We start from the raw sequence: 144,179 nt of genomic DNA, 5'->3' as shown, positions 1-144,179 counted from the left end.
CACTCTTCAGAAAGGCACTAAAATGTACAATTGCAGTAAATGTTTACTGCAGACTTATTGTGATTGGTTAGTTGACTGAAAGTGGTTAGATTCTGGATTGCATCAAAATACTTGGTCTGAAAACTGGCCAAATAGTTCATCTTCAGAAGGGATGTGAAAGACTGAATTAGAGACACCATGCACAGACAAAAACAGGAAAAAGTTTGAAGACCAATATGTGGCGTCTTGACAAAGACCCCAGAGAAGCAGAACATGCAGAAGCAGGGGGAATTGTGGTTAGCTAAACTTTGCAAAAATGGACGGAAGCTGCTGTGTTGCTTCAAACCTCTTTGAATGGATCCTTTTTACAAGAAAGGGTACACAGTTTGTAAGCTTGATAAAAAAAAGAAAAAATGTTTTACACTGAAGGCCTAGAGATTCACTTTCAGGAACAGTGTAAAAGTCTGTCAATAATTACATCTCAGCAACTAGAGATTGAGTCTCAAATAACAATTGGCTGATCAAAGTACTTGTTCGGCGTATTATTTGGTGCATGATTAGAAGCTAATAGTTAGCTAATATAAATGAATCCACAAATCTTCATCATATTAAACCCTCATAGAATGTCATGGTAATGTCTCATTTCTTTTTTAACCTTACAGTATGATGTGAAATTGTCAAATAGATTTATTATTATTATTTTAGGGATCACAAAAGACACATTACATTCAAGTTATATTCAATGCAGTATCCAGATATATATTATGTCATCTACATTGAGGTCTTGACCTGTTTAATAATGGCTGTATTTATATGACCTGTTTCAGAGGTGTGACAAGATCTCGTACCAATTACCAAAAAACTATTTTAAAACGTGACACTTCTCGCCGAGGTGAAAACCTGTCCCGATATATTTAACCAGATTTGTAACCTGAATCATTTAAAACCCTACACAAACACAGCAGAATATACATCAATTTGTTTCTAAATATGCAAATTGTTGTTCATCGTGATTTCAAAATAAAAGTTTAAACCCTTGCTCTGAGTTTGCATGTTTTGATGTCCACATGTTCTAGTTCAAGAAATGCTACAGTGGCTGAGAAGTGGCCAAATCTTAAAGATTAAGTGGACATTAGAATTAAAATGTTATTTGGCCAATGTTAAACAAGGATTTGATCATGCTGTAAAGTGCAACAACAATCACCAGGCTTTTGTCGCCCTCTGCAGGCATTTGTTATAATAGCCTACATAATGTATTTAAGTTTATTATGTTTCTATTACATTACATTATGTATTTTAACTGTGTTGTTCAATATGTAACCATATGATTACTTGCTTTTGAACCAATTATTATTTCCTCATTGTTATTATATAGCTATGTATTTTAAGTTATTTTAAAGGCTATTATTCACTCTATTTTTAGTGATTAATCGTCAAAATAATCGACCGATTACTCGCAAGTGTAAGTGACAACACTAGATTAGTTAAAACATTTCAAAATGCACCTGCATTGTTTTGCATTTTGTGACTTTCAGTCGAATAAAAGACTGTCCATACCCAGACTTAAATTTCGTCATTGAAGGGTTCTTAAAAACGGTGTCGTCTCGTTCTCCTGAAACTAATATTGTACATATCATCTCGTCTAGTAAGCTAAGTGTATAGTCACACCCCTACTGTTTACCCATTAACTCTATCTCTTAATTAGGTAGCAGATGAACCTTGACTACAAGGCCTTGACTACAACACTGCTGTCTCTATCTCAAATGTCCATACAAGTCTACAAAATGAGATTAAGTCATTATACAGACCTGTGTCACTTCTCTAGAGCTATAATATTCACTTCTCTAGAATCTACAGTATAATACCCTGTACGACATTGGCATATGAAATCATTAAGACTAAATATAAAACCGTTGTCCCACTCATATCTTCTGGAGAAAAAGTTTTTAGCTTATAAGGCCTGTTGGGAGTCTAATTTGCATTGACCAGGTTTGATACATTCATCTATACTGCCTAAGGTTAAAGTGATAGAAGAAATTGGTAAGAGTGCTTTCATAACCTACCATTTTTGGCTTCAAATATTAAAATATTTGCAATTACTTAAATTGCATCCGGAAATGATGGTCAACCTATACAAAAGCTTTCTAATTCCCTGTTTTTGCTTATACTCATCTAATATAACCAATACATTCCTTCATGATGCTAATAATCATACAGATCTGAGCACAGGCTATAACCAGGCTATAAAAAAATTTTTAAAAAAAATGTATTATTGCTATAGGACTTGTAGGTCTTCTTCCCTTTTTTTTGTAATATGGAGGAGGAACCGAAAAAAAATCAACTATGTGCACTCAGACGTTCCTCATTTCACAGGCCTTATGTTCATTTCTCTAATCTTTCACAACAATCTTCACAAAAAATCCCAAGGTTTCTACTATTTTAACACCAACTGTTTGTGTGTCAGTAATCCCCATATGGGCAAATTAAAACTAGTGACTTCCTGATGTGGGCGATTGTCGAACAGAGGAAATGTCAGGTAGCGTTTTAAAGGGTGAATGAATCAGCCGATACAGTGTAGGTGTCACATTGGTACGAATATTAGAGGTAACAGTTCACAATGGAGAACATGGCCCCACTGTAATAATGGAAAATATGAATGTACCACACAGATTACAGTGTTTTAGTGTTGATGTTTTTAAAGTACCTTCTTTCACACTAGTATATTACACTTCCGGCTGAATGTCACTGGTGGAACTCTTCATTCGTGTGGTTTTTTTGGTCACAGAACAACAACAGCAGTTATTAAAGGAATAGATCACCCAAAAAAAAAAAAAAAAAAAGTTGACATGAAGTTGACGTGTTCCTTAGAAGAAAGAAAGAAAGTTATGCGGGTTTGAAACTACATGAATGTGAGCAAATGATGAAAGAATGTATTTTCTGCCTTCAAAATGCAGACCAACAATGGCAGCCATAATAAAAAAAAAAAAATTCTTTATGAAAAACTCTTCACACAGAATACCAAAGCTGTTTTTTTTCTTCATAATTATGCCTGAAAAATGTGGCAGACAACAATCATATTTGTTTTCAGATAACCAGTTGACCTCAGCAAAAGTAACAGAGTCTAAAAGTGATCTCTTTAGTCAGGTCTATGTTCGTTCTGTGAATTTTAAGATGAGCTGCCATCTCAACCCTACATAAAGATCTCATTTCCTGTTTATACACCAACAACCTCAGCATCCTGTGTTTAATTAAAACTCTTCAACACCAGATGCCTTCTGTTGCCACCTGCTGTGTGCTGCTCCCAAGAGAGCTAATGCTGTGTGACAAACCCTATTTTCCCAATCAATAACCAGCACCCAAACCTGTCACATCTTTAAAGTACATCTCCACTGCTCTCAAACGGCATATGACATACAGTTTGCCTTTGAGATATATTCTGCACCAGTGCATGCATTACAGGAAGTGAAGGGGCTTCACAGAAACCAAAAGAAAAATTATAATCTAAATAAAGACATTGGCTTCATTACTTCCTCTATCTTAGATCGTAACTCGGCAGCGATTGTACATTACAGTCATCACCCGTACAGCCCTCAGAACAGTTACGATGCCAACAACATGGATCTCTGAGGTAGGTACCTTTAAATGTTTTACTTGGTTATCTTGTAGAACAAAAACAAACAAAAACGATAGGTTTTAAAAACAGCCAATCACATCAGAAGACAATGTTGAAGGTCCAATGTGTTTTTTTACAACTTTTCTCAACTTTTGTAGAGTGGCATTATATCTACTCATTTAAGGTAGAGGATGACTTGATAAAAGATGTACATTGATATTGCACAGATATTTGAGAATTGTAGTAAAAGTAGCATTCTTCCTATTTCCTTCAAGTGATGCACTAGTATATTGATTAATATTCAACATTTTGTTTTTACTTTTTTGTATCTTATTTCAGAAGTCTGTTTCCTTTCTCTTTTTAAGACTTTTTAATGACTTGATTTTTTTTTTACAAACCCTTAAGTTCAAATGAAGAAAGAGTGATAGGATAGTTCACCCAAGAAGACAATTCTGTCATAATATTATGTCATTTTAAGAATTTGTTGGTTATATTTGTATTTTTCTATTGTGTTTTCTGTTACTATTCTATTATACTGTTACTATATTAAATAAAAAGTGGAGTAAAAAGAGAGTAAATAATTAAATAGAGTAAAAAAAGAATGTAAAGACACATTGTAAGAAATAAAGTCGCAATTGCAAGATATTCAGTCACAACTACAAGAAACAGAATACTACAGAATTACTAGATATAAAGCTTAAATTGTGATCTGTACAGTAAAGGGATAGACTGTGAGGGATAGACTTTGTACACTGTATGCCATTGCACTGTTACAGTCTTTAGTGATGTAGTACTCGAGTCCGAGACCGGTCTCGAGACCAATTTCTGCTTTCTCGGACTCGTCTCGGACTTGTTCCTTCAAAGACTCAGTCTTGACTCGGTCTCGACCCTTCAAAGACTCGGTCTTGACTCGGACTCGGCATAGGCGGTCTCGTCCCCATCACTAGTCCACTAGAATACATACCACTAGAACATTTTTATTTGCTCTGCATGTCCTAACTATGATTAAAAAAGTCAGGGTGGGCTTAACATGTTGATGACAGAGCAGCACTGTTAAAGTAGTTTAGAAAAATAGGCAGAAGATGATGCATGTGGTAGGGATTTTTTTTAATGATAGTAAAAGCATAGTCCATATTAAGACGTTAAGACTGCTCCTCTAAACAATTCCCAATCTAGCTTAGTCTGTAGGCCTAACTGTTGATTATTAACTGGGGTGATATTAAATCATGAATATGAAAACTGACATGTTTTTATGGTCTTGCTCTCGACTCCTAAAGACTCGGTCTCGACTCGGACTTGCTTCCTCAAAGACTCGGTCTTGACTCGGACTCGGCATAGGCGGTCTCGTCCCCATCACTAGTCTTTACAATGGCATACAGTGTACAAAGTAACTTACAAAAACTGTTTTATGGAATTTTTTTCTGTTGGAAAGATTTTTAGTCAGCTGAACAATCAGTATGTTATCAAAGTGCCCTTATTATGCTATTTTAAAGGCTCCTAATTTTGTTCTGTCGGAAGCCACACGTCCATTACCATAACTGAACGTCAGCTCTGTCCAGAGGCTTCCTACAGCGCGTCCGATGACGTCGATTTTACCATATCAATCTGAGCGCGAGTCTGATGATGAAACATTAGAAGAACTAGTTATTCAACCCAAACCTCCATCGCAAGTACGACTCGAGCAGGACGTTTCTCAGTGTGATACGGTACTCAGTTTGAGGTACATTATGAGATGTTTCTCTTGAATTCCTCACCATCAGCAATAACAAGAGTATGTCCATCAACAAATCCAAATGTATATTTCTGCACATGCGCACATGCGGGAACTATTAACTGTATCAATAACGGTGCATATGTTCGCCCAGCACTAACGTGAATGACTGATGATAAAATCTTGCTCCATCCTTTATCTTTACTCAAAGTAGTAAGAATGACAGACAATCAGCATTTATAGACACAGTTATTAATAGACACAGTCTAATAGTGGCCCACAGTTGCTTAGCAGAAGTATTTCAGTAAGACAGTAACGAGTAAGCTGGTTAGCCAGAAACGTACACAATATAAAATACAAAACTATTTAGAAATTTGCAATATGCAAATGTATCGTCTAGTGACGTAGAACCGTAAAGCAGTAGGATTCGAATAAAAAACACCTCGTATTGGCGGTTCAGAGTCGATTCTTTCTTTCGGGAGACAATAACTTTATTGATCGTGCACTTTCGATTCAAAAACTTTGCATAACATTTACATTCACAAACTGCTATATATTACACACTGCATGAAAGGGAATATTGTAACGGCCACCTAGTGTTAAGTAGTGTTCATGACATGAATGTTGATGTACCTTTAAGATAACTTCTTAATGCGTGCTGTTTTTATGTGAGCGCGCACGCACAGTGAGAGTGAGATTGCTTGCGCAAAGAGGAAGATGACCGCTCTACTGCTGACCCTTGTTTTATTATAATGTGTTTACTTCCACTTTGATTTGTAGCGTGTTTCAGAGTGTTTTTTTCCCTTTTAACATTCGCTCTCCGACATGTATGTGAAGAGTGTGCTTAACTGAGAGGAAACATCTATAAAAGTCTCGTGGAACTACCAGTTTGTTTGCACTGTCTTGTATTCTTCATCTGGGCAGACTTCAAACTCTCTGACAGACGTTACAATATTCTAAAAACCATAATAGGGGCACTTTAAACATCACTGCAATCCATTGAACCCACTGTATATCTATCCATCACAGCCTTGTTTTCATTTTTGTCAAAAATAAAATATTGGCACTATAGTAAGGTAAGGTCTAAGGTCTATTACCTTGTTTTAAAAATTCTAAAATAGGCTTCTATAGTTAAAAACATGAAAAAAAAACTGTTTTTCATTGGTTTCTTTTTTTATGGTCAAATCAGGCAAATCATCATGGATCATAACACATCTTTGCCTGTCATCATGGAGAGCCACGTCCCACAAGTGTACCGGACTGCTAGCCTAGTGTTTTACGGCATTATCTTCACCATAGGCATAGTGGTCAATCTGACCGCTCTCTGGGTCTTTGCCTTGACCACTAAAAGACGGAACTCCATCACCGTATACATGATCAATGTTGCTTTAGTGGACTTGGTATTTATCTTACTGCTGCCCTTTCGAATTGTCTACTACAGTCAAGACTACTGGCCCTTCGGGGACGTGTTCTGCAGAATTAACGCAGCACTAACGGTGCTCTATCCCTGCCTAGCCTTGTGGCTCTTCGCTCTCATTAGCACAGATCGCTATGTGGCCATAGTGCAGCCGCGACACACCAGAGAACTAAAAAGTGTTCGCAAAGCCTTGCTGTCCTGTGCAGGAGTCTGGATCATGACCCTAGGCAGCACGGCTCCGCTTGTCTTCCTGGAAGAGGACCCAGACAGTATCTCAAACTATACCACTTGCATCAAGATGCACGACATCATCTACTTGCGCCGTGACAATCCCGTCCACTTTGCACGTATCGTCTTCTTCTTCCTGGTGCCGGTGTGCATCATGGTGGGCTGTTACATCATCATCGTAGAAAACCTCATCCACGGCCGCACGTCCAAACTGAAGCCCAAAGTCAAGCAGAAATCCATCAGGATCATTATCACACTGATCATTCAGGTGCTTGTGTGCTTTGTGCCTTTCCACATCTGCTTTGTTTCCATGCTGCTGGCCAGCGGTGGGCAGGGTTACAACACCTGGGGGGCCTTCACCACCTTCCTGATGAATGCGAGTACAGTGCTGGACATCATACTCTTCTACATTGTGTCGAAGCAGTTTCAGGACCGTGTGATCAGCGTGATCTTGTACAGGAACTATCTGAGGAGCGTTCGCAGGAAGAGCCGTCACACCAACAGTGTTCGCTCAATCAGCAACCTGACCAGTGCCATGATCTGAACAATAACACAGCTGACAAAAACAATGTAAACATGTCGATGTTTGTAAATAAATTACAGAACAAGATTTAAATTGCAGAACAAGATGAACGACTATCAATGCATGAGTGAAACTCAATTATGTTTTCCAAACAGAAACAAATCTAAAAAGTGAAATTGCTCACAGTAACAGTAACTTCTTGTCTTGTCTCACATGAGACGAATCACATGTGCACAAGTAACTTCATTGGTAGTCGCTGCAATGAATCACCACTCATTTGCATGAAGTTAAACTTACTTTAGTTGTGCTGCCGGATATGCATCACCACCCATCGCTAATTCACTTGTGCTGCAGCAAGTATTACTGTATATGTGAACAAGGAGACAAACTGTTTCGAGCTGTTGTGTTTCATGCTGCAAGTGTGTCTGTTATTTTAAAAACGAGTTTTATATATAAAAATTGGGAATGTTGTTGCATAATCACGGCAAGGTGTTTGAAACAGTTTCCCTTGTAAAACTTTCTTTGCAGTCTCAGCACAATCTGTGCAAAACATGTTAGTCTCTTGCAAAGCATGCTTTTTATCATACCTAGTATGATCTTCAGAAACAGCAAATGTTTTTGATGAGGTTAGTTCAAAAGGAGTGCATACTAGAATGTTTGGTCTTTTCAGAAGTGTAAAACGAGATACTACCTTTCAGTGTGGGATGTAATGCACGTAAAATTTCCCAAAAAGGGAAAAGCTAATTAAATTACATAGCAGCACTTTATTTTTAAGAATGTAGTTAATTATAATAAATAAAAAAAAAAAAAATAAGTACCAATTAATCAAATATATGTGATTAAAATACTAATTTAAAACATTCTGCAGCATTTTTTAACAAAAGCTGATCACAATGAAACCAAACTGAAATAGGCCTTTGGTACAGCACAACATTAAACTTGACCTGTTGGTTCCCAACCACGTTCAATACTACACATTTTGCATGTCTCCTTAATCAAACACACCTTATTCAACTAATCAGCTCATTGGAAGAGATTTTAAGACCTGAAATGGGAGTCATATAAAGGAGACATGCAAAATGTTTAGTGTTGGGTGTACTCCAATAAACGTGGTTGACCACTGCTGTATAAGGCACCAGCAGGTGGCGCTACTGACCAGGGCACATTTATGCTATACCATCACAGTGCTTTGTCTCAATATCACCATCAGGTGGTGTCATGTAATGTAAATATATTACTTGAGAGTGGCATTATATTTACTCATAGTTTTGGATTGTGATGTTTTCAAATAAGATTTTCTCTTTGTGTTCTTTAACTTTCCTTAAAATATGTGACTGGTGGACTGATTTATTCTTTGAGAAGCTGACAAATCCTGTGGTGACATGCTATATTCCTTCTAAAACTGTTTCTTTTCTCATTCTGTTGTAATTATTATTAATGTTTGAAGATTTTGTGGCATATTAATTGAGAGACTGTATTGAATATTTGCAATTTTAAAGTGCATGTCTCACTGAAGGACCATTTATAATAAAAAAGTGAAGCCTACCCCCACCCCTAGTGACCACTTGTGACTAATCATGGAGCTTATTCATATAGTTTAAGTCAACTGGACCTGTTATGCATCAAATACCAATATACCTAATGGATACCCTGCACTTCACTTGATTAAGCATAATTATTCAATTTGATACATGTAAAAAAAATTGTACTGACTACTGTTAAAGGGTTAGTTCACCCAAAAATGACATTTCTGCTCACATGAACATCGTCAGCCAATAATGAGCCGGCGTTCTGACACAACAACAGAACATCACAACATCTCGTTGCTTCATAACATTAAGGTTGAACCACTGTATTCACATGGACTATTTTAACAATGTCTTTACTACCTTTCTGGGCCTTGAAAGTTGCAATGACATTGCTGCCCATGTGGGGTCAGAATGAAACCTCTCATATTTCATCAAAAATATCTTAACATGACGGTGAGTAATTGATGAAAATTTTTGGGTGAACTAACTCTTTAATATGCAGAAAAAAGTAGTCTTTCTGAAGAGTATAAACTTGGGCCTTTGTAGCACTCTTAAAACTTTGGGGTGGGACCTGTTTGGATGAACAATTGTAATGGAGCAGCAGTAGATATGTTTTTGAAACGTGTTTATAAAGCTCTTAAATCTATACAAATCTCTTACATCCAAAAACTACATCTATAGTTAGCCCAAACAAGTATTTGGACACTGTAAGCAACAATTAAAAAGTACAACTAGTACAACTTCCATTTCAAACAGACTTTGATATGATGAACTGTGTGGTTATTCTGCTGTCTAGGACACCTGTGTGAACTTGAGGGGAACTAACTTCATACATCCACTAAAAAATGCCTTTGAGACCAGTTTGTTAAAAACAACTGAAAAAGTGAAGTTCGTTCTAAGGACAGCTCTAGCATCATTTGTTTGCAGATGCCAGCTGGATTGATATTTTTAATGTGACTTCTATGTCCAAATACTTTTTGGGGACACTGTATACAATCAGCAAAATGATTGTTTCAGCACCTGTCATTGACAGACTGATCTGCCCAAAATAACCGTATTACACTACTGTAAGTTGTGCATTGCAAACATTAACACACACACACACACACACACACACACACACACACACACACACACACACACACACACACACACACACACACACACACACACACACACACACACACACACACACACACACGATACACATCAAGTTAATGGAGACAGACACTCTCTGAGCAACTGCAGTCTTCTGTCTGGCCCATATGATGAATTATCTGGAAGCTTTCTCAGTAATTTAGAATCTTCATAACAAGTACTTTTTCCATAGGAAAAATTAATGGAAACAAGATTGTCTTTCATTTGAGTTGATTTAGCCGCCTCGGCAGCCAGATGTCTCTCTCTGGGAATAAAACAGTCGGGGCTTAAACAAAGCCCAGCAAAAAACTACCTTTTTTCTGCCGCTCGTGTTACAAACAAATCAGCCAGCGCACAATGGCCATCTGTTTGTTATTTGATATGTGTGAATACATGTTGTAATGACTTTGTTTGTGAATCAGTCAGTGCACTGGAACACACGAGAGCTCTCCAAGTGGCGGAGTGTTTGGAGCTAATCATATAATTGGACACAATAGTCAATGACAAATGGAGTTGCATGGAGCCAGCCAGCTGGGAAGTGAATATGTAATCATTGTAAAATCATATCATTTTGCATATTTGAAGACAGCTTAATAGAGTTTGCTTGTCAGCACACTATCAAGTGATGATCGGAGTGGGCCCGCAGTATGTGTTTGGTGGGATATTGCTCTGCAGCGTCTCCGGTGACTTCAACGGAGTTGGTAGGGTGTTGTTTTATGCCTCAGCTGTTGCAGTTTTATATTGTGATATGGGAATTATAATGGGATTCTACTGTTCGTGAGCACTTATACCAGAGCCAAATTCACAAATCATATAAAAAACATGACTAGAACTGGTAGTGTCTGACTGGCTTCCTCAGACCACTCAAGGGGAATGGGATTCATGTGAACGGATACAGTGAACATGTCTTAGGACATGTGTTTGAATTCTAGACATGTACTAGAGAACTCCACATTAAATAATATCACAGTGCTCTTAAAGAATTTAAAATAGACATAATTTTTCATAAGACATATTGGATTTGTTGCCCACCAGCTCATAATGATGGAAGTACTACTGTGCGACTACAACACAATTGAAGGAAGATCTTAATTATGGATGGGCATTTTTGTCAATTCTTCATTTTAAGTACTGACAGGTCTAAAAAACAAGTACTCGAGTACTCTGGGAGTTTGCAGGGGGTAGGTCTGTCATGGCGATAATTAAAATATTTTAAATTAAAACACTCTGTTATGAAAATTAATGTTGACTAAAATATGTCTAGAAAAATATGAAAACATGACTAGAAAAATAACAGATAATCAATAATGCATCAATGTTTTCAAAAAAGAAAACTAAGACACAAAAAAATTCACAACATTTTATTGTGTTGTCATTATAATACACATCTTGCGCTTCACTGTATTACCATCTAATTTTATCAAGTGATTGCAGACATCCTTGTGTGTTTTCGAAGCCATGACGATAAATTATTTTATAATAAACATAGACCTAGTGGCCTACTGGTGAAAAAAAAGATGATGATTAAAATAACACTGCTGGATTATTCTGAATGCAAGCTTGCAGTTGATTGAAATGATTGGAGAAGTCAAGAATAAGTCACCAGAGAAATCATTTCACCAGAAGATCCAGTTTTACATTTTGAAATGTCGTTTAATAAAAAGAAACATATGCATGTATGAATCGTTAACAATAGGATCAATAAAATGCATTTAGAAAATACCTTTTCGTTTCATGCTGACTTTAAAGACTATACAGTTCACACTCATTTGATAGCCTAGATTCTCTGTGTGACTATAGGGTTTGAAATTAACTTTTTTAACCTTTTTACTGGCCAGCAACTTCTACTAGCCAAAATAAAAAATATAAGAACTAGATAATCAAAGTCACAGCTTTGAATTAAATATAGAATACAAATTACTGAGTCTGAATCACCAAATTGAATTAACTAAACAGTTACTCTATGGGCAAATGTTCCTTTAAAAAAAATAAAGGCTTCTCCCCTAAGAGACATGCAAAGTGATAGGACATAATTTAGTGATAACCCACCAAACTGGCTAGTGAGTAGTTATGCATTATCCATCATGGTTGATTCTCACCTGCATTCAAACCCTATACAGCTGTATAGCAGGTTTCACCATTTTCTGTACAACTGAATGTACAGAAAAGTTTTAATTTCAGGGGGGAAAAAAGTGTCTCTTCATGCGTATGTATGCACTTAAATGCTACTCAAAAGTGCCTTGCTAGGCTATATCATAAACAAACAAACAAACAAACAAACAAATAAATAAATAAATGCACACAATAGCTCAGCTCTCCAGGGGCCTTATATCCTAGTTTGGGCTAAGTTCCTTAAGTGCCTGTATTTATAAAATGTTTAATAAAAAAAATATTTTACCATTTTCCTAAAGTCTGTCCTAAAACTTTTAGCTTTAACCCCATTGTCCTCCTAATATTCAAAACAATACCTTCAGGTACAGCATCGACAAATAAAGATTTGACATTGCAGATTACTCTCATAAGAACTTATTATAAATTTTTCACCATGTGGTCAAGCTTTTGAGAATCTGGTCTGAAAATTCCAGGCATCCCTGAGCAGAACCACCCCCACCCACCCACATCTTATCCAAAACCATGCCAAAAGTGGCATGTTGGCCTAATGAATTGAGGTGGATAATGGTGTTTGAAAACGTTTGGATGGTGCCCTTCATTATCTCTATAGCCACAGAAATGCGGTTCCCAGCGGTGCCTGTATTTACCCTCACTGGCTTATGCATTAAGATCTTGACTGGTCAGAAGTGGGGAGAAAGACCTTGCGCTCTTTAATCTATATCATAAGGTGTGATATCCCTGAAAGAATGCGCTCAATGCAAAGAAAAGTCTCATTGACCCGTCAGTTAGTGGAGGAGAGGTGAGGAAAACATATGGCTTTGATTACAGCGGCGGCTATTTTAGCGGACCAGTCTGTTGCTGATTCACACACAGAGAATAGCAGCACCATTAGAGGGCATAAATAATGTACAGTCCTTTTTCTACACTACTCAGCTAAGTGCCTTGAAACCTTGGTCTCCACTTGTCAGGTTTTTCAATAGATTAGGACAAGATTTATTTTAAGTCTGTAAAGTAGCATGTTCCTGACAGCGTTCAGCGGGGATCGAGTGTTGCACGCAAAAGCAAAGCACCCTGGTTTAATTGTAGCACTGTGGAGCAGACAGGTCTCATGTCGGATTGGTTAAATATTTAATTCGGTCTCACTTAAACTTCCCCATGATCCATTGTATCACACTAGCAGAACTCGCAAGGCGGAATTACAACAGGGATAAGAGACATGAAAGTTGTAATTCCAAACATAGCCCTTGCTAGAGCTTACAAAGAGAGATTTGTGTTAAGAAACAGATCAGAGACTTCACCCTGTCTTTTTCTGTCCGTCTCTCTCACTCGCTGAATTCGTCTTTTTCCCACCCACTTCTCGCTATCCATTCCCTCTTTCTTCCACTCTCAATCCATCCCCCTCTGTCTTTGTTATCCGACTGAAGTTACAACTGAGAAAACAATTAAATCCAATTTAAAATTCAACTACATGTCTGTGTCATGCCTCATTATGGGAAGGTTTTTGGTATTCAAAATAATTGAAACCTGACGCGTTAAGTGCGCGGGAAGACTCCCACTGCAGGGCCTAGGGAGCCGCAGACAGAAGAATGATTGTGAGGGAGAGAGAGGAGAGAAAAGGAGACCACTTCAGTGTGACAGCGCAGGGCAGCCTCGTGTAGGGATCTGATAGCGGGGAGGGTTCTTGTGTGTGCGTGTCACGTAGCGGCCTCCGAGAGCTCAATTACAAGATTGATACTCAGAGAGGAAACTTCATTTTGCTTTACAGATGTCGACACCACCAGAGAAAAGCGAGGTTGTTGTTTAACATAAGACGGGTTTATGCAATGAGAATAAAATCATGTGAAACTAAGAGACCTTTTATTTCTCATTCATATCAGATTTAAGTTTTTTTTAGGTTTAAGTCTCACAAAGCCAGACTTTCGAATTATAACATAAAGTCTAGACTTCACTTCAGCTTATTCTGGCCAGATTGTCTGACTGACATTTAAAGGTGAAGTATGTTTTTATGTTAAAAGTTTTAAAAAAATGTATATTAAAAAAATACATTCTCTAAACCATGCAGTTCATTGACTACTATTAGGATGCCCCCAAAATTGTAAACATTGAGCCCCCAGACACCATCAAAACAGAGTTTGGCATTCAGCTTTGGTTACAGAAGTGCAAGGCATAATTCGCTGCATTTAGACCTGCATTTAGTCCTTTAAAGGGAATGTATAATGATATTTCATGCATTCTGACTTATCTACACAGCTAAAGAGTTGGATTCTCATGCTAAACATGGCCAAAGTTTCAAAAACCGAGTTAGACGTATGACGGAGTATTTCTGTGCCAAATACAGGAAAGTTTTTTTCCGAGTATGGCCCTGTATGACGTTATAAAGGGCGGAATTCCTTGTATGGCCACTTCTCCCAGAAGAGCGTTCGCACACATCAACAAGAGCGAGAGCAAGAGTGCACCCATCAACGTGCAAATTCGGGTTACGGAAGCCGTCGGCAGCGCTGCACGGCACGCCTCCAGGAGCACGGCTGTTTTCGGAAAGACTTGGTTCAGCGTAGCTGTCTTTTATAAATCTGATAAAACTAAAGGCTCTTCGGAGATATGAAGGATGCAGTACTACTCTGTAGGTACTCAAGATTAACATAAGATTGGCAGAAACTGCGTGTGTTATGTCCCCTTTAAAGATTAAACAGGTCATGAACACGTCAAAGTGAATTGTGATGCTACACTCTACAATGGGCGCTTCAATAACAGGATCAGCATGCACCTACCTATTCAGAAAGACAAATGTACCAGTTTGTATTGTTTACTTTGATGTGTCCAGTGTAGACAGCATCAAACAGTTGTACAAAAAAATGCGCCCGGTGTAGATATGTGGGATGGTTTTATAATAAGCGATAAGCTTGCGTTTGCTCTCACAAAGCGTTAGCCTACTCATGGCAGCTAAAACAGCTCAAATTGCTGTAAGAGCAAAAGAGGTGTTTGCAAGGTTGTTTGAGCATGCTTTTATTTTTGTAATTCCACTAGGTGCCACTAGTTTAGCAGAAACTACATATTTCACCTTTAAAGTGACCAGCCACAGCTCGTTTTGTTTTTAGGTGGCGATTAGGGGCGGCATTACCTGAATTAGATGATACAACAATAATAGACTGGAATGGAACAAAATAATTGAAATAGTGGCGCAACAGCCTTTGGGAATGTACAGAAAACTGTGTACAATAAGGCAAAATGTGCATAATCTGTCATATACAACTTTAATATTATTGAACTACAGCACTGAAAATAATAACAAAATTGTTGTCATTTTCTTTCAGAGCTGCGTTCACAGCTCGGGTATCATAGACAATTATGAGTTTGCCACTGTCAACGGCATCACTTGTTCATTTATGTGCACATAGCTCCTAATTACGAGATTTCCAACTCTACATGAAGGCCACATAAGGTCTACTGAAGTCTCGTTCTGATTATGATGTTCAAAAGAAAGCAGTGCCAGACTGCATTTGCATTTGAGCATCGGCCAACACTTGATGAAGTTCTGAAAACATCTCTGTTTCGTTTCAAAAGACCAAAGGGCCATCTCTATATTTTCATCTTAATTTGATTACACGCTATCCTGTCTCTGTGAATGATCTGTTTTGCCTCAAGAGGATCTTTTAATCACTTTTCTCTCGTAGTGTTGTTCTTCTAAACATGCCGCAACTGTCTTGGACCATTCCCAACCACACTTGATTGAGTGGTAAAAAGACATTTGGGAGAAACTCAGTGCGTGTATGTGTACGTGTCTGCGGCTGGCTTGCATGCCGTCAAAAGAACTGACAATAGTTTACAGTGTCTCTACAGAAATGCTCACCGCCTGCCTGGTGGCGGAGATGCTTTTGTCTCCTGTCCTCCATTAAGAGAGCCATAAAGGTAGTGAGAACAGATGGCTGCTGGCCTGCTCTGTCCTGCATCTCCCCGCAACTGCCACCGATCCTTTGCGTCCATTAATCTTCTAGTCCGTATTCCTGCGACACAACTATATTAAACAACTCAAGAGAGAGAAAAAGAAAAAGAAATGGGGGAGAGAGCCAAACAAGCCAACGCAGCTGTCAGGAAGCCTAGAGTGAACCATCAGTCCACAAAAACCTCTCTAAACGCTTCTGTAAAACAGTGCGAAGAAAATCATTCCGCCTTGAACCTGACCCTATAAAAGTGGTATCCATGGCCAGCGAAACAATAAATGCTCATTAAAAGGCAGCTGCCAGTGCTGTTGAAGACTTCACAGGCCTGGCTGGAAAACACAAGCACATCTGATTCCAATTGTAATTGAAGAAGACAACTGTTTCCGCCCAGGCTGAAGCTGGGGGAAATTTACAGTGCTGATGGCAGGGCTTGTTAGAGGCTGGACTACACAGTAGCTGAGGCCTGTTAAACACAAGTTTGGCCAGTGTGGCTCGGGGTTTTTTTTTTTTTTTTTTTTTTTACTGCACCATTAGCCTAAGTTAAGATTGATTCGTTTTTACAGACAGGAGGTTTTAAGATTTCAAGTCCAAGTACAAATAGTCCAATGCAACATACATGTATTCTTTATCATAATTTACAATTGCGCATTTGGCAGATGATCTTATCTAAAAGGACACGTGCTAGAAACAAACTCTACACAGGTAAATTAATGCTACACATGATTTCGAGGGTTGTGACATTGTTCAGGCATTGTCTGCATTTTCTTCTACAGTCATACTAATAAGTTTTATGTTCCCACAGTTATTTTCTTTTCTCCTTTAGTATGTATGATCCAAGCCAGAGATTTAGTCTGTAGTAGGCTCTATTGGCTAGCCTGTCAAATGTAGCCTAAATGTGAACCATTTATCATGAATATGATTATAAATAAAATGCATCAAATGATTATACAAAAAAAAAAAAAGTTCATTACGACTGCCACTAGAGGTCAAAGTGCACCAATTGTATTCAGAGGCCACAGTGAAAATCAGACTTGAGACATTTCTGCTCTTTTCTTAGTGCAAGTGAAAGTGGACTTTTACCTGTTATAATCAAGTCCACATTAAAAACTTGATCAATCTGGCTTATGAATATAAATTGCTTGACAATGTTTACCCAGTAGTTCTAATGATTTGTCAAAAAGCATCTGCTAGCCGTTTTGCTTGAGATCTTAGTCCTAAAGTTATTTTAGGTGGCTGGCACTGCACTGAAATTGGGTGTGAACTTAAACATTTAGAAGTGGAGAAAACGTTGCTATTCTAAAACTATAGAGAATTACAGCAAGAAAATAACACATTTAATGCAAACCAACAGTAACTACATATCATATTTTATTTTAGACAAAGGGTATGTGGGGTATGTGGGCTACAAGTGGGGGGGCTAGACCTACCCCACCGCACTCAAGGTTTCAACACCCCTAATCTACGTTACATTGCTGCTCAGTGCATCGCTTCTGATCAAATGAGTAAGACTATTTAAATGTGCACAACATTATAGCTGCCTTACAAGAAAAATAAACCCAATCAAACTCGGCCAGAAAAAAGAAACCACAGGCACCAGTCCAGTGCTTTGCAGTGTGAGGGAGGTGGCCACTCTTGATGGGCTTTCTCTCCATCAGCATGCTGAGCTAAAAATCTGTTGTCTGCGGCAGTGACGTGCAAAACACATTAATGTGTTCTAGGCCACCGTGACTTTATGAGGGACAAATATTTCAGAACGCAGCTCTATTTGGCCCCCTCTGCTGTATGTCCAGAACAGTCAGTGGCTAAATTGAAAAATCAATTCCAATTTAAATGATTGGAATAAAGAACTCCTGGAGTCAGAGATAAAAAGGCTGTCTTCTCCTAGATCCCCTTTAATTGGAAAGTCATTTCTTCAGGGTATTCTAATGGTTCTGAGAGAAGATTGCAAAGCAAAGTTGATGAGCTGGAGGAGGGTTAATAGCTTCTGTATGTTTCTGTGTGTCTGAATGGCTGTATGTTCAGAGGGTTTACATGTTGTCCTTGTGCAACCAAGGCTTCCTTTTGACAAGTGGACAAAATGAAGAAAAATCCCTGGATCAAGACACGTGATAGTGGATTTGCTCTCGTCACACAGGTGCTGTTCACAGAGCGCCAACGTGCAAATTATCATTGCAACAAAATTTTCATTTGCTTTTGGTAGATCAGAATAAACATGCCTCTTGAAATGATTTTAACATTAATAATGTGGCATTTGCGAATTAAAGATATCTAATCTGTCTACTCTATAGATAACGGTTCTTCAATGGCATTTATAACTATGCCAATTTTCACAACTTCCCTAAAAATACTTTCCACCCCATATTTCTATCTTTAAAATGCTGAACAAATTACATTCATTTACATTTATGAATTTTTATATACTTAAACATGAGCCTACAATATTAGCATGAAGTTTGAAAGTGGTAAAGGATACCTAGGGCTAGGCTACTATAAAAAGTGCTAAAGTTCTAATTTGTGTTGCAAAACATAAAACATTTTAATTACAAAACAATGGCTATTACAATTTCCCATAAACAAAGGCCTAAATTAAAAGACATACTGATTTGCTGGATCAATATGAGGTAAAAATAAATAAAATTGCTCTCATGTAGCCTACTCACGCTTACTGCCTGTATTGACGTTTCAATCGTGAAAAACATGAAGGATGAGAAGATGGTGACTGCAACCGTCAAACTAAAAAAATGTCTGCATTATAATCCTTACCCCATTTTGTTCGGTAATCCACGTCTTCTAAAGTCAGTTAACGCGCTCCAAACATAAGGAGAAAAAGGCGGAGAAAAAGAAACTACAAACACACTCATATTGTAGCCTACCTCATTGGTCCTCACGACTGTCGTTAATGCGGTAGATTTGAAGGATGCAGCAACAGACCGAAAGTGGACAAGATTGAACCGGATTGAACACTAGGGAAGCCATAGCCTACACTGAGAATTTGGCTGCGTCCGAAATCGCATACTCGAGTAGATACTTATTTTGAATAAGGAATTACTTCACGACCGCAAAAAAAAAAAAAAAAAAAAGTTATATTGTATGAATTTGTGTAGTCTGAATTTAATCCGGTACATTCCATGTTGTCATTATCACGTGACCTAGCAGTAACTTGTGTTGCTTCACTGCCATTCACAAATCGTTTCCCGTAGCCTCGTCGGTTAGTTAAGTAGTTAAGTGTCCATCGTTTGCACACTTCAGAATAGCTGGAAGAAGTAAGTCATTCGGGTACTTTTTGCCTACTCATTTATGAGTAGGCCGGCCTACTGTGAATTTGGACATAGGCTACTTTGTCACATAGCCTACTGTTTTTTACCTACTATATCCACCTTATTAAAGGGATAGTTCACTTTGAAATTAAATTTTGGTATGTTTTAGCTTACCTCAAGGGCATCCAAGATGTAGGTGTCTTTTTTTCCGCAGTAGTTTCAATTTTTATATTTTTAGGTCAAACCGTTCTCGTCTGTCAGTCATATAATGCAGGTCTATGGTCATTATCTCAAAACACAAGCACAGAGTCCAAATTAAAACAATTCCCCGTCGTCCAAATTAAACAATTCCCCATCGTAAGTACACATTGATGGCCTAAGACACGAAACGAGCGGTTTGTGTGAGAAAACGAACAGTTTTTATATCGTTTTTACCTCTTGAACTCAGCCAAGTCCAAGTGATCTGAGAGCGCGGGCGGGTATAGATATATACAATAGATGTCGCCTTGGCTACGGTTTCGCAGTAGCCAAGGCGACATCTAGTGTATATATCTATACCCGCCTGCAGACAAGTGACCATCGACCTGCATTATATGACTGACAGACAAGAACGGTTTGACCTAAAAATATCAAAATTTAAACTACTGCGGAAAAAAAGACACCTAGATGGTGAGACAAAAAAGATGCCCTTGAGGTAAGCTAAAACATACCAAAATTTAATTTCAAAGTGAACTATCCCTTTAAGTAGGGATATCTAGGCTAAGTGCAGTAAACTGTAAAACTGTTTGCGCTACAAACCAGTGTGTTTATAATTAAGACAATACATTAAAGAAATAGGCCTACCAGGTTGCAATATCAAGCAGCATAACACGCTGTTAAATATAACTGGAAGCGAATGACACCGGAAGCTAGACACATTCAAATTCACATACAAATGGCCTCGCCCGCTCTACTTGAAAAATCAGGTGGATAGTAGGGAAGTAGGCTATGCGATTCCGGATGCAGCCCTTTCTTGAGTTGACTACTGAGTATACTTCGTACTCTTTGCTTAACCCAGCCTTAACAACGTGACCAATCCTACCTCGGTTGCCGTTAGTGCCTCAAACAAGCGTATGCTCTTTTATAGATTAGCCTATAAAAGATAGGCTATACAATAGAAAATATATTTTTATTATATATAAAAAAAGTTTGTGAAGGATTTGTGTCATTCATAACCTCCTGTTCGTGTTTTTTTTTTTTTTTTTTTTACACACAATGCTCTGTAAAGCTTGCAAAAGTAACCAAGGGTGGAGTTTAGAAAAGGGGCAATTGGAAGTTGTATGTGCATATTCATAACCATTAAGAAAATAAAACACCCAGTTTATTATCCATATCTGACATCGTGCTTCAACTGTTCATCGGTTGTATCATTGTGCAATCTGTTACAGGTTGCGTTCAGTATCAGTTGGTAGAGCACAAAGTGCTAACATGAGCAGTTGTTATTGAAGAAGAAATAATGGTCATTGAAGCAGGGCTCTATAAAGTAGATTACAGAGGTAGACAGGATATTTACAGATACTGCAGAGGTCAAGAGATTGTCTCTGTCTGTGCTGGAGAGATGTGTGTTGGTTGGTTGTGTGGGGGAGGGGGGTTCACGGAGGAAAAACACACAAGAACTCTGGTTGGTTTCATTTCCTGGGAAGAAAGGAAAAGTTAAAAGGTGGCCCCCGAACAAATGAAACTCAATTTCACGGCACATTATCCTTCCCTGTTCTCTTCTCCTGGCTTTCATTTTCATTAAGACCACAGACAAGCATAAATTAATAATTACTGCCCGAATGTCTAAATGCAGGCCGCTCTCCTGTAGCCTTTCATTTTCCACTGTGGCCTTGCATGTTCATGCTTGCAAAATGTTAATTTAGATAATGTGGCCTGCCCCTTGTCAGATAATTCTGTTTGGTGGTTCCACTAATACATAATGGTCTTTCTGATTAGATGACATTAAGTCTATCTTGTGTTCAATCAAGCCTGTGCGATTTCCTTCCTCGCTGACTCAAAGATGAGCAGATGAAGAACAGTCACATGGCTGGTGAGTCTTTGATACCTTTTTACTTTATGAACTGTGCTGAATGTCAAATGAGGGAGAGTAATTATGTCTGACCACCAAAATCTCTGACAAAACCCCCCAGAATTATACACTTTAGCATGCGTCTGCTGCATCCCAGACGTGCGAGGGAAATGACTGTCAAAAATACAATAAAAGAATCAACAAACCCAGAACTTATAACTGGTTTTCAGATAAAAGTGGGCAGCATGTTCAAACGCTATTAGCACTATCTTTTTTTTATTACCTGAATGAAATAAGAATTATTCATGCTAGTTAGTGTATTAATTTGTTCATTAATGCAACTTGCACATCAGGCTTCCTTTGTGTTTGAAGACTCAAGGCCCTGGAGGTCATTAATATTATAGTTCTGCTGCTCGAATTTGATTGGCAAAGTGGCGTTCCAAGAGCACTGAAGAGCTGGGACTTTTCAATATTTGGATTACTCCTCTTGTCTATTTGCGCATCATTTTTCAGTGACTCGTTATATTGATACACCAGTAGGTGACGATAAGTGACTGTCAACAAGTCAGTGATTCTCCGAAGCATTGGCTGCATCCGATTTCGCATACTCTGTTGAGTAGGTACTTATTTCGAATAAGTATTTGCTTTGCGAGCACTAAAAAAAACATTTTCTATATAGTATGAATGTGTGTTTGAAATGTAATGCAGATGTACTACATTTCCCATCTTGTCATATGCTTCACTGCCATTCACAAATCCTCTCCCAAGTGTCCATCGTATATCAGGGTTCTTTTTGTCTACTCTTTTATGAGTACTGTGAATTTGAACATACTTCTTTTCTCACATAGGCCTACTCTTTCTCACCTACTATAGTACTCAGTGGTGCTCATTGCAGAGCCAAATGACGCCCAGCTCCCCCTCTCTGGAAGTAATAGGTGGAGCTTAACCTAGTCCAGCTCCACCTCTGTGGACCTAATGGGTGGAGTTATGTTTGGCGATAGGATTGTGGGTAAGGTTAGGGTGTGGTTGAACCATCTATAGCTCCATCCATTACGTCCAGCGAGGGGGAGTCAAGCTCCACCCATTGGCTCTGCAGTGAGCAGCCTCTTGATTCATTTAAGAATAAAACAATATGAATGAGTTATTCAATTATTCTAAAAAAATTATTCTTTCAGAAACACTGATTTAGTCAGGAATGCCATTACTGTGTTTGTTTTGCACGGACACGCAACCAATACAATTCTGCTATGGCTTCGTTGGAACTTGTCGTTCATGCAGCAAAACATACAAATTATCTCTATCATATTATCTACTCAATATTGTATCTAAAATGTAAGCTATGTCAGCTGACAGGTCATGGTACCAGTCTTTGAAAAGTAAATAGCACTGAACATGTGGATTCATTTACAGTTACTTTATCTGCACTAAACAAATCGACCGATATTATCATCTTGGGCATGGTGTATTAGCAATGAAAAGACTGGGAAATAATCACCTGGAGGATGTCTTTATATGCACACTCGACACAAGAAAAGCACACACACTCCAAAGTGATGACATTGACACGGTCCATGTTTGGAATGAGCAACGCTCGTTATAAATGTGCTCGACACGGGACGTGATTACAGCACCGTGGATATTTTGGTCTTTGTGCCTCAAAGTCATGTTCTAACTGAAATGAATTTATTACAATATGTGCAGTGATATGAAACATCTAGCTGGAGGGGTGAATCTCGCTTAAATAGCTGGGGAAGAACAAGACATCAAACAGCTCATAACTACTGTATATTTCTGTCTGAGAGAGAGGAAACACAGCATATTCTCAGCCAGAGAGTCTTCTTGATCCACTGCTGGAGCTACAATGCTGATCTCCGTCTACTAATATACAAAGCAGGAAGACAAAAAAACAAAAAACACACAATTTGATAGACAGCACATTTGTGGTTTCTTTACTGCATCAAACCCTAACAGTTCAAATTTCACCGGTGAGCGACAGAAACCTTTTATGATCGTGAAAGGGCCAAACTTGAATTACAGTCACCATTGATTGCCACTTTATATGTAGTTTTTCCAAGGTTGATAGAAACTTTAACCTCATTTTCAATAAAGAAGAAAAACATGAAACGTTCCAGACCTTGAATTTTTACAATGCTGTGTTGAATTATGCAGTGACCAGTCAATTATTCATCTCAGAGCCTCTCTGTTACAGCCACGCTTTCAAAAGCATGCAAAATGGACCTGTGCACGGCCGTGCTGTGTCAACACATTTCCATCAGAATTGCTTACGACAGGAAATTGTCATTCAGTGTCAATTCTGCCTAAGCTTTTATAAATTTGAAATAACACTAATATCAATTAGCTGCATTGCATTGGAAAACAGTTTCCTGAGCCAAACAGTTAGGTGTTCTCATGGGTCATTTCAGTTGCGCACTACCTTCTGAGCTCTGCAACTTGTAGACGTAATGTTTGTGCTGCAAATAAGTATTTCTATAAAAAGATGCATCAAACTTTTAGAAATATGTTCTAGTCAAGCTCAGGCGCTGTATTAGGCTAATTGTAACTTGATCATTTACACAATGGCAAAACAATGAAATAAACAGAATTATCTAAATAAAAGTAAGAAAATCAGTAAGAGAATGACCTTACATGTGGGTGTCAACTTGAAGGTAATCTTGATTTTGTTTGATAATATATTTACTTCTTTGATTTGATGTGATGTTTTAAAATGAGACAAACCAGCTAATACCACAAAACGACACGATTCATCAAATCCATTGCTAATACTTAGAGATGTTATAAGTATGTCATTAAGGAATTGGCTTTTTTCTTTGAGCTAGAAAGTGGAAAGGGGCAAATTTATGAAATGCTTACCAATTAAAATGATATTACCAAGAAGAAATGTTTGGTTTGAACATTTTGATTAGATTAAGTAAAAATTAATAAGCACTTATTCTTTTTTTCTTTTTTTTTTAAATCAAGAGTTTCATCTTAGCCAGGGACATCCACTCAAAATAAAGTAGTGAAATTATTTAAAATCCACTTATTGTGATATTTAAAAATAAATAAATAAATGATTTCCATCTTTACAAATTGTGATTTTATTTATTCACAACTGAATATGATGGAAAAATGAAAATGTACTGCATAACATGAGTGACCCTGGTTGGCTCAATCCTAACAGTTTATCAATAAGTAATTAAATTAAACAAAGAGATGTAAGTTTCTTCTTGTTTCCTTCTTTCTTCATGCACATTTTGAATATGTGGCTTTTCCCAGGAATATTGTGCCCATTCAGCTGGAATGAATGAAAGGTATTATTTCTCAGTCATGTGTTGTGTAGAGCAGTGTGCTCACTGTACTAAGCATGAGTGGTTTTATACTGCTAGATATTGTCATTGCTCAGTAACACATGTTTTACAACTCAACCATGAAAAATTTTGATTGCCCTTCAGATTAAAATATAAGCACACAGCTTACGTAATATCATACGTGACGTTTTGTTTTGAGGCTGAAAATTTACAATCTCTTTATTAGGATACAATTGCAAATTCTTTTTGGATTGAACCATAGTAAAATCACGTAGATTCAAGAGTTCAACTGCATTAAACACAGTGACATTTGATGGTAAAGTCACACCACAAACAGTGTGTATTTCTCTCTGAAGTTGTTTATAATGACAAAGTGATTCATTCGCAAAAGAGCTTAGTCTAATAATCATTGACTCACAAATATTTTATTACCATATATAACACAATAGAATAGAAAACAGACACACACTCATGCAACTTTGCACAGATACACTTCAGTGCATGTGTGCAGAAACACACTCGGACATACACGCGCAGTCGCGCACACACACACACGCACGCACACACTCTTACATACCATGTCATTACAGGAGACAAGATCAGAAAAGAGGGGAAAGCACTTTAAAACAAAACATCCTTTCAATATTTGTTTCCTTTACTGCCATAGAAAGAAATAAGGAACAATATGTCCATAAATCTTGCTACAGTGTTTACATCACATAAAAAGAAACTAAAAGGCAAGTCCTCGTTGATGAGGTAAAAGATACTTTAACATGTAGTTTAACACAATAAACATTGGAATTGTTACAGACTGAGGACAAATGTGTGACAAAATAATGTCTATGATTATAGTATAAATAGCTGCCCCATTACATTAGATACGTCCATCTAATAAAGGATCCTTTCAACGCATATTCTTTCTTGATTATCCAATAAGTGCCTCATCACCATCATCATCATATACTTGGTACAATAAAAGCCTGTAATCTATAATTTAATATATTCAACATTACCATTAATTAGCACAGTGTAATTTTAAAGTCATCTGGCTGAATTGTTTCATTCTTTATTCAAGTGTGATAGTTTGGGATTACTATGATTACTTGATTTTTGTTTTCTGTTAAATGTGTGAAGGACTCATGTGGATGTTTGCAATCTTTGCTGGCAATTGTTTAAAAAATCTGTCAAAACTTTAAGAATCTTCTCAAACATTTAAAAAAAATAAAAATAAAAAACAATTAAAACAACAAGTCTATAATCCTTTAAAAGAAATGAGCAATTTGCACAAAAAAATAAAATAATCAAAATTCAATATGCAGTTTTATCAAATATGATTCACATGGGGCAATTATGAATAATTATCTTCCAGTTATCGTCCTCTTTTATCTCAGATTAAAAAAGGCTAATATTATTGTGTCTGTAATTTTGTGATGGGAACTTGTTGCCTGTTATTGATAATGGCAAGCTTTTGACAAGAATAATAAATATTTTTTATTATGATGCATTAAATACTATTTAAAGGGGTCTATCACTGAAAGTAATACACCAAATTGAGTGTAATAATGATGGGTAACATTTGGCTATACAACTTTTCCATAAACTGAAGTTGAAATCAATCCATACAAGCTTCAGATTCATATCACTGCAAATTGAAAATGTAACTGTGAATAAGATAGTAGTGTTTATCAACTTTTACTGGATGTGAGTGAAGAAACCCTAAGTACAGTACATTTGTTCAGCACAGTTAAGTATTTATTGAATAACATGAATTCAGGACAACACATTTACATGCCTGCATGCTTCCTCACCATAGTGGCAGCGAATTGAAAGAATGATGGCTCAGAAACAAAACAAATCTATAAATTCAATATAAACGTTGGCATTGTTCTTCTAATAGATCTACTGCATACACAATACCAACTTTTAACATTATATACAAATACCAAAGTGAGTGAGTTAACCTATCTTCTGTTCTTGTATATACAATAATGATAGAAATGAAACTTGATTGTTTTTTTCTTCTAGTTTAGAAAACATTAAAAGCAAATATTAGTCTTTTCTGTTGATCAACATATATTCAAATTCACATTTTCAGAGGTTCTTCTCCAAGTTTGGATCATTAACATCTTGGCAAATAGTTATGACATTGATTTATGTTCTTTTTTTCTTTTTTTAATACAAAACAAAACCTCTGAATCAGATTGAATTTTCGAAGCTTTTTCGCTGGTTTAAATACAGTATAAAAAATCTTCAGTGCTGTGAATTTGTTGTAAATATTATCACCGAGTGTACCAAACGGTACATTTTACTGTGCTCAAATTGTCACCTTCGCCAACTCATCATATCCAATCCCACATCTGGCATAATATAACGTTTATATCATTGAGAATAAGAGTCCTAATACTACATTCGAACACAATCCGTCTTCCACATCGGGCCAAGCATAAACCCTTGATGCACCTCTACGAGCGATTGACCTGTTTCTGTAACTAAATTACCCTGCGAGGGGACTCTGGAGAATCTTCATACGATACACGCTGCCAGTCTTCAACGTCATGCTGTTAGTACATCACTGTGGTTTTCAGAAAGAGTCTTCCATCTGCTATTGATAAAGGGAGAGACAAAGTAAGTATACAGAACAGAGCCATAAAGCAAGGATAAGTAACAGTGATGCAATGCAATTGCACAAATTACACCATTGTAAACCCTGGATCAATGTATGTCACATTTAAAGAACACAATATTGCCCTCATGATGTAAGACACTTCACACTTTCTATGCATAAATGGAATTTAGTGAAAATAGCAGCCTTTATTTTGTAATGTCTTTTCTGACGTGTACGATCTAATGAGCTTTGTCCATTTCCAGCGAACCGTCATTGGCAAGTGCATGCCTAAATGGGCGGCAGCTCTCTTTGCCTCTTCTGGTAAAAGCATCTGTTAAGCATGGCTCAGGAGCGTGTTTGACATTTATTACCAGAACATTTCCTCTGTGTCCGGGAATGCTGCATCACTGCATTTAAGCAGTGTTTTCTCTCTTTGACAGTGCAAATAAAATGATATTCTGATGAGCAAATGTAGGGACTGATCGAGGTTGCTCTGTGTTGGAATTGGTTGAAACGAGATTTGGTGTGACAGATACTGTATCTGCTGCATAAGTGATTTGTTACCATACCATTTATATTCTGCCTTTTTTGGGATTGCTCAGCGATACCACAGATATAAAATCATTTTGATTTTGTGTTCCATTGATTTTTTTTCCAAGTATTTTTTTCTTCTACTATTAGATGTACATTCCTAAATCGGTGCTTTGTGATTTAATTTAACTCTGAAATATATAAATATTGATTCATGTGAATCCAGTAATCTGATGAACATTGATTAATTGCAGCCTGTGCATAGAGCTGCAACATGCCTTATTTTGTATGCGTTTTGCCATTGACTCGGCTCTTACAGGTTTAAAAAGGGTTAATATTGTGATCTTGATAAATATTGAATATAATCAAATATATGGCTCTAGGCTCACAGGGCATTTCAAGAGCTTCATCCACATTATCTACCCCATTATATAAATGCTATATACATATTTATTCAGATCATGATAAATGCATGTGATTTTGATTGCCTTAATTTATCAGATTGCACCATATTTGGTGCTGGAGATAGTTAGTACAGTATTTTGATATCAGACAACAACAGCAAATATTCAATAAAGCAAATCAAAAAATAAAAACAAAACTATTATCCTAAATTATTTAGAAAATATACAATTAAAATACAAAAATACCACAGTCAAATTTAAACAACATGAGAAAAACGACAACAAAAACAAGCAGGAAGCTAATCTTACATGTACAAATTAGCATATTAATTCTGGGTCAAATGGAGTGTAGCTAAACTAGCTTATGCAAACAGTGCCAGGAATGTTTCTTGAGTGGGAAAAATCGAATGACTGCCATGTTGTTTTATGAAAGAACCCCCTCATTAAAATATGTTAAAACTTTGGCATTTTTATATTCAAATCAAGATGAAAAGTTCATTAAAGAGGATAAATATTTCATTAGATACTAAATAAAACAAAGGGATTTTTGGCTTCTCTCAGCATAAAATTCCTTTGAAAGATTAATTAATACATGTAAATTATGCAAATTATGCCCATGCAAATATTTTATGAAGACAATTAAGGGAACCATTAATTACTGCCTTTTTTGCTTCAGTGACATTCATTCATTTAATTTTAATTTCACTTTAACTGTTTTGATGTTTAATCTTGCAACAAAAAACTTTATCTCCCCTCACAGGGTCGTGTAAACTTGCAGAAAACATCGAGGCGCGCGCGCTGAGCATCGGGAAAAAGATACCGGGGAGATATTATGTTCGGTATCACAAGGAATTAGTGGCAAGATGTGCTCCCAGAAGCAAGGAGCCAGGAAAAACAGTCAAGCTTATTCTTGGAATGGATTCAAAACACTGGAAAAGCAATTAATAAACACAGACTGTGTTAATATAGCAGAATTACAGAGTGTGACAAAAGACAAATAGAAATAATTAGTTCTCTGAAATTATGCTCTCATTATTATTATTTTTCCCAACAGCCAAGTGCTGAAATTATAGCGCGTCTCTTCGGCTTGTGTTTTTTTTTTTTTTTTATACAGATTGGAATAGAATTTTCCCCTCACATGCAAGTGTAATTTATCAGCACCCTTTTTTATGTTTTTGCCATTTAAGAGTAATTATGCCACACTGGTTGTAGTCCACAGTAACCATGACATGAACACAGAAATAATTGAACAGACACACATGCTATTTTAATACACAATTCCCGTGGCCAGTTTTTAAGTCAATTCTTCAAGGGCACTGACCATAACACTTTTGAAATGATTGCATCTTGTGGAGCAATAACTATAACTGCAATAACTGTCAGTAAAAAACATACATATGTTATTCTCTAGATCATATGACCTAAATATCTCAAATTTTACAATAATGTCTGCTCAAATGAACTACTGACAAAAGCAAGTAGTAATGAACAAGCTTCTCTCCTCTCCATGCTTATACTAACTTTAGCAATTAATGCTGGAAAATGATTAATCTTTAGACATAAGAACCATCATAATGCTAATGACATTATATGCTCTGAAATTATTTTTTTTCCTGTTCATCAAGTCAATGTCACTCGATTTAGTTGGGCAAAATCATACTCCTTGCACTGGATCTCCATTTATTTTTACTAAAAACTTCCTTCACACACACACAAAAAAATTAACTAGGCTAATCAAACTGGGTTACGGGGCTTTTACTTGCGACGGGGTATTAAAATGCCATTTCCCACATTTCATAGCAATTTCCACACACTATTTTCAAAGGGAAATTGAGACCACTCAAGACGACATTTTTTGTATCACATGTGCTGCTGGGTACAATTAAAATAGACATCAGAGCGATGAGCGACTTAACACTTAAGGTGTAGTTAAAAGAGTGTGACTGAAACATTTGCAAATGGGCAAGTGGTTTTCTGTGAAACGATACCAGTCTAAACCGGGTCCATAAAATACCCAAAAACCAATAAAGTGTGTGTGTATTTATTTGAGTGGGTGTGTTGTGCTCCACTGTGGGTCATCTTCAGATAATGAAACTTCTTATTATGCTCATTAAATTGGATTGGTCTCTGAGGTACACAACAGAAAGGGTCTTACTGTCAAGGGTGTCTATCTTTAAAATGATTCTATCCAAAGATTCTATCCATATAATATTATTCTTTACCTCCATCTATTGAGCTGAATACCATATTGATATATAAAATATAATCTGTATATTATAGATGTAGGCACATTTATAAAGAATGTCAAACATGTACAAAACAACATTGGACCCCATTGATTTTCACTGCATGAGAAAAAAAAAAATCAAAAACATTTCAAAATATATTTTGTGCTCTACAGAAGAAAGAAATTCATACAGGTTTGGAAGTACCTGAAGTTGAGTAAATGATGAAATAATATTTTTTAAAAATGTGGTTGAACTATCCCTTTAATAATATTTTAATACATCCCTGCTGGTAAAAACTTCAAAACAAAAGTACAATTTTAATTGACTCAGTTGGCTTGTTTAATGTTTAATCTTCTCATTGTTCCTTGTTTAATATCTCATCAAACTCCTTCAATTCTCCAACACAGCAGACCAAGCCACTGTCATAAATTCCTATATTTTCCCTGTCTAGAAATGTTCTCTTGACAGATCCCACTGATCTTGACCTTTGTCTTGAACTGTAGGATCTGCGGCCCAGATGGCAGGCTGCATGCATGAACAGCAGGCCGAGTTAAAGCGAGGCTCATATACCGGAGCTGAGCCCAGATTTATAGTCTCTTGAAAAACACGTACCTTGTATTGTCCTCTCAGCATCTGTTCTGCCACTGCTGCGGTCAGTCTCTATCTCCTGGGTCAACGAGTCTGGCAAAATGAAAAGATAATGACGATTAAACATCCATGACATCTGCGCTTAATTAGGAAAGTTTTCTAGCCTCGTCTTTCGTGATGGGGCGGATGTGCTCAGCAGATCGCTCGGGTCAGGGCAAAGTTTCGACCAATGGATGAACAGTGTTATGAATACTTAACATAGAATTTCACCACGTTACCCTGATCTTATAGATCTTGCTTGGTACAGATGTAGTTATACTTGTTTCATATACTTGTTTCATTCAACATTTTAAACCTTTTAGGATGTAATAAAAATGTGTCAAATGTAGTGTTATTTCAATATTATTTATATGCTTTTCTAGAATTTAATAATATCTTGAATTAGCTTTTTTCTAATTTAATATTAGTTTTATATCTCTATTCAGTTTTAATTTATTTTTTTATCTTAGTTTTAGTAATTTTAGCACTTATATATTTTATTTCAGTCAGATGACAAGGCAACATTTCAAATTTTTTAAAAAAAATTTAGGTTCAGCGTACATATTATATTTATATTTTATATATTTATATTGCATTATTTAATTTAACAAAAAAGATGAAGTGGTTTTGATTTAATTTTAGTTAATAATAACAACACTTTAACAACACTTTGCTCAAATTACTTTGACAGCAAACACTCAGAATGAACCAGATTTGGAAAAGAAAATGCTTGTTTTTATGGAAGATATGTTTTTAATCGCACACTTCATCATGTTGCTACTTTCCTGTAGCTCAGTGGTAAGAGCATTGCGGGTTCGATCCCAGGGGATTGCACATTCCTATGTATAAATGTATAGGATAATGCAATGTAAGTCGCTTTGGATAAAAGCGTCTGCCAAATGCGTAAATGTAAATATTGCAAAGTTCTCACATTATATATCAGCTTATTATACAGATTTTGTTGCAGTCAAAAATGTTATCATGACCACTGTTTACAGTACAATTTATCCCAAACACACTTGATAAATGTGCAAGTTTCAAGTCTCTTTTATGAATCCTTTTTTTTCTTCTTCTTCATATAACATTTTTGACTTAAAATCATATTTCATGCCCATTTATGTTGTTTTTTTTGGTCAGTAGGTGTGTATTAATTGGGATCATGTATTCTATAGTCACCTGGTCATTATCCCAAAATAAACCCTTGTAATGAAGACCCCGATGTGAAGGTTTCGTTTTGCAGCAATCTCTAACATACTGAAGCATATTTCATCAGATTATTCTCAGCAAATGAATAAAATATATTTTACATGAAGTGACCTTTATCAACATTGCAAATTCCATATCTAGGAATCCACATGAAATGGCAAAAATGCACCTTTTAACAAATTGAAGTATGTTAACGTTAGACAGGCAAGTTGTCTCACCGTTGAGTGATCTGAGACTTTCTGTGGGTGATGTCTGTTTCAGGGTTTGCTCCACCTGCTCTCGTCGTTTAGACTCATACTCCAGTGCCTCCTGCAATTTCCTCTTCGCTTTCTTCTCCTTCTTCAATCGCTTTTGAATGATCGCTGTGTGCAAAGAACACAGAAAAGCAGCAGTCAAGGACCCCAGTCATTTGCAGAGGTATAGCTGGATTAAAGGATGGAGAGCTGGTTTTCAAACTCTGTCAGTGAGGAAATATTCATAGAAAAGTTGCAGCTGAAAAAAAGTTCAATGAGAAATTGACTGTGTCATTAGCGAAATAATTGAGCCAGCGATAACCTGGATTAACCTAGGTTAAAATGCCAATGAGACGAGGTTAAGGGAAACTTTCTGTAAAGAAGGAGAGGAGAGAAGCACGCTGAATATTAAACAGAAGAAAGCTGGAGGGCTGTAGGCACATTTATAAGGAACCTTCTGTGAAACTGGCTTAATAAGCTCAATTTGATTCATTATGTAGGATAAATACATAGAACATGAGACTATTAAATCACACTTAACAATACTTTTGTGCAGAAAAAAAATCTAAATCATTTATTGATGCCAAAATGTAGATTCTTAATTATATGTTCATGCAATAATAAAATACAATAGAGTATGTAACTAGAGGCCATCTGTAATACACATATCACTTTTAATCTCAAAGAGAGTTGAAAATTATTAGCTAAACTATTATCAATCTGTAGTCTAATCATGGCCTTCCCTCGAGAAATATTGTGGCTCATTTAGAAACATTTACCATATAAATTACTTATTCATATTTGCATGAGTTCAACCACATTCACTCGAATGAAAGCTTTATATCTTTCATTTTCACTGTCTATGTATGTACTGTAATATACTGTATTCCCAAAAGCACTTCTGCACACATAATCAATATGTGCTCATGTATTGATCGAAATGTGAATATGCCTCATTCTGCTCGATTTATGACCTTGTCTCTATCACTTTGTTTTGTGTGCTTGTAATTAACAACTGTGTTTGTAACAGATTTTCAGGTTATTTTAATGCACTTTTGCACAAATTGTTCTATGCTTTGAAAATGGGCATTTATTAAGTTTTTTTGGTACTTGTCCATGCAAACATTTTTGTGGATGGTTGGCTTATAAGGCAACCAAAAGTCTGATGAAAAACTGATGCCTAGAATTACTTCAGTCACATGATCCTTCAGAAAACATTATAATATGCAGATTTGGTGCACAAGTAGCGTTTCTAAATATGATCAGTTAGAACTCTGATACATTTAGTTTTTTCAGGATTCTTTGATGAATAGAAAGTTCAAAATAACAACATTTATTTAAAGTATAATTTTTTTTCTGTAACAATGTGAAAGCCTTTACTCTCACTTTTGATTAATTTAAACCATCCTTCCTGAATACAAGTATTTAATCTTTCAAATCTTTCAAATAAATAAATAAATAAATTACCAACCCCAAAATTTTGAACGGTATGTAAGTCTATGGATTTTTTGTTTTATTGTTTGCTAGACAGAAATCAAATGTATGATCACTAAAAACAAACACACACACATCTCCATAACAGGTGGTGTGATTTGACCTGCCATTCATGTTCTTAGCACAAACAAGCTACAAGCAAAATTCTAAATAAGAGGACACAAAAGTCTCAGTAATTAATCTTTTTCAGATTTTTTTGTAACATCCGGTATATTTAAATGTTGTAGCCCTAATTATATACAGTACCTCACATGCAGGGGTATTGACATGCAGACGAAAAAAAAATTATATATTGTGGCCACAAATAAAGAATTTGTTCACTAAATCGTTGCAACGAGTTAACTCTTTCCCTGCCAGCGTTTTTGAAAAAAGTTTCCAGCCACCGCCATCATTTTCACAAAATTTTAATGGTCCCCAGAATATTTTGTTGTTTGCATATCTGAATATACAATGTCAAAAGAAAGAACAGACCCTCTGCTTCTAAACAAAAAAAACTGTTTTATTCTAGCTTAATGCATTCTTTTTTTTATCAGCACTTGAATGTGGGAAAGTTTAAAAAATAAGCAACATTTTGAGCAAAAAGCTGAAAAAAGACAACATCCAGATTTGATTCAGAACGATGTTCAAAACATAGATCGAGTCACCCCCAAAGCTTTCACAGTCCTATACTTCATCCTGGGTCAACATATCATTCAGTAACATTAGACAGTTTAGAATTATATGCCGTTTAATGTTGATGGTCGCATTATTTTACATATGCATCTGCTTACATATGCTATCACTTGTTTCGGCTTCTTCTTCGCCTGTGTTTTGATCAGGAGATTCTGTACTCTTTCAGAAGATGCCTAAAAGCGCTAGCCTGGCTCCGCCCTCCTACGTACTTCCTCTCAATTTTGAAATGAAATGAAATGAAATTTTCAAATGAAATGTACGAGAATCTGGTAATAGCGCCCCCTACCGTATAAGAGTGAAAACATGGAAAGCAGGAAATTTCCGTCAATGACGAGGACAGAGATAATAATTTGTTCCTATGACTTAATTAATTAAATCGTTTTAGTAAATCGTGGCCACATTGAACTAATCTGTTTGATTTACTTAAAACAAGGGAACAAATTATTCCAACGTGGCCACAATTTAGTAAAACAGGACAAATTATTATATCGTGCACGGTGCACACTAGAGATGCGCGGTTTGCGGTTACAGCCGCGGACTCCGCGGATAAACCGCGGATCGGGCGGATGACGTGACGAAAAATAATATTTTAATTAAATTCGGGCGGGTGGCGGGCGGTTGAACCAATCCAATGAAAAATATATGTATACACCAATCAGCGGATGGCGGGCGGGTGCGGTTTTGAAAATTGGTCAAAAACGTTGGTGCGGATGGATGGCGGACGGATGATGAGTTTTGTGATGCGGTTGCGGATGAAATAATAGCCCATCCGCGCATCTCTAGTGCACACGATTTACTTAAAATGAGGGAACATACATTTTTGACACATTAGTTGTGGGAACAAATTGTTAATTTGTGGCCACGATATACATACTTTTTTTGTCCTGCATGTCAAATGTGGGACTCCGTATAATTATGGTGGTTGCTTTTGCATCATTGCAAAACTTAGGCTACCCAGAATACCTTTACTAACTGCCTAGCAATGACCTTGTAATCACCTATATTTCTTAGCATTTGACTAGCAATACCATGAAACCACTCACAACGACACAGGAAAGCAACACACATTTTAGCACATAAAATTCTAAAATTGTATAGATAATAAGTCCTCAACCTAATTAGTCAAACTGAGGATACTTTATTAAGCTGATTAAAATGAAGCAGTTGACATAAAAAGATGACACATGGTATATTTTTTGTAGTGAGAAAAAAAAAGCCATAATAAATACAACTGATAGGGGCAAATATTCCCCTAAATAGAATTTCTAAAAATTGTACAGTAAAACGCTTTGCCTTTTTTCATTAAATTCCTCTAGAACCAAGAATCAAACTATAGATGATATACATATTGTGTGTACTCTATGGTTTAAGTGTGCGTGTGTGTGCGTGTTTGTGTGTGTGTGAGTAATACACACCTCTGTTCTTCTGCTCGACAGCCAGTTGTTTCTCCAGGGTTTCTCTGAGCTCTCGCTCTCTAAACAGCTCCATCTTTAGCTCCGTTTTCTCTAGCTGCACTTGTTTCTCCTGAGCGCGGGCGTTATCAATTGCCACCTTCAGCAAACCCTTCAGCAGCAGCGGGAAAAAAAACTCACGTTATACAAAGTCCACACACACCTATTCAGGAGTCAATCAACTATCCGAATGCTTTATTTTATAATAAAGCAGTGGCACTCGAAGTTTGGAAACTTCTTAGAAGAAACTTGTTTTCCAAAGTCAATGTCAAAGACGATGGTATTCAAAACAACACTGGACATGAGGGTGAACAAATGATAACAGAACTTTCATTTTTGGATGAACTGTCATTCTTCAAATAAACAGCAACATGTCATGGACACAATATAAGCTTTAATTAAACTATAACTTCTGTTCGTCAGTTTGTGAAGCAGCAGATTGTAAAAGAACGATCAAATCTTGAACTAAACAGCAGCTTGTCTCAAAACAACACTTAAAAAGGTATTTGCCGTGCAAACAGCGCGGTGACCATTTCAAAACAATTATTCCCTGTACACATGCAATTAAGCCAAATGCAATGGGCTATATCATACTAATTGTTCCTTCGTATGACCCCAATTTAGACTAAGTTGCTTTATCTCAATTTTCTGCTTGGGTTCGTTTTGTTGATTTGTGTGTGAATGTTCAATCAAAACATTACCCTGAAATCATGATTAAAGATGACTGACTGAACTGAGTCCTGCTAATTAACAATGGGGCCGAAAGCAGCGCGATAGATCTGATGGCCATATCACAAGAGCAATGAGCAAACCTCTCACTCCCCATACTGTACCCACATCATTAGTCTCAGAGGCGGTGTTAATCAACTACATTCATCTTTCTGACTGGGTCTCACTTGCATGACAACCACAGTGGTGATCAAGGTAGTCGTGGTGAATATATGCGGCTGTGCATTTGTTTTGATGGGGAAAAACATCAGCTGGAGGAGCACCCAGAAAACTAGTATTTTAACTTTTTTTACAAACCTGCCACAGGCAACTGCACCGGGTATTAACTTAGTAAAGGCACTTCTTATTAAAAATAATAGTTTTTTGATGCATATTATTCTAATATGCTGATTTGGTGCTCGAGAAAAAAATCTTCTTATTATCAATATTGGAAATTGTTTGTTAAATGTAAACAGCATGAATATTTCTTACTGTATGAATGTTTGACTTAACCTCAAGCATGATGCTAATATCACTGCACATCAGCCTCCTTTCACAATATTTTCCAAACAGTGGCTTTAGACTGCCATAAATTGTGATAAACGACTTGATGTGCCATCTCCTTCCATTATGTGTAATCTTCAGAATCACTGGTGTTCACTGTGTTATGACACATGACGTGATAAGATCATGACATGTGTCAGCTGGCCAGTCCACAGTGGGCTAAAATAGAACGTTACTATAGCAAACAGCAGATAGTCTGCTAAAATTCAAGGGAAACATTTTATTGGAATCATCATACTACTCAATTATTATGACTTATTCTTTTTTTACTTTTATATTCAGTCCAATCCATCAATTTAGTTTGTTTATTAATTTGGTTATTGAATATTTATTTCAGATATTGTGCGACAGTTTCTTTGTATGTCTTATACTTCAATAGGTAAAAAAAAACCTCAACACTCAATACCATTTTCAAATGTCCATTTGAGGGAAATTCAGTCTTAAACTGAACTTAAACCAGCCTGAGAGCCTTTGATGGTCTTAGCTGGTTTCCTAACATAACGCATTTTTGTAGTCAAGCATTTTATTAATGCTTTGTGAATAGTCTGAATTTAACCAATTCACTAATTAGTAATTAGAAGACCATCTGAATCAACCAGGGAGAACTGGATCAAGAAAGACCATTCATGGCGTATTTCACTTTCTGCTAAATATCTTCTGACAGAGAGGTCTCTTACCTGGATGTTAGTCAGAAGGGTCTCTATAGACGACAGCCCATCAGGGAAGAGGAAGGGTGAGGGGAATCCTGGAGGTAAAGTCTGACCTGCAAACGACAGCCTCTCATAGCCGTCTCTCGCCGTCGGCGTGCACATGGGGGTTTCTTCTGGTGGCAAGCAGAGAAACATACACATTCAGCACAACAGATGACACACTTCATGTAGTACTGTGCTGTAAAATAAATCATTATTTTCCTGAATTGGTGTTTATACACCCAGATTGTTTGTGAGATGTAAAATTAACATCTATACAAGCATGCCCAATCAAGCACGTATGATTGATAGCCCATTCTGTCAGTGTCACGCGGCACTCTATTATTGATGCTTCTGTATTTATAGCCGCTATAAATGCTTGAGAGATTTTACATACAGATAAAATGAGAGGCCCTTCTAAGAAATAGGCATTTGCATTTTTGGAAATTATGTGTTTCTCGGTAGCATTGAGGGCATGGATATGTTGGGAGACAAAGCCCACCCGTTCCATATGGCACGAAAACTATCTGATAGGAAAAAACTGCACTCAAGCAGATGCATATGGCTAGCTGAGATTAGCAAGGGCCCTGGCTTCTCAACAAAGGCCATATGGCACAAGGTGGTGAACCCTCATTGACCATGTTTCAACACTACTGCCGCCCCCTCAGCAGACTGGCAATGCCATTCTGGGCAAATGAATTAACTCCCTCAAAGGAATCGGTGCATAAAAAATCAATATGATTGGAAGAGATTCAAGAGGAACCTGGTAGAGCAAAACAGAGGAGGAAAATAAATATCATTTATTTTCTCTCAGTCGATGGTTGACACATAAATGTGCAGGTGTAAAATGTCACAGGTGGGGCTGCCGTTAAAACCCTCTGGAAATAAAAGAAAAAGGATTTTATGTCTACCAGACAAATAAAAACAGGGGCTGGCACATTAAAGAGTATATATTTTATCACCGAGTCCACTGGGACTTCCAGCTGAATGTCATAAGGAGAGAAAACGCTGGGATGAGCACTGTAAAGTGTGCAGCATGTCTTTACAAACAGCTTTCCAAGATTAATCACCATGTCAACTTATTAAACATTATGCTGGTAAATGAAAGGAATCTGAAGTACCTCGTATTAGAAAAACAAAAAAAAATGTAATCCCCTTTATAGTGTAGTAAACAGTTATGTTACAATCAATATGCATTACATTTACATTTATGCATTTGGCAGACACTTCAATCCAAATCCATTTACAATACATGCAACACACTTTAATAGCATGTTTCTTGGAATTAAATCCCATGACCTTGGCGTTGCTATTGCCATGTTTGACCATGAGCTACAGGAACACATGCACTGCAATAAATAATAATAATAATAGTAATAATAATAATAATAATAATAATTCTAGTGTTAGTCATTTTTTTAGTATTATTATTTCAAAAGTATTGTAAATCATTATTTAACAATTCCAACGATAAGGTATACCTTTCAGATTTATTTAATTATTCTATAATTTTTTTATATTATTATAAAAAAAAATTTTTTTAATAAAATATATTAATATTTGCCATTATTGCAATTACATTACTGCCATTACATACTGCCAAATCTGCCATTACTCAATTTGAGTGAACTAAATAGTACATATATTTTATTATATCTTATAAATATATAATTTATTATATTACATTAGCTCTATTTCAAAAATGAATTATTAGATATACATTTTAGATTCTGTAAAAAATCAGAAGACATCAGGTAGGGAGGCATTAAAACTAAATCAACAAATGTTTCAATTCATTTTCTGTAATAATATATTGGATGATGCATCATTCTAAATTCATATTTAAGTATGTTTTGTTGTAAATTATTGATATAGTTGAGGTTTGGATCTGCCTTCTTTCAGTTACCAGCCAGATCTTTAACCACTAGGCTACAGTACTACCTACCTAAATAAAAAAATAAAAAATCAAGTTAAAGTATTTAAAAAAAGTATCTGAGTTGCATCTGAAAGAGAATAACGGGAGTGAGGACAGTGAGCAGATGTCCAGTGGGGCTGAAATGTAAAGCAGATTCCTGCTCACTTCCTGTGAGCAGCCACCAGTGCCTGTCAGTGCCCTGATGACATCATCTGCCATTCATCAGTTCCGTTAGGGCAGACCTCTGCCATCTGCTGCACGGCCAATCATAACTCTACATCTCTCTCCACACACACACACACGCACACACAGGCCATCAAAACTCCACATTTATCTTAACAGCCACAGCCTTATACAGGCTATCATAGGCCTGCATCCATCACTACACACACGTAAAGGCCTCATAACCCCCTGAATCCATCTCCACACACACATGGCCAAACATGTACACACAGACTATCATAACTCACTTTAAACCACACAGCCCTGCGCTGACACTATCTTCACGCTGTCATAGCGTACTGCCAATCACAGCAGAAGTCTCACAACATTCTGCCTGCTACAAAACGAGAAAACACACAGGCCATGTCACCAACTAACAGAACACATTACAGACTGTCCAAATGGCAAGAACAAAGAAGAATATCTCAATAATACGTTCTATTAATGTAACGCATTATGAATGAATTGATAATGCCTTTTTACAGTGTAGTTCATTTTATCTGTGTGTACCATTTTGAGCATGCTAATTTCCCCCATTTTTACATTACATCACATTTTGCTGTCATAACACCCCACTTAATGTTAATCTTCAAAACACTAATAATTTAACACTGTAAAATTTACTCTTTAGCAAATTTCAAAATTAGAATAAATTTTTTATACAGTATACTATAATATTGCAATGCATAAATTAACTTCCTGACTTTAGTGTTTTATTTGAAATTTAGATCAAATATTCTAAATGAGATAATCTGTAAAAAAAAAAAATCATTATGTTTTTTTATACCTCATATTTAATTAAACACCTACAAAATTCTTGTTCATTCATTCAAAGCACAAATGGTATGGGATAAGCTATACATAGTGGTTTATACATTTATTATAAGTGTTTGTTTAAACTACTTATGGGCAATATTTTTCCTATATTATATTATATTTTACAAGATAATACAAGTAATTATAAGGTGTATTATAAGTCATTACAACATTTGTTTTAAATCATTATTAGTAATTAAAAAGCCTAGAAATCTATTTCTCATGCATTTCAGTTTAAGTATTAAACCCCAGAATAAGGCCCTCATACAGAATTAATACGTGTTTATGTGACTCCCTAAATCATGCACAAACACGGCATGACTTGAGGAGCCCCTCTTCTGCCATCAGCATTCACTAACGCCAGCCAAGGCTTGGTAACAGCTGGTCCTACATTAATTAGTTTAAAGTATTTATTTCAACCATCTCTGCAGCAGATTGCAGCAAAACATAAGAGATTATTCCGAGCATCTGCAAATGCCCTGGAAACATTCAGCCAACCAACAGTTGAATATCAGCCGCCACTATTAAGACTTTATGATTCGAAATTCTTGGACGGAGGAAAGGCCAAGAGGAGTGCTGGGAATCCATGGAGGGTCTCCACCAATCTCTCCCCGATTTAACTAGCATTTTACTCCAGATCATTACCAACAATGGGCGGCCGAATAATGAGTGTGCATGTGCTTGTAATAAAATGTAAAGAAAAAAATAATTAAGAAAATTTGTTTTAATGCTGTTTGATGGCTTAGTTTTGTGCAATCATTAACAGATCATGTAAACAGAGTGAATTATATGAATTTGATTTAATTATTACATCACAGAATAAACACAGTATGTTTTCTTCTCTTTGTCTCATTTATGGCTCTGATTTTTTGGATGCCAAACATGTAGCGAATCAGCAAATGAGAAACAATAGAGGAGAATTGGATGTCAGAAGCCTGTATTTGGTTTGCAGCCACCGTAGTCCTGGATTTGGTGTTGGCATTAATAATACATCATTGCTTAAACCAACTTCTGCTTTAGACTCAGCAGGACCTCGCCGCAAACACAATACTGGATCACAGGGTGGCTCATATTGCTTTGTTACTAGGAAACAATCTGTCATGCATTAGAAAGCAAACAGCACATTTCATCTCAAATGACCAATTCAGCTCTCAAATAACTGAAATTTGCCATTTTTTTGGTCAGTCTCCATTTACATTTGCCACACTTGAGTGCAATTGTGTCTGTGAGCATTCTCTTGTTTCTAGCACTCCATTTTGGCCAGGTTTTAGCTGTTTATTTCCTGCCATTGGTCCAGAATCATTGACTTGGACTTAATTACAGTGCCAGACGCCAGCATGATGAAGAGAGCGAAGGAGAGAGCTGTGTTTTCCAGGTGATATTTCTCCACCGGGGCTGCCAGCAGCAGCTGTGACAGGTCCGTTTGCAGCTTTCTGCCTCAAAAATGAAATCCTTATGAAATCCTTTTAGGTCAGCCGTGTCACAAATAACATTTCATGCGCAACTGTTTTGCTGGATAATAGGAGCCGCAAATAAAAATGGGACGCTGTAAATACGACGCATTTGGAATGAAATGCCATAATTTAAAACAATAACGCACATACAATCATACGTAAACATGTGCACACACACACACACACACACAAACGTGCGCACGCTGTCCCTCCCTCCCGTGGCAGCAATGGGAGTCCTTGACAGTGTGGTAGCAATGATAAATCACCTTTCCTGTTAATTCTCTCAGTCCTTATGTGTTGTGCTGCTAAAACAGGGGCTCGAAAATCAACTTGACAAAACTATAAATGTAAAAAAATATCACTTGGAGGGATCTGGGCTTATCTCCAATTTACATGTTATTAGATTTGTATTGTGAGCGGCTGCGTTGAGGAAAAGGGAAGAGCGAAAAGAGATGTTTGCGATAAGAGAAGATAAAATGTCTCGAACCACTTTTGATATCTTTGATGGAAAGTCATGACAAGGAGAGTGTAAACCACTCGACTGATTTTTAATATGATAGACAAGGCACTCTGCGATGAATTGAGTGGAAACCTTGGGAAATTTAGCAACATTCTCTCAATAAATAGCTTTAATTGACCTTGGGAGCTGAAAATGTGCCATATGTTGCAAGTTGCAGTGTTTGAATTGAGGTCCCAGTGGACCTTTCAGCTGATTTCTCCAATGAAGGCACTGAGCCGGAGGAGGGAGAGAGAGGGGGAAAAGCATTGCAGCATTTGGCTAGCCAGTCACTGTGATATATTGACAGGTGAAGCCTGTGTCCTTGCAAACCTGTGTTCCTCGCAGCAGGAGAATTGAATGTTTAAAACGTGGAGGATGTCAGTTCCCCTCTCCGCTACCTACAGCAGACAATTACATTTTATTTGACCTGCCAATGCGGGCTGAAGAAGTTGCCTCCTTCCAGGGGAGTGGTTATGACCTTTCAGTCTCATAAATGGAGACAACAGTGCATTACACAGAGGTGAATCTTTAAAACGGCATTGTCTGCTCTCTCTCTTCTGCATTCCATTAAATATTTCAACAGCAAACTGTTTTATTGACCTAACCGAAAGTGGCCAGTTTGAAGAACCTCTTTAAAAATGTTAATGTATCACTAACTCCAAAAAACAGAATGATATTTAGATAATTAAATATAAGAGCACCAAGGATATTTTTAGGTAAAAAGACAGTTTGGAGTCTGTAGTTTCATCTGACCCTGTTGCCCTCTTTCCTCTACCACTGCTTCCAGTGAACTCTTGTACTGTCCTAGAAAATAAAGGCAAGAATGCCAAAAAAGAACTTAACAAAAAAAATTTGAAACGTTAGAGAAAGGCAGAGAGAGATTTATACAGTATGGATAAAAATAATGATAAGAAAGAAGAGACTAATCACTGCTTAGTATGCAAAGACAGACAGACAGACAGATGATAGATAGATAGATAGATAGATAGATAGATAGATAGATAGATAGATAGATAGATAGATAGATAGATAGATAGATAGATAGATAGATAGATAGATAGATAGATAGATAGTAACTAGGGTACATAACAAAACATAAAAACAAGAAAAAGACAAAAGCAATGAAAGGGAAAGCAATTCTACCTTTACAGCATGTAGACCACAGAAAGAAATGTGTGCTGTGATCCGTAGTGGGCAAATTCCATTAGAATGACTTAAAGGTGCATATGTTGTGCATATGGGCACGGTGAATACACACGTGTTACAGGATTCTACCAGAATCATAGAATCACAGTAATTCTGTGTCAGGATTCTACCAGACACAGCTATCTACCGCAGAACCGCTAAACCCGCTCACACCCACTTGGCTTTGCTCTTTTCTGCTCTTTAATTCCGAGATGAAAATTAGCCATTACCAAATTCCTGCTGAGAGTCAAAGTCAAGTGCTGGAGTCGGTCGGCCCTGGATTAACAGGTAACATTTGACTTGGAAAGCCTTATCTCTGAGAAATGCACTGTGGTGTTTCTCTCTCCTCTCTCTCTCTCTCTCTCTCCTAATGTTCCCTACACTTAGAGATTAAATCGCTTGCTGCACAAACCCATTTGAGAGCACAAGGAAGGTGAGGGGGATAATCAGCACAGGCACTGGGCCGTGTTTCCTAAACGCGCTCCCAAACATTACTGTGCACGGGCATAAAATTAGCGTCGGGACCTTAAAACGCTGACATTTCGCATGACTTTTGGGAAAGTGACACCATCATATTTTCTTGTAGGATATCATTAAATTTCAACTGCCCTGTGGCAGAGACTTTCCATTAATAACCAATTCTGTGTGTCACTCCGTGCCCCTCTTCTGAAATAATGAGTCCTTTGGTTTGGCTTAATAAATTGAAACATATTCTCAAGGCCACGCTGAAGACAGCCGCACAGATGGGCAGGCGAAGGGGAGGAAATCTTCATAAATCCTTAACTGTCGCACACGGTCAGGGATAAAAACAAAAGCAGCCTTTATGGTGAGCAGTTCACCACCAGAGGAAAAAAATACAGGTCTTGTGTGGTTGCAACAAGCTACAGCAAACTGTTAAGATTATAAGACGCATGCACAGAGCATAAAATGATTGTTTGATCAAATAAATTAACAGCAATTCAACTTTTGGTTATTTTCTACTTTAAAGATCTAACAACTTACAGTTTTTAACAACATCAACTATCATTATATACTTTGGCGGGCAGTAGGGGTTTAGATCATTGTGGGCGGACTAGCCTCGCCAACAGTTCACCCAAAAATGAAAATTCTATCATCATTTACTCACCCTGTCATTCCAAACCTATATTTGGACTGTCTTCTGTGAAACACAAAAGACATTTTGAAGAGTGCTTTGTCTAAACAATTAGTATCAATGAGGTCCAAAGCAACATTGAACCCCATTGACTTTCCTTGTGAAACATTTTTCCAAATATTTCCTTTGTGTTCCAAAGATTGATGCTTTGCGATTTCATGTGCAGTATTGTCGCAGACATCTTGTTTTCTGGTAGTGGGCCATACAGCAGCGGCAAAGCAAAGAGTCTCTGATGCAAACCCCAGCAGAAGAAGATATCTTGTCTTTTTATATGGCCTGTGTCATATTTATTGCATAAAGGTCAGAGTGTTCATTTGTTCAAAGTCAGCGTTTTTCCACGCTCCTCCATGTAATAAATGCAGAGGGGATGTCATTATCGGACCGCTGAGGATTAAAGGCTTGACTGCCTGTGATGACTGCATAAAAAAGCCCCTCCACTACTTTTGTTTCTTCAAGTGAGCGTCCTACAGAAAGACCGCACTCGGCATACAATGACAACCATCGCTGCCAAAAACAGAAACTCCTCAAAGGTGGATGAAGCTTTAGCGAGAGAGGGTTGCATAACCCGATTAATAAAGGTAAAGAAGGATGAGTAAATAATGTTCTCAAAAGCCTATGAAATAATTGCCTTTTGAGAAGCAAATGTATGCAGGACTCGTATGTAGTGGAGGGTCTTGTTTAGGGTCTATGTGGGGGGTGATGATCACTAAGGTCTGGAAATCAAACATGTCTTGTGTTTACACGACACCGTTTTCAACTAAAAACGTAAAACGTTTTGGCCGTTCATTATTAGCAGGCATTACAGGAGTAATCAGCCCAAAATGAGTTCATTTATTGATCATTGAATGCTTACTGGTGCACACCCTGAAAGCTAGATTAGCCTACTACAATCACACTTTGGAAGCCTTCTGCGCAATCTAGTGCTAATCATCTCTAGAGATGGGTCTGTGTGGACATCTTTATTTATTTTTGTTAACTGGAATTGTCCTCAGCTCACATCTGTTTGAATTTTCTCTTCTTCTATCTTTTATAAATGCGCACATTTCTGTCCTTACACAGAAACAAATGTGTTTCGGCGCCAATATGTAAATGCCTTCCACATTTTACACGCAACGATATTAGAAATTCAAACAAGGAGTAAAAAACCAGACATAATCAAAACGCTTTGATAGAACAAGCACTCGAACACTGAGAAACGGAAGATAGTCTGTGGACTGATCACAGTGGAGTGCGTTCCGTCGAAGACGGGCGGACATATTAATGTGATTCGCAGCAATCCTACAGGGAATGAGGATGTTTGGGGCGACAATCGACTCTGGCACTAATCCAGGCTCTATGTACTGAGCCGCTTTGGAGACAGAAGATGAAAGACAAAAAGAAATGTAAATGTAAACTTTTTAAAAAGCAGAGCTTAGGAGCCCCCCATCTGACGCCCTCTCTCTGTGTATCTCATGCCCTCGTGAGCAAAGGAAAATGGATGCAAATCCATTTGCGTCTGGTTCACAGCTATAAAAAAATACTTAGGATTTTTAAAAGCGGGTGATGTGTTAAACGTGTGGAAATCTGTTTTGATAACATTATTCATAACACTGGCTTTGCGCAGCTTGAATTAATAACACTCCATTTACAGATGGAAGAAAGCTGGCATGGTATTTCCAGTTAAAGAGATTAATTTTTAAACACCTAATTGACAGGCTGGGGTTAGGCGGGATAAGCAACAGCATCTCCGGGCCTGTGGCTGCAAAGTCAAGGTGACTGGAACACTTAGGCGAGCTTTCAAATGCTGGAAGAGAATTAGTATTCCCGCAGTTTTTCTCCTCCCCCTATTCTCTTTTATTAGGAACGATTTTGTTCACAGTGAAAGGATATAACAGCCCTAAGTATCCGTTGATAATTATGGAACAGTGAAATTGTAAAATTTGACACACTTTACCCTAAACTCAGCAGCTTAATAAGAGAGCTGCATTACTGTGTAAGTGCCCCAATATGACATTAAAGGGATAGTTCACCCAAAAAAGAATTTATAACATTTACTCTCCCTTGTCTCGTTATAAACCAGTATGTTTTTCTTTTCTTTTGCAGAATACAGGAGACGATATTTTGGAAGTCAATGAGGTCCAAACAACAAAACAGAATCTCCATTTTGGGGTGAACTGTCCCTTTAACACAAGTTATAATGGATGTACAAAGTGAAATCAGTTTTTTATGTCAGTAAAACATCTTTTTTAGTTACGTCTGGTAAATCCGCCTGTGAACATGATGTTTACAAAAACAAACGTGCACAGAAAACAATGATCTTTGAGGTATTTAATTGTTATGTCTGGGACGTCTGGGTCGTAGAAAGTCAGGGTCAACCTTACCTTAACACAACAGTTGTTCTTAAGCTTTTTGCATCTTGAATTGCAAATTAGCATAAACGGCATTGCTAATGGTTACATTTCGTCTGTCCAAGGGCAAGCAAATGATAAATATGTTCACAGCAGTGCGCATACCGTTAAGGGCAGATGCTAAGTACAAGGGATATGTACTTAGAATTCACAAAGAGACTGTCCATGCTGCACAATGAACCATGTTCATTCTAATTGCCCTTGTAGTGCAAAACAAAAAGAAACTCACTTGCAAACTGAGCGAAAGGAAACTGGTGGAACTACCAGTGCAATCAAAAAGCGAAGCCCTAACCCTCTAGGCCAAGAGCTGCATCTTTCCTTTTTATCAGAGCAGGTGTCTCTGCAGCACATTGCTCCCTTTGAAATGAAGGATAACATAAAACGGCCCTGGCGTGTTGTGATGGACAAGGAGATTTCACCTTCTCTAGTGAATGATAATACATTATTAAATTTGCCTCTCTGCTTGTGAGATACTCTTAGCTGACCACAGCATATTTATCTCTCTATCTAAGCCTTACATCTTGGCAGGAGAAAGCATTCTGACACTTTTAAGGCATTTCAAAGATTAGAAAGAATCACTCGCTTTTCAACATTCCTAAAAGCACTGTCTTTCTTGTGGAATGTGATTAGCAGTCCATGGTATCACGTAATGGAACATTCATGAGGGAGAACAAATATCCAAATGAAGCGCCATGTCCTGGAGGGACGGCCCACGTTTGCATCATCAGCACTATTTGTTTCGCTGCTCACAAACTTGATTGATCCTCTATTGAATGTTTTTTTTCTTTCTTTTCGCACCCCTTCATTTCGACAGAACACACTGACAAGTTGTTTGATCATACACCACGATTGTCTGCCAAGTCACATTTCAGATCCCCAATGGCTAATGATCCAGCCTTTTGTCTTAGGAAAAGTCGGCCGAGTCAGCACAAGCCTCAGTCCGTTTCACTTTTGAAGCCAGAATCTCAAGGACACTTAAAAAGGCAATAGAAAACATGCTTGGAAAGCAAGTGTGTCTGATGAAAGGAGAGTGTGCAAGTATACCATGATCAGACATGAAGTTAAAGAACCGGAGGTGTGTTGTAAGTAACATGTTAGCTAAGCAAAAACCAATGTCTCTATAACAATGCAAGATGGTGTTCATAAAACTTCTGGACCGGAAACATTTCTGAACTAACTACTGTATTCCTCGCTCAATAGTTTTGGCTTCTGGTTGATCAAACCGAAATCAGTGTAACACATTAAAAGAAATGCTTGATACGCAATCAAATGTTTTTTGTTTTTTTTACTTTTGACTTTTCGAATTCCACCACAATAATTAACAGGTACTTACAGGTACTTAACAGTTGCATTTCTTGAAAACCATGACATCTTTCAACTGTGACTTCATATCTAACAATGTGACTATTTCTTATCTTAAAATTTGTGTCACAATTACCTGTTTTATTTATTTTATTTTTTACTCTGAGGCAGAAATAGTCTTCCATAGTTACAAGTAACTTTCTGTTCATTTTTGTATTTACAGACTACTACAGTGGAAAACATCCCACTTTCCGAATCTTGCTATATGATACAGCATGAATCAAACATCATAATGTTTACTTTGTTCAAAAGGTCCACCAAATTTGTACAATTTCCTGCAGTACGCTAAGTGAAATTAGCCATATTATTTCTCAAGCGTTACGCTCTAAATGAAATAAAGCCTCTGTCCTTAGGGTTTGTGAAGACAATTACATCAGCGAAGCAATCTAATGAGTTTTCATTCTTGCACTGCAAGAACAATATCTAATTCTGCAAGATACAAAAAAAAAAAAAATCACAGTAGATTTCCCACTCCCTTCATGTCTATTAAATTTAATGTCATGAAACTTGAAAATCCAAGATCTTACAATGTTAGTCCATCTGCAAGTAACAATACACAAATGTAATGTTACATGCAGTCAGACTAACCTTAAAAGTATAAAAGCATGGTTTTTGTACACCACTTTTTTAATGATTCATATTTTTCACTTTCATTTGAGTTTTTAAAGGCAAAGAACTTTTATTTTCGCATCTTTTGATGTTCTTAGGGATGAGGTATTTTATGATGAAATCATATAATGGCTAACACATGCTTTGCCATTCACTGACCAGCTGGCAAATTATCGGAGTGATACTGCGGCTGCCATGCTCCATTATTCATATGACTGCATCTCTGCGCTTGTCTGTTTGGCCAAATCAGATCCGATTATTCCACGCACATTTAATGCTGAATTCAGAGGAGGGGGTGTACGCATCAATCACTCGCATAACCAAAGTCATGATGTACTGTCAATAGAGAGACTCAGTGATGGTACAGTGTTTCTGTAGTCACACAATATGCTTGTGATGAGGATGTGGTCATTTACGTATTTGAATACTGTGGTAACTACGAAAGGGGGAAAGGGTAATAATCATACATACACTTGTAAAATGATTATTTGTAGCAATACTCAATAAGAAGTGATGCTTTATGTAGACCTACAAAGAAATTATTTCATGATCAGGTGTGATCATTTCCCCCGTTTTTTCAGGACATTTAGGACAATTTTAAGCATTATAAAAAATGTGGTACAAAAAAAGTACAGGAAAAAGTGTTTGTGCACTTTTACAATACGAACATCCTTTACACAAATCAAATTTCGCATAACTAAACATGCCATGTGGCATCAACATTACATTGCCACTCATCAATGTCATCACATATGACTCATCTGTTATGATCAATAATGCAGAAATAATTTATGTGAGAGCAGCTCTCATTTGGTAAAAATAAACCTCTACCATTCCTTTGGGTAAGTGAAACTGTTTGCAGTTATTATCCCATAAATTACTCTTCTAGTGTTGTTATTGTGCGGCGCTAAGCTACAGCGCCCGCCCATATGTGGATATATTCACGAGCGGCTCCCCCAAGGAGAGGAACCATGTTAAATGTTTGATGTCCAAAATGAGTTTACTGCCAAAGGCTTTAGAGCCTTTCAAATTTCCTTGTTTGTCAACTACCTGCTGTTTCACAAGAGCGAGGCTTGTCAAAAACAATTCTGACAGATTCCCTTTGTGAAGCAATTCAATTAGTCCAGACTTTATAATAAATGTGAGCAAACTGTTCGCTTTTTTGCTTCACTTCAAGGTAAAGCGCTACTTAAAGCGGTCTAAAATTCTGCTTGCACAGATATGCTGGCAAAACATGACAGAGATGAAGGACACCAAAGAGTAGCTAACAATGTATTATTTTATAGAACTTTTTAATTTATTAACTGAGAGTGATAGCATTGAGGTCTTAAATCGAGAAGTTCCTTGTCTTTTTGAGTGAATCATTACAACACAAAAGATATTTAATGAAACACTGATTTATTCAGTAATGAAACAATTTAGTGTTCATATGAATGAGTCATTGAATAATTCAGTTAACTGATTTGTTCAAACCAATTGGAACTAAACACTCTGGAACAAAACAGGTTACTGTCTGTGAGTGTATTACTGAATCATTAACTAAACTGATTTATTCAAAATACATTGATTCATTCAGGAACAAAACAAGAGACTGTCTTTATGAGTGAGTCACTGGATCATTTACTCAAACAGATTCATTCATTCCTAATTCATTTAGGAACAAAACACTGAGACTGTGTGTTGGTCGGAAGCACACAACGATAATGCTTTGACTTTGTTGGGAACTAGTTTTGGAACAAAAATACACAAAATAACTGGCAAAATTGTAAAAATTACCTAAAATTGAAGCTACTTAAAATGAACCTCTTTTTTTTATTGAACTGTTCATTCATTTATTCAAACAGATTCATTAATTCCTGATTCACTTAGGAAGAGGAACATTCATTTAAAAATGAACTTCTTTATTGAACTGTTGTATTGAAGAAATATCACATACATGATTGTGCGGTATCATTATCACAACAGCACTCTTGCTTGTGTGACACTGCTTAAATGTGAAGTGATATTCTAACTGCATGAGACACAAAAACTGTCCCAAACTCATCTGCTGCCTGAACTTGCTTGGATACAGGTGACGTAAACAACTCAATCGTAATATGTCACACTGAAATCGAAAGTGCACGACGTAGCATTAATTTAATGCTCTGCCAGGACCATAAAGATCAAACAAGTGGAGAAATATCATTAAACCATTGGAATGTAATCTCATTTGTCTAAACAAACTGATCCAATGAACAACCCTAATTAAAAAGCCTGCCATAAACAAAAGCAGGCCAAGCCAGACGAGCCCCTCCTCTTTAACAATGGGACACATTTATTTTATTAATCTAATGCATCATGTATCATATCATTACAGTTCAATATATCTATCATTAATTTTATTCCCTTCACTTAAGGCTTTTATTGGGATTACTTTGGTTATTAGTTGGTCTAATGTATTGGTTACCTCCAGATCCGGCGCTACGATCTCTCTCATCTCGCGGCATAAACCTGTGCGTGTTATTCAAATTGCCTCATTTATTATGATAGCTTCCTCATGTAAATTGTGCTGACTGCTCGCCCTTGCACAGTCCTCATTAGACTAATGAAAACCTTCAAACGAAAAAACTAAACAACCTGCCAAATAAAGGTCTGAGGTTATTATGAAAATTACAACTCTGGGAGCCAGGAGAAGCTCTGTTCATTAATTCATGCTCAGCAAATTGGTAACTAATTTAGTTGCACTCCTCTGCATTAATGGATTATTTTATAAAAATGTTTTCCACAGCCCGAGACCTTTGCCGCACACGTTAGAGAGCTTTGGATTCTAATCAAGAGGAGTGACATATTAAGCATGCCAAGCATCTGAATGATAATGCAGCAGCGATGCAAATAGACAATGTGGATTTTCACTCGGTCGGAGAGAATCAGGACCAATATAACTCAATTGATATCTTAAGGGGCTGGTGGAACCGTGGCGTGCTGGGGGATTAGACAGATCCATCTCCACATCTCTATTGGGGAACGATAGGAAAAAATGAATCACGCGTACTGTGATAATGTTATCATAAACAGGCCAAGATGTCAGTGGCCTCGTATAGTACACAATCAGTCACTAGAAACGTGAGATCGAGAATGAACAAAACACATCGACCGCACACACCAATCCCCCTAAGACCCACACAAAAACCTCATCTTCAGCCCCCCCCCACCCATCACACCTAAGGTCTGACCTGTAAATTCATATAATCATGCTAATTACTTTGATTCACAGGCTTGGTTGGTCTATGGGAGAGAGCTACACAGCGCCTCCTCTCCGGGCAGATCCAGCAGGGGACGTGCAGCCCAGTGATTTCCACCGTGGTTTTAATGTCATTATCACCCTCTCCAACACTTCCCCAGCCCTGCATTCCGCCTGGAGACAATTCTCAAATCTATTATATGCATCATTTTGTGTTTATGCAAAGCATATGAGAGGACACTTCATTTTTTCTTTGCCAGATAAAAGTAAATATTGAAAACTGAAAAGTATAGAAATTTGTCAAATGTTTAACAGCCTCCAATTTTATACTCAAGTGCTGAAGATTTGTTTGGATTGAATATAGTAATAAAAAATAAAAAAAAGGCATCTGGGAATCATAATCAATGTCTAAATGTGTGTTCTTAAAGTTTTTAAATGGACACTCCACCTGTGTTTATTAAATTATTTGGTTACACTTTACAATAAGGTTCATTAGTTAACATTAGTTAACTACCTTAGTTAACATGAACTAAGAATGAACAACTCTTCTTCAGCATTTATTAATCTTAGTTAATATTAATTTAAACATTTACTAATACGTTATCAAAATCAAAGGTTGTATTTGTTAACATTAGTTAATGTACTGTGAACTAACATAAACAATGTATTTTTATTAACTAACATTAACAAAGATTAATAAATACTCTAACAAATGTATTGCTTATTGTTAGTTCATGTTAGCTAATACATTAACTAATGAACCTTATTGTAAAGTGTTACCAATTATTTTTGTTCAGAGTGTAAATTGATCAGGTTGGATGGATTTCAAAGTGTCTAAAATATAAGATCCGAAAGATTTTATTGAATGATAATGAAACAATTATTGCACTCTTAGCAAAAAAGTACTATGGCAGTACCATGGTGCAGTGATAGCCTATTATAAATGGTAATGTTAAGGTACTAAGATAGACTACCTTTCAAAAGTTTGGGGATAGTAAGATTGTTTATGTTTTTGAAAGAAGAGTATTGTGCTTACCTAGGCAGCATTTATTTGATCAAAAATATATGTTTTGATCTGAAATATTATTACAATTTTTAATATATTTTCTGTTTTAATATATTCAAAATTTTTATTTATTCCTGTGATGGCAAATCTGATATTTGATCAATTTTATGGATTCTTGCTGAATTAAAGTATTAATTTCTTTAAAAAATAAAATAAAAATCTTATTGAAACAGTAGTATATATATCATTCTACTAGGTACATGCATAGCTATAGTTATCAACATATTTCTATACTAAGCTTTTTAATTAATAGTGAAAGTTACTATTACTTGCACTTACTTAAAACCCAATTACAATCCAAACAAACATATTTGTACCAAGTTTTCTGTATAAAAGAGAGATTAAAGGATTAGTTCACTTCAGAATTAAAATTTCCTGATAATTTACTCACCCCTACGTCATCCACGATGTCCATGTCTTTCTTTCGTCAGTCGAAAAGAAATTAAAGTTTTTGAGGAAAACATTCCAGGATTTGTCTCCATATAGTGGACTTCAATAGGGTAAAATGGTTTGAAGGTCCAAATTGCAGTTTCAATGCAGCTTCAAAGGGCTCTACACGATCCCAGCCGAGGAATAAGGGTCTTATCTAGCGAAACGATCTGCCATTTTCTAAAAATAAATAAACATTTATATACTTTTTAACCACAAATGCTCACCTTGCACTAGCTGCGATGCGCCACACATTACGCAATCACATTGAAAGGTCACGCGTGACGTAGGCGCAAGTGCCGACCAACTGTTTACAAAGCAAACGTGCAAAGACTAATTCAAACGCCATTTACAAGATAAATAAATAAATAAATAAATAAAAGGTAAAACAACGATGTCGGACGATTTTGAAGTTGGAGCAGAAAATAAGATGGAGTTTTTCGCTCTACCCTACCTTTTTGAACCGGAACACGAGTGGCCTTTCAACGTTATTACGTAATATGTGGCGCATCGCAGAGCTACTGCAAGATGAGCATTTGTGGGTAAAAGTTTTTTTTTTTTTTTTTTTTTTTTTAAATGACCTATCGTTTTGCAAGATAAGACCCTTATTCCGCGGCTGGGAACGCGTAGAGCCCTTTGAAGCTGCATCGAAACTGCAATTTGGACCTTCAAACCATTGTACCCTATTGAAGTCCACTATATGGAGAAAAATCCTGGAATGTTTTGAAGAAAGAAAGACATGAACATCTTGAATGACGAGGGGGTGAGTAAATTATCAGGATATTTTAATTCTGAAGTGAACTAGTGAACTTTTACCGTGTAATAAGAAAAAATATCATGGAAACCAATAACATGATTTTTTGCACAGTAGTGTCATACCCCAAAGTGTTTCACAGATATTTCCATAGAATAAAACAATAGAGCTATTTTGTTGGATTTAGGTACTGAACTCTGACCTTTCTCGAGGTGCATTCTTTTGGCCTCATGGCCGATGTCGTGAGTTGCCAGGTCGCCCTCTTTAGGCCCGGGTAAGATGCTGGGAGACAGACCCAAAAATGCCTGGTTCATCGACAGTCCATTTTGATGCACAGCTTTGAGAGAACACAGAGACACATTATTCCCATCTCCACACGCTCTCAATTGACAACGCAAAACACCTCGAGTGATAAATAATTATTCTAGTTGAAAAGAGCCCTCGTCGTCCAGTGGCCAGAGAAGGTTAATACGTCCTTGGCTTTCAACTGTTTGTGACTTGTGGTATACCTCATCTCCAAATCAATGCACCAGTCAATCAAAATCACATTTGCCACTCTGTCTGGCGTGTGCAATTCTCAGTGCAATTCTCTATGACATCTGAGATGAGGCGACAGAACTTGTTGAAAACCTGTTTATGATTAAAAAGGCATTTTTACAAAAACCTGCGATTCACTAGATTCACTGATTGAAATACATAAAATCAAACATTCAATGGGTTCCTAAAGTCTGAGACCACTAGTGAAAATGATTTAGCATTTTTATAATTTAATAAAACATTTTCATTACAAAAATGTATTATAAAAAATAACCAATTCATTAAATAATGGGTTTTGCTTTAACAACAAGAGAGCTGGAGCTGCATGAACTCCACGAGTTTGTGTAAAATCTGATTATGTTGATTTGAGTTCACATGATTTGTGATGATCCAAAGAGCATCTTGAGCTTTAATGGAAGCAAGAACATCTGACCATCGGTACAAAGTTGTTCACATGATCAATGTCACACATTTAATGATTTGATTTTGAATTGGGCAGTCTTATTTTGTGTCTAAATGCCTTATAAGATCTCTGTTCATAAGTTCTTTAACCATTTTAACAACGTATTTCCAGGTTCAAACCCCAGCTTTTCAATGTAACTTTTGGAGCTCATATAAGTTTTTAATCAAAATAAACACTCACTCGTTAAGACACCGCTTCCAGAATAACATTATAAAACATGGTAGAATATTTCAGAGATGACGAGAAACATACATCCAGGCTCTCTCAGTGATTAAGGACATGGTTTTTATTTTATGACACAGCTAATGATGAAAACATTTGAGGTCTGTCTTTGCACAACATGAGCAGAACCAAACTTAAAGATAGTTAATATCTCTTTGCCATCTGTTGAAAACAACAGAAAGCAGGAAGGGGCGCACGTGTGCTACGCTCTTAACAAGAGGCACTTTTAGTGCGGCATTTAGCAGCTCTTGAATGTATGTGCGCCTGTGTGCGGAGACGCTGGAAAAGACGAGGGAGAGAAATTGAGAGACAAAGAGAGTGGGAGAGAGATTTATGAGGTGAACATACGCATTCTGTCGGAGGAGCTCTCCGTGTGCGCGGGAGAGCTGGAGACGCTGCTGCTGCGCTGGGATGAGGGACGGCTCCCCGGCCTCCTGCCGTCTTCCAGAGAGGGGGCAGGGGAGGGACTGTCGGGGACCCGTTCCTGCACAGCCAACAGGAAAAACAAACACAGCCAGGGCGGCCATTACATGACACATTCTTTTCAGCAACACACCTCTATGGACACACAAGCGTCCATGCTTTTTTTTTTCTTGCTTTTTTTGAGGCACCGCCCCCCCTTCCCCTTCTCTGCATCCTTTCCTTGCTTTCTTCCCAGGCTATTGTCTGACAGACTGTTCCCTGCAATGCCGTATGAAAGCAAGGATCGCGCACCACCCAGCCCCCTCCACCTTCCCCCAATGGCTGATGAGAGATGTGCACGACACAATGAGAGAACGGCGCTGTGGGTTACCTTAATCACTGATGTCACCATTCGGGATGGGGCACTCTGTCCCTGTGCTGCGGCGGCCATATTGGCGATGGTGCTGAGGTGGTTCATCTGACTCATCGCCATGGTGACGGATGCGGGAGGCAGGCTGACAGGGATCAGGGGGTGGGGCATCATCATAAACGGCAGTTCCAAGCCTGAAGATGAGAGGGGAAAGTAGCTGATTAATTAATCATTTCTGGCATTAAGTTGTGTGCAAATGGAAGACGCGTGTGCGACAGAAAAGAAAGCGTACTGCTGAAGAAGAGAGGAAGATTTAAAGGAGAAACGCTATGAATTATTCACACGTGACCTATCGTGCGAGCGACGTGGCTTACAGAGTAAATATTCATTAAATAATAATCGTCACATTAGATAGTGTATTATATTAAAGCTATTGACGACTACAAAAAAATATTTTCAAGCCATTATGGTTATTAGAAACATAAATATTCACTTTTGTTTTTAATAATACATATCGCTGTTAATAATATATAGCGTTCTGGTGATTACAGTCATAATAACCTAATAATTGTGAGATTTAAACTAATCTTTATTATGTTGGGAAAGGGAAAAATTATGGAAATATTTCACCATTAATAGTAAATGCATTCAAAATATCTGTGGAAAAAGAAGGCAAACATGAAAGGCATTAGTTAAAATGAGCAAAAATGAGCCAATTAAAACTAAGTGTGTATCATGAGATGCCTACAAGCTAATTACGAGTATTTGTGCCAGAAACTCCATTACTTGTATAACAGAGTACATTTATAACGTCATTTTTTTCAAGTCCTTGATAGTTACACGGGATTGAAATAATTAAGACATTCAAAGTATTTTGATGAGGAAAACCAGATCCTGCAGGAGGACATGTGATTGTACTGTTAAACTCATATATAAAACTAATGCGAACTGTGCTACATTCTTAGACAGTGATTAAATGGGTAGAAAGGAAGCTGTCCCGCTTTTTCAAAGGACATATGCACACAAATAAGGTCACAGCCTAGTGTGTGTCCCTGAACTAAAGACCCACTCACTCCCACTCCTGACTTTGAACTAAAGGATCAAAAGTAACTGAGAGAAATTTCAGTCTCGGACGGTCAAAGGCACCACTCGAGCGCTTGAAAGAAAACTTGAGCGTTCGCAGTGGATCCGATCGAGCGGGCGGCCCCGTGCTCCATCCCACACTTCCCCGATATCGCCTGGCTCAAGGTAACAGGAGACACAGAGGGATAAACCAGTGAGTTGTTTTTGTGCGAAATATCAGTGGCCAAGGGCTGTGAGACAGTCTACATCAGAAAAAAACGAAAAACGAAAATAAAAAAAAGGGGAGGATGGAGGGGGTCCCTTCAGTGTGAACGCTCTTCGGTGAAGCATTGTGCATTTCCATAAGAAAGATGACCAGCAGATGCACAGGGAAAACACATTCCCTGACATTAAAAAGGAGGCTGAGATTAAAAGAACGAGAGGCCAAGCAGCACCTTGTAAAGGCGTCTCTCCTCGAGTGCCGAGTCTGAATCAATTACCACTCGCAGGACCGGACTCAATTAAAACCTGCCACGGCGCCAGCGTGTGATTGCAGGATACTTACAGCGCCACGCCGAAACAAATTGAGAGAGGCATTCATGCACGTATCTACCTTTCAAAGCTTTCGAGAGCCGGATTGAGTGCCGGCGCGCCTTTGTGATTCGCTCAAGAAGATCTGACTGGATTTCAGGAAATCAACATTTACAAGAGAGGGGAGAAACGTATTAAAGTCTGATATGACTTTGCTTTTGTCATTTAAATGGGCGTCCTTTATCAGCCTGGCGGTGAATGATGTCTGTTGTGTTGACCGACTTCCACAAAGCAGAACTCTGCGTGTGAGAGCGACTACGGGCTTACAGTAGCAGACTGCTCTCGGGGGCCTAATCTCTCTCCCTCTCTCCCTCCATCCCACCTCCTTTCATGTTCCGCCATCCTTAAGTGATGTTTCAGCCATAATGGCCTATTGAAAACCATAAGAAAACATGATACAAGCTAAAAGATGTCCACCAAGGCTTTTCAGACAGACTGAAAGGCAATGAACTATGGATGTCTGATGAAGCAGACGCATTGTTCATCAACTGTTTTTTTTTCTTCTTCTTCTTCTTTTGTAGTTTTCAACAAATTTGTCCCAAAACAAAACCCCTTTGGACACAGTTAATTTACCTTGTCAATAAAGATTTTTTATTTAATAAAGACACTTTTTTCTATTGTGTTCCAGATTATGGATTAAATTCCAAGGACAAAACCAATGAAAATGTAAAACATCTTATTTATACTTGCTTCAAGATATAAACACTTTTTTATATATAAACGCAAATCATTTGTGTTCCGTCAATTCAAACTTTATTCCTGAGGCTGCATTTAGAAATTAGATAAATATACGTATCTCTTATTAGAATATGCCTGTATTCAACTTGTATATGGGTCAATTATAAAATCTTCTTCATAATACATATTATTATATATAATAATATTCATTATATATATTCATAAAATATAAGCACTCCTGGAAGGCCTCTCAGACATTTAGATTTGAGGACCAGAACTAACTGTTGTATAGACATACACACACTGGTATTGCTATCATTATGAGGATGTTCAATAGACATCACTGTATATTCTATCTCCTAACTCTAACCCTATACCCATAACAGAAAACTTATCAAAAAATATCAAAACAGCAATAAACTGCTGAAATTTGCATGAATTAGGACCTGAGATATTATTGTCAAACAGATGAACTTTGATTCCAGTGGCCCTTAAAAAAGAAAAAAAGAGCCCTAAAGAGCCAGACTGAAGCAGCTATTGTCTGGTGAAAGCTGGCTTTCAAAGCACTAGCAACCTGCATTATCCTGTGAGGGAGGAAGCTTTCCCTTGACAAAAATTAAACCAGCTCCTACTTGGCACTTTATTATCTCTTCAACTGAGTGATTTATTGTTTGTGGAATGAAAGCAAAAGAGGAGGAAAATTACATTTTCAGCAGAGCCAGGGCTTGTTCTGCCTCTACTCCTCTATCCTGGAAGAGCTCACGACAAACAATAATGTCAGCTGTAATTGATCTGAGGTCGCCGGTTAGCCCTCCAGTAAAAGCCCACTATTTAAGCGACAATCCGCCCTGCCTGCTCCTCAGATGCTGTCTAATGAAGCTGTCCATCTCTGCTATTTACCTTCTCTTAAATGGAAGAGAAAAGATGTACTGTATGAAGCCCAGCCAGGGAAGATTTGCTTTCCTCCCGTGAAATAGGACCTGCAGATGCCGTTGGAATGTGTAATTGGCTGCAGAGTCGGAGACGGGGGTTCCAGCGCTAATTAAATGACTTGTTTCTGGCCTATCCATCTTTGTTTGCGAGCACAACGCGACGGAGCAGTGTGTTGTAAATGCTCTTATCTAAACAGACGTTCTTTTGCTCGTCCCTTTGATTTGAGGGCCAAAATCATACGCCTTTTGAAGTAGCTGTTGAATCAGGATAACAATTTAAATGGTTGGCGTTTCAGAATGGCAGATTGTTATTTTTGCAATTCCCTAAAACTGTCAAGGCTTTTGCCACAGGTTTCTCATTCTCATATTTCATTTTAATTGTAAAAATATAACCGGCTACTCATAAACTCATTCTGGCTATTACAAAGGACCTTCAACCATAAAAAAAACAGAGCTCCATCTGTGTAGAGAAGATGTTACTTCATAGGTCCTTCATAAACAGACATGCTTCTATGGTAAGGGTATAGATTGTTTTCTTTTTCCCAGAAGGCATAGCTAGTCAAGGCTGTTAAACGCTGTAACTCATTAAGGCCCGTTAGAGGAAGGTATTTCACTTTGAAGTAGCCACCCACGGTCTTTCTGTGTCATTGAGAAAAACTTTAAAGTCTTTTCTTCCTGTTTATAATCTTAATGCTAATCATAAAAATAACATCTTGAATTTGTTAATATCCTCCCCCAAAATGATAATAAAAAAAGAAACAGACCTGTACACTATCACCAACAATCACAGAGCGCTAAAAACACCCCCAGATGCTTGAGAATGTGATGTGATCTTAAGCCACAAGAACAGAGAAACTGCATCCCTTTTACTATACTCAGTCTGAAGTGAGAATGCTTAATAAGAAACAGAGGTTAAAGAAAAACATCTATTACACACTTGTGAGTGTAAAAAATAATGGCAACAAAACATCTCTGGTTTGATGAGGTAGCATAATTACGCAGACCCGCAACCCCCCACAACCATCAAAGCAAACATGTGGTAGGGATTACGGAGGAGACAGACAGTACTATTTTATTATTTATTTATTTATTTATTCTTCCTTCAGGAGGATAAAGACCCAGCAGCAGTTCTTGGCATATGATGGAGTGCTTTTGGTCACTACCTGTTTATGCAAGCTGGCCGCTAGCAAACGTATGATATAGGTTCTGATTTTGATATAGAATTATATTATTGAAGTGTTTTTATGTAAATCTAAATGGCTTAAAAATGACCAATAAATAAAAACAACATGATATTTATTCAACAAATTCATTCATTTTTTTATGTTCATTTTATGTTTATTAAAGAAAAAAAGAAAAAAGGAAAAAAGATTATATATATATAGTTTTTATTGGCCATTTTTAAGATGTAGATTTAGATTTTGTTCATGCTGGAATAAAAATAAAATAAAATAAAATAAAATAAAATAAAATAAAATAAAATAAAATAAAATAAAATAAAATAAAATAAAATAAAATAAAATAAAATAAAATAAAATAAAATAAAATAAAAAAATAAAATAAACAAACAAAATAATAATAATAATAATAATAAACGCAAATGACAAGGCTATGGGTTGGCACCACAGTTGGCACCACATATTCACTGTGATCTTGTGGTCTGGTTAACACAATTACCTGCATGTTACGAGATGCCCAGACACAGGCTTCAGGACACATCACTGAAAGCACACCCAATTTCGATTTGAATTAGGTTCAGCTTAAACGTGTCTTGTATCAGTCTCCATAAACTACTGCTGGTTTAGGGAAAGCATAAGGGAGCGAACATTACCAGCAGATGTTTCCACTGAGGGTACAATATATTCAAGTCCAATCAATAACCCCCCTCCCTGAGGGACTGTGACACCCAGCGAGAGGAGGGGTGGGGGGAATAATTTTCATCAGATACTGAGCAAAGGGTCCCGTTTAAAAAGATTGCTTTTGGTCAATGGCAAGCAGTTGTCATTTGACTTGGACTCTGAAATGAAATGTATCGAACGGTGTTATCAATCACACAGTGCAGGGGTCCATGAGACGGCTTTCCAGGGGATAAGACAGCCTCTTGCATCATCTGTTCTAATTACAAAATTAGCATCACGTTGCAGAGGCTGCATCTTTGCGTGATTCTGAAATTCATTGTGAAGGGAGATTTGTTATGTTTGTCATGCCGCTTTGGTCTTATTGAATGTGCTTAAAAGGATAGTTCACCCCAAATGGAAATAATGTCATTATTTACTCATCCTTATGCGTTTCAAACCTGTATGACTTTTTTTTTCTTTTATGAAAAAAAAAAAATGTTATGCATACAACATAAATCAATGGGGTCCAGTGTTGTTTTGGAGCACATTGACCTCATTACAGTTGTAACATTCTTCAAAATATTATTATATGTGTTTCACAAGAGACAGAAAGTTTGTCCATTTATCCAGCAATGAGAGATTACATGGAGAGAAAGTAAAATAAAAAAAATTAATAACATGATAAAAAAAAAAAATATATATATATATTTAATGATATTTTTATTCATAAAATATAAAACTAAAACTGTTTTAATTTTTAATAAATAAATAAAAACAGAGCGATATATTGAGATTTGTATACATATATTTGATACACATTTGTCCAGCAATTTGAGATTAAATGGAGAGAAAGTAAAAATAAATTAATTAATAACATGATATAATAAAATAAAAATACAATATTTAATGATATTTTTATTCATAAAATATAAAACTAAAACAGTTTTAATTTTTAATTAAAAATAAATAAAAACAGGGTGATATATTGAGATTTGTATATACATATATTTGATACACATTTGTCCAGCAATTTGAGATTACATGGAGAGAAAGTAAAAAAAAAAATCTGATTTAGCTCTATATTGTGTCTATATTTGAGACTATTTCCTTTTATATAAAGACATTTAGTGGAAACATCTGACACAAGCCAAACATAACCGAGAACTCTTTTAAGCTTTAATAAAGCAACCTTTACGCACTCAAATTTCCTCTGGGTCACTAAGAAAAGTTCAATTGCACAGATTCTTGTATTTTGTACATGTACTACATAGGCTAAATGCGGGCTACTTTGTGTAACTTGAGGCAGTGGGATGATTTGTTCTGGCAAGAAGCCTGACCCAGAGTAGGATCGCTAGTCTGGCTGGGGTTAATGGGGCTCCAGGCATGATTGATACCCGTGAGTGATAATGGCCGCGCCTTCATTTCTCATGTTCTAATTGCTGCAATGTTATTATAACTGCAATAATCATGGCAATATTCCGATTGCAGCACATCCTCTCTGTCATCATAAGGCACGGCCGTTACGCATCACACGCTGGTTTGTTTCTCTCTCGTAATTGAGTGCAGTGAGATGACCTATCGGAGGAATATTCGAAGCAGTCAAAGCGCACGCAACTTTCGCATTATGGACCCCAGAAGCTTATCGTGTGTGAAAGGTTGAATGTCATTTATTACATGTATCACATTTACACCATGTGACATTGTCTTTTCAAATTGCGCAGATCTCTTCATCCCTATCTTTGCCTCCAAAGGTCACTCAATTCCACTTATAAATGCAACCTGACAGAGATTAGTAAAGAGGGACGGGCAATGCACCACGTCTCACAACTGAATCAAACGGCTCCAAATTAATTCATCCAATTAATGAAGAACGAGCTTTAATGTTGATGAGGCCCGACAAGTAAACCGGCTACTTATTTATTTCATTTACTCTGCAGACACAAATATCTGCACGAATTTATGCCGGCTACGCTCACTGCAGTAATGTAGAGCTGTACTGCTTTTCAGAGATGATAGAGCATGATACGGATCATTACAGAAATAATGTTTAATCAATTCCCATTTTGTAATCTGTTTCTGCAGTTGTAGGCATTTGTGTACACCAGCGCTTTGCACATTTTTACACCCCACCCACCCCCTCCCCCTCTTCCAAAATCATGCATATTCAATTTTATGCTGATGCTTAACTGTCGATGCAACCGGAATTAAAACAAGCAATTCGACTTCATTAAAAAAGTAAGTGATTATCGAGTTATCTTTTTGAAATTCTATTAAAATGTGTGACGCTCTCCACTTATCTGTCACCTGCTTCCCAGGAGCACAACACACTAATAGAGGCACTCAGAAACGAATGCCCAGGAGAGGCTGCGTGTCTCTGTAAACTCAGCCCTGGTTCTCATCCCGGTCTCAGAGCTATTACCAACGCTTCCTGCCTTCCCGTGAACAGCCCTGCTGATGTTTGAGGCGAGACAAAACAGCATTCAACAATGTAAACTGACAGAGGTGAGGCGGTTTTGAAGAAACTTGCTATCTGCAATGCTAAATGCCTATGGTGGAACTCAGTCAGAGAGTAATAAGGAATGAATCATTGCCCTGGATTCTGCCGATGCGACTCAGATGTGGCTAGGAAGTGAACATGTTTTCACTGTTTAGCTGCGGGCTGGTTTTTCACTCAGCAGACTTCTGGGCAATATATCACATTTTCATACTGTATTCGTGGTGATTTAATCATCCATGCATCATGAATATGATGATGATTTTATTGCACTTTTATTTATCCAGTAAGTTTCCTGAAGAGAATGTCATTAAACTAGCTTCACGTGTCTCACGAATTGCAAGAATGTTTCTGATTGAAACTTTAGCAAAAACAAAACGCAAAACGCCATTAAGTTAAATTCCTTGAATCAGTTCATTCAATTGATTCAAAACTCTGATAAAGTTTAAATGAATCATCATTCATATTAGTCAAATACATAGAACACATTTTATTTACATATCGTTTTAGTAAAGAATTTGAATATATGAAAAAATGCCATGTGGACATTTGAATTATGATTCAAACTAATTGTTGAGTTTCATTTGCATAATCAAATGAAGTCTATTTCCTATCTTGTGTTCATCCAGTGAAAAATTGTGTTACTGTATTTTAGTTGTTGCATTAAACAATTTAAATCAACTCAGCAACAATAGATGTTCAGTAAAAAAAAAGTCCCAGAAAACATTATGATAAGAAAATCCACTTTTTAATCTAAATAGAGAAAAATAACAGAAAATCTAAAAAGAATATCATTAAATTTTTATCCATGACAAAATTTATTTATTTTTTAAAAGGATTAGTTATAACCATTTCACCCTGACTTAGATGGAGGCATGAGAAAAGAGAGGAAGAAAAAGTGAAAGTCAAAATGACAGACTCGATTTAACCAAAACTTTCTGCTGTTTGCTGTTGCCTTGCCACGTTTAGCAGTGCGAGGCCGGCAGATTGAAAAACAAAGCGCAACCCTTGTTGGATTTGTCCTTCCACAGTGTGGGATTTATTATTAGAAAGGACATAAACAGACTAATTAAATCACAGCAGTCGAGGCTGAGATGACAGCTGGTGCTGTGTGTGACCAAACAGATCCCTATCAAAGAGCAGGAGGCATTGCTCACTCAATCCGTCCTCTATGGGGAGCTATTTTAAGAGGCCCGGCATTGAGCACGAACGCTTTATGCTAAATGAGGGCTCAATGTACAAGCTGGCTGATTATAAAGACGCGACACGGCCCCGATGCATGATGGATGTGCATGCTGTAAAGACAATGGGTTTAGGGTCTATGTTTTTTGATAGGTGTTGAGGAAATGTGACAGCGCTCATCAGAAAGATATCGCACTGCCACCGACTTCCTCTGTGTCAGTTAAAAGCGTCGAGTGCTTGACGCAGTGATGCATTGAATTTATGACGAGATCGCTCTTGACAGTGTAACAAGTACAATAAGAGGGACGAGTCTTACAGTTATTAATGTGTTTGGAAGCTTATCCATATGGTTAAGTGCATAATAAGACTGCTTCAGAGACGGTTCGCTCCCCTTTGAAGTGATTCTTCATCTCATGCAATCATGCATCGAAAAGGGTAATTCTGCGGACAAATTTATACATTTTGAGTAATTAGTACAAGATTTGAAACACCACCGGTTGATTGGTTGCACATGTGAAACCACCGATGAGAAGAAAATATGGTTTTAACAAGTCAATAATGGCAAGTGCAATGAAAACAACTTAATCAATGGCACTGCAACGTTTGCAAACAAGAGCTTGAATTATAACACCAATAATTGATTCCCCTCCTCCCCGCTGTTTTTTTTCCTTTCCCTCCCGTGATGTCATTTCCAATCGATTCCTTCCTGTGTACAATGATGAGAAGTTTCCCGAGTTTGTTTTTTCGCTCTGACTCTTTCACCCGCTCCACCAATGGAAATTTGCAAGCTGCACTAGCAGCTTAACCAAAAAGGATTAACTCCCATATCCAACCGAGAACACAGATAATGCTCGGTAATTGGTAAAAAATGAAGATGAATGGGACAGCAAGATAAGGACCAATTAGCTCCTCCACGCTTACAGCTGCGGTCTCTCTACAGATCCATCTCTTGAGTGCTGGCCTCCTCTGCCAGAAGAAGCCTGGCGGAATTAGCGGCCTGACCTCATCGATGGTGGGAAGCCCACCCATCATCTCCCCCCATCACTTTCAATTCTGTCCCTAACATAGACACCTGTCACCGGCCCTGACGTGACAGGTTTGCGCTCCCCCACGTCCCCCAAAATGCTAAACGCCAGATCTGGGCCAGGTCTGAGCACGCTAACTCGCTAAATCAGAGAAACCCACACAAGCACGTGCACACATACATGCCTGAAAGTTTGTCGCTTATTTCATTATGGCAGCATCATCTGGTTGGTGATACACACAATTCCCCCATCTAATTACGGAGAGGATTTAAGGTCCATTAACGTTGCCGTGGCAAGGAATCAGATGCAAAATGGCACCCAGTGGCCACCAAGAGAGGGATTCTTTTCACCTCCTTCCATTTCTTAACCTGAAGGCAGCAAATGCATGAGTCACGAAACGGGAAAGAAATAAATAAAAATGAATGGAAAAAAATCAAACAATTCATCATGCTGAAAAGGGCAGGTGTTGGTTTTGGTTCAGGTCTATTCAATGCGAGAGAACGGATCACTGTTTGCTTGTCTTCCAGGCACATGTTTTGCTTGGTTTGTGATCTTGAATTGTGCCGTTTCCTGTGAGTCAATGGAACAATCCACATTGTAAGAGAAGGGAACCCCCCACCTCCCTGAAAAAAATGCTGGGGAAGAATCAAAAGGGAAGCGAGCGCTAAGCTTAATCACGTTCACCACCTCCTTTCTCGCTTAGGCTGTTTGGCTATTTGGCTCCAATTTTAACTGGCTGACTGTTTCTCTCTGTTTTTGTAATTAATAATAGTGATGCAAGCCGGCGAGAGTTATTGAGCTGAATATTTAATGCAGAAGAAACATTAGCCCATCCAATTTGCATCAACATCAACAAGTCCGGAGAAGAGTACAATGTCCTTCACACACTTAATATCAGCCTGTCTCTACTTCAGACTAAATCTATTCTGCTCTAAACTGAGAATCTCAATCAGAATATATATCATTGAAGGAATAGAGTATTTATATAAAAAAAAATATATATATAATATAAAAAGTAGAAGCAACTACCAAGCAACCATCAACAAAACCATTGCAATGCTGGGAATACCCTTGCAGTGGCCACTTTTTCACCACTCACAAAACAAATAAACACACACACGCACACACACACACACACACACACACACACACACACACACACACACACACACACACACACACACACACACACACACACACACACACACACACACACACACACACACACGTTGGTGCACCTATGATTATTAGGACATTCCATAGGAGTAATGTTTTTTATACTGTACAAACTGTATATTATATCCCCTTACACTAACCCTACCCAAGAAAACTTTATGCATTTTTACATTTTTAATAAAACATTGTTTAGTATGTTTTTTAAGCCATTTTAATTACGAGGACTCAGGAAATGTCCTCATAAACTAGGTTTACGTTGTAATACCAGTGTAATACCCATGGCCTTATACAAATTGGTGTCCTCATAAACTATATAAAAAACACACACACAAACACACTTAATATCTTATTCTTAATAATAATAATTTCTATGATGATGATGATTATTGTTATTGGTGGTGTTGCCCCTAGTGACATTTAGAAAAATAATTACACTTTCATGTAAGCAAGTGTCTCTAAATAAAACCTCATAGCAAGAGCAGCTGTTTTAATATGCTCACTTCCTGCTCATGACATTGTCCACCCCAGTCTAGAGTGTTTAACTGAGTTCCTCTGCTCTAAAGTCATCCCTATATCTGTCAAATGATTTCAGACTCTGGACTCCAGCTGCAAAAAGCGCCTATAAGCAGGACATAATAGGCATTCACAGCCCAAAACCATTAGAGCCAATCACGAGGCTCAGAAAGGCAGAAGTCAGCAGAGCACCGCAGCTAAGAGTTTATTTTCACAGTTGTGTGTTTTCTCTGGCACTCTTTTAAAACACCCCGATGCGATATCACTCTCTCGGTTCTCTGGCGAAATGACCTTTCCGTTTTAATGCAGTAATGATCCGGAGCAGTGAGGGAATTCGCTGGGAGACGGGAATGGAAAACACTGTCTATTTCACTTAAAAACCTAATTTATGTTGCAATTAAAGGCTGAAAGGAGCTTGTTTCTCCCCTCTGGCTGGCTGAATAGAAGCAGCTATATTTCGCCCTCTTATCATGCGGGTGACTCCTATTGGCCACCCCGTCACAGGAGAGTGCTTGATATAAACAAGAGATTGCACTGACATCCAGTAATCAATATTAGGATGGCTTCAGTACCAAACATAATTTGTCTCGGCCTCCGTTCTTTTGACCAAACCGAGCATTAATTTAAATCATAAATCTGGGAGTGATTTAAATCCCGGAATGAGAGGCCCGCCTGCCTTTAATGATTTATTTTCTACATTTCTGCAAGCGAGAGATTTGTCCATACGCGGTGACAGGTCACCTTCAAACGCCAGAGGTAGACTGTTCATCACCATGCAGACTAGCATCTCATCGCTGCGAGTAAATATTAAAGTAAAAGAATCCAATTGATTGTGGATGGGCCGGAGAGGCGTCTCAGCCATATATTTCACTCAGAGCTTCTAATGCCTCTCTAGTTCGGCTCCTTCGCTCACCGCTGGGCCTGAAATTATTATTCTTCAGGGAGTCTGCATGCTCAAGGTTACAATTTAAATTGTAAAAAGATAAAAACAGTTTCTTATTAGCCCCATTGCCGCAGCCTCGCCTATTCCGATTCGCATTTATCTTTATTTCGGTGACCTCGCGGCCCCCCGCCGCCGTTCGCTGTTAGATGACCTCAGCTCCGCGCGGCTTCCTTTCGATAAATCTGCTTAGAGCGCACCGTGTTTTGCCAAAACTCCTAGTGTCAAATGCAGCTGGGAAAGCCTCGACGCAGGGTGGATATTCACAATGGAAATTACACACGCACAGTTCAGCTCTGGGATTATGGTAACTGAATCATTTGTAATGGATTTGTGGTTTAATATAACAGTGTAATTTCCACAAAAAATGGCTTTAAGTAATGTTGCAAAGAGAGAGAGGAAAAAATCTGAATGTATCTGAGAAACGATTAATTGGAGCGGGGGACATTCAAAACTAATTTTCTTCACCAAATTGAATTAGCGGCTCGCTTAATAGCTATTAGCTTTGGGATAAAGTGCTCATGGATGCATTTGATGTGTAGCTACTTTAAAAGTGCATTACCTGCTAATGATGAATTTGGAATCAACCAAACAAACTGACTACTCAAAACAAGTTTACACAAAGCTTTCTAGTTTTATCCAGATTTGGTATGGTTTGCCGTTTGATCTGCATTTAAGTGAGCTTAAGGACATATTTTCATAGATAAATAGAATGAATTATGTTTAGTTTGATAACAGCAGATCAGTTTGTTCTTAAAGGCATAGTTCACTCAGAATTGTCATTCCAAAACTGTAAATCTGACTTTCTTTTAGGGAACGAACAAACAAAACAAACAAAAAAAACATTTCTTACTGTCTTACTGAAAAATGTGGACCTTTGATCTACTGACTTTTATTGTGTGGATGTAAACAGTTAAATTCTTCAAAATATTTTCTTTTGTGTTTCAAAGAAGAAAGAAAGTCATACAGGTTTGTAACAACAAGAGGGTCAGTAAATAATGACAACATTTTCATTTTTGGGTGAACTATCCCTTTAAGTGATGAAAATTCAGTCATCATTTACTCACCCTAATTTCTTTCTTCTGCTGAACACAAAAGAAGATATTTTGAAGAATGTCAGTAACCAAACAATTGATGGGCCCCATTGACTTCAATGTTTTTTTTGTTTTGTTTTTATACCATGGAAGTCAATGGGGCCCATCAACTGTTTGGTTAACCATATTCTTCAAAATATCTTCTTTTGTGTTCAGCAGAAGAAAGACATTCATGCAGGTTTGGAACAACTCATTTTTGGGTAAACATAAATGGGTACACTTTGGGTTTGATTTGAAACCCTGATCAAACTGGCATTGAAAGCTCTGAGCGCTTCTGGTCAGTTTCTGGTCATCTGAGTGGACAGCACTAAATAAAGGTGTAAATGGGGTCCAAAACACTTTGCGAAATGCTCAAACTATATGTGGAGGAAATGGAAAACACATGACCACATCGCATTCTGCCCTGATGAGTCCCACCAACTCATGTGCCAATCAAAAAACGTGCCAAAACAAGTATTTTAAACTTTGTATCTACATGTGGCTTTAAAAGAAAATAAACTTCTAGTTGAAAATTTGGGAAGCAAATACATTTGCATGCACAAGACTTTACAGAACATCTCCGACATGTCTGATGTTAACATGCAGTGACAGGTCATGTTGGTTAAATTGGTTAAATTGTTAAATCAAACAAATTTCTTCTTTTTTCCCACTTTATTAATAATTTTGTATTAATATTTAGTATTAAATAAGGGACCCTCCCCTCAAAATCTGATCACAAGCAGTCGCAGAAGACACATTTGAGAAGCATGTTACTCCCAGGTGTAAACAGCCATGTGTCTTGCCTGACCACTTGTGACGGGTTGCGAGACGGCTGTTAACAGGGCCTGCATTCAGTGTGAGTCATGCTGCTGGTGGATGGTGACTCACCCACACTAGAGCTGAGGTCTCCGTTTTCTGAGTCGGCCCCGTGCTGGGTGTTGCTACCATGGTAGCTGCTCATCACCTCCAGTTTGATCTTCTTCACCTTCATGGCCTCTGCAATAGCAGCGTTGGTGGCGGCCGCAGCGGCTGCAGCAGCGGCTGTGAGACCTGCAGATAGAGGACAGAAAGATGGAGTCACTGCATCACAAGGGTTCAGCTCAAATGGACCTAAAACAAAGGTATGATCAAAAAATGCTTCTAGAAAAGACATTGTGCAGGAATTTCAAGGGGGATAAGAGACAGTAACATGAGAATAACACGTTCCAAATTTTAAAAGGGAAAAAATCTATTTGAAATTTGATGCATTAAATGAATAAAAAAGTGACAGTAAAGACATTTATAATGCAGACAAATATTTTTATTTCAAATAAATGCTGTTCTTTTGAACTTTCTAAAAATGTTTCCACAAAAAATTAATCACAACTGTTTTTAACATGTTTATTGAGCACAAAGTCAGCATATTAGAATGATTTCTGAAGGATCATGTGACACTAAAGACTGGAATAATGGTTGCTGAAAATTCAGCTGTGCCATCACAGAAATAAATTACATTTATATTTACATGTATATATAACAAAATAAAAAAGTTATTCTAAATTGTAATAATATTTCACAAAATGACTGTTTTCACTGTATTTTTCTGAATAAAAGTTGTGAAGAAAAATTGTACTGACCCCAAATGTTTGGCTGTACTGTATTATAATATTGGGTCTAAAAAATAAATGTAAAAATAAAATAAAATAAAAATCGATATTCATTTTGAGATTTGCTAAAGCTAACATCATAAATGTATCCTATTGTGTTTAAATATTACCTTTAGTGAGCATCAAATGACCGCAAAGGTAATCTAAATGTAAAAATAGAGGAAATAAACATGCATAATTAAATATCCAATATCAATACATTATGTAATAAGGCACAATAACAATTTTACACTCATGTTTTTGAAATCACACATTACTTTGAGTATGGCTTTACCTCAGAAAGAAGGGGGGAAAACTGCTTTTCGCTCTATAACAGTTTGACAGTCTTTTCTCCCATCACTAGCCTAACTCAGTCTAGCACTGCGTCTTAACTAGAGCAGATCATTTGCATCCCATCACCGACAGTAGCTTTGCTGTTTTTGATTACACAGCTGGCCCCATTGGACTGATGCAACATTTTCAGCTGGAAGCCTCACTGTCATGAACGTCTTCTCTGATTTCCATCTCTTTTTCTCTCTAAATGCAAAGATGACGCCGTTGAGCTTTGATGGTGACAGATGGAATCAGGAGTACATATCAGGACTGACATGTTGCCATGGTTTCTGTTTGTAAATAAACGGGTGGGGATGTACGACAAAGTGAAAACAAACAGTCTGTAACAGTGGGAAACCGAAGAAGACGCGCTCAAATATGCACACATACACACACAAATGTCTGTAACATCTCAAACACACGCACATTAAACGGCAAATCCATTGTCATTCCCTCTGAATGAAGAGGAACGCTGCAATTCAAAGTCTTTTGGCTCCAGTGGCAATATTACATTTTTTTCCCCCATTGTTTGATTTGTTTAAAAGGAGCACAGTGGAGATGGAGAGATTGGATAAAGAACTGACTCGCTGTCATTTACTCTTTTTCAATGACAAAACACCTGAAAGACTCGCAGAAAGTAAAAGGAGGATCCTTGAAAGAGACCTTGAATCCATGAATGAAGATTAATGAAACGATGTGAATGGATGAATCAAAGCTGAGCTTTTTTTCCAGCACTGTTCGGTGAATCCTGTGAACGCAGTCTCATTTTGTACGTACAGTGTATTGAAAATGGTTACAGTACAATAACCTAATTTATGAGGCAAAGTGGATTCTGGGATAGGGGCTGAGCAACGTCATGACACTACAAAATATTAAATATCGTGACTGAATGTCACAACTGAATTTTTTTTCCTGTTTAAATGCATAATTTAAACAGATCTGTATCCTGCATATTTAATGATTATTATCCTCTTAATTCATTTAAAATGAGTCCAATTAATTTCAAGATATGCCAATCAATTAATTGCATACTAATATGGAAAAAAATAAACCCCAAAATATCCTCAACATTATAGGTGGAAGATAAATAAAACACTGAATAGGCAATACAAAAATTACTTTACGTTACAAGTCAACAATTATATGTTTTCTTTCCAAACATAGGCCAGTCATTTGTCGCTAAATTGACAGACATTATATGTTTCGCTTTTTAGCAAACTAATTAAAAAGATGCAGCCAGTTTTTAAAATGTAAAACTCCTCTTATGTACCAATCAGTGACACGCTCATAGTTTGGCTTTCGTTTTCCCCCACATGAGGGAAGCCAATTGGCAAATTCATCATCACTAAAGTGTCACTTTCACTGACATGACTCGACTGCGGCCATTTGGCCACTGTCTCCTTTCCTGAGCGCGAAGAGAACGGGAAAAAGAAAGATATTGAACATGTGGCTTTAATACGCCACCTTGCCTCCCCAGCAGCAGACAGGCAGATGGTGTGAGCAACACTGCATGCCACCGGCTTTCTGGGCTTGTTTGCATTTTAAAGTACATCAGTACCATATTGATGAATCGTATACACTGTGTCGGAGTGGCCGCTCTCGTTTGCTGTTGTATATTCATGCCCTACAGCTGCGGAGGGGATCTACCTCACCCCCCCCTCCACTCATAATAAATATGGCCTCCAGTCGCACCGAAGGTCAATCTTCATTTGCGTCTAATGGGAGAGAGTCAACTGTTTTCTAAATGAGATGTATGCGTAGAAGAGACCTGGAGAAATAAATAAATAAATAAAAGAATAAAATCACCTTCTGGTTGCTTGTGTGAAAAGCCGGGCACTTGAGTTGCTTTTGCCAGAATTTTTACTTCAACAATTAAGCACTTCAATAATGCATTAAACATCCGTCGTATTCATTTATCAACTAAAATGGACATGGTGATACGTAATGTCCTGCAGGTATGGATGTTATCAATAAACAGCTTAAAAACAATTCCCTGCTTAATTAGCCTATTACAATATAGACCAGTGGCTCCCAGCTGGTGGATTGTGACCCAAAAATGGTAAAGTCAACGACTGCAAGGAAAAAAAAACATATGCTGCTACTAAACATTTGTTGTACATAGTTATGATAGCAAAATAAATAGTTTTGTCAAATGCTGTATAAAGGCAAAAGACCAATTAAACTCAGTCAAAAACGGAATAATATTAATAATAATAAAATGAATGAATCAATCAATCAATCAATCTTCAAAAACAAAACCATACAAGTAAAAATTAGATGAAACCCAAACCACATTAAATATGGGTTTACTCGCAGCAAGGATAAACATGGTTTGTGGCAACCATGCTTTGGAGATAATATATAATTAGATAATAAAATCATAAACAACAACTGTGAAATATATTATTATGGAAATAAAAAACATAAAAAAAAAAAATAATTGTGCTTTTTATGTGATTTTTAAACCATTCTGGTACTGCACTGAGCCACTACTTGATGTAAAATGTAAAATCTGGATCCTGAAGCAGTCAAAAACCAGTTGAGAGCCACTGCTACACCTACAAGCAATGTCTATGGGTCCTCTTCAACATTATCATTCACTATTGTTCCAGAGAGATAGTTTAGTTCATTAGATCACAAATAACTTCCATCATAGGCTACAATGGGTTTGACTGTAACATCTACATCAGAGTACCCATCCACAAACTGTTCTTCACATCAGCAACAAGTCCACTCGTAGTGCCCGTGCACGTCTGAGCATCACAACGAGCAACCCACTCCTTCTTCAATTAGCATTCATTAGTATGCCAAGCACCAATAGCAGATCGCAATGTTTCGACTTTTGAAAGTCACCTTTAGATTCAGACCCACATGTCTGTTTTTTTTTTCACAGACACAAGGATCTCTTCAGCCACATATAAACAGCCAAACATAAAAGAGAACGAGCGGGCAGACGGGGCGCAAGACGGGGCGTGGGGAGGGGACAAATAAAGAATCACTTGGTACTGTCATACTGCGCACAAAACAGCAAATAATAGAGATGGGGTCTGATCGTAGCCCTTGGAGCAGCTGTCATATTAAATAATAATGAAGGATCTATTAATATGCAAAGGAACCAGCAGCAGACTGGCTTAATGCTGTCATGCCTCTGAATATTGTCAGAATGTTCATTATTAATTAACATGCGGGCTGCCCCATACCTGCTCAATGTCAGAACATTCTTATAACAAATAAGAAATGTATGTGCCTCCTTCCACTAATAGTGTAATTAAATTAAGATCAGATTAACTTCACATCAGTACACAAAGAGTGACTTAGCCATGCTTATGATAAGAAAGTGCTTATCTACTGACTCAATGGTGCGCGCTCCTAATAGAGATCAAGGCTAAATGTGACTATTTACTCAGTATATTTGCAGAAATGAGCACTGTTTCAGTGACTATTGAGGACCGATCGCACACACAAAGCTGAGGTTGTGCCAATGAGGACTGGGTGAATTAATGCATCTGAATTGTTCCGTCTGCACTGGAGCCAAATACAGCACATCAATTATAAGCTGCCGACACTCGGTTGAGGAGAGTCACATTAGAGTTGACTGATCTGTTTATGACAGTGTAATCTTGCATCTGCGTGAAGGCCTCATGTTTCATTAACCTCTTTTTGTGTCTATTCTCCCAGTCTTGCTGCATTTCTAGTTGATTGTGTCCACCTAATGACAGACTGATGGAATGATACTCTGATGCCATTACCTGAATAGCTGTAAAACACTGTTCACTGTACATTTGACAAAGTGTCTACAGTATATATAAAAACACTGTATACACAAATACATATATGTTGTATATTTGAATATATTATAAAATCGATTTTTTTTTTTTCTGGCAAAGCTGAATTTTTTGCATAATATCTCCAGTCTTCAGTGTCACATGATCTATCAGAAATCATTCTAATATAATTACTTCCTTTTCAAGAACTTTTCTCATTAATATCAATGTTGAAAACAGTTGTGCTATATTTTTCTGAAAACTGTGATAAAAAAATAAAAAAATCAGGATGAATATAAACTTTAAAATAACAGCATTTATTTGAAATAGAAACCTTTGTAACATTATAAGTGTTGTACTGTCACTTTCGGTCAATAAATTACATTCTTGCTGCGTGTATTAAGTTCTTTTTTTTATCTTACCACAGACTTTTGAATGGTATATGTAAATAATGTCATATTATATATCCATTTCATGGTTCTTATTTCTGTCAAACCCAGAGCAAATGACCTGTAAGATTTCATCTATATTTCATACAATATTTCTGGTGAGTAATTTCTGGTCAATATAACAGTAATCTGAGACCAACAGAGAGATAAAAATGGCTCTATTTTAGCAGTGTAACTGTGATGCTAAATGCAACTGGAAGGAAAACATCTCAAGTGCTGCGTTAACAGCGTTGTGCACAAAGGCCCTGAACATTTGCCAACATTACAAATACACTCTTTTATGATGAAGTTACATCAACAACAACAACAAAAACGACCACTTCATGCTGTTTTGAGCTGTTGTCTACATTTGCTCTCCCAATCCTGGTGCTGGTCAAGATAACTGGGATCCAAGAACCGAATGCGAGCAACTCTCATTGCATCTACTCATTGTATGCCGCTTCATCAAACAACCGAAGACCCTTACAAACTTGATTGTATAAAATGTTACTTTTCTTCAGATGTTTCAACCAAAATGTCAAGATCAGAGCCTCTTCTCATGGTTTAAAGGCCTGGATATCAAAGGGTTTTTGTCATGGTTTCTCAGGACTAAATAAGAGAAAACTCATCCTGGGCTCTCCCACTGGCCTTTAAGTTCATGTTTCTAAACAAGACACTGATAGGCTGACCTCACTCAAACATAAAGGCAGGGTTGAGGGTTCCTACACATTTTCCATTTCAAAATTCCATACTTTTCCAGACTCACATTTTCAAACCTCTCTATAGATTTTCAGACCATATTTAACATAAATGACTCATCCAGCATTGTGTTCAGCTTTATATTTGGTATATAGAAGTCATCTATAAATATTTGTATTTTCTCAGGGGTTTTTTTTCATTGATTTTCTCGAAGTGACAACCTACAGAGCCACTAAAATAAAAAAATAAAAAAATAAAAATACAGATTTTTGCATGCACACGAGAAACTTTTTTGTGCCCTCGAGAAACTATTCACATTTTCTGCATGTTTATGCATTACAATTTTTTATTTTATATATACTATAACCATTTCCTTTGTGCGTTACTGCCATCTCAAGGCCTAATGTCCAATTTAACGCATCCTCTGTGGCGGTGGAGAAACCATGTCGCGAAATGGGCTGATGGCATTTGCCAAGTTCAAGGGTCTATAAAAAAGACTGGTATTGTAAAGCAAAATTTGGCTTTTCATATTTCAAGGCATTAGGTCTACTTTAGGATTCCTTAAATCAAATTCCATACTTTTCCAAACTGCATAGGAACACTGTAAAGGGGCAGTTAGACGCAGTTTCCCAAGCAGAATGTTTCACTAATGCTTCAGCGGCATCATTCAAGATGACCAGTTCTGTTGCCAATCTGGAATTTCAATAGTTTCCTCCTCAGAAATGTCAGATTGCATATCAGATTGCAAAAGAAATAAAATACAGGAAATAAATTAGGTTTGTGCATAAACTATTTTAGATTAGTGCCTCATTCGATTCAAGTTTTTACATTTACATTTTAAGCATTTGATATACACTTATATTCAAAGCAACACTCAAGTTACATGTTTTAATGCATTCCCTGTTAACTGGACCCATGACTTTGGTGTTGCTAGCGCTATTGCTCTATTGTTTGAGCTACAGTATAAGCTGAAAATTATAAATATTGTTTATAAATATTGTTGTGTTTGAGATGTTGCAAAAGAGTGGTGGACAAATACACGACTACATTGTGACATACTTAAATGTGCTGGTAAATTAAAATTGAAATACAGACTAAATATAATTTGGATATATTTCTTAACAATTCATTAAAGATATCACTTTATAACAACTTTCATTTATGTGCCTTCAAGTAAAGTTGGAAATTTCATAATTACAAGCACACGAAAGTCATATTTACAAGTGGGAAACTGGGAATTCTAGATGATACACGAGTTACAGAGTATGACGTTGGAAGGGACATGTCGACTTGAAAAATAGTAGAAAACAGATCTATAATCTAAATATAGCCAGCGCCGGCATTTTTTTTTATCATTTTCATAAAAGTTTCATGGCCCCCAGAATATTTTGTTGTATGAATATTTAAACATGCAAAACGTCAAAAGAAAGAACGGATCCTCTGGTTTCAAACAAAATCAAAAACGTTTTATTCTAGCTTCATCCATTCCTTTTTTATCAACACTTGAATGTGGGAAAGTTTAATAAAAAAAAGCAACATTTTGAGCAAAAAGCTGAGAAAATCACATTTTTGTCAAAGACTACATCTAGATCGGATTCAGAATGAGGATCAAAACATAGATGGAGTAGATCGAGTCCATCAACACCACCAAAGCTTTCACAGTCCTATACCACTTCCTGGGTCGACATTTCATTCAGTAATATTAGTCAGTTTTGATTTTTATGCTGTTTAATGTTGATGATTTTGCATATACATCTGCTTACAAATTCTATAGCTTGTTTCTGCTTTTTCTTCACATGTGTTTTATTTAGGATATTCAGTACTCTTTCAGAAGATGCGTAATAGCGCCCCCTACCATATAACAGTGAAAACACGGAATGATGGAAATTTCCGTCAATGGCGAGGAAGAGTTACCGTTCTAACATTATATAATTCTTACCACATGATTAAATAAGATGACTGGTCAGTGTTAGTGCTAACAATGTCCAAATATTAAGTTATATTTCTAGGGAACACGCATACAGAGAAAATGCATAGCTTAGTTGCATTCGATAAAGTAAATGCTTGTAAATGTAAAGTCATCATGAAGTCTGCTTGTCTGAAGATTTATTGTTAGCTTGTTGTGTGACAGCAATATAATGTGTCCTATACACTGATCTATATAATGTCATTCTATATAGATCAGTGGTCCTATAGGACAGAAAACATCGTACTTTGCAATGAAAAAAAATATAATAACACAAACAAATGGTTTAAATTTGGTTTAAAAATGATAACTATATGGCTTTGTGTTTAATCATTGCTCAAGAATCCACAAGAGAGATTTAAGTTAACTGTACATTAACAAGGAGTGAACCATAACCGAATGCGTGTTATTAAAAGATGGCAGAACAACCTAGAGCACGATATGTAAATCAGGTTCTTTCTCGTGAGTGACTTCAAAGCTGCTACAATGAAAACCAGCCATAAATAGAACAAAAGCATTAGAGTTGCTCCAGGCCAACTGAAGGCACAAACGGTTGTTGTTGATTCTTGTGGCGATAAGCTTACTTTAACATCACGACGGCCTATGTACATTTAGCAGTGAAGTGGATTTAATCGGGCTAATTAAAATCCACTCAAGGCAGAATGCAGCATCCACTATAATAATCTGGAAGAGAACAACTCTCCACTCCAATTTATTCTGGAGCTGTGGTTGCACAGGGGGGCTTGCTGGGAAGGGAGGGGGGGCCGAAGGCAACGGTCAATGGTTCTGGCTGGTAGTTTGGATGAGGGCTGTCAGATTTTGCAGTGTGCCATTTAACGGATGTGCAGCGGGTCGCTACGAGAACGGGCCAGGGCGTGGGAGGTGGTCTGTGTGAGTTACCTGTGGGGGGAATGATTCCCGGCGACATGAGGCCTGGCACAGAGTGCGGCATGATGTGAGGGTTCTCCGGCGATGTCACACTCTGGGTCCGTTTCGGAGGCCTCCCGGGTCTTGAGCTAAAACAGAAGTGAAGTGGCGGAAAGGGGGAGGTAGAGGGAAGTGGAGAGAGAAGGGGAGGGGTGAGGGACAGAGGTTGCCGTTAACATTCGGACCAGAACGCAATTCCATTCTGAAGAGCTAACATGTACTGTAAATAAATTCCTTTTCAAGGACAGTTGCTTTTTGCTGCTCGACATAATAGACTTCCATAACTAATTAGATTACACAGTGAATTCATTTCCTTTATTGAAGATCAACCACTTTTTGATGCATAATTCATGACCCGCACCTCGTTACCTGCCCTTCTGTATTAATATCCCTACACTATTTGAATTACCTCGTTTGCATATGCTAAAATCCGGCCATGCGGCTTTCAGCCTGGAAATTACATGTTAACTTGTTATAATTATTGCAGTCAGGCCACTATTGATTTATGAGACTTTTAAAAACCAAATATGTGTAGTTCTAGTAATGAATGATATTCTACGTTTCTTTAGGAAATTAAAAAGAAAAAGGCTGCCTTAGGAAACGTTCTGCTTGCTTGATTTAATAGGAGTTGTAGCTGGAAGCTGGTGTGACTGAGTGACTCAGACCTGTTGTGCGTTTATGATTGAAACTTTTATTACTTGAAATGAGTGACCAAGATCACACAATGATTAATGATGCAACAATTGCCAAATCTGACAAAAAAAAAAAAAAAAACGACCCTCCGAGCTGATTGTCAGATATTTTTCACACATTACAACGTTATGTTCATCCATGCATTTTTCCACTCTAATTTTGGCAACAACAAAAAAAGTAGCTTACGTAATTCCGTATATTCCTTTAGAGAGAGTATCCCTAATAAAATTGTGGTTGTTACCAAGGGCGCTTCAGCCAATGGGGATGTTTCTCATGACTTTTTACACACACACAAAAAAGTGATTCTGTCCTCTGTACTTTCTCAAAACTAACTACATACCAAAAGCATTAAAAATATGATGAGTTGGTCAACTGATATATGCAAACCTATTATGTAGCATTGTTTCAATGACAACCACACATCCTAGTTACTGATGCACAAGACCCTCCATTCATGTTCATCATTAAATCAAACACTGTAGGAAGCAATCAATCAATCAATCAATACATTTTTATGTGCCACCTAATGTTAACAATTAAAATAATTGCTAATAATCATAAATAAATAAATAAATAAATCCTGCTTTTGGTTGTTACCAGAGAGAAAAGCAGATTTTCAGGGCATTGCCTATATTTCACAGCACTTGCAATACAATGGCATATCAGGACATGATTGAAAGAGACCTTCATTAACTCAAGGATTCGTTCTCTGCTTTTCCAGTGACTAAACAGGGCCTCATTTTCATGGGCAAAAAAAAACAAAAAAAAAAAACAGAAGAGTTCACTATGACCAAGGCCAAAAAACTCACTTATTCATGTACCACCAAATTCTGTCATGTGCATCAGTTTAGTCAATTTACAGACTGAGCAGATGAGCTGCATTTCATTGCGTTTTATCATGTTTTATCCCTGACAGGCATGAAATTGAAACGGAAATTCTTTACTTCGCACACTAAAAACAGAAGAGGCCATAAACTCCATGCTCAGAGTTTTAGCCATGAGAAAGAGCAGCACTCGATATAGTCAGGCCTGGGGCCATTCACACTGTAAGGAGTTTGAACCATATCAGCCTGTTCAGATGTGACAGAATCATTTCCACATCGCATCACGCAACCGAAATAGAGACATCATCTTCTTCATACCTCATATAAATGTTCCAGAAGGGATTTCACACTTATTTTAGGTTCATCTTTAGGAATTCATCTTCGCAGTGACCCTTCTGTTCATAATTGGTATGCATCAAGTTATTTATTGCTGTTTTATTTGAAGTTATTATGCTAATCTCTTAACTTGAAATTAATTTTAGTTATTTTAGAAGAATAATTTGCAGAAAAATGATTCTGTCATTATGCTCTCACCTTCATGTTGTTTCAAACCCTTACATTTTCATTATTTTGGGCAGAATGTTCAAGCTGCTCTTTTTCATACAATGAAAGTGAACATGGAATGGGGCTGTCAAGCTTCAAAAAAGCATTAATTTGTCATATCAAATTTGCACATTGGTAACAAGAAACAATGACATTTGGCACAATTCATGTAAAAACAGATGTGACATGACAATGCCATATTTGAATATATGCAAATGTGAAGATTATCAGTAAATGACCACTCAAATTTCCATCTTTTCCTTACATAAATCTATGACTTCAGCTTCTTAAGCTTTTTGTCATTTTACAGGCTTGACATGCTAAACTACTTGAGCATTCAACAGAAGAAAGTCAGCCATGCAGGACTGGAACGACATGAGGGTGAGGAAATAATAAAACCATTTTAATTTTGGGAAGAACTATCACTTTAAATATAGCACTTTATCTGAGTTTGTCACAAGAGAGCTAAAAAGACCCCGGCAACAAACAATCACATGGACGACCAAGAGAATGCCCTAAAATGGAATTCCTCGTCCTATAGAAACACCTCTATGATCTTATGTGGGAGACTGCATGACAGTTTTGTTGTCATCACTTTCAATGTACTCAACTGAATTATTTATGAAAGACCTCAACAGACGGCATGTGATGGTAAAAGCCTTCCTCCCTCAACAATGCCAATAGCAGAAAAAACTTGGACAAAAAAATGGACAAAATGTCACATCAACTTTAGCTCCAGGAAGAGCAGGGGATTGTGAACAAAGCAGACGTTTAGCCTGCGAGCTGTGGTGGGATCTGCTCACGGAGTGTTTACACCATATCTGACGAAGGTAGTATAGAGTCGAAGAGGAGAACAGTGGCTTTTTATAGGCTGTAGCAGACATATTTTAACAATAAATATTTAACAGGACAGTTCACCTTTTTTTTTTTTTTTTATCATTTACGCACCTCAATGTCGTTCCAAACCTGTATGACTGACTTTCTTTTGCTGAACAAAAAGGTGTAATACATTGCAAAAAGCAGCATAAAAGTCTTAAAATTCACAGTACTCATTTTTTTAAAGCCACAGTAAGTAGAAATTGTGTTTTTGTCAAACAGCGACCCCTAGAGTCGCTGTGGAATACTTGCACTGTCGTAAATATATTATATTATAACGTTTTTACATGATTGCCGCTAAATCACAAGTAAATAGTCTATAGTCTAGGCCTACTGTATAATTTAATTTGTGTTGTTTTTATTGGAATGTAAACATTACAAAATGCCAGATAACATCAATTAAGTTAAATGTACGTCGCATTATTTCATAACATTGGCCGTTATGATGCCATTAGACATGATTATTGCAATTTATCATAATAGTTTGCAAATTGTGCTCGTTTAAACTATTTACAACCTCTACGTTAGGCTTATTTATGTCCTGATAATTATGTGAGATATTGAAAGCTGTTCTCATGATAATCGCAGGAATCAACATCAAACGGCGTTGTCTGATATCCCTCAGGACTACGTGATAAATACACCTCACAACACCTGAGTTCAGCTGGCAAACTAATTCGTGAGGCATAGCTATCTGATTTATCCAAACGATTCCATTTACACCTGGTCACATAAATGTATTTTTGCGAAACGGATTTAAATTCGATCTTCAATTCTCGCGCTATCTGCAGATTTAATGGAGTGCACGTCACCGAAAGCAACAGACATGATCTGCATTTTATAGATCATCAGCTAAAATTTCAAAATCAAAGACCGCAATAAGAGAGAGCAGTAACAGCCCTGGTAAGATCATTTCGTTTCTTTACTTTTAATGATGAATGATGTGTGTTAAGCGTCTGCGACTTACTTTCACTTTGATTTGCGATAGTTTGCACGTTGTCTTGATGCAGTTGCTCATCTGCGGTGATGCGTGTTCCAGCGCGTCGTCATATCTGGATATAACATATAGCCTATAACACGCTCTCACACGATTTTTTTTTTTTTTTTTTAGCATTTTTGGGAGGAGTACAATTTACATAATGTGGTTTCAACAACCATATGCATTTACACTTGTCCAGTTTCGTCTGGAATGCGTCTCAGATCTCCTCCTGAAGTGGTTTGAGCGGTCGGATTCAAATCCGTCTCAAATGCGTTTCGGAGGGCATTTAAACCTGGACTTTTCACGATCGGATAGCTATCCGATCTGAGAAAACGCATTAAGTGGCCAGGTGTAAACAACCCCCATGACAAAAACATACGCACGAAAGCCGAAAACAAACGCTGGTTGGCCTCTCACGTCCAAATTTGACGAAGTGGTGGGGGAAGTGACGTATGCCGTAAAGCAGTCGAATTTTGTAGTTCTTTTTGTGCTCTGGTTACTACCCGAACCCCGAAGTTACATAGTGCCAGTAAAAGCGATACAGACCCTGTCAGGCTATGGCAGACGTGTCATTCAACCTATTGTAAGTCGATGTACCATCACAAGGATCTTGGAAATATATTATGAAGGTTGAAAAGTTACATAGTGTCGCTTTAAGCCACAAAATACCATTATGTGAGGAACAGACTGCAGCATCCAATTCATGAACAAATCATTCTTTTGAGTCAGATCTTTTCACTGAACTGATTGAACCAGTTCACAAAAGCAGCCTGAATGCTTCGTTCATGAATCAGACAGTTCTTCAGTTCAATTGAATAATTATATTTTTCCGTTCACTTACAGAACTATAGCACAAGAGTCATATAGGATACTTTTATGTTCCTTTTATGGAGCCTCTGCCTCATTTTGAAGCTCCTTTTGAGCTCCAGTCCCCATTCACTACAATTGTATGGAAAATATATTCTTTAAAATGTCATCTTTTGTATTCCAAATCAAGAAAAATTAAAGTCATACAGGTTTAAAACAACAGGAGCTTTAGTAAATGAGGACAGTTTTGGGTTACACTTTGTTTGATGATCCGCTTTAAACATTCTGCTTACTATAAGTAACTTTGCAACTATATGTCAACTAACACTGTAGACAGTTTGGTTTGGATTTGGTTAGGGTTAGTAGAATGAGTCAACAATATCAGTATGACATAACAAAATGACAAGAAGTTTACTTATAGTCAGTAGTATGTCTGTTGGGGGACCATCAAAATAAAGTGTTAGCAGATATTAGGCAGACAGTCTACAATCTTTTTTTTTCTAAGAGTGCTCTAAAGAAAGTTGGTTGGCATGTAGTTGCAAAGTTACTTAAAGTTAGTAGAATGCCTAAAGTGGACCATCAAAATAAAGTGTTACACAATTTAAATTGTTGGGTGAACTATAGCTTTAAGAGATACATACTGAAGTTTTGTTTTTGTTATTAACCATCTTTATTTTGTTCTGCTTTTTGTTTGTGTGTGTGTGTGTGTGTGTGTGTGTGTGTGTGTGTGTGTGTGTGTGTGTGTGTGTGTGTGTGTGTGTGTGTGTGTGTGTGTGTGTGTGTGTGTGTGTGTGTGTGTGTGTGTGTGTGTGTGTGTTTGTGTTTGGTCAATTGCTTGTATCTCATTTATGACAGCAGATAGCATTTTGAAAAACAAGTTGGAAACAAAACTGAATAACATCAAGTGCTTGAAACCGAAATCCCCATCATGCGACAGCGCGGAAGGTTTTCACTTAAAACAGCACGGCCTGTGCTCATATGTTCAAGAGGACACTGCAGTCATTTAGCTGAGATATGCATGAGCATTCTCTGCTGTTTGTCGCTTCTGTAAACAGCGATTATGGGGCCACTGAGGACGAAGGGAGAACAAGAGCTGGACCTTCACAAAAGAACAAGTACAATTTGTCATGTGCTGGATGCTGAGTCCTTAAATAGCCCAGCACCAAAAGTCCTCAAAAGTAGGCTATTAGAGCACAACAATGGTTCATGAGATCCACTTGTGTCTGAGATATGATACCCTGTGCACTCCACTACTGGATGTCACCACTACCAAACTTAGTTACATCCTTTTTCCTTTTCATTTTTTTTTGGAGGATATTTTTCCACACAATGGTAGAAGCAAGGCTATCCGTGACGTTTTGCTGAGCGCTGCGCTGACAAATTCAAATAAACAAGATTTTCACCCCTAGAGGGAAAACGCAATGTTTGCTTGCATTCATTTATTAGATAAAGCTGAGTGGTTTGTATTACTCAGAAGGTAAACGTTTGAAATTAGCTGCAAAATGCAATGCAGACACAGCCAACCAGTTTTTAATGAAGAGGGTTACAACCAGGGTGCAAATTATGGGAGGTGGGGTATTTAGGTTTTGACCCTCTAGTCTCAAAGGAAGTGGGAAGAAGGTTTAAATGGTCAAATAAGTACTTAGACTAAACAGTTTTAGTTTTACATATTAAGAGCGTCCGAGTATAATGTTGAGAAAAAAAAAAAATTAGTTTGCACATTTTCTCGTGGCATGAATAATGTGTATATATGTGTGTGTGTGTGTGTGTGTGTTCTGCTATATTGCATTAACTTTTCATCAAAAACCAATCACCCAGCAATCTCTCTTTATTGCTCATTCTATAGTTAATAACAGATCCTGTATCCAAACGTAGGATCTTTTATAGACAGCATTTGCCCGAGGCCAAAAAGTGGCAAATTTGTAACAAATGTTGGAATTCTCATTTTGTTTTGCATTCATGGCGAAAAGAAAATAAGAGTGAACTTTCCCTGAACCATGCTTCCTTTAATGGACTTGGTCCATGTTGACCCAGGAGTTCACACTGGAACATGATCTCCTCCGTCCCACCACACTGAGAAAGCAATCAGATTAAGCCCACAAAACATATGGCCATCTCACTTCCACAATACAAAAGTCAGCAAATAACTGAATTCAACCTCTCATATGTTGTTTCTTATTATTTGTTTATTATCTGTTTCATAAACAGTGGATCCAAAGACATTTCTTTCTTCCAAGTCATTGGCTAAATAACAAAAAAATTGTCACGCGTGAACACTGTTGAGGGTTGATGGATTCCATCTTTGTTTTGATCATCGTTCTGAATCCGATCTAGACGTAGTCTTTGACAAAAACACGTTTTTCTCAGCTTTTTGCTCAAAATGTTGTTGTTTTTAAGAAACTTTCCCACATTCAAGTGTTGATAAAAAAAAAGAATGCATGAAGTTAATACAAAACTGTTTTTTGTTTAAAACCAGAGGCCATTCTTTCTTTTGACATATTTTATGTTCAGATATTCATTCAACAAAATATTCTCGGGGCCATCAAAATTTTGTGAAAATGATCAAAAATGCTGGCGGTGGCTGGCAACTTTAAAAAAAAAAACGCTGGCAAGGAAAGAGTTAAACACAAATTTGAGAAGCGCACAGAATACATTTGGTCAGTATTTTTCAGACAGGTTTGTGGACCTCTGGACCTAATGGAGACACATTTTGCTGCCAGCTGATGAAACGTTATCCAGGAGTCAATACATGTCTCGCTCAGGTTTACAGAAAGAACATTCCTTTTTGATTCGCCTCAAATGGAGCAATTAACCTTTCCCGTCTTCCTTTTGTTTGTCATTGGGAAAGGTAAAGATGAAGATATTTATTCCATTTACTCGCAGTCAACCAAAACAAGCGGACAAATCACAGCATCTCTGCTTCTGTAAATACAGACTCCTCCAGTAGCCCGCCAATCAGGCCTTATAAAATATTAACTCAATGCCATTGCCCTTTTCAAATCTCTCACCTAGAATTCCCTAATTGTTCCCTTTCTTTATCTCACCGAAGCAAAGTGTAAATAAATTAGCAAAATAGCTTTTATCAGCCTGAATAACCTTTTAACTGAAGGATTATCAGTGGTTTATTTTTCATTTCTTTCCGTGCGATAGCAGCACATGCCTCATTGATTACTTTGCTGAGGTGGTGGCCAGCAGAGAAAACAAGGGCCTGATAACAAACCGAGGTCTCCGCACTAACAATAACACACTACGCTCAGATTAGGCCCCTGACTTTGCAGCTTTATTCGGCTTGATTAGATGGAATGCTGGCAGGTAAAGCTCTTCCATTTTACTATGCAATCTTTGTGCAAACTGACTAAAAGATCGAAGCGCATAACTCTGGCCAATTGATCACAGTTAGAAAGATATTCAATTGAAACTACTGTACACTGAAAGGACAGACTTGAAACTGAAACATGAAACTAGGCCAATACATTAGACTGGATAATCAGAATTTATGGACTCTAAACCTAGTGGAATGATTGCAAATGGTTGTTCGAAACATTTTAAAGGGAAACTTCTCCTTTTCCGCTCCACAGAAAAAAAAAACAACAGCGTATGGGTATGAACAAACATGAGGGTGAGTAAATGATGACAGAATTTTTTTTTTTTTGGGGGGTGAGCTATCGCTTTACAGCTCATCAAACATGCTTTTTAAAAGCTCAGGACCACCATGGAAATGATATGGCCGTGATCGCATTACGAATACGAAAAACTAACATTCTTGACTTTGCAAACCACTAATCATCTCTTTTATTCCCAACACAAACCGCCAGCATCAACTTCAACTTCCCTGGAAGTTTTCAACAAGGGTCGTAGGGAAGCAAAATAGTAGAATCTGCAATGATACCTGATATATAGCAACACAAGTGGCTGTCTCAGTCACTTACACCTGCACATGAATGGAACGCTAACAGAAGAGGTCAGCCGGAGCACGGCGATGGCCCGTTCCACAGGCGCTCCTGCATTAATCAGTGCTGCCTCAGATTTTATCACTCTCTTTATTTGCATCGAACTGTTTATCGCCACCAGCTCTCTCTCTCTCCTTCTCACACCTGTCACCCTCAGCCAGGTAGACGTCTTATCAGATCAGCATAGATGGATTATGTGTGAGCACTTCATATAAAGCATTTTATAAGCAGGAACAGCTGCATCCGCTGGTAAACGGTGAACTTTACTGAGGAACAATATATTAGATCAAATGCAAACAATCAAAGGGAGCAGTTACCCTCACTACAAACTACAAACAGTGGACCTCTCCTCCCCAGACGTGTTTTTCTGCCCGATCCTTCAACAGTACCGCGCCAGGCATAACATTTAGAGATACAAAGAGTGCTCAGGTTATAAAAGTGGCCTTCCTGCTGCTTTTGTACGCAACACAGTCTGATTAAAGAGATTCTGGGCAGGGCAATCAGATTGCGCCACTGCAAAGGAACTCGCAACCCAGTTATGTTCCTTCCTTGAGCTTTATTTACATGGCCGTGTCCTCATGTAAAAGTACGCAGAACAACTGGCCATAAAACTTTCTTTTTTTTTTTTAAGTATGTGAACCATCACAAATTTTGAGCATGCTATTCATTGGAAACTTTGCTTAATGTGAACCATGCCTCAAACAAAAAAAGATTTTAGAAAACCGAAGATTAAGAATTGTTAACTTGGTCAACACCTCCAGTCTCGTCTTATTGACTGGACCGCAGGTTATCTGACTTAAGTTAGCTTTTGGAGAACTCATTGGGATGGGGATTCACACACTTTTTCCTAACCAAAATGATCTGTGTGTTTAATTTGTCTAAACATAATGTGTTTGTCTAATCTTGACTGAATTGAAGTGAACTCTGTTGTAGTTTGCAAAAACATCACAGGTCAATGACATTTTTAGAATAATAATAAAATAAAAAAGCCAGATAAAAGGTTACCTTTCATGCTATTATAGAGTGTGTACCATTTCTACAATTTTCTCATTACTGGCTGTAGTTCTTAGGTGTTTGAGGGTTGTTCTTTTTTATTGTTGTAACTTTTATGACCAGTTTATCCATAAATGCAAGCAAATCCACAGGGTTAACTGTGGACTGCAACTGCAAACATGACACCGTTTGAGATAACTTCATACTGGAGGGAGATTTTAGAGGGAAAAAAAGATCTGAAAGCAAGATAAACTGCTTATTATTTTAATGCATCATTAATGATAAAAAGCCGATTTCTTAATTGCATACTATAATTGTGAAGCTTAAAATTGTTTTGTATCAGTACTATTAGCACTAATAAGGAGCAGCAGGCCTGTACATCCTGGGAACTGATGTAGAATGCCTAATTGGTTGACTTTTCCGTGCCTAATGGACGATTCTCTTAATTAAAAAGACACTGCAGAAAATGTTATAGATCAGATACGGCAGAGAGAGGGGAAAAAGTAAATGCAGTTAATCAAATGTATTAAAATGAACAGTTCCAGGAAAGTTAAAATGAGATGGCTAGATATGATTTCCATCGCAATATTTATTAATTTCAGTCCCTTTGGTTAACAAAACAGTGCTGCGCTTATCTTCGGAATGGTGAGGAAATGCTCTCCGTGATCTCCCTTTGCCACGCAGAACTGCGACGCATATGAAACAAGTCTTCAAAACAAGGCTTTAAAAACTTACTAGTCAGGGTGCCTTTGAGGATATTTAATTAAAATCTAATCCTGCATTCATTAAGGCTCACATAAATTAAGCTGTCATTCATAAGATTTATGGATTCTCATTTGCATATTGCATACAATTCATCAATTACTCAAGTATGAAAGGAGCACATTTCCCTTGGAGCTGCCTGCTGCCCTGCCAGCATTTGAAATGAGAGAAAGAGCGATACTGTCAGGCATTCGAAACAAACTTTCCCCACAATGTCTGCCTCTTGATTAATCTAATTTCCAAGGCATCCTTTTACAAGATTGTACACAGTCCAGCTGCAGTTTTCAATTATATGTCCTGTCCTCACCACTAACTTTGAATGGGAGATAGATGTAGCGCAGGGCAAGTATCCAACCCCAGTCTCCTCCGCATCACATGCCTGTTTACTCCGATCTTCGTAAATAAAAAAAAAAAGAGAGGTGTTTTAGAGGCAGATGGAGCCTGGAGGGAGGGAGAAGGGGGAAATGCTGTAATTTTATTTAGTGGGATGTCAGACGAAAGGCTCGGTTTGTAATAATAGCATATTTCCTGTCACATTTACATCCGCCGTGCTTTCTAACAGAGGGAGGTTTCGTCCAAACACATTAAACGACTCCCTTTTGGAAGAGGCGCTCGGCCACTGTGGGAGAACGCCAGCATGGAGGAAGTGCTTAAACCGAGTCAAGCGTGAATACTTCTAAGATAAAAGGTCAGGCGAAAACAAACAGATGACTTGCGAGGATGAATAGAATTAATTGAGTCATTAATATGCATGGCTAATAAAGCTCGAAAAAATTCTACGTGGAGAACGAAATCATTGTCGACTATTCTCTCTTAATGGCCCATATTTTCAGCTTGAAGGGATCTGGGACGTGTACATATCAATCTCGGAGAAGGGGAGGAGGGGGGGATTTGACAAACAGGTTGGGATCACCTCAGTGCCGATTGTTAAAGTCAGACAAAGCAAACAAAGCGAACTTGTTCTAGAGAGGATATTAATTCCCAATTAATCCCAAATTCTGGCAGAGGAACAGACCAGTGCAGCAAGTGAAAGTCATCTTGAAGGGTACTTAATTGGTTCCCTATAGTAAAAGAGCTTGATAACAGAGATCAAGCTGCAGTTTATTAATCCTTCCCATTGTCTTATGAAATTGTCGTCAAAAGTAACTTCAGATAGAGCCAATAGTTAAGACTTTAATGTGCTTTTAATATTAACAAGAGGAAGCAATTAAGAGGGCACAAAACAATAGCACTCTCAGACTGATGCATATTAATTTGGCAAATATGATTTCAGAATCAATACGATTAGGGCAGTGTGCCACACAAACACGAGTGCCTATACTGTCACACAAACACACACACACACACACACACACACACACACACACACACACACACACACACACACACACACACACACACACACACACACACACACTCAAATCTAGAGCCTTTTTTTCTTTAACTGAGAACATTTGTCCCACATTACATGGAATTATGTTTCATAAACATCCATGTTTTGCATTACATGCATTTCAAATGGTATTTCTGGTTGCTCTTTGACATTTCAGTCACATACTGACTTTCCAATGTCGTTAATTCAGGCGGCCGCAACTAAAACGGGCAACTGACTAATTATAACCAGAGCAAATATCTTGGTACTGTGCAAGACGTAGGATGTGAGGTCTGTATCCTCTCAGGGACAAACAAACTTAACGCCAGGACTAAACAGGAAGTCCTTAATGATTAACATTAATTGGACTGTGGAATCGGAATCCTGTGTGAAACATTAAACAAAATTTATCCACTGTTTATACTCTTTCTGCTTTCTTAATAATTAATGAAATGTAAATATTCCAGGGAGTCCAGAAGTGATCTGTGGTGGGAGAGGAAGAGCGATGTTTACACAACGGCACAGCGAGTCTGCGTGGCAGAGACGATCCGCCCCGTCCTCCTCCTCCTCCTCCTGCGCTTCTAAATACTGTTTATGCAGAACGAATCATCCTCTGTGACTCCCGGATGCTGATCAATTCCATTTGAACGCTGTTTACTGTGAAAACAAAACAATTGACCCCACAAAAACGGCTCCTGCTAACAGAATTCCTCGATTTGTCCATGCTAAAACGAAATCAAGGCCCGGCTGCTAAACGCATGTCAGCCGCATCCATCTGAGTGTCTTTGATCCTTCAGGACGAATCACCGACTCCGTGCGGAGAGCAAACAACCAGAACCTTTTAAGACAGTTGGAGGGAAAAGCGCCCCACCCAGTCAGGAGACAAATCGAATGTGGCACGTACAAGTTTACTTTCATCCTCGCTGTCTGATTGCCATCAACTGCCAAATGTGGCGTAATGGCAGCGAGGCAAGGCCCGTGTCGTTAAACCCACAGAATGACAATTATTTCAGACAAGCTTTATCAGGGCCCGTGACCCAGCCTCCACCACGCTAACTAAATCACTCGTTTTATTCCTGGAAGCTCGCGATTCCATTAAAAAGCTTCATGAGGAGGTAAGAAAAGTCCATTTAGGCTCAGCGTGAGGGCAAATAGTCCGACTCAGCACATCGTGCGAAGTCTTCACACCACTTGATGATGTAATTCTTAATGCATGGCCCTGGTCCACATAAATCTTAAGCGAGACATCACCTGAGATTTTTTTCCATCCCTCTCTGCTATCTCTCTCTCGGTTTTATGATGAATTGTTTGCAACATCTCTGCGACTAAAGCCTTCAACCTCTTCAAACCGCTGCCTCTAATAACTCGTCGCTACAGGAGGGGGGAGGGGGGGGGGGGAGGGGGGGGGGGGGGGTGCATGACAGAATGATGAATATCACAACAGACAGCTCCAATATGGTACAATTTTAGCAGATCAATATCGCACTGCAATATAAGAAAAAGCAGCAGATATTAGTCTACACAGTGTATTACAGATGAGGAACATCTATGCTCTCTACTCTCGTGCCAGACCCTCGCAGATATTTCGAGCACGTCCCGTACTCTGCGCCTCGCATATCGAAACTAATCACTCTGTGGGTCGAACGGGCATCTGCTTAGAATTAGCATGACACGCCAACGTTTGAGTGACTTCCGTGGACAAGGTTGCTTAAACAGAAATAAACTATGGTGAGGTGCTAGGGTCCAATTATTCATGAGAGAGAGCAGAAATCTTTCTCACAGGCTTATAATGGGTTTAAGGAATAATGTTGCATGGATACTTCTGCACTATTAGCTAATACAGAGGAGACTATGGAGGACAGTGGTGGTTTTCAAGGATGAGGGTTTGTCCATGTTAACCCTCTGGGGTCGACAAACGAGTCATGAGCTGCACATTTTTTTATAATGTTCTCTGAGGTCCACTTATATTGTTATCAAGATTTTACATCAAAAAACATCCTAGTTTAGAATTAATAAGCTATATTTTATACCGTTTTCTTTCGAACACTCTGTTTTGAAGTCTTGTCATTCAAGACTTGGAAGTAAACGCCCACTGCTATGATTGGGTAACAATTTTCCATATTAAAATAATTTTGTGGAATTGCTTTGAAAACTTCCGGTGTTGAAAAATATATTGTTACATAGTTGAAACATTTGCCAACAATGTGAAACATTTCTGCATATTACATGCTTTATAAGTCTTGGTTGTGGCAATAAAGTTTAAGTACTTAGAGTTACTCAACCACAGTTATAATTGAAAAACGTATACATTGTCATTTGCAGAGTCATGTTTTAAATAAAATGAAATATGCAAGAAAAATTTAATAATTTACGGATGACAATACAGTGTCACTCACTGAAACTTTTATTCAGGATTTCAATGAATGGCTTAGATCAAAACAATAACAAAAGCAGTGTTCTCTACGTGCTTTCTTCCGTATCCGATAATCCAATGCGGAAATGCGGAAGCAAATGAAAGAACAGAAAATCACAACTATTCACAGTTTGACTGTTATGCTACAGTATAAATACTCAGTACATATCAAATGATCTGTATCAGACAAAGCAATAGTGACACATAAAAACACTGTTACTCACAATTGTGTGTTGTGACATTACTGTCGGATCCAATGTAAGTGGTACTGCATCATCTTTTAATTTAATTATTTTAAAGTGTCGAGGTGTGTCTTGTTTAAAAACAAATTTGCAGTCAAATTAAGTAAACAAATGAAAGTCTTACTGACAAGATCTGACTGGAACTTTGTTAAAAATAAAGTTTATCTGCGTTTTCTTAATGTTAGGATCACAAGGATTACAATGCAAAGACTGTTTTTCCACAACTTGGCACTGCAAAACGTCTTGTAATCCTCAGAGTCGTCTGCAGAGGCATGCTTGAGTAATCCTGTATTTGAATCTGTCTTTTATGTACTACTTCATGACATGCTAGGTGGGCGGGGCTAAAGAGACGTAGTAGAAGTACGCGTTAATATTCTTCTGGAAAAGCAGTCTTTTGTCACCATGACGTAATAATTCGACAAAATCCAAAACGATCCATTTTCTCAGCTTGGTTTCAATAAAAGCTGTTTTTGGACTAACAAGGAAGTTTTGAGTTCTGAAACTTACAGAATATTTTTTATGGTACAATGACCTCTTATATGTAAAAAGATCAAGAAAAATTTGATTACTCAATGGATGGATAGAGATTTAGCTAAATTCTCTTCCTGTCATTCCAATAGAAATTTATGTGGGGTGTGGCCAATTTCAGTCAAATTCTAACTCAAGTGAAAGAGTCAATTCTTCATTTTTTAATTTAGCCCAACTGATTTTAACATGAAAGAATTTTGTCATTAGCATTTGGCATTTTTCCCTCTGCTGTCAGAACAGATCCGTTTTTAGGTCATCATGACTCACCAGTTTTTTTTTTATGAGATGATCTACAATCAATAATTATGTACTAATCTACCATCAGTTTAAACACCAATCACTACAATGAGGCACATTTATCCAGTTTAAGAGCACTCTCTTGTTCAGCAGAGAAAATAAACCAGAAAGAAAGGGCAGCAAACTGAATCAATTCAAACTGAAGTCAATTCATACAAATCCAAATCTCATACAAATAAAACACATAATAAAAAAAATGTTTTCCTCCCTCATTATTCATCGCAGCATCACGTAGGAGAATTCATAAAATTCACAACAGCATGGTTTCCGTTCTAACCAGACACCACTGACCATATTGCAACAGACTGTCTCACTCTCACTCCTATCAGCAAGACAAGTAAGATGGTCTGGGGGCAAGAGGGGGATTGCAAATGTTCATAATGCATAATATCTTCTCTCACCGGGGAGCAGCAGTGGGGCCCCTGAGCTGTCACCGGCAATAGGGCCCAGCCATTGTGAGAGCTCAAGGTTCGTTAAATACTATTAATGGAACACAGTATCCGTTGTGCGCCGAAACTTGTCAGCATTTCATTAGAGACTGATAAACATATAATAGAGAAGTGTCAGGCCCAGAGTGGAGTGTGTGACAGGCCGGCGGGGGAAGGATTTGGAGGATTTCGCCGCTGCGATCATTCATTCCCATGATCCACTGCTGACTGACAGAATGATCTCGACCAGCGCGGGACATTACAGGGAGGAACGAGACCCAGACTGTCTGAAGTAGGGCTCAAACCACATATAAAAAGTAGTGCATCAGACAATATGTCATGTTCCTTTTGTTTAAGCATCAGGGCTTAATCAGTAGGAATATTGAACTTTTTCATTTTGGTCCAGCTGGATTAAAGAAAAAAACAGCAGCTTTGGGATAGTGGGGTCAAACAGAGAGAATATGCCTAATCATTTAATTATAATGTTCATACATTACAATACATTCAATCATTCATACACACAACTCATGTTCGTAAGTAATTTATTTAAGTTTAAAAATGTTATAAACTTTTCTGCAGGGCATAGCTATTTTTCAAAATATAATTAAATATTGATTTAATATTTAGGTATATATATATATATATATATATATATATATATATATATATATCATTATTATTATATTATTATTTTTATATTATCACAAAAAAAATCATACTTAAACACAATTCATACTTAATTCGCAAGCTCATCTAATTGCTCGAAGATTGCTGTTTTACCACAAAATGAGTTGTAAAACGTGGGACTTTTGTAGCTTGTGCTGATGTTTAACACAGAACAAGACACTTGAGCCTTTTACACCATCAACAATCGGTCACCAGAGCTGTTAATCAGTTAATCTATTCTTTTTCCCATCTTACGAGAAATATGTAAAGAAAGATAATTAAAAACGTGTTAGGTGAAAGTCCAGCAGCCTTGCTCCGAGTGTATGTTCTCACAATGCACGCTTTGTTCGTCTTATTAACCTTCTCGCTACTCAGCGTGCCTATAAATGAAATCTTTAGCCCTTTACATGTGAAATTAAAACTGCAGTCCCCTGAGCACTTTTAATTATTCCTCTCCTGAAAAACTTCCACTTTTGTCAGCCCGCTTTATTAGCAACGCAGCCGACTCCCACTCTCTCTCTCTCTCTCTCTCTTTCTCTCTCTCTCTCTCTCTCTCTCCCCAAGTCTGTCATGGTTCACTCCTTTGAATCTCTCTCCTTTTTTCCCTCTATTCTTCCAGCAGGCCTGTTAAATTCTCACCTTGCACTGCCCTTGTCATCAACCCGATGAAGCACAAAGCTAGGCAGCGAGGGAGTGTTTACTCATTTCCCCAGCACATTATCTATCACATTAATCACAGGCCCGGACCTTCTGGACACAGCGGTCTCCTGCTCTGCCCTGGACTCTCATCAAACCTGACCATCCCTCTCAGTGCAATACACACACTAAACAGCAGCGCTGCATGCCAGTAAGAGCGGCTGTCTCTTTATACAGCAGATAATGTTAAGAAGATAGATAAGAGTCAAATGCCCATGTTTCTCTTTATCGGTTAATAATCAGTGAAAAACACAAGCTGCTTGACATAAATATGCATGATAAATGAAGTCAGTGTATCCAATTAACTAAAATTAATTGCATGTAAATTGCATCTGTAAAGTTTTCCCTTTTTTTTGTTGTTGTTGAAAACAGCACTTCGCATATGCCTAATGTTTTTCCTCAGTGTTTCTACGTACGGTTGAACATTTAAAGAGACAGTTCACCCAAAAATGTTAATTTTGTCATAATTTACTCACCCTCATGTGGAACACAAAAGAATATATTTTTATTTTAGTTTATCTTTTTTTGTTCATACAATTAAAGTCAATGGTGTCCAGCCATTCACTGAATTTAGACTTTTATTGCATAGACAAAAAGTTCTTCAAAATATAATCTTTTGTGCTCCACAGAGCAAAGAAAGTCATACAGGTTTGGAACAAGGGAGTGTAAATGATGAGAGAATTTTCATTCCTGTGTGAACTTTTCCTTTAAAGAATTAAAGTTATAATCTGCATCTGCGTCCAAAAGAACAATATCCTGTTCTTTTGGACGCAGACGGGTCTGGCAGCAGCACTGTCCAAACAGATAAACAAATGTGCCCTCATATTGAACTGCTCCGATTCGAACATTTCCTTTGAAACTGATGTGTTCCAGGCTCTTCTAATAATGGCTGCGGACACAGAGTGTGAGGCCCTGAAACAAGAGCTCTTTAAAGCTAAGAAGAGGATGTTTAAGAGATGGTTAGCCACAGGCAAGAAGTCGGCTAGGAACATGTTTGTGAAATACATGCCGTCACAGGTTCTAATGAGGTTATGGTCAACAGCAACATTATTATAAATGATCCAGCTCTTTCTCTCTAGTCGTTGTGCAATTAATGTTTCCAACAGGCTGGAAGCCAAAGACCGAGCTACATCTGAAAATCAAATAAATGAGCAATGTAAATAGTTTAGAGAGCGAGTTTACCCACTGAACAATGGCCTGTTATGAGACACAAACGACCAGAGAAAAAAAGAGACACACTGGTGTGGGGATGGAAACAGTAGGGGGTGAGATGAGCCAACACAATGTGGCCCTTCTCCTAAAGCAACTTGTTATCAGGCAGAACGCAGAGGCTCTTTCAATCTGCATTTAAATACATTTCATTCCAGCCGCTCATTTGCATTAATTTCTCCCATTATATTTGGAAATGGCCAAATGTCTAGCTGACACAATGTGGGAGCCCATCACCACAGAGAGAAGCCCACACCTGATGCCAATTTAGGACTCCTGGATCTTTTCAGTGCGCTGGCCCGATCTGACAACTCCGGTTCTTTGCAGTCCAGAGGACTTTTCAATTGGATTTGCTTGCGGTGACAAAACTGTTTCGCGCTCATCTGAGAGGTTTTTCCCCCTTTCTCTCCCCCTCGCGCTCCTTCTCTCCGTGAGACCGGGCGTCTATTTGGGTGCCATGGGAAAACCGGTGCCGAATGATTCTCAGTGGCTTCTGATTTCCACTATTTGTTCAGCATTAGAGCCACTTATCTCTCAAAGAAAAAGCAACATGTGGAGAGAGAGAGTGACAGAGCGAAATACAGCCTCGCTAACAGGACCATTGTGCGCTAAGGATCTGCATTCAAACACGAGGGGCCCTCGCTCTCGCTCGCGCTCTCTCGGCCGCTTTCACACAGACTCGGTTTTTGCTGCAGTCAATTACCAGTGCTAATCCTACCCGCAATAGGGAGTAAATATTTCATTACTTTTTCAAATAAACACTCGGTGTGCACCGCTGAAGTGTCATCCACGAAGTGGAGAGAGACGGCCACTTCTGTTCTGTGGGAAAAAAATCAAAAAAACTTAGTGTCTGAGTGGGCTTTTTGTTCCTAGAGCAAACAAAACAGAAGAGAAACGAGCGACACTCAACCCCTAAAACATTTTAGCGGATAAAAAAGAGAATTGTTTTCTTTTCCTCGCTAAACTAAACAGCAAAAGCGGCTCAGTCAAAAAAAACCTCCACAGACACCGTGTCATTCCCATCGGCCAATAAAGCCTGAGCTGTCTTGGAGGAATTAGCGGCCTGACTAAAAACACAAGGGGGGAAAATGACAGAGGGATCTTGGCGCTTGGTGCTCATTAATCACTGCAGCGTCTTTGACCTTTCATTTGCCAAGGGCGCTGAGGGAGGAGGAGGCGGGTGGCCGGGGCACAGGAGGGAGAGAGACTGAAAGAAAGAGACAGAAAAATAAAAAAAGGGAATAATAGTACAGAAGATGCCACAACACATTTTTAATGAAGAGTGAAATTAATCAGCTTCACGGGGTTGCTAAAAGAATCAGACTGCCTCTAGGTAACGACATATAGGGGACCTTAGCTGCAGGAAAGATCATGGGATTTGATAGACGTTTCTAAAAGAATCACAGAAATGTATGAAAATCTAAGGTAAAAGTGACACGGGCGCAGCAACAGGAATATTTTTAACTTTTAAAACTGACAGCAATGAGACGAACACAACGAGAGTCGGAGAACGCAACAGAGGCTCAGGGCCCGGGACCGCTGCGCTGTCGGGCTGGGGGGTGGGAGGTACATGTTGATTTTAAGTGCAAGATAATGAGACACACGGGCAGACACAAGCTGCAGCTGAAATGACAGCGAGTGCATTGCTCCAGAAATAAATGTTTTCACTTAAGCTAACATGTGTTAGGATCCACTACCAAAAGCCTTTTTACCTAAGCGTGTAAAAGCCTGTGAGCACAAGCATTCCATTAGTGTCACAGTCAAAGGCCGAGCCGTCCCGCAAAAGCTCATTTATATCAAGGCTGAGGTCATTCTCTCCACATCAGAGTCAGACGGGCCATATGGCCGACTCTCAATCAGAGAAGTTATTTACTGCTGGCATGTGTTAGTGTTCATTAACACTAACGTAAAGTATTGAAACAAAGTAGAAAGTAATGAAATTATACACAGTTATCACTTTAAAGGGTTAGTTCACCCAAAAATGAAAATGTTGTCAGTAATTACTAATTACTCACCCTCATTTTGTTCCAGCCCCGTAAGACTTTCGTTCATCTTTGGAACACAAATTTTTTATGAAATCTGAGAGCTGGCTCACTCCTATAGGCTTCTATGTAATTGATATCTGCCATCCCAGAAAAGTTAGTAAAGACATCGTTAAAATAGTCCAAGTGACTAGTGGCTTAACCTTAAGTTTATCAAGCGACGAGGAATACTTTTTGTGTGCAAATATTTTTTTTTTAAATAACGACTTTATTCAACTATTAATTTTCTTCTGTGTGGGCCTCTGAGTCAGTTCACGTAGTGTAACAGCAGCGCTTCTGGGTTGTACGTCAGAACGTTGGCTCACTATTGGCCGACGCTGGTCATGTGTGTGATGCTGGCCAATAGTACACATACATATATAGCTTTATTTTTAACGCTAATTGCAGTTCAAGGTTAATTTAATCCGCCTATTTCTACCTCTGAAGTGCTTGCTCCAATTTAATTGCCTATTTTTATTGCTTCAGCAAGGTTTTAATTGAAACCAATAGGGATCTAACAACAACTGTGACATGTTGGTGTCTGGGGGGAAGCTATAAATATGTGAGAAAAAAATACGTGCATTATTAATGTGATTTCTTAATGCATTATTGCAGAGAGCTGGGCAGGATTTCTTTATTTCAGGCAAACAAATTATAATTAGTCGCCACTTTAAATGCAAACTCGATAAGAAAGTACAACTAAATATGGTTAAATGACATCTTGTCGCAGTGCCACATCTGATCAGCTGAACGGCAAACCTCAAGCATTATTGGCATGGGTGATTTATTGGGTCATTCTTGCATGTACTGAAGCAATCAATTGTAATGGCACTGTGTCTGAGTCTTTCTTAACAATGAAAGGCATTATGTATTCGAAAACGAATAAAGGATCGCATGGCTATTGACCCAGCAGTAAACGTCATCACAAGTCCTTGGTATCAAATTCTGCATAGCAGCTTTGGCAATTGACACTATTGATTTGGCGCATGGTAAGCATTATTGTTGGATCTCAAGCTGTAGCGTTTGATTGGGGCGCTTCGTACTCCTGCAAAACCTAATACAGATTTCCATAAATCAGTCATTATTTTATTTACTCATGTCTAAAACTAACTTTAAGCTAAAGTGCTGAACCATGCCTTTTCAACATCAACATTCTTGTTTTAAGGATTAGTTCATTTCAGAATTTAGCTCTGCGATGCACCACACATTACGTAATCAAGTTGAAAGGTCACGTGTGTTCCGGTTCAAAAAGGTAGTGTAGGGCAAAAAACTCCATCGTATTTTCTCCTCCAACGTAAAAATCGTCCGCCATTGTTGTTTTGTACCTTTCTATTTAAAAAAAAATTTAGTAAATGGCATTTGACTTAGTCTTTGCACGTTTGCTTTGTAAACAGTAGGTCGGTATTGCCGCCTACGTCACGCTTGACCTTTCAACGTGATTGCGTAATGTGTGGCGCATCGCAAGGCTAGTCTCGCAGGGCAAGACGAGCATTTGTGGTTAAAAAAGTATATATATATATATATATATATATTCATGGATTTCATCCGGTCCCTTTCCACAGGTGTATTAATCAAGCACAATGCAGTCTGCATTCATAATCTAGGTGCTTGATTTTATACACCTGTGGAAAGGGACCGGATGAAACCCATGAATATATATATATATATATATATATATATATATATATATATATATATATATATATATATATATATATATATATATATATATATATATATATATATATATATATATACACTGTAAAAAATTTCTAACCTCTCCAAGTCAAAAATTTCTAGTGACTGGTCACATCTAAATTTTTTAATTGGCCCAAGTGTAATTCTTGTTGCAATAGTCTGTTAACACTGTTAACATTGGCTCAATGAGAAATAATACGTCAGACTAACTGAAAAATTTTGATGTAACCAGTCACTAGAAATTTTCGACTTGGGGATGTAATTTTTTTTTACAGTGTATATATATATTTATTTATTTTTATTAATTTATTTTTTTAAATGACCGTTTCTCTAGATAAGACATTTATTCCTCAGCTGGGATCGTGTAGAGCCCTTTGAAGCTGCATTGAAACTACAATTTGGACCTTCAAGCCGTTGCAGTCCAGATGCAGTCCACATACCCCATTGAAGTCCACTATATGGAGAAAAACCCTGGAATATTTTCCTCAAAAAACTTTGATGAAGAAAGAAATACATTAATATCTTGGATGACGTGGGGGTGAGTAAATTATCAGGAAATTGTCATTCTGAAGTGAACTAATCCATTAAGGCCCAAACATTGTATTGTGGGAAATGCGATGTGAAAGTATCTGTAAAAGGATAGATAGATAGATAGATAGATAGATAGATAGATAGATAGATAGATAGATAGATAGATAGATAGATAGATAGATAGATAGATAGATAGATAGATAGATAGATAGATAGATAGATAGATAGATAGATAGATAGATAGATAGATAGTTAGATAGATCAACAGAACAGAGCAGAACTCAAACCAACAGAGACAAGAATAATCATTTGCTCCCATTACAGTGTAAAGGCTCTGGGGCCCTGTAGCTAGAGTGGAAAACACCAGCAACTCAAGCCTGACATCTGTATAAAAACAAAAATAATCTGCTGTCAGCAGAATGTTCAATGACTTCTATCACGCCGGTGCAGAGAAATTCTGCGAGGATCGGCTGCGAGGATCGGCTGCGAGGATCGGGCTGTTATTCTGGGTTCAGTGGATTGGAATGCATGCTAATTAGCATCAAAAATGTGTGTCACCGCCCCATATCTTCACCAGGAACATGCCAAAAGGTTTCCTCAAAACCGAGTTTAATAAAGTCTGTCGGAACGCGTAATGGCATGTCAACAAAAACACACACGTTTCATTACGCAGGTCATGGGAGGTTGTGTATTAATGTCACGGTTAAATTTTTACAGCGCATGTCTTAGTCAATCGAGAAAGGCTGAAAAAGCCAGATAAATATTTTACTTGCAGTACACCTCTGCATTATTGATGTAATTGTAATCACAGGCGTGAATACAGTGGGCGAGTGCAGGCTTTGACACGTCGTGGCGAATACACCTAAAACGAGGGCTTGTGTTACAGTGGAAATTCACACAGCGCATTGTCTGCGGTTGTCACTTCAATCTGGACCGTCTCAAAATCCTCCAGCACTAAACAGAAGCAAGCCTTTCCCTTTAAATAATTGATATTTTTCATTAAATGTGGCAGTTCATAGATAATGAATTCTTTATGGCGGTGCCTTGAGCTACTCCACTGCCCTTGCTCCTGCAGACAGCTTTATGGAACCTGCTGCCCAAATTTTGAAAGTTTAACCTATGTAGATCAATGTGCTTCCTTAAAAGAGTTTAATAAATTAAAGTGCACAGGGCCCTTTTTTTCCTCTGTGAGCAGAAAAAAGCTGATGAGACAGGTTTAGTTTAATCTCAGGCAATAGAAGTCATTAACCATTCTCCTAGGAATTAAAATATAGCTTGCCCTTTTCTTCTCTCACTTATCATTAGCATCACTTTAATCTCCCAGCGTTTCACACTGCTATTTTAATCATTACTTACTGCCTTTTGACAACTGAAGAACATGCCTCACTCTCGCTCAGGCAATATCCCCATTTTAGCTGACAAAATGTAGGACATCATGTAAAAATATCTAAATTTTCTCTCTCTTCCTTTCCAATAAAATTCATAGCAGAGTCCTAAGGGGGGAAAAAAGCCAAGTGTGTTTGTATCAAAAACAGCAGGGTGAAAGGAAAGGAAACAAAAGTGAAATGAGAGATTCAGGCGTAATGGCGCAGGGATTAGGGGCGATGTGACAGTATTTGCATTTATCACGTTGTTTAAATAGATCATGAATTGCATGTATTCTGTTATGTGGGTCATTTGGTGAGCTGGGGCCATCCATTTCTTTGTCCTTGACTCAATGAAATATACAGAAAAATTGCCTTTTTTTCCCGGACGAATATAAATCAAGAGTTATGCACTGTCTTTTAATGTCTTTGACAGATATAGGCCATGTACTCTAACTTTGTTTCTGCTTTTTTTTTATGAGACGAGGTTGTAATTTTCAGGGGGGGGGGGGGGGGGGGGGAGTCTGACAATTATAAATACGCAGACACTTCAAGAGACGAGCATTTAGACCAGAGAAGTATTAAAATAAACAGAATTAAATATGAATTAAAACTTGGGCGTACACCGATGCATGTTTTTTGTTGTGCATTGGCATTGGTCTTTACATTGCATTTAATCTATCTGGACAGGCTCTGGAAAAATGCCAGTTGTTTTCCACATTCCCACACAAAAGTAAAGAAAACTCTCCCAGGATAGAGTTTATCACTTCCATCTGACCTATTCCCCCGCATTAAGGTAGAAGTAACAGCAACACCACATTAAATAAAGCCTGCTGCCATTAAAAGAAATTAACTACATTACTGTAATCTGACATCATAAATGTGATAACCATATTGGCACACCAAAACTTAAAGGGATAGTTCACTCCAAAATGTTACATTCGGTCATCGTTTACTGAAACGCATGTCACTCCAAACCTATATGACTTTCTTCCGTATGTGAAACAAACAAATACATTTTAAGAAATGTCTTTTTTGTCCATACAGTGAAAGTTAATGGGTTCCAATGTTGCTTGGTTCGCAACATTCTTTAAAATATCTTCTTTTGTGGTCCCCAGATGAAAGAGTTTACAAAGGTTTAGGTGATTAAATGATGACAGATTTTTCATTTTTGGGTGGACTATCCCTTTAATCTACCTTCTTAAACAACAGGAAACTAATCTGATAATCAACATTTCTACATCTATAACTTGCTTTTAAGGGCTCTCAGATTTCTGACAAGAAACCTCCAAATCCCTTAGATTAGTGCAAAATGACTTAATCCTATAATAACATTTAAATTGAAACCAAAACATGACTTGAAAACATTTATTGCATTATTTCTAATGTGATTATCAATTAGTATATTTAATTGTTTGAAAAAAACACTCCAGGACATAGAGAAAAACCGAAAATGTAATACAAAAAGGGTTTTTTAACCCCGAAAACCACTGTAAAACCACAGTCCCTTTTGAAGAAAAACTGAAAATTGTTTCTCCTCAAGATGCTCTACAGGAGAGAAAACAATGTGTCTTTTTTGATCACATGCATAAAGAAAAGTATCACTCCCCCTCATCCTCTTTGAAAATCAACACCAAACTGGAAACGGTTGGTAACAGTTTAAGAATATTTCAACAATCAAATCCCTCCTTTTGCATCAAAAAGGAGCCAAAAATCATTTCTGATCTCTATCCAAGTTCAAAGGCAAACTTAAAGTGATACTTCAAAGAAGCATGTAATCAAAGACGCACAGCTGTTAAAACAATCTTTTGTTAGTTCATTGTCTTCAAACCAGACTCTTCACAGATCCATAAACGAAGGGAAATGGAATCAAATAAGTAACGCTCCATCTCTGTTAAGTGGGAAGCTTTGGTGTCTGGCTGAACAATATTTCTTACGAGAGATTTATGTCTATTTACAGCAGCGTGAAATAATACAATAAACAAAGTGCAGGCTTGCAGTTCGGCGCAAATTAAGAGGTTCAAGCTGAGCCTTTTTGACAGATAAAGCTCTCTGCGAGGGGGGCTGCGCTTTCATACGTGTACCAGCCTGCAATATGAACCCATCTGAGATATGATCAGATTCATTTTGACAGCTAAAGCCCAGTGTTCTGCAGATAATTCCCCTGCACACAAGTCATATAATATTTGTATGCTTTATTCAATGAAGGATGACGTTTTCTTCTCGTCTTTTTCCTTTTAACAATACCCCTGTATATTTAGTCATTCAGTTTTCTTTAAAGGAGCATGGTAGGACCCGGTGAGAAGTTGCTATCGTCTTATAAAAATGGACTGTAGAGGAATTTTAATGCTGTCTGATGGGGAAAATGAGCGAACAGAAAGGAAATCGACTTAATTTTTAATACACTTTAACACCTTGCTTTAATCCGACGCTAATGTCCATTGTCAAGGGTTACCGGCGAGATATCGCGAGCACCTGTCAATCAAGAGCTTGGTCAAATTAAAGCACAGTTCCATTAAGTTACGAATGGAACCTGGAGGTCCGCTGTGAATCAGTCATATCACAGCCACTGTTATGCTTATTACAGCCAAACATTAGACTGACCTTATTAGAGCTTCTGTATTTAGATAATACAGGGTGGCCTATAGTCATACGCATGTAGGTGTGTTATGGCCAATGTGTTTTTATCTTTGTAATTGAAGTTGAAATGTCCTACTTTTTATTTCTACTTTGAAATTTTGTTTAGTTGTCTCTGTGGACATGAATGATTTATACATTATAGATACAATGGCAAAATACTGAACATCACTAACCTGATTCGGGAGTGTCATCACACAGGGATGCCAAAGATGCCATGCAAGGAAGAAAGATAAAAAAAGACAGAGTTAGTGGACATAATAAAGAAGAGTCCTGTTGAAATAAAGTCTAATCATCTCAGACTGTCTGTTTTCCCATACATGTTGCTGCAAGAATCCCACTAAAGGAACATGTAAAACATCTCCCAAGAGGGCAGCCAGAAAACTGGCAGCATCTCTTTTTGAGTGCCGATTTTGGCACCTTTCTAGGGAGTCATGTGAAAGAATAATTCACTTTAGCAAAGAAGAGCTCAATAAGATGAGCATTTGGAAAAAGATATTTTCAACAAAATAGGTTTACTGCAATAAGATACACAACCGTTTAAAGGCTTGGGGTCAGTAATTGTTTTTATTCCGCAAGGATGCATTAAATTGAATTGAAGTGACAGTGAAGACATTGTAAAGACATTGCTTCAAAAGATTTCTATTTCACAATACTGTAAATGCTGTTCCTTAGAACTTTCTATTCAAAGAATCCTGAAAAAAATGCATCATGGTTTCCTCAAAATTATAGTAAAACTTTTTTCAACATTAATAATAAGAAGAAATGTTTCACCAAATCAGTATATTAGACTAATTTCTGAATGATCATGTGACACAGAAGACTGGAAAAATGGCTGCTGAAAATTCAGCTTTGCCATCATACTGTAGGAATGAATCACATTTTTAGATACATTAAAATAGAAAACATTTATTTTAAATTGTAATAAATATTTCACAACACTACTGTTTTTACCATAGGTTTTTACAAATAAATGCCTACGTGAGCATGAGACTTCTTTCAAAAACATTTTAAAAATCCTAATATTAACATTAACAGTAGTGTAACTGCGCATTGAACTGACTTCTAAGATTCAGAAAATGTGATCAGAAAAATTTGACAATCTCTTAAACAACTTTTTCTGAGGTTGGATTCAATAATGCCATGTACCTAACCACAGTTGTAGCAAACTTGCATTCGGTCTGACTCTTTTGACTCGGTCTGGTTCTGCCATTTTTCCCACTGAATATCCTGTTTCGCTTGGGATCGCTTCACATTTTGGACGTGAAATGGCTTGCAATGCCAATTCGTGTTGACTTTAACAGATGGAAATGAATTCCAAGTGTCTTTTAATAACTGTCTATTTCAAATTTCCCCTTTCTACGTCAGTTTCCCTTAACGTTTGGGTACGATAAATTAAGTCCTGGTTAAGTGCATGCCATTAAGCTGTTAAATTATTTCACAGCAGTGCACCTTGACTGAGTTTCACACTGAAGACTGTCAGCAGCACACAACGCTGCAGACAAGCAAAGTAACTTCATTTGGAATCCAGTGTGACACTGGCCTGAGGATAAAGCGTTTCTCGTTGTGTTAAGATGTGATCACTGCATAACAACAGAGAGATGGGGGCTTTCAGGGACAAGCTGTCCCACCTGTTAAAACAAGGTGCCTGACACGTTCTCACTGATATAGTGTATATATTTTTGGAAGTAAGATAATGAGAAACAAGACAATCATTTCACCCTTTACCAAACGCTAAAGGTATTCCTGTGTGTGTGTGAGTGTGTAAAGAAGCATGTGTTTGTGCAAGCCTCTCTTTCTGGCTAACTCCATCTGGAAGATTCAAGCACTCGGCGGCTGTCACACAATAGGGAGACCAAAGCCTGCTGAAGGATAACAAATGACTTCATGGCAAAACAGCTATTGAAATTCTTTCAGTATGTGGCATTAAAAACAACTGAACAAATAGAGATAAGGAGGTTAGTAGGATTTGAAATGAGATTTCTCTCTCTCTCTCCCTCACACTCTTCCCCAGCCCTCTGTTAAAAAGCTAAACAAAACAAATGGAGCTTATTACTGCAGATTACCTTACACTGGACAGATTCACGGTGTGGGGCCAACTGTAAACAATGTCTTTCTCTCTGCTTACAAAGTATGTGCCATTTATAACACTGAGCAATCATAGCCACTGTGTGGCTAGATAAAAGAAAATGTATGCGGGGCCTGCCATTTGAAAACACAATCACTTAAGACTGTTACCACGTGCGTTACCATAGCAAACACTGATAAACTAATTATCCCCTGCTATACAGCTTATATTATTGCTGTTTAAATAGTGCCCGGGGGATTGGGAGGGATTTTAGCATGTAGGCAAGTGGCGGAAGGGATTTCAAATCAGCACAAGGTCACAAATTAAAGGCATAGTTGACTTAAAAATTTAATTTAACATCATTTACTCACCCTCATGTCTTTTCAAACTTGTATGACTGATTTTCTTCTGTGGAACACAAAATGTAGGGGGTTGTCCATACAATGAAAGTTAATGGGGTTTAGAGTTGTTTTGGACCCCACTGACTTCTATTATATGGACTAAAACAGCTCTGGAGAATATCTTCTTTACAAGTTTGGAATGGCCTGATTGTGAGTAAAAGATTTTTGGGTTAACAATCTCTTTAATAAAACACAACAGTCAATATGGACAGCTAACGAACTGTGCGTTAATGGCTACACGTACATCAGCATTTCAGATACGTTCTGTGGCAAATGCGTACGACTCTGCGGTCGTTAATCACACCGCAGGGCGTTTCTGCACCTTACACCTCTCCCAATTCAATACGAAACTTTCTGGCAACTTCCAGCGGTCTGCAGCAGCAGCAGCCGGGGGAAGATAAATAGCGTCGGACATATATTCTGTTCATTTGCCACTCTCTTTCCTGTCAACAGCCAGCAAAAGCTCTCTCATGCAATCGGATTTATGATTTATATGCGGCGCCGAGGGGCAACAGGCTCTGAGCATGGGTAAAGCGGCGGTCTCTAGATTTATCATCGGCCCAGACCATCTAACAATCGGGCGTTAAACAGAACAAAAACCCATTCCAAATAAATTCCCACTGTATTTGTGTGCTGATTTGATTTACCGGCCTTTGGGGAGGCACCATTTGGTAGCGGGAAGAGCGTCGAGAGGTAGGTGGTGCCGGAGAGAGAAAAGGAGGAAGGATGGGGGGGGAGGGTGCATGTGCCAGAAGTGTTTATTGTGTCAGGTTGATTTATTGAGTGAGCTTCATTTCACTGAATGTTCTCAAAAATTTATTTCCCTAAAGGCCCCACAAAGATATGAACAAGCCCGCATCCACATATGTCATCATTGCCTATTTTACAGAGTCAGGAGATTTCTTTCTGAAGAACCGAGAGGAAACACCAGGGCACCTTTCCATCTGTGTCTCACCGACGACGCTTCTTAAAAAAGAGACTCTTTAAACAATGAAAATGCATTCCCAAACTCTAAAAATACAAATACAAAGTTCCCTTTTTCACAAGGGCACTCAAATGTCACTGAACTTCACAGTAATCTCACAGGTCAAAATACAAAACAAAATCTGCGACAAAATAAATGGCTTGGAAAAAATTCCACATCAGCCACGTTGACAAAACAAGATGGCACTTAAATCCAGGAGAAGAAACAAAGATCCCGTTTTGATGGCCGGGTGGCAGAGAGAAAGTGAGAGAGAAGGGAAAACAGTGGGAAAGTAAAGCAGATGGCGCTGGCCTTTGATTTTCCAGATGGCTGTCCTGACTGGTGAGCTCAGTGACATCGAGTCGTCTCATTGACATGCTGCCTCCACTGCCTCCCCATCCGCAGGTCTCTCTCTCTCTCTCTCGTCTCTCAGACGCTCCGCCCGGGCACCACTCGCCAACCTGGCCACTCTGGTTTCAGCCTGCTGCCCCTGTTTATTCGATATCGGTAACGAGACGCAATTGTACATGGCATCTTTTATTTAAAGAAGCAAAAGCAATTACTATTGCAATGCCCGAATGCAGCCATCACTAATTAGGAGACTTAATATAATGTTAATATTAGAGGTAAAAACACCCGGTGCATAACGAAATGAGCTATTTGCTGTTTTGCATGGGAATAATTAACACTGACTGCTAGTCATTTTTTACGACTGTATACATTTAGACGTCTGTGTTTATTAGCAAGCGAATAAGTCCTGTGCTGCTGACACAGACAAACGGTCTGTCAATCTGCGGCCTACGATTAGCATCTAAAGGAAAAAAATTTCATAAAGTATGATCCTTCACCCTTATCTGTAAATAAATCTCCATTTTAGCACACAAGAAATGGAATATTAAACAGTTGCAGGCTAATTTAAATTGGACCAGCGAGGAGAATTAAATGCAGGTTGCCTATTCCATGACCTCGCAAGAACCTCGTATTTTTTTAGGGTCATATCATCATTACCATAGTGCAAGCTCAGAAACGACAACTCAAAATTCTCTAATTACTGTGTGTTTACTGGGGGCCACAGGCCTGCGCACAGTTAATGAAACATCACAGTGCAAGCCTTTAGGGCCCAGGGGAGACAGGCCCTCCATTGTAACACTCACCGTTCTGCTTTTCCACTCTGAACGCAATTAATTGATCCAGGAGCCATATTTTATGAGGCATTCGAGGACAATCTGAAAGCGCATCAAAATGTCCTTCGAAAATCAGGATCTTTAATACAACATAGCAATCTGGCCAAAATACAAACAGAGTGAAGTGCCCATAAGGTGTTTAAACCTACTAATGACTATGTAATGTGATAAAACACAAGCACAACACCTGATTACTCCTAATTGGGGCAAATACATTTAAACAAACCTATAAACCAGCTAAGACTACTATAAATGGTTTGCTTAGAATAGCATTAGGTCTCATTCACAAACTGTGTATTTGAGCATGTTCATGCAGAACTCATGATTTATCAATTCCTTTGCACTAAAAATTATTCACACACAATAAAATGAATATAGACTACATCACATCTTGGGTTTTTATGTTTTATGGGGACATTCCATAGACATAATGATTTTTATACTGTACAAACTATATATTATATCCCCTAACCCTACCCTAAACTGAAAACCTTCTGCCATTTTACATATTCAGTATGATTTATAACCTGTTTTTCTCATGGGGACCAAAAAATATCCCCACAACTGCAAGGATTTCAAATATTGCCATCTTTGTGTGGACATTTTGTCCCCACAACGTATGGTTTACCTGAACCACATTCACATTGTGAAATGCACTGTGGACATTTTAAATGAACCTTTTCTGAGTATACAAGCACACAGCTTAACAATTATTAGTTAATGAGACCCATTGACATTTTGTTGCATTGTAACTTAAAGGCATGTATTACAAGAACTAAAGTGCATATCACTCACAAAATCACTACCACGCTGTTTACACATTGACTAGCCCATGAGCAGACTGCCATACCGTATCAGTCTCTGGCCTGGCTGTTACCCTCACAGAGCAGAGAGCTGAAAGTGATTCCCAATTGTTGTGATGTCATGTCTGAGAGCAGACTATTGATACTATAAAAAAACATGTTGCAAGGGCTAGCATGTGGCAGATTGCTTTCTCCAAGCCGGTTTTAGATCAGTATAAGTACGGACAGGGGCCATAGTCTCTTCACTTGGGACTGGAATGAGAAATAAGCATTTCCGGCTGTATACAGCTGGCCACCGAAACAATTTGCTGTGGGGAAAATGGGATAAATGGACTTCGCTAGCAGATTGCAGGCTAAAAAAGGGGCTAATGTTGAAATCTAAAATCTTTTACGGAATTAGGCGAGTTGAACAGCTGAATTACACCAAAGTGGAAAGCTGATTCTGACTCTGGTTTAAAGTCACAAGACAATAGCAACAGATGAAGACATTTACTCAGGACATATCGCTGAAGTATAATATTAGCTGCCAGTTAAAGGTATCAAATTGCTCGTCACTATTTCAGGCATCTTAACTGCAATGCTTAACTAAGCTACCTGGACAGTAAAATTGTTATCTCAAAACGTCAAGCTTCCAGAGAACTGCATGGAATGTGTGTTGACATCACATCTAGTGAAGAGGAACTCGACATGGGAGTGTTTCAGCCATAAATATCTAGAGGTTGAGATACAGCATTTATATTAGAGCAGTTAAGCTAGGGAGGCGTCACATGGACATGCTTTGGTGTGCGCAGCATGAAGATATTAGAACAGGTGCAAAACGCCAGCATGTATAAATCTGATGACAACTATCATTGCTAACAGGTCAGTTACTATAAAATCTCCTTCATCCATTCCTCTCCTGGTTTAAAGGTGCACTTGTAGTTTTTAAAAATGTATTTACATAAGTTCTACACAAAGACGATAACAACTTTGAAAAGCTTCATTAATTAACATCATGTCAATGCAAATCTGCAACAAAATCACTAACAAAAATTATCTATAAAATCTATAAATATTCTTTTAAAAAAAACATAAGACTAGTTAATCATGATTGACTGAGAATAAAGCATTGATAACTGAAAACTAATGTTGTTGCGTTATGCAGTCACTAGGTGTCAATACAAGACGAGAAAAAACAGCGCGACATACTGTAAAAGAAATTAACAAAAAACAAAAAAAAATCCCTTGATTATCATTGCAATTGCCTTGACTTAATTATCAAGCGTTCTCTATTGTAAAAGTCTTTGAGAACATCACCACTGTATATAGCAAACAAAGCAATAACAGCCAGGCTTGATCTTGGTAAGAGCTACGAGAGGCTGTTTTCTCCACTTGAGCGGAGCTGATTGGAGGTGGAGGATTCACAACGCTGGGGCTGATTTCCATAAGAAGGGGAGGACGGGTTCTTAATGGGGGTCAGTGACAGGGCCGGAGTCGGAATTGGCAGGGGTGCATCAATTAGTGCGCGGGCAAAGCTCAGGCTAACGATAAGGTGAGTGGATGGTAGAGAGGGGTAATCTTCATTAGAAGCACATGAAAAATATTACAGGCTCACAAAGAAGAGGCAAATGAGAGTGTGGCAAAGGGCACGATAGAATCATACTCGCTCTTCACAAGCTCATTCCAGTGCGTTACTAGCGCAGCGGTTAAGGGTTTAACATCCAAGACTTCGAAGGGACTGTTAATTAGAACATACAGTACAACATCATTTTCGACAAAGAAATTTTGAATCTCTAAAAATGGAAATATGATTCTATGTAGGCTTCGGTTTAAAATAGTTAAACATTAGCATGACTCACTCAGTGGAAAATCTGAGGCACACTACGAGCTAATAATGAACATCCAGAACAATATTAACACAAGCGTTTACAGAGAAAAACATGTAACCGATTGTCTATGAGGCGTTCTGGATGATTTCTCTCCAGAAATCAACACGATTAAACAATTTCTGCTAACAAGCAGTTTTTTCTTGTCGAAGAAACATTATCAAACGAAACCGTCATCAGCTTGTTTTGATAATGCTGATAAAAGAAAAGCGCGCTGTTTACCGAGCACACAGGCCTTTGATATTCAACAGCTCTGACTTAATAAGGCAAGACATTAGTGTACACATATAAAGTGTGTTCATAAATGTGTGAGAGGAGAGGCGAGCTCAGAAGCAGAAAGGAATTTGATTACACTGTGTCCACCTATCCAAATGAGCCCCATCATGTGAACATTGTGCAACCAAGCAGACACACAGCTCCAAAGAACATCCAGGCAGCTGTATACCATTTAAGTGCATATTGAGAAAAAAACAAAAAAAAACAATCTGCCCTATTGAACAGTTTCATCCCCACAGGACAAACAACCATGGCACATTCTCCAGGAATTACAGTTGTCTCCTGTTTAGAGGACTAGAAAATAAAAAAACATTTCATGAGCCCCTAAACCTGTAAACAAAATCTTTGGAGCAGATAAATTTGAAACGCCACAATGCAATTAAAGCCCAATTCGATTTGAGCATGCACAGTCCATCTGTCAAAGAGAAACTGAAGCAGAGGGGATCTGTTATTAGTGAATTCCTGCTTGCCTTTTCGAAAGTCAGATGTTCTCACAGATGCAAAATACCAATCGAATTATTCGCCGAGCTTAAGGTGCTGTACTGCTCAAAACGCTAGCTTCGCCAAGTATGTCATCATCCCACAAAGTTCTTTGTGCAAACTTTTCCCATTAATTATTACATCTTTGGAGATTTGATTCTTCATGCTCTGGGGAATCATTGTGATGTTCTTGGTTTAGCTGAAATATAAATGTCTCCTATAATCCTATTTGTCCACTTTAGAATCGGGAAGATAAAAATCTTTATTATCTAGGGGGAGGGTTCAAGGGACCCCAGCTCAGTGCTTTCAGCTTGAAATGCTATCATCTTCAAAGGTAGAAGAGGATGTCGAAAATCAGAAATGTATCAGGGATCTCTACGCTCCTTAAAGTACAATACATCTCCGCTGATTAAAATACATCAAAGCCTCGTCATTCGTTCCTCTGAGCAATAAGGGTGGATTTTAATTGCAAAATGTTAAACCTCACAATTAAAGGCTTTGTGCTTCTTAAAGCTAGCCCAAACAGACTACGAAACAGCAGCATACAAATGAGCCGGTGAGAGGGAGAGACAGAATTAAATGATAGCATTAAAAGCGCTCTGTTAAATGATAACGTTGTAGAAGACCAATCACAGCACGCACCGATAATGCTACAGTGAAATATGTCAACAGATTGCACTTTCACAAGCTATCATTTTTCTCTTAAATTAAAGCCGTCCCTTTAAAGGAAAATACATGCTCAAGTGGCTAAAACAGGTGGCTGTTTGCGAGAACACTAGCATGGCTGCCAATGATAAGGAGCTCGACATGATGCGACCCTGCTATAAAAACATGTAACACTCTGCCAATGCAAACAGTTAGTCAATTTACAGTCTACAGCCATGAAAAGTGCAATAAAGTTTTTACCAGATTGCTACCATCAGATTGCAGCAGGTTCACAATGCAAAACCTACCAGCCAAAACTCTTATTTAGGATTTATGATAAAGGTAAGTAAAACTATGAACCACAAAGTTACACACCAGCTTAATTAATGCAACCAAAAGACAAAAAAATTATATTATTTTTTTACTTTTATTTTCAAAGATACAAATATTTTTTTGAAGTTACATTTAAAATTAAAATTCACTTGCCTCAACATTTTTTTATGTTTAAATGGCCTAAAATAAAATAAAATAAAATATTCAAAGAATGATGAACGCTATACAGAAAAGTGCCTATCTACGAATTCCCCACAAACCCATCATGCAGCATTAATTAAAAGCCTATGATAGACACGGCATGCTTCTAACAAACCTATCAACAATGAAATTAGGATTTGCTGGCAAAAGAGCATTCCAGGGTCCCTCGGAGGGACTAATGAAAAACACTTTCATGGCTAACCCATCAAAAAAAGCCAGACTGGAGGAGAGCGGGGCAGAGTACAGCTCCAGCAGCAGGATGTCATGTGAGGGTCTGGAACGTGCGACCTCTCATTTCATCCTTTAATAAAGTCGCACCCAGGTGGCCTTGATGCCTTACAGTTGCCTGGGGCTCCCGAGCGCTAAACAGGAGCTTGGCTTAACATCATTACCCTCCATCCCTTGCTTCCCTGTTTTCCAACATAAAAACCTGCATGCTTTCTTTTCCATTTCATGTCCCAATTTGAAAGTCTGTTATCAAGATCAAAACGCTCCTTAATCTCAGTTGGTGAAACTTGTTCCATTGCCTCACTGATTGACTTGCAGAGCACTCTAACGGCAATTGTGAAATGATGAGGTGAGGAAATAACTCAACTAGGACCAAGACTGTGGGATCGGTTTGCGGTTAAAGCATTGGGGAAGTCTAGGGTAAGATGACTTGTTTGGAATGTTGCAACTCTTGGCTGCTTAACATTAATACAAATCTTAAATCAAAATGAACAACAACAAAAAATAAGTCCCAAAAAAGGGCTGAAGTACTCAAATGCTACATACTTGCATCTGACAGACTGCTGTGAAACTAGCCTAGAGGTGGTAATTTTTCAACTTGCTACGCTAATTCAAACACAAACACTGAGAGAGGCATGGGATTTCATTGTGCAAATGATATGCGTGTAATACTTTCATAACTTCCTGTGTGAAAGGAGCCCGTTGGCCAAGCAGCCAGAAAAACATTCAGGTTATCAGAATTTCTGTAGGCCATTTCTTTAATTAGCACTCACAATTTGCATTCAGATAATGTCAGGATTGATGAATTTAGTCTTGGAATGATGACAGAAAGTTAAATAAAGTTCTCCTTGGGCTCTGCGTCATTCCAATAGACAGAATTAATGCTTATATTGACAGATGAAAAGATATCTGTCTGGTTTACTGCTCATTCAGACAGTAACTTAACACCACGCACACACCCACACATCTGTCAAATCGTGGCTTTATGGTGTAATTGCAGAAGAAGGAACCTGCATTTTCAAACAACAAACGGAAAATTGCATTTATTCCGCAATGTGGATGCAGCTTCAACCGTTTCCTGTCTTTGATTTATACGTCCAGGTCTTTCATAACTTTAAAATTCATCAAAATGGCTTTCGCTTTTTCAAACACAGCACTCCTAATTAGAATTATTGTAACTCTGACAAACCCTGGACAGAGATGCCACTTAACTAGCTTGTCAGACCCTGGACTCACAGCCTGAATACAGATTCTCCACCTGTCCGCCTTTCCGTATTGTTCAAACTTTTCCACCATACACCTATTTCCCCAGTGGGAAGCAGGTGGTATGTGGAGGTGTTTACGGAGAGAGTCTAACTGACAGCTGGCGGGAGGAGACTCAAACAGCTGCAGACGAGTGGAAAAAAAAAAAGCGCGAGAGAGAGAGAAGGCAAACAGCTCTAATACCCTCAGGGTTGTCAACTCCAATCCCCCAACCCACAATGCTTTTAACCAAGCAAACAGAGGAAAAACTGTTGCAGTCTCAAGACATCAGAGTCTTCCACAGAACTCCCTGATCTTGGAGCGATTTTGCAGGCTTGAAATGGGGCGATCAGAGGAGCTTAAAGGAGAGAGATACCACCAGCTTCCTTAAAGTGTTCAGTTACTGTTACGTCAAAAAAAAAAAAAAAGTATTGCAATTACAGAATGGTGAACAGGAAACACGTTTGTGTTCATTTCTCATTTCAAGGTGGAGGGTAGCATCAAAACACACCAGATCAACTTGTTTACTGCTTTGTTTGGTTCTGCCAAGGTTATTTGAGACCCATTCCAAATTTCCTGAGGCTGAAGGGAAGGGGATGGTGGTGTGTTGGCGAGTGGGTGAGCGTTGCACGAAAACCGATTGCATGCAGACAAATCACTTGAACAGATCAAAAGACAAATCAGCGGCAAAAGACAAAAGATGCTGACGAGCAGAGAACAATAGAAAATGTGAGACGTGGGGATCACAGCAGACGGCCGCAGGATCCAGCTGTAAAGGAGACATGCCTGGGGGTTTTGGGGGGGGGGGGGGGGGGGGTTTGAGCGGAGTGTGGCTAGGCAGGTGATCCTTGACAAGTTAACCGTACGCTTCTGATCATATAGACCCGTGACCATCTTGAGGTTCACACTGGGGTTGTGCAAAATTTAGAATTGAAGAATTGCTTTTCTTATTATTGCATGTGAATTTGAACTGAATTGGCATGACAGGAAGAACTGCAGTTCATAGAAATTAAAACATTCATAGAAGATAATACATTATGGGAAATGTAGTGTTTGTCCACAAAAGCCTAATTTATTAAATATGGTCAAATATAAGATATAAATACAATATTTTTTAAGTAGAATTTCAAACATTCTGTAAACATTTCATTCACTTTAATTCATTTAAATTCTTACTTTCAAATTCAAACTGACATTCTTCATCCTGTTTGCTACCTCAATTCAATTTCAGGGTAATTCAAAAGTCATTCTCAGTTCTATTCGATTCTGAATTGTGCGCAACTTTTGGGCCAGATTCACAAAAATCATGTTAAGAAAGAAGTTAAGAAATATGTTTAAGATAAATTACTTCGTAAGAAGTTCATAACATTGCTCCAAAGTGCAATTATTTAAGTTTTCAAATATTTTCTTAAGAAAAAATCGTATTTTTCATAAGAAGAAAATTACAAGCTTTGGTGTTATCTGACTTTTGCCAAGACTCGTTGATCAACTGAAAAAATCTTCTTTGGAAACAACAGGCTAAAAAAAGCTAAGCAGAAAAGTATGACATAGTGAACATCAGGCGCTAATTATAGCACCATTCACAGATAACACTAGAATAAGTAACATATCACTTTTATGGGCCATGTTCCCCTGCCATTTACGACCAGAGAAAAAGACGAGGCCATATGAGCACAACCTTGAAATGAAACGCCTGCCGTGGTTAATCATATTCGGCTGTAAATTAGCTTTAATAATACATTGACTAGTGTATTTTCCACACACACCACTTTAAATAGTTAGCATGATGCATGCATTACAGACAAGTGCAGGGCCAAAAAGAGATGCAAACTAGTTTAATCAAATAGAGCTAAGACTGGGTCAGTACATTTCCCTTATAGATTTGGATAGAGGGTCAGAGACACTTTTAGGTGTCCGCTAGTGGATTTGAATGAATGTAAATTTACTCTTCTGGGTCGCGGGATAATATAAATAGCCCCGAGTTCCTCAAGCCGTCTCGATTCTAAACAGCAGTTATTCAGAACAACTGCTGCAATGGTGAAATTAAAGGGGGATTGCAGGGGGGGGGGGGGGGGGGATTGTCCTCTTGCCACAACAAAGGAAGGAAATCCCACTCAGATTTGTACTTCTCTCTTTCTTCTACCTTTAGCGGGTGTATCAGAGAACAAACAGTGCCTGAAGCTGGTAGCCACCTGCAATGTATTCCCCCACCCCACCCCCATTAAAGTCCTTCACAGAAATCACAATTTAATAAATCACCCCAGAGTCTGACAGAGTTTATCTCAAGGGGTCGCTTTGACTCGGGAGGAGCCGCTAGACAGACAAAGCCTAGGCCGATAAGATGTGAAATTAAATACAGTTAGCAGTTTGAAACAAAGGACGGAATGTGTCACAAGCCACTACGTAACCACCAAAAAGCTTATTGCTGAATAAATGGCAGAGCCGGGAAGTGATTCATTTCAGTTTGCACACATTTAACCTCATTTGCATGCTTACTGTCAACATATCTCACTTCCACCGATCCGTTCAAGAGCTTTCATTAAGGCCTGAAGTTGACATCCTTTTTTTTGAGGCATGGCATATAAATCATGGCCGTCGCACACCTGCACATCTCGATCGGAGATCTTGCTCTATCATGTTATGCTTCCTTTTAAACACATGACAGGTACGACACCAGTCATCGCTTAAGGTAAGGAGAGAGTTATGAGAGCACGGTTTATCTCTGTGTGTACAGATATCCTCACTTAACGTGTTGAAATACAGATTATTTACTGTGACAAATACACTATATTAAGAGAGACCCAGTTAAAAGTGAAGGTTTACATTTCTGCGCAACTATAGCATCACCAAACAGAATGACAAAAATACAGTTTTCAAACAGGTTTTCCAAAATCTGCCATTGGTTGAACAAATCATTAGTCCCGCCCCCAAACTCACTTGTTGCTATGTTGACTGGTCGAGACGTTCAAAACAAATAGAGCAGAGTTGTGAAAGTGCCAGAGCCACAAAGTTTACACTTTTTGGAGCAGTCAACCAAACTATTGGAGCAACTATAAATGGCTTCCTCAACACACTCTCATGGCAATTCATAACTATTTTACATTTAATTGGAGAATTAATTTTCATGCTTTCTGCTTACACTGCAGTGAGGTTTATGTTTACCCTTACAAAAAAGAAGATTATTCAAGTGTGCTATTAGTATATTTCTTTTAAACTAAAAATAAGAAAGTATACTATCAGTCTATTTTTATGTACTTTGCGGAAAAATACTTTATGTACTAAATTACACTTTAAGTGTACTTAACTTATATTGACAGAAAAGTCTAAAAGCCAGATTTACTAAACAGGGCAAAATTTACATGACAACGATGTACTAAAAACATAAAAGTTTTCCTTTGCATTTTTCGCATACAAATGACAAGGGGATCCCGATACAGATCTGCGAAAACGACTAAACGCTGTGTTATGCATGCCAGGCCAGTAGTTGGCGATGTCACTTTGTAAAGAAACATTACACGCCTATAGAATGAACACATAATATGCATGCGCATAACGTCACTGTTTTCACAAATTCACATTTTTGTATTTTACACGGAGACGATAACGGTATTATTTCCAAAAACGTGCACTTTGAAACCTGTTTTTTAAAAGTGTGCGTTTTCAGGCCCCCAAAACTGTTTTGTAAATTAATGTTTTAATTTTTATTTGAAAACGGTACCGTGTGAAAAGTCCCTCAAATATAGAACATTGCTGCAATGAAATGTAGCATATTTACTAAAATAAATGTAAATAATTTGAAAATCAAAATGAAGTTATTTATTTTTTATTATATAATGTCCAATACATTTTTTCTCAGTATTTGATATACCAATAAATAAATATGACATCGCATATATGACATAATTCTCATGGAACTATAACAGAGAATCGGATTAGAAACGGCACACCAGGGTTTAAATCAAGGATTTAAAGTTGCTCTATTGTGTTTGTCCAGTGACCGCAGAAATTTCCTGACCATTTTCAGTTCACATGGTTTGTATCCTTCAAATGGATCTTAACATGATCAATGTCAAGATAAAAGACTTGCACAAACTGTCCAAATAGCAAAACTTACAGTTGATGTCTAATTAATAAATAACCAAATTTCAACCTCTACTGTTTATTGGCCCTGGGGATATATTGGCAGACCACTGGTTGTCTCAGCATCTTAAGCTGGGATAGAAGAATATTAACATAAAAAATGGCATGATCCACCTTTACTTTACAGAGGTTAAAATAGGAAAAAGAAAGTTCCAACAAGACAACTGTAGGGCACATTACATGTCAACTTATGTCCACAGCTAGAATACTAATGGTGTGTTGGTGTGCTAGCAACATACGCCTACTCTAATGAAAGAGGTGAGTTTGAGATTTTCAATGAGCACTTTGGCCCTGTCTTTTATTTATAACACTCCAGTGTCCAGGAGGCCACGAGCAAAACGGTGGGAACGGGCTGACCCGCGGGCCACGCCTAATCTGTCCCGACTGGTCCGCACCACCGACGGCCTCGCTCGCTATCTGTTTCTCAAACTGATGCCTTCCTGCTGGGATGGCGTGGCTGGAGAGCTGTCAGCGTGCTGCCCTTTCTGGGGCGCTGCGCTATCTCTGCCTGCACCAGTCCGCCGTGGCCTGTTGAAAAGAGCTGTCATAGCCTCGCAAGTCTCTGACATTCCTATTGGCTTGACCCTGACCCTTTGAGAAGCGCACCTTTAATTATCCTGTCTCAAATCTCCTTCCATGGCAAAAAGGAATATACATATCATAGCCGTGAGCATGTGTGCTATTCTTTTAAAGTACGCATTTGAGGGCCCCACTCAGCGCTGTGCAACTCTTGGAATAATATTAGACTATTTGGAATGTGACTGTGAGACTAGCAAGAGACACAGCTGCCGAAGAGGTTCTTTTATCAAGGGAAAATGACATAATGCCCCAACAACTACGAGCAGTTTCCAGCACAATACTTAAAGTAAAAAAAAACGACATAAATATGGTGTATTGTTTTAGCTGCCCTCCCCAGTATCCTCCAATTAAACATCCCTGTCACTGATAGAAGCGTAAAGACACTTTTGATCCGTGTAATCAGATCTGTGAGCTTGCTTTTGTCTCACATTCCTTTTCTGACATTTGAAAGGTCAAGAGTGAGAAGACATTTGATAACTGCAAAATCCTCATACTCCATTTTACAACCCTTAATCTGTCTTCTCGGAATCGGTAACATAGAATTTTATCTTTGGGAGGAGGACTAGAGAGAGACTAGGAAACTGTGTCTGTTCACATTTTGTTCACCATAAGGTGAAGCTTTAGGAATTCGCTGCACTGAAGACAAAAAGAGAAAGGAATCGGACAACGCTCTGACCGCAACAAAAGGTCAAGTCGCTACACAGAAATACATACTTGCTAAAAGAGCCAAACTGCTGTACCATAAATAATCAGTGAGACAAACCGGGTTTTTTTTTTTTTTTTTTCTTTCTCTCCCTTTTTGGTTTCAGGAAACTGCGCATTGTCAACACTGCAAATGTAGCGCAGCTTGGCCCAAATATCACACAAAGAAGGCCGCGATTTGTTCTGAATGCAGATCAAAGACATGACAGCGCATTGCATTGTTTTTTCGTTGAGACACAATATTGACAGTTGTCAGTCCATTTTTGTTCCGCCAGTGAAAATAATTCAAAACAAAAATAAATGCCGTTGCGCGTGTCCAAGCAGCACAAAACAGCAGCATTCATATACAAATCAGTGGTTTTGAATAATGATACGACTCAAATCAAAATCAAAACAGTTCCTGAATGAACGAGTGTGAGTTTGAACGAGTCGGTTGAGTGAATGATTCAATAACTCACTCATGAAGACAATAGTCACAGGTGCTGAATTCAGAACCGCACACTAGTATACTACTCATACTAATATTACCATATATTTTTATGTCAGAAATAGTAAGAGTAGTGTCAGATTCAGTGTCGCCACCTACTGACGTGATGATGTAACCTGCAGAAAAACACTAAAATCCCCATCACTAATACGACGAAAGTCTATCTGGAGCACAAACAGATATATTTATACATAAAGATTTGATCATTATAATTAATAATTAAACTACCCCAGAGGTGTGTGTGTGTGTGTGTGTGTGTATATATATATATATATATACACACACACACACACACACACAGATCAGAGTGATAATAATGTGGACGTACGACAAAGGAACTGACAGTCTTTTTCTGTTGTCCCTGTTGTTGTTGTTGTTGTTGTTTTGTCAATGCTTTGCTGCTCTCTGTACCGCTCACAAAACCTTCCACTGTGCTCTCAGAACTGTGTTCCCTTCTCCCTTCTCGGCAGGACAGTCTTTCCCATTAAATAAGTCCTATTTCACTTAATGGCAACCTTGGGAGATCTGTAGCGCTTGAAAGCACCGGCACTTAACACTTTGTAGTCAGAGAAAACGTTTTTTTGATCTGCTCGTGTCATTTAATCATCCGTATTCTACCGAGCTACTCAGAAACAATTTTGCAGGATATTAACTTCTGGCTAAACCCTGCTTGTGCCATTTGTGGTTCCACTCAACCAATGGTCCCGTGGGGGCAGGAGCCCTCCTCACAGCTGTAATGAGCTTTACTGAGCTGAATAAAACAGTTAATAGAAAGGTAAAATCAAAAATGCATGAATCATGAAATATTAGCCAGATTCCAATGAAAATGGCTCTGGTTAAGTAGACATAGCTGTCTGTAGGGTTGTTGGGCGGCTTCAGTAGTGCAGGAGACAGTTTAGTAGCTTATTGAATGGTTATACCATACCTCCTCCATGTATAAAGTTACTTAAGTGCTCGCCTGCAGGGAGAACCATGTCAAATCGCATTGAAAATAACTTTGAGGAGCAAATTGAATGTATTAGCTTAAAGGGAGCTGATGTCTATAGGGACCGCTGACACTTAATACTGAATTATCCTAGACAAAATATATTGAGCAACAGTAAAGTGATTCACTGTCACTTTTGTGATTCATTGTCACCATCCCCCCCCCCCCAAAAAAAAAAAAACTGTTTCTGTTGGTGAGAAAACCTACTTATTACTTGGTTGGCATCCACAGAATACACAGACAGGCAGTGGCGTCCCATGAAAACCATTTTTGTTCCATTACAAAAAACTAGGTCATCCTCTCATAATTGTCAATCATGCAATAAATCTTTCTGTGCCGCAAATGAATACTGCACTGGGAATGAAACAAAGCTTATTGGCATGCGATGTCAGCTTGACTTAATTCATTCTCCTTTTCAGCTGAGCCTATTCATATGTGAAGTTTACGGATATCACACTGCCTGTTCCAGAGCGGGATAATAGATGTGGACAGACACATTATGCTGGGAATGTTGTATTAGCACAGCATAAGCTGTCTGAATGGAGACACAGCTCACAACAGAGTTTAAAATGTGAGACCGGATCCACAACTAGAATAAATTATCCTTCTTTAAGACACTTTGGAAGAATATTCTCTCTCCCGAGCACATGAATGTAAATATGTAAATGTGTACAGCCATGAATCTCCTCTACAATGGCTTTGAAATGAAAGTAGAACTTTCAAGGGAATCGTTTTCTCTGAATCATCAGTTCATGACGTCATGTCTTGAAATAAATCCACAATCAAAATCATTAGTAACATAATCCTTTCGGATGCAGTAAGAGACTGGGATGGGCAAAACTTAAGCATTTCTTAAAATTAATAGAAGTAATGCAAAAGACAACTAAAATAACATGGGTAAGAGCTATTCAGTTTCTATGAGAATAAATGCAGAAATAGAAATGGAGATTTTTCTTCTGGTAAAAAGACCCTATTAATCTCATAAGCATCTTCCCAAGAGATTTAGGGAGGAAAAACAATCAACAATATCCCAAACTGTGCAATAAAAGTAAAAGATTTCAGTATGAACATTTTCCATCAGATTCTTACAAATTATGTGAGTTATGCAATTCACATTAATTTTAATCACTAATATATTTAATGTATGTATATCTAATATATACACAAAATGTTTCTATATAGATATATTGTTCATGTCTGTGTGGCAAGTATTCCCGGAGTTTTGTTTAATTTTTGTGACGTGCTCCAGAAAAAAAGTTAACGGAGACCGAGACAGAAAATTCGAAAATCCACCAAAACGCGTTGGCGCATTTGTCAACCCCAAAGGGTTAAATAAATAAATATATTTTTATAATTAATTTTAAGATAAAATATATATGAAAGAGCTATAAAAGAGCCACCTCTGAGAAATATACTTTTTTTATGGTTTGATCCATCTCCAACCTGGTCTCACACACACAAAAAAAGTAATAATTTGTATGAGATGGTCGCAAAAAAACATTGTACAAAAACACTGTACAAAAACAACCCCTTACTCAAACCCCAAAACTATGAATGTAATATGAAAACATTTAAAAGTACCTTTACTACATTTTTGTAAGATCTAAGTTGATCTAAGTTGTTATGGCGATTTCACCATCTCGTACGAATTATTCCAAGTGATTATGAGAGTGTGTTTGTGCTTTTGAGTATGTAATTGTGTCTGGTATCTTTCCATCACACAAAGGCTTGAACACAATATCTGTGTTTGCTACAGCTCTGGGCTCACCATTTACCTTCTCCTGCCAGGTGTCGTCAGTTTACAAATATCTGATTGGACAGACGGGAAATGCAGTGGTACGCCTCCAGCAGACGAGTTTGGTGTCATGTCTCTCTGGAGCAAACTGTCAGTCTTTAAGAAGAGAGTAATAATAGCCGGGTACCACAGCCACTTGCTATGGAAAAAAACGCTTTCTTTTTTAAAGCGAATAGCTGACATTTGAGTCTGCAGGAGAAACTCAAGCGGAGCATCATAGAAAGAGTTATCAGAATCCCTGTCTCACTGGACTTAGACAACAGCAATGTGAGAAGCTCTGGATAGCTTTCAAAGGAACAACACCTTTGTTTGCTGATAATGAAATGCAGTATAGCCCATTGAGGGTTTCGGGCGGTTTAGGGATTATTAGAAACAAATATTTCCAGTTGTTTTATGGACTACATTGCAAGTTGGGATGTTTCCCCTGCAGAGAGTTGTGTGCTATTCGTTGTTCATTCACTTTGGCCTTCAGTTGGCATACCATGATCGAGCTACAAGGTCTCTTAACTGTTTGCTTTGTTTTCATAAAGAGGCTACGGACGCATTTTATAATGTTTCATTAAACGAGTAAATTAAACACAGTCGAGAATATTTTGAGGAATATTATCACGACTCTTGACGCTTATATCTTTACATCAATGCAATGGACGAATTAAAAGAAATAAAAGCTACTGAACAAAAAATATAAAAAGAAAAGATGCTTCCTCAAAAGGTGGCGAGAATGAGATACAAACACATCAACAACCGCATCAATGTGGGCAACATATGGGATCCTCAGCGGCAACGAGCACTGAAATTTGGCTTTTCTATTATGATTCAATTGTGCTAAATTGACTTGATAGGCTTCTGTGTGGTCCGTGAGGATTCCAGCTTCATAAGAGAGGCCTGGTGTCTCAGCTTTGTCAAAGGCCCATCATGCTTTGAGCTCTGATAGAGTTCCATTCTATTCTCGAGTGTCATTAGCTGTGGGCCAGGTAAAGATTAGATAACAATCAGAACTTTATGAGATACCTTTAGAGGTGTTAGGAGTCTTTTGTCACACCGCTAAAAGAGGAATGTAGATAAAAAAAAAACGTAACTTCCTATTTTATTTCATTTCTTTGAATGATCTAACTGGATAGGGACTCTTCAGTTGTTTTGGCAGCACAGAAACAATGTATTTTTAAGGAGCAAAAAAAAAAAAACCTCTTAACTCTATTAAGCATATTTCATGGAGTATTCATAAATTACTAAATATGTAATTTATGGCGAAGTTCAGAAGTAGTTTTTATCAAAGGTAGGCCTACTTTAATAATATAATTCATTTTTGCAGGAGAGCTTGAAAGTGAATTGAATTGAGAGCTCTATTTATTTTGTCCTAGGAAAAGTGTCTCCAGCACTCCAGAGCCCTTTGTTTTCCTTTAATGGAGTTATGGGGCTCTCATTGCGCTGTAAAGTGGCGCTTGTTCTGACCTAAATGAAAACAGCCTCGAGACCTCAGCAGTCACCTGTCCTTCACCGCAGTCCCGCCAAAACCTGCTGACGGCCTCTCCGAGTTTCCCCGCATCTCATTGACGCCGTTTATGACAGCGGTTCAAACTTAAATATCCAGCTTTTGCTGTCTTCTCTCAAAACCACAGAGCTCATAAAACATCCATCATGACATTCCTCCATTTTATAACAGAGTAAATATCACTGTACATGGTAGATTTCCCATCATTCACTTTTATCACAGTAGAGTGGGACAAGAAGAGGCCATTAAGTTCAAACAACGCAGATATTTCCGTGATAACATGAAAAAGTTTATATAGGAGGAGATTCATCATTTGATATGATCTTGAAGACAGGGGGGAAAAAACAAGAAGAGGAAATTTCTGGAATCCCATTTGAGATTGATTCCCTGAAGTATTCTTCTTCTTCTTTTTTTTTTTTTTTTTTTTCTCATGTCAGCTTCAACACGAAAATGAAGCCAGGGAAAATTAACTCCTGATACGGCTACGCTGAATTAGACGGTGAAAAAAAAAAAACACACACTTTTTAAGGATTCCGGCCTTGTCATTTTCAATTTTCTGCTCTTTGGACATGCTTGTATTCAGATTCGCGAACATCCACTCGGCATATCAATCCTAATTAGACAATCTGGGTTCGTGAAGGATGAGAGCCGAGTTATTTGCATAATTTAATCATAAATACTCAGCGATACATATTTCCAAATGCATTTGTACAATCATCTTTCTATCCTTAGGGCAAAAGTATTAATATGATTAGGCAATAATTCTTTAAAAAAGGAGGAAAATAGGAAACCAGAAAGTGCACTCTCTTTTTAAACTCCAGCTTTGGGCTATATGAAAAATTAATTAATTTCTGGGGAAAATCAATTTCTTTATGTGACCATATTAGACAGAGCCGAGCTAAGGCCCGGAATCGCTCTCCAATCAAGAAATCTCATCTGCTCCCTCTAACTTGTGTCAGTAGTGGTTAGCGTCCCTGCGTGAGCGTCAGCGGTCTGCGAACTGCTTCCTAAATATGCTGTAATGTGGAAGGGATGGTGGCTAAAGACATGCCAGGGCTCCGAGTCAGAGAGCTCATAATGCATTGCTTTTTCCACCGGCAATCTGTCTCAGGTGTGACTATGGTGGCTAGTGTCACTGTCCTGTCTCATTTCATACTTCTGGTGGTCAGAAAAAAAGAAACCGGCACATGGTTTGACACATTTACACTTGTTTCTTTGATTTGAGACTGATTGACGACTCACGCCATCACTCAAGGTCACCGCAACCTGTTCTAAAAATCATGAACGTCCGCTATTCGCGCAATTAACGTTGCATGTTTGACCAAACAATTTTTTATAAAGGTATAGTTTTACTCATGTTGTTCCAAACCTGTATGACTTTCTTCTACAGAACACAAAAGAACACTTTTTGAAAGATGTAAATGCCAAACAATTAAACTAAAAGGGATTCAATCAATGTTGTTTTGGACCCCATAGACTTTCATTTTATGACAATATTCGTCAGAATATGCCCCGCTGAAAAAAAAAAAAAAGATTTTTGGGTGAACTATCCCTATCAAAATGTCAAATGTCAAGAACAAATTTTTGTTATCGAAATTTAAAAGTGCGTGCAAATTTGAGGGCTTGGATAGAGAATTTTATATTTTCCTAGAACTGTTTCAAATGAACCTGAATTGAATACAGAAGTATCAAGTTGCTTTTATCAGAGTCGCGTTCATAACAACCTCTTCTGCTGTCTCGTCTCGCAATGACAACGGATGCCAAGAGCACAGTTAATTTGAACACACGTGGCTAATCCCATCAAGGAAAGCTCCAGTGACTCACGGCGACGGAAAAAATAAAAACCAGATTGTTTATCTGCTTCATTTTCAATCCATCAGCACTGATCGCAAGTGAGGAATATGGAATCATGTGTATGATTTGTAAGAAAGTGCTACAATGAATCTGTGATTTTAACAAGCCTTTTAACATGCATCCCCCCCGCACACACACACACACACACACATCCCCCCTCAACTCTTTCATCCTAATCAGCATCTGTCTCTCTGTTTTTTGAAGTTATTATCGCCTCAGCTCCCTCTTGGATGTGGTTGCTGGGTGACGGGTATCTTAGCACCCACTCTGACTGGGAATGATTTGAATTCGATCCAAAGATTTCCCATGAGTACCTGTAAACACATCCGTGCCTTGTCGAAAACAAATATATCAGAAGAGCACTGCAAAGAGAGCGAGAGAGGGGAAAAAAAAAAGAGCGATAAAATCTGCCACTGTGTGTTAAGACGCACCCCTGAGTGCTAAACAAAATAATGACGCTCCTCTGTAAATATGCCAGTCTGTTGTACACAAACAAAAATATTTTGTCAAACGTGATGCCCCTGTGACTGAATTATAAAGGTAAAAATGTAACAAAAATATAATTTAAAACAAAATTAATTAAATGAACACAAACTTGAGGACATATTCTTTATTCATTTAAATTGAATTAAATAAAATATGCATTCAGTAGTATCTATTTAACCTTCCATTGTTGACAACAACTGTCAATTAACCGCCTGGGCCGTACGCATCCTGACAAACGCTCCAACATAACAGCTGTCTCAGCACTCACCTCCAGCCCAACCGCCCTGGTGTTTCAATAACCTTTCCTTAAGAGTTCAAATGTCGCCAGGCGGCAAGAACCGCACCGTCCCACATGGACAAAATGGAAAGGAAAACAAGTAGCTGAAGTACTGCCTCTCACGGGGCAGACTCATAACTCCTGTGAAAGCAGAGAGATTACAGCCCCATATCTGTTCGGCGGCAGAAGGTGCGCATTAATCTGGGCCGAGGGTCCCCGGGAGGATGAGGAGGGGGGAGCCGGAGGAACACGTCCTCATGCGGAAGGGAGAACGGGGCGAGTCTGACTCCGCTTCATGGGGAATTCTTTTAACGTGAGCAGACAAAGATGTAAGGCCGCTGTTATCCCGAAGCAAAGAGGATTATTAGCACTTCTTCAGCACTCTGGAAGCCGAGCAGCATGCTGGAAAAGTGAGCTCGCTAGTGCTTAGGCCATTTTTTTAATTATCTCTAGTTTTTGGGGTTTTTTTGCCTTTATTTGCAATTGAAATAGGATTGGAACACATTCCAGGCCGGACTCAAACCTGACCTCTTATGCTGTCAGCATACGCACAACCCATTGCGCCACTCCTCTGTAAAGTTCTCCTCTACATACCAAAAACATTCTATCATAATCATCTAGACTGCTTTAGACAAACAAAATTATCCTTCTTTAAAATTCTAAATATGAGCAAGTAACAGCCCCCCGAGTCACGCCCATGCAAGAGTTATGACTTAGCGTGCTGACCTTCCCGTACAGAGAATCAAAGCAGATGTAGATACATTAAATCCACACTGTAAATAAGAGCCGGTGTGTTTGTGTTCCATCCGAGCAGATACCTTTGTCCATACAAATGATGTAATCCTCCAAATGGGAAGCAGACATGGAGGAGGTGATTGATTTCAGCATAACACCGGCAGTACCAGGTGCTTTCAGAGACAATTACAGGCCTCTCTATGCAGCTGTAATAGGCCAGCACTTTAGCGTCATTAAAGCAATGTGTAGCACTGCATTATCCTTTAACCCCATCACTGACCACTCTCTTTCCCAGCCCAGAAGTTCAAACCACACACTCCATCACCTCAGATCCCTGGGCCGGGGACGCACGGATTGAAAGCAAACACAGGCCCAGAAGGAGCTCGTACAGACAGCATGGGAAAGACTGTGAGCAGACTGCTTCTTTAGCACCGCTGCTGGACGAACACACACCGCACTTGACATACAGCTACAGGGGAATATTTACATTGTGCATTTTTAGACAAACATATATAACTGCTTTAATTTAATTATTTACACTAATACAAAATAATGCAATGCATTTGGTGTTAATCTGCAGCTGTAATTATGACTAGCATTAAGAAGTCCAATATATGTAGTGCATGACAAGAAAGAAAAAATATACATAATTAATATATTATTGCATATTATAATTGTTTGTTTTTTTTTTGTTTTTTTTTGCAAAAGTACGTGATGGTATAATAACGTGTGAATTAACAAAAGAGTTTTTAATCTGCACTCACACTGAATAAAAGTGGCACTTGTCCAAAACAGAAAATCATATTATGAGTGTGAGTGTGTTTTATATAATTTTTTATATGTATATTAATGTTATGTTTGTGAGAAATAATATTGTGTTAAAATAGTTTATAATGATAAAAATCACTCTGGACATTCAGATCTAAAAAGATTGATATTAACATTATGTTCAATGTCGAACATGTGCCTGGTCCACAATACATTTATTTTTATTATAAAGTGATTCTCGTAAAAAAAAAAAAGAAGAAGTTGTGATTTATTGTTCAGTTTTTGTAGCACTGAAATTCCTCATTAAACATTATTTGAAATTGTACAACTCAGGCTCGAATTGCTGCATGCAAGGTGTTTTGTGTTTTCATTTCAGATGAGCTATCAACACCTTGACATTTTTAAATTAGCTTACTTTTTCTAGTAATTATTGGGCCCATTCACTTGATCACTAAAGGGTGACATTAAAGTTTCAGGGCGAATTATTCACCGATGTTACAAGCTGTAATTGTTTCCTGTGTGAAGCTGTACCTTCAAGCACTGTATCACTCCTGCCATTAAGTATACAAGCACTTATTGACTATGATTTGATTTTTCCCCAGAGGAAGAAAAGAGTAGAAAGAAATGTCTGCCTATAAATACAACTACATGGGAGAGAGCCTCTATTATAATAATTCTGACAAACATGCTTATTTAAACCTACTCAAATAACAGAAAAGCAAATCATATTTTCCTCTTATGCTCAATAGGAGCTCAATATTGCTTACAACATGCATACATGCAGGGTGACTTTAAAACTTGAAATAAATTTTAAGAAATCACATTTGTAAGTATAAAAATATATAACAAGAAAAAAGCTCTCATGTTCTACATCCACAAAACATGTTTGAGCCAACTGTCACTTATGAATTATTAATTCTGGTAAATAGTTAAAGAAAAAAGAAACACCCTGTTTTGCACATGCACTACAACACGAATAAAATGTTTGCATTTATTTACAATTGCAAAAAGTTGATTATAGTTACTTTATAGTATTCTAGAATTAGTTGTTCAATTTTCTATTTTTATATTATAATTATTTTAATGATATAAGAACATGATGTGTGTTTTTTTTCAATGTTTTTTTGCAACACCTTCAGTTTAGCAAAGATCCATGTACTTATCAAGAACTTCTTGAGATGAAAGTTATTGATGCCACAACATAAGTAAATAAGAGAAAATAAATCTACCAAAAATTATAATAAAAAGTTGTTTGTTGAACTTAAAACAATTGCAATGTTGCATCCGGCTGTAAAATTATTTTAAGTTCTAATTGGAACATATTTTAAAGTGCAAAGACAAATGTGGAAGTATTTGCAAATGTCCTGCACATCTGTTCCACGTATTACTCTAATAACAAACTACATTCGTTTTACTTTGTACTGTAATGTTCGCTTCACTTCTTATCTAACTTGTCTATTGATTTGGAGCACTAACAGAGTCGCACTTGTTCTGACCTGGCATTAGTGCAGTCGTTGTAGAGGGTCTCGAAGTCTTTTCTGGAGATGAGTTTGCATCGGTTGACACCGGGCTGGATGGCCCCCAGTCCGCGCAGGATCCGGACCTGCTCCACGTTACACACCACCGGCGTGATCTCCAGCCGCTTGAGTTTGGTGTAGACGGTGTGCAGACCCCCGACCAGGTGTTTGAGAAACAGGTCAAACGCCTGGGGCAAGCAGATGAGCTCATGTCCGTCCACTGTGAAAGAGGCCACCTTGGCGCCCCTAAGCTCCACCATCCGACACTCATTATTCTGCGGGGTGTTTTCAACTGGGGACGGGGTCGAGTACACGGGCTTGCCGGCCAGTGAGATGCTGCTGGTGTTGGTGCTGAGAAGATCCGTGCGGAACAGATTATGGGGCGCTGACTGAGAGGGAGACGCAGAAGTGGCCGAGGGCGAGGATGATGATGCTGCGGTCGCGGAGCATGATGATGATGATGCTGATGATGCTGACGAAGAAGTTGAGATCGGACACGGCTGGACCAGAGACGATTGGGGAATCAGAGCAGCCGGTACGGCCATGGTGTTTCTGCACCTATCAAATAAGTTCAGACGGGAAGGAGAGCCAGTGTGCAAAAGTAGCGCAAAGAAGAAGAAATCCCACCCGAGTGCGCTCCGCCGACGCGCGAATGGATGTGGAGAGGTGCCGTGCTGAAATTAGGGCTCTGAGAAAGATTGAGAGGGAATGACAGGAAGAAAATGAGCAGAAAAGTGTGCCTCTGCTCTGTGGATGAGTTGTTGTTGTCACAAGGTACAGAGAGGGAGGAGCCACTATCAGCCCTTTGAAACGGAGCACAATCTAATGCGACCCTAGTGGAACAGCGTTCGGAACATTTCCAGCGTTAACTTACAGCCGTCGTAAACTCGGATGAAACCTGCGCCTCTTAGGAATGCTCTCTGAAACTCAACTTTATACGCCGTGCTCCTCTGCTTCTTATGGTTCTTTCTTTTACTTGAAGTTGTCATTATTTTTGAGTGAGACAATAAGCACATTTAAAGGTAAACATTATAATTACTTTCATTAGTAATGTGGGAAATATTTATGGAAAATATATAGCGTAAAGAAAAAATAGCTGTTTATAAAATGTTCTGTTAAACATTATTAATATGTGTGTTATTGATATTAATGAAAGTAATTATCACTGTGACAAATAATGAAAGTATAGATGCAGAAAGAACTGTGCATTTAACAGTATCACAACTTAAGGTGAGTTACTGGAGGGAAGAACGGGGTGAGTTGTAACGCCATCAGTTTAACCAATTAGAAATGAGCTACAGGGATGAAATTACTTCAGACATGAGCACCACCCTCCTTTGGTGACTGTAAAGAGTTATAAGAGAATTCACAGGACAAAAACAAAAGAAGGTAAAGTAAAGCGTCACATCTGGATTAATTTGATATGCAGTCAGGTTAATGCATGACAGATCTGGCAGCCTATCATCTGAAATAGCAGATTATCTTGTTATAATTTATATATATGGTATGTCATCCAAACAAGCCTGTAAAAAAAAGAGGTAAAAAAAAAAAGAGAGAGAGAAATAAATATCATATGTGAGCAAACAAGAGAGGCTGTAACACTTTCCAGGTACTTTACCTGAACCTACAAATGTGCATAAAAAGGTCAGTGTGTAGCCCACATAAAAGTAACAAGTTTTTTAGGTTATAGCTTGTGTTTTCTATATTTGTTTCTAATTTGAATTAAAATTTTAAATATGTTTTCACATTTTAAATACATTTCCTATAGCAATTTGATATAAAACCATAAGGGGAAATTTCTATGTGTTACTGTACAAACCAGCACAGTTAATTTGTAATTTATGGGAATATTATGTGTCTTAAAATTTAATATGAGGGGGATGTTACAGATGTTGAAACAAAATGTTTTATAACACTCCCCTATATACACTTTTAACATATTTCAAAAAAATTAAAAGACCCCCAAAGTTTATAATAGCCTTCTGTTTTTTCTCACACGTCTCATTTTGCAACTTCGGATATGTATTTCTTCAAACATACGGAACTCTCCTAAAGCAAAGAGAAAACTATGAGGAAATTTACACTGTCAGAACCCTATCTATCCAAGTTAACTTAGAAGTTCAAGTTAGTCTGCTTTGATCTGCTTTAAGATAAGCAGAATGCCATTTCAGAATTGTCATTCAGGCACAGAGGTAGCATGTAGTGTAAAAATCAATATCCGCTTAAAATTCATAGCCAGACAAAGTTGCCCTTTATGTTGCTAACCTTTGCTTAAATATGCATCATATTAAGATTTCATTAAAAACAATGAATGTCATGATAGTTTGCCAACAATTTTTCATGTTAGCATGGGGTTAACTGCAAATGATGGCCATAAAATTCTACACAAAGAACTGCTTGCAGACATTCGTTAAGAGAAGAATGATGATAAGACAAAAAGGCATCCACAAACGCCACAGGACCTCTATGATGTCTCCGATTCAGAGTCTCTTAACAAGCTGGGTGGGCCTGATGAATCAAACTCCCATTAGAACAACAGTCTTTCAATAGACAAACAGCAGGATGCACAATGCAGAGAAAGTTGTTCAATGCATTCTAACCTAGAACGTTCAATTAAGTTTTATTGGTTAAATTAACAATGTCTGCAATCTTTATGTATTGGGTAAATGCAAGCATCCTGGCAAGAATTTCTCAATCTCGTGCTTTAGAAGAAGCCATGTTCATTCTACATTGCATCATTATTCAATGAGCCAGGACTGAGATGAATGCTACATGATAACACAGTCCACCTGAGAGAAGTTCAAGCCAACAATAATCAAGAGGTTACATACAACAAAGAACAGCTTGAAACAGCTGAGAACGAAATGTTAAACTGTTTTAATTAACTCCATTTAAGGTCAATAGTATAGAAATAGTATGTCCACCTCAATTAGACAGTCAATCTATTTTCTCTCACTTAAAACACAAGTCCCATTAGTAAATGTTAGCATTAACTAACAATGAGCAATACATTTGTTACAGTATATGTATTAACCTTTCTTAACATTAGTTAATGAAAATACAATTGTTCATTATTTGTTCATGTTAGCTCAGGTCTATTAAATCATATTAACAGATAACTATACTTTTGATTGTAATAATGTATTAGTAAATGTTGAAATTAATAAAAGCTTTAGAAGTATGTAACTAATGGTAAAAAAAAAAAAAAGTAAACGTTATATGTGTGTATATATATATATTTGTAGTTTCATATATGAAATATTAAACATATATTCATGTATTGAACCATCAAAAGCCCTTACTGATTCAAGATGTTCCTTCCATAAGGGAAAAAGTGTAATTACAGAATACCAATGCGTTAACAACATTGGCATTTACACTGTTAGTGCTTGAAAAGGATCCATCAGGAAGGCAAATGGATGACATAAATGCTACCATAAATGCTACCACAAATTAAAACAATCTGACTGTTTGATCGCATTGGATAAAATGCTCAATTATCTTCCGAAGGAGCATAAAGGGTGTTCTTTGTTTCTATTCTTTTTTTGAAAATGACATTTAAATGGTTTCTAAATAGTGCTTGAAGTTAGTCAATGAGATTTATGTGTTTCTTCCATGTGTTTATATGATATCAGAGGCCCATGATGACTGCTGGAGGATGACATGACATCGCTAATGAGGAAAGGCCCATCGCAAGACCTCACGCACAAGGGTTTGAAGGCGTTGCAGTGCTGATGACTAACTCCTTCCACTTTGTTTGTGGTATTTGTTACAGGGAACAAACAGCAAAACATCAGACATACATGAACCATCAAACAAGTTGACAACAGTACATCTACTTTCTTTCCTAATCCTCAGCACGAATCGGGAGGCATCTGGGAATAAAGTGGGTGCACAGAGTTTCCCTCCATCTTTATGAATCACCATAAAGCTAATGTACCAGTGTGTAAAAGTAGAACTACGATATGACTCGCGTATGATCAATGGCACTGTATATTGTTTGATATAATAATTTATTCAGCCTATAAGGCTTTGATAAAACAATGTTGAAAAGCAATTTAAATTAAATTCATTTAAATGTCAATTCTCATGGTTAGGATTTTTCTATAATTGGCTATTTAATTAAAATAATTTTCACAGTCATTAATACAGCTCGCAACTTGTAGTGCTCTGACATGTTTTAATTACATGGTATTAACAAAATTGATATGCTTTAGAAAGCATGGTGAATAAGAAATAATTACACCAATCATACATCATCCCCCTTATGGACATTAAGAGTATTTCAACATAATTGATGAACTTTGAAAAGGGAGATAAATAACTTTAATTGCACAAAATGGGCGTACCTGGTTCAAATGGAATCAGCCGCCATCGCATTGCAACATATTGGCAGATTCCACTAAATGCAAATCTGCTCCCAGACTCATCTGATGAATAAACATGACTTTTATGCAGTAAATATTTGGGTACATCTGAAAGTGTGGTACGTCTGTCTTCTGACTCACGTTCATTACTCACATTGTTCTGTTTTTGGGGGAGGATGCAGCTTAAAATGCCGCTCAGACAAACAGAGTGCAGAGTGAGACAAATACTTATTGATTTTGAATATTTGTCTCCTCAAGGTCGCATGCCATTGACCCCATCCATCCGGAGACGCCCCCCCGCCACACACACACACACACACACACACACACACACACACACACACCATGGCAGAGGGCAGATGACAGAGTGGTCACAGTCAGTTCTACCATCAGCTGAAAGTGTCGACCCTCAACGTCACCCACCTTCTGGGTCAGTGAAAGAGATGCAGGAATTGGAGAGATTCTGCATTGATAAACCTGTAAAACAGAAATGACAAGTTTAAAATAAAACAAATTATATATATTGGTCTATCTGAAATAGAAAAGCTGCCTTCCTTTCCATTCGTTCCTTTAAAGAAATTACATATTTTGCAGGTACACAAAGAACAGGGTTAATACACAGAGACGCCCAATTAGAGCCCCCTCATTTAGTAGACGTCTGAAGGAAAACTTTATGACAGGCAGTTTGGGACTGTCATTAAATTAGATGTTGTGAGAATGATAGCACACTTTCTTTGCTTAATGAGAATGGAGTTTCTCCCCAGACTGGAATTTTCTGAGTTCACTGCCGTCGGAATGTTTCACAAAGCGAAACTATGGCTCTCTTTGTTGTGTTCACATTACAGATGAGATCAGAAAGTAAACAGAGACCAAATGTGCTCTAATAAAACTACAGATCTTCTAGCCGGCTCATTTCCATAAAGCAGTTCCTGCGCAAATCAGGTATGACCTTCAGAGACATAATTAAAGCAAATATTTTTAGTCCCTGATTGGAATGTTTGCATGTCAATACAAATTGTGAAGGAACCTCGTAGCGGAATGCAGATTTTGTTGTTTACAGGATGTATGGAATCTGAAATGATAAAAGCATATAGCTACATCTGAATTAAGTTCCTACAAGGAGTTCATATAAATACTCAATAAAATATTACTCTCAAAGGTAATGGTTAACACAGGTGATTAATTAAATGTAATCATTTTTATTTTATTTAAAAAAAAAAAATTACATGTAAGATTCACACAGTTAATCCATTTAATTACAAGTAAGTATCATTTATCAGTAAAAGATGAATAAAAACCCTCTTAACAGAAATATTCTTTATTAATAAAACAGATTTAACAAACGTTAACAAATGTCAGTTGCAGTCTTTGTTCGGTGGAATTTAACTATCAAAGCTTCAAATAACTTCTTTTGAAGAAACATTAATAAAAAATAAAAAAAGGATGCTTATTAATGACAATGTTAAAACAGTTGTGCACAATTTATGTTCAGGATACTTTGATGAATAGAAAGTTCAAAGAACAGCATTTATCTGAAATAGAAAGCTTTTGTAACTACCGGTATGCACTACCATTCAAAAGTTTGGGATAAGAATTATTTATTTTTATTATTTTTTTGGAAAGAAATGAATGCTTTTATTCAAGGAGGCATACAATTAATCAAAAGACACAGTAACAACATATCTTACAAAAACTTTCTATTTCAGATAAATGCTGCTCTTTTGGACTTTCTACAAATCAAAGAATCCTGAAAAAATATTGCACACAACTGTTTTCAACATTGATAACAATAATACATGTTTCTTCAGCAAGAAATCAGCATATTATAATGATTTCTGAAGGATTATGTGAGACTGAAGACTGGAGTAATGATGCTGAAAATTCAGCTTTGCCAACACAGGAATAAATTGCATTTTTAAATATATTCAAACAGAAAACAGTTATTTTAAATTGTAAAAAATATTTCACAATATTACACACACAAACATATACATATATACACACACACATACATATATATATTGCTTCCTAGCATAAACTTGGAACGCAGCGGTTCATTATGTGCATTATAGAGATATGCTGCCATGAAATAATTATCAGATGTCAAGCTGTTCTGATGCTCAGATCCATTTGTGCGGTTGTTATGATGATGCCATCCTGCCTTACAACTCTCTCTCTCTCTCTCTGTGCATCCTGTCTGCAGATATATCTGCAGATCTCAGGATTCACTTGGAAAGATGCCAGCTAAGTGTCTGGTGAGCTGAGCTGGCAAAACGTCCAAACGTATGTAAAATACTGCCCCTCTGGTGATATCAGTCTTTAAAAGAGAGCTAATTTCATTTTTTTCAAAAGAAGCCGCTTGATAGCCGCACAATTACTCTGCGGTACCCTGTTTAAAGCCGCATAGACTTTTATATCAGGCGAGAGATTTGTGGATATCTAAATTGGAAGGTAAACCTGTATAAACAGTAGTAATTACCGTGCCATTCACAGGGCCTGTTGTGCTCGTTCGGCAACAGCCACAGTGATTAAAATGAATCTCCATCGACTTCTCCATTAAATTGCTGGCAGTGGCGATCCTTTGACCTTTCCCATTGATTGAACATAACAATCACAATTCAATTGTAATGCAAAGAGAACATTTGTTATAATGTACATGAGATGCATGAGCCATTTCCTAGAGGGTTGAGGTAATCAATGAAGTGACTTCAAAAGGAACCCGCACAAAGACTCATTCTAGTCAGAATCCGCGGTACATATCGAACCCAACGTTCAGCCGTCGGTTGCATTACTCAATACGTTTGCATCCTTTAAAGAAACATATTGTGCATCCAAAACCCTTGGTGTCATTTTATGCTCGTTACAATAGCCCAAATACTGATCGGTATGGTCCATTTGTTTTAGAATGCTAAGCCTTCCCAGAATTCACTGCACGTGGCACAGAGGTCTAAGGAAATGATTACAGCTGACATTTGCCTGAATTTTTTTTCTGCAATGTTCTCTGCACATCCACTGATTGGAAACATCTGTATGTGATACCGATGTGATGGTTATGAAACACTTTTAAACTTGTGATTACTTGTACGTAACTCTACTCCCTCCCTCTGACCAGGAAGGAAAAACTCTGTGAAATTCCCGGCTTCTAATCAGCATTTAATTCTGATTTTAAGAGCAGTGCTAGATCATGCATTTCAAAAACGAAGAGTATGTGAATAATGTCCTTAAGGGAATCTGCCGAATTGAGAGATTATAGTTTACACGCACATTAAACAGATTAAACCAGTCAGATCTCAAAAGGCAGTTTATCTAATGGAGAAAATGTAGTATGCTAATTGGGTAAAGTCTGGTGCTGAAATTACACACAAGTTCTTCTCACTACGTGTAGATTTAAGGGTAAAGTTTGATTAAAATCGCAAGGCTAATCAGGGAAATAAGCTGCAAAACATTCCCTGAACGAAAGCGTGCTTGCCACACAAAAAAGTAATTGTCTCGAAAAAGTTCTGCGATGACAGATTCAATTCCATTTAGTAAATGTTTAATAAATGTTATACAAACACGGCCGCCTATCTCACTGTATTCAGAAAACAAAGGGAAACTTTAATTGCTTTAATCATCCCCTGCTTTGACGTTGTTATTGGCTTTAAAAATAGCAGTTAACAGTAACTGTCTTGTAAAGGAAATTGAACCACATTTGCGAAATGATCCCCAATTAAGATATGGCCGTCCAGACCAGCAAAGTTGAACTGGGGTGTTGTGTCTAAGAAAAGCAGTCGATGCCATACAAAGCTATTTAATTAGCTGAAATGCCCAAAGAAAACAGCCAGCCTTATATGTATCACTTTAATCAAATTTAAAGTGATTGCATCCCTTTTGAAGATTCCAGAGCACTGATATGTTCATTAACAGATATGTGGACAGAATGAGGTAGTAGTTTCTCACAGAAATGACACTTAAACGTCAGGAAGCTCACCGCGCTGCTAAGCAAAACAGAAACGTGCATTTCTTTAGTGTTCACTAATGTGTTTCAACATAGCGCAGTGCGTTTAATCTGCACTAAAGGGAAATAATGCGTTTCCTGCCTTATTTACCATGCTTGCTTAACAAGTGCTGTACAATTAGAATTGTTAATAGATTGAGAAAAACAAAAGGACTTTGAAGGTGGGAAAGTGCTGACATTATTTCACAGGGGAAAAGCACCCCTGAGAGAGAAAAAAAGGTCTGCAATAAATGTAGTTTCCTGCACTGTTCTTCAATGAAACACCGCTCCCTCTCATTAGAAATGCCATAGAAGACATAAATCAAGGACAGTAAAAATTTCACTGCCTCCGCGATAAATTACGCACTTTGCGCGTCGGACAGCAACTGTGTAAACATTGTAATTTCGCTTGATTCTCGTTAAATGTATGCAGACTTTTACAATCCATAAACAGATCCGGAATAAAAGTTAATAAATGTCAAAATTTGCATTCCGGAAAAAAAGAGCATCTTGCTGCATTTTTGCAAATATCAATCTATGAACCTTTCAACATTTTGTCAGACAAAATGCTAATTGTACCTTTAGGAATTTGGGACACAGTGACAAGAAATGAGATGCCCTGTCCTTTTAGATGTGGAAATCAACTGGGGTAGCATACAGAAACCCTCGCCAAGGCAAAGCAAAGCAAACACCGCCAGACACGTTTTCTATGTGGAATTATCAGTGCATAATGATACATCTCTCTTAGATAAAAACTGCTTGATAAATTCATGAATTCACAATACTGTAGATAGTCAAACTTTGCACAACATAAGCACTGTAAATACATCAGATCAATATTAATAGCCTACATGACCATCATTATAAAATGATAGACTATATATAGTTTATTTCCTAAATAAAGTTGTTTGGGATATTTAAGAGACTATATCTGGTGAAACTGAGAATACAAATTGGTTTGTTTCATCGTGTCAAATTTTCAGCACGCTCAGGTTTCTTCTTCATCTGTTGTCCCATCATTCCAACACTGAGGCTAATTTAACAAGGGAGAATTAAGAGTGTAAAAAGTGCTTACACAAAGGTTTCCAAGTTATTTGCTTGGAATTGATTTGAACACTTAAACAGAATCCTAACTAAGGGCTTATGTGGGCCAGGCCATCTGCATCTCACCGTAAACACATGCGGATACATATTGGTTTACGGATATCTATCGGAAATGCCAGCTGAAGCTAGCAATGTGTTTCCAAACAAAGCATAATTTGTTTATTTTTACCCAACAAACATGTTCTACAGCGTCCTTATGAGCGATTAGCAATGTTGTTCTTCAAAGGTCCTTAAGAAGAGTTTAATGCAGTTCTTGCCCGTCCTCCCATTAATCCAAGCTCAGTTAAGAGTCTGCCATCTGGATGTGTGTTCCTAGCGATAAATATGATTTAGAGTTGATTCAGACATGTTCCCCGCACCGTGTGTGTGGATTTCAGAATTAAATAGCACAAACAAATGTGGAGAACAGAGCAAATTAATATCTCTCGTTTCAGAGCTTCATAACAAAACCCCACCCATAATTACAGCCTGTAATCATTTCGCGAAACACACATATCAAGGAATTCAATTACCATCATAGAGCCCTTGCACAAATCAACTAATCTTACAAATATAAAATATCTCCTGATGCTTGTTCAGATGATTCAAGGTGTTCATGCAGGTCATTCTGAAACAACACTAGTTCCCTGCTTGTTTAAACTATGCTGGGATCAAGTTATTTGAGTAATCAACATTATTTTGTTAAATTGTAACTGTACGTGTGAATATCAGATAATGCTGGATCTAATTACCTTCCTTTTGAGCTTCAGATGTTGTTCAGCTGTGCCAAGCAACAGTGACCTCTACAGGGATTGAAGATGGAAAACTCAGATACACTTTTGACTTCCTGCAGTAACCTCCTCAAAGGGAAAAACAGAGGATAGGATCATTAAAAAGCTATTAAAATACTAAAAGTTATTTAAAAAAATGTTAATCAAAAACAGTACAGTATACACAAAGAGTAAAAGACACGATGTAAAGGGTAAAACCAATAAAAATTATATTAAGCCTTCTCTTACACATTTATGTGGCATACTTACAGTATAATCTAATGTATAATAATTTATTCTTTAATAATTTAAGGTAATTTTCAAAATATTCCATTAAAATTAATTTATTTTAATAGATGCATTTCTGACACGCAACTAGTAAGCAATTCCACGTTATAAATAAATAATATTTATAAATATATAGT

At 37.8% G+C, this 144,179-nt stretch overlaps 2 protein-coding genes and 3 long non-coding RNA genes across 12 annotated transcripts; 3 read left to right on the top strand and 2 right to left on the bottom strand.

Moving 5' to 3' along the window:
• The first annotated feature begins 3,307 nt into the window (after nucleotides 1–3,307).
• Nucleotides 3,308–9,016, top strand: gpr18 (G protein-coupled receptor 18). Its single transcript, XM_082174490.1, has 2 exons — nucleotides 3,308–3,607; nucleotides 6,493–9,016. The coding sequence occupies exon 2, from the start codon at nucleotides 6,503–6,505 to the stop codon at nucleotides 7,490–7,492; it is 990 nt and encodes a 329-aa protein (XP_082030616.1). The 5' UTR covers nucleotides 3,308–3,607; nucleotides 6,493–6,502; the 3' UTR covers nucleotides 7,493–9,016.
• A 16,188-nt stretch (nucleotides 9,017–25,204) lies between these two features.
• Nucleotides 25,205–134,280, bottom strand: dachd (dachshund d). 8 transcript variants are annotated; one of them, XM_082176552.1, is made up of 13 exons: nucleotides 133,538–134,280; nucleotides 80,496–80,611; nucleotides 72,537–72,569; nucleotides 71,669–71,830; nucleotides 57,298–57,470; nucleotides 56,853–56,988; nucleotides 55,485–55,619; nucleotides 53,055–53,207; nucleotides 38,200–38,345; nucleotides 36,215–36,362; nucleotides 32,619–32,762; nucleotides 31,180–31,248; nucleotides 25,205–27,398 (listed from the first exon to the last, which is right to left on the bottom strand). In XM_082176552.1, the coding sequence occupies exons 1-13, from the start codon at nucleotides 134,101–134,103 to the stop codon at nucleotides 27,361–27,363; spliced, it is 2,019 nt and encodes a 672-aa protein (XP_082032678.1). In that variant the 5' UTR covers nucleotides 134,104–134,280; the 3' UTR covers nucleotides 25,205–27,360. The 8 variants fall into 8 exon arrangements, with proteins under 8 accessions (XP_082032678.1, XP_082032677.1, XP_082032679.1 ...); XM_082176551.1 differs by having other exon boundaries at nucleotides 25,205–27,401; nucleotides 133,538–134,278; XM_082176553.1 differs by lacking the exon at nucleotides 72,537–72,569 and having other exon boundaries at nucleotides 25,205–27,401; nucleotides 133,538–134,278.
• On the bottom strand, nucleotides 80,618–102,303 carry LOC309503779. The gene is made up of 3 exons (XR_014207853.1): nucleotides 92,341–102,303; nucleotides 84,588–92,264; nucleotides 80,618–84,233 (listed from the first exon to the last, which is right to left on the bottom strand). It is a non-coding gene; the product is annotated as an uncharacterized lncRNA (long non-coding RNA).
• On the top strand, nucleotides 107,234–132,851 carry LOC309503782. The gene is made up of 2 exons (XR_014207856.1): nucleotides 107,234–123,886; nucleotides 123,951–132,851. It is a non-coding gene; the product is annotated as an uncharacterized lncRNA (long non-coding RNA).
• Nucleotides 134,281–134,444: 164 nt separating the features above from the next.
• LOC309503777 lies at nucleotides 134,445–143,743 on the top strand. The gene is made up of 3 exons (XR_014207851.1): nucleotides 134,445–134,580; nucleotides 137,194–137,444; nucleotides 138,184–143,743. It is a non-coding gene; the product is annotated as an uncharacterized lncRNA (long non-coding RNA).
• Nucleotides 143,744–144,179: the final 436 nt, after the last annotated feature.

The sequence above is a fragment of the Leuciscus leuciscus genome (assembly GCF_965113295.1).
Source record: "Leuciscus leuciscus genome assembly, chromosome: 7".
Lineage (NCBI taxonomy): Eukaryota > Metazoa > Chordata > Actinopteri > Cypriniformes > Leuciscidae > Leuciscus > Leuciscus leuciscus.
The sequence above is the reverse complement of the archived record's forward strand: the minus strand, read 5'-3'. Positions and strand labels throughout refer to the sequence as shown.

Coding starts and splice junctions, on each gene's coding strand:
- gpr18 (XM_082174490.1), top strand. CDS start 6,503: ATGGATCATAACACATCTTTGCCTGTCATCATGGAGAGCCACGTCCCA.
- dachd (XM_082176551.1), bottom strand. CDS start 134,103: ATGGCCGTACCGGCTGCTCTGATTCCCCAATCGTCTCTGGTCCAGCCG. Junction 57,471..71,668: donor AGACCTCAGCTCTAGTGTGG/GTGAGTCACCAT, acceptor TCTCATCTTCAG/GCTTGGAACTGCCGTTTATG. Junction 27,402..31,179: donor TGCTGAGAGGACAATACAAG/GTACGTGTTTTT, acceptor CTTTATCAATAG/CAGATGGAAGACTCTTTCTG.